At 46.3% G+C, this 121761-nt stretch overlaps 5 protein-coding genes across 26 annotated transcripts in view; 2 read left to right on the top strand and 3 right to left on the bottom strand.

The window, feature by feature from the left end:
• The first annotated feature begins 6047 nt into the window (after positions 1–6047).
• MTFP1 (mitochondrial fission process 1) lies at positions 6048–19180 on the top strand. 2 transcript variants are annotated; one of them, XM_081175088.1, is made up of 4 exons: positions 6048–6642; positions 14168–14295; positions 15165–15397; positions 18386–19180. In XM_081175088.1, exons 1-4 carry the CDS (start codon positions 6063–6065, stop codon positions 18441–18443), a joined length of 999 nt encoding a protein of 332 aa, XP_081031214.1. In that variant the 5' UTR covers positions 6048–6062; the 3' UTR covers positions 18444–19180. The 2 variants fall into 2 exon arrangements, with proteins under 2 accessions (XP_081031214.1, XP_081031215.1); XM_081175089.1 differs by lacking the exon at positions 15165–15397.
• A 141-nt stretch (positions 19181–19321) lies between these two features.
• LOC308575819 (uncharacterized protein) lies at positions 19322–47917 on the bottom strand. 4 transcript variants are annotated; one of them, XM_081174851.1, is made up of 17 exons: positions 47348–47917; positions 45171–45367; positions 43410–43525; positions 42047–42150; positions 40446–40626; positions 39790–39898; positions 36372–36463; positions 34716–34810; positions 34472–34606; positions 27135–27245; positions 25973–26143; positions 24441–24621; positions 23666–23768; positions 23133–23224; positions 22322–22416; positions 21424–21504; positions 19322–19874 (listed from the first exon to the last, which is right to left on the bottom strand). In XM_081174851.1, exons 1-17 carry the CDS (start codon positions 47418–47420, stop codon positions 19591–19593), a joined length of 2220 nt encoding a protein of 739 aa, XP_081030977.1. In that variant the 5' UTR covers positions 47421–47917; the 3' UTR covers positions 19322–19590. The 4 variants fall into 4 exon arrangements, 3 of the variants coding, with proteins under 3 accessions (XP_081030977.1, XP_081030978.1, XP_081030979.1); XM_081174852.1 differs by lacking the exon at positions 47348–47917 and adding an exon at positions 46414–46796; XR_014002941.1 differs by having other exon boundaries at positions 19789–19874; positions 20997–21504.
• Positions 47918–50030: 2113 nt separating this feature from the next.
• GAL3ST1 (galactose-3-O-sulfotransferase 1) lies at positions 50031–87424 on the bottom strand. 17 transcript variants are annotated; one of them, XM_081174965.1, is made up of 6 exons: positions 83097–84250; positions 71909–72144; positions 68472–68564; positions 57304–57517; positions 56942–57075; positions 50031–55121 (listed from the first exon to the last, which is right to left on the bottom strand). In XM_081174965.1, exons 2-6 carry the CDS (start codon positions 71917–71919, stop codon positions 53978–53980), a joined length of 1596 nt encoding a protein of 531 aa, XP_081031091.1. In that variant the 5' UTR covers positions 71920–72144; positions 83097–84250; the 3' UTR covers positions 50031–53977. The 17 variants fall into 17 exon arrangements, with proteins under 17 accessions (XP_081031091.1, XP_081031098.1, XP_081031082.1 ...); XM_081174972.1 differs by lacking the exons at positions 57304–57517; positions 68472–68564; positions 71909–72144 and adding exons at positions 84669–84717; positions 84943–85146 and having other exon boundaries at positions 83097–83176; XM_081174956.1 differs by lacking the exon at positions 83097–84250 and having other exon boundaries at positions 71909–73456.
• A 792-nt stretch (positions 87425–88216) lies between these two features.
• On the bottom strand, positions 88217–107235 carry PES1 (pescadillo ribosomal biogenesis factor 1). Of its 2 annotated transcripts, none has more exons than XM_081174935.1 (15): positions 107105–107235; positions 105897–105976; positions 104498–104651; positions 103333–103442; positions 102827–102998; positions 101244–101333; positions 99009–99125; positions 98033–98110; positions 97459–97548; positions 96878–97008; positions 95278–95403; positions 94845–95029; positions 93967–94097; positions 93704–93871; positions 88217–89164 (listed from the first exon to the last, which is right to left on the bottom strand). In XM_081174935.1, exons 1-15 carry the CDS (start codon positions 107126–107128, stop codon positions 89084–89086), a joined length of 1737 nt encoding a protein of 578 aa, XP_081031061.1. In that variant the 5' UTR covers positions 107129–107235; the 3' UTR covers positions 88217–89083. The 2 variants fall into 2 exon arrangements, with proteins under 2 accessions (XP_081031061.1, XP_081031060.1); XM_081174934.1 differs by having other exon boundaries at positions 93967–94100; positions 107105–107234.
• Positions 107236–109005: 1770 nt separating this feature from the next.
• TCN2 (transcobalamin 2) overlaps positions 109006–121761 on the top strand; it is a 21452-nt gene continuing 8696 nt past the window's right edge. The window contains exons 1-5 of the mRNA XM_081175001.1: positions 109006–109326; positions 110808–110958; positions 119109–119298; positions 120910–121070; positions 121332–121493. Coding sequence (XP_081031127.1) covers positions 110892–110958; positions 119109–119298; positions 120910–121070; positions 121332–121493 — 580 coding nt within the window. The 5' untranslated portion in view covers positions 109006–109326; positions 110808–110891. The remainder of the gene's footprint in view (positions 109327–110807; positions 110959–119108; positions 119299–120909; positions 121071–121331; positions 121494–121761) is intronic.

Below are 121761 nucleotides of genomic sequence, written 5' to 3'. Positions count from 1 at the left end.
TCAGGGCAGTTCACAGAACAAAATCAAAATATAAAACCACAAAATATATCATCAATAGTGTAGAACTTCCTGAGGAACCATTCCCTATGTTGACTTATTTCTCTCGCCTAAGGAAGTTAATAGTCGCAAACGCTAAAAACAATGCAATCAAAATGATAAAATGAAACATGAAGCTAAAATATAAACTGATAGAGAGGCATTGTGAATTTTCTGCTCCAGGCCTTCCCTTAACTGGTGCCAGTGTGGTGTAGTGGTTAAGAGCAGTGGACTCGTAATCTGGGGAACCGGGTTCGCGTCTCCGCTCCTCCACATGCAGCTGCTGGGTGACCTTGGGCCAGTCACACTTCTTTAAAGTCTCTCAGCCCCACTCACCTCACAGAGTGTTTGTTGTGGGGAAGGAAGGGAAAGGAGAATTTTAGCCGCTTTGAGACTCCTCTGGGTAGTGATAAAGCGGGATATCAAATCCAAACTCTTCTTTAGTTGTTCCTGGACCACAATTCCCATGACCCCTAACTCTTAGCCCCATTGGCTGCTAGGGCTGATGGGAGATGGAGTCCAACATATGAAGGGCTACAAGGAAGGACTACAAAACTTCAGGCAATGGGGAAAGGTGTCTTTGTGGTTTTTAAGTGCTTACATGGGGGGGGGGGTGAGCATGACAGGGCTCCTCTGAATCAATTGCAATGTGCTCAGTTACTATTTGTGGCATGTATTTCTGAAAAAGAAAACAGAGAGTGGAATATTCAAAAGTGTACTCCCCTAAATGTAGCATAAAGTGGTACAGTCCAGAAAACTGCTACCCGGTTTATTTAAATAATTTTTATCCCACTCATCAGCTGGAAGGGGGAAAGTCCCCCATCATGGCTTACAGATCATTGTAAAAAGGCACTTCTTACTTTCTGTCTTGCAATCTTAAACAAACAAACATACATACATGGAACAAAAGAAAAAATAAGCGGGGAGGGAAGAAAAAAAAATGCAAGCTCAGGTATGAGTTATTGGTTACAAGTTCTGATGACCAGCTGCATTCTGCAATCTCATTTCCATGTCCTTGTTTAGGAGGAGAGAGAGGTGTACAGTGGTACCTCAGGTTAAGTATTTAATTCATTCCGTAGGTCTGTTCTTAACCTGAAACTGTTCTTAACCTGAAGCACCACTTTAGCTAATGGGGCCTCCTGCTGTTGCCGCGCCACCGGAGCCCGATTTCTGTTCTTATCCTGAAGCAAAGTTCTTAACCTGAAGCACTATTTCTGGGTTAGCAGAGTCTGTAACCTGAAGTGTATGTAACCTGAAGCGTGTGTAACCAGAGGTACCACTGTATACAATAAATCCAGTTGAGTTGGGTGGCCAAAGTTGGGGTTAAGGAGAGACTAAAGACCTCTGTTCTAAGCGAATGGAATGGCCTCAATGCGACTGCTTGGTCTCCCAGATGGGAAGCTGAGCAGACACTACTAAAAATCTGTTGTTTAAATTGGCTGACATTAACACTGGACTCAGAAATACTAGCCAGATAGAAACATAGCAGATCCACAGGGTGCAGAAACCGGTTGAGCAGGTTCACAGTTTGCCAACCAGACAATGCATTTTCCATCTGTGTTTTCGCTACCCAGCTACTTCCCTGTCACTACCAATATATTTATAACTGGGAGTCAGATTTAGGGATCCCTGTATCCTTAGCACTTATATCTGCCCCCCCCCAAATGCACTAAAACCATAACACATAAAACCAGGAAGCTCTAACTTGTACAGTATGGGGAACAGTGCCCACATGTGTAGGGGAGGAGGGAGAAATGCAATTCAGTTCATGTTTTAAAGGTGTATCTTCCAAATCTGCATTTTCCAGAATGGAAACACAGCCATTCTTTGAAATTTGCACTTCTCTGGATTTTGTAGTGTAAGTCTTCAGTCAAATAACTTGTGCAAAATACATATATACGGGTACAGAATGTGCAAAATGTATCTCTTAGTGAAAATGCCATACAAATATGAAGGGGGGTGGATTTACAAAATTGTGTATATTAGGTAAAATTGCATATGAACAGGTGTATATAAAGTGGTAAAAGGCTCTAAAAGGCTGAGGAATTCTCATGAGGGCTGAAAATAAAAGTGCAAATGGATGTGGAAATATGGAGAACTCAGCTTAAGAAAATGAGGAAATAAGAGGAAGCAAAATAGATAATCGTTCCTAGTAATGAGCTTTCAGGAACTAGTGAGAGGCGTATTTGCAAATTACACAACAGGCAATTCAAAAACAAAACAAAAGCCGGTTGGGACTTATCATCCTCAGTATCTGCACACACACGTGTTTGTGGGTGTATTGCACAAAGATCTGATAACATTTCTCTTAGCAGCTGCTAATGATTCCTAGAAGTTAGAAACAAACTCTAGGTTCTCATTACAAGGCTAGTACGTGAGATGTGGGAACAGTCTTGGCCAGCTTAAGAAACCATCAGCCACTCTCCCACCCAATGTTTTGTGTACTGATTGTAGCTGACGGAAGCTCAAAACACCTGATGGGCTGTCAAAGGCTGGTTCAGAGCATTGCTTTAGCTGAGAAGTCGATGCTCAGATGATGACACAGCATGGCAAATTTTATAGAAAATGTATTTTCCCCGAATATGTGCTCCTCTTTCTGAAAAGGCAAAAGTACTACTCTGTACTGAAGATGGATTGTTTTTCCACTTTCTCCCTTATATACATAAAAATGTAAGTGGTCATCACGCTCGACAGTTCACAGCATGAGGAATGGCAGGCTGCCCCAGTGTGGTTTAACAGAGGGAGGGAGGCTCTCTATGCAGCAAGTGCCTTGCCCTCCTTTCAAAGGTTGTGGGTTTGGGGCAAAGGGGTGTTTGTTGGCAGTCACAGCAAGCTGGAGAAGCAGACCCTAATTGTATTTGCTCTTTGACTTGGTCTACCCACCATTTAGAAAATGTGTGAAGTTTCTGACGTCCAAAGATCTGTTTTGCTTTGTGCTTACTGTTCCTGAACAAAATATTTACAAATAAAACTCATTTGTTAAAAATATAAATGCATGCATGTGCTCTTTACTATTAATTTTGTGCATCTAACCGGCTTCAGGGCTTGGAGGTAGTGATTCCTGTATCAAATTAAGCCGGAGAGAGCAATCATTCATCTTCACTTTTACAGCCAAGAAGACAATGAATTGGATTTCAAGCAAACCAAGCTCTGAGAAACCACATGACGAAAACAAAGAACTGTACCTTTCAATGGGAGAGATCATATTATCTCTACAGTGACAGGCTGCATGCAATCCTGTTCCTTGCAATTCCAGTTTTAAAGGGATCTTGCATAGGAAGTGGTGGAAATACCTCTTAAAAAATACTGTAAATGAAAATCCGTTTCTGTTTTACTTCTTGAACCGTGCATGCAAACAGATTTTTGTATCTTCATATCTGGTTGTCACTCAACATCATGTGCCCACCAGCCTGTGCTTTCATAGGCGGACCTAAATGGGACGGGAGGCATTTCCGGCTGGTGTGTTAGCCATCTTTGCTAAGGGCGGAAGAGCTGATTTAGGGATCATGCGCCAATTCCTGTCTTTATCTACAATTAGCCTAAACCGGGAGTTCCGTTTTTTCATTAAGAAAAACGAGAGAGACACCTGTGATACCTTGAAGGCCACGCCTCTATTGTGGCACATGCTTTTGTGGGAATCAGGGGAAACTGGTCAAGAAGGTTTTGCTCCTGGCATAATACACAAGTTATGATCTCAAGTACATTTAATACCCAAAAATTACAAACACATCTGATATCTTTTTATGAGCTAGGATCTCTTGAAGATAGCATATTTCTGACTGGACAGAGACAGCCTTTTTCTAGAATGCTGTCCCAGCTATGGAAATCTGCTAAGTGGCAGCTGAGTTTATAATCAGTTTTGGTGCTAGAAGAAAACATTTTTATTTTCTGACGTCTGTTAGATTTTGATTCCTGATTTGGGGGTTTATGTGGTCAGCCTGTTGCATGGGTTGTTTTTTATTTAAAAAAAACTCATTAAAAATAGTTCGCTCACTGTTTTAGAAACCATCCTGAGAGTTTTTAACTGAAATGAAAGGGAGGAGGGTGTCAAACGTGAACATGAATAAGCAATTAGGAATCGGCCCTACCGTTAGACAGCCACTTCTGGGGAGCAGAGAGAGCAGATAGAGACACGTGTCTGCCTGCCCGGGAGCCCCTTAACTCGTTTCCTGCCCTAAAGTGAACTGGAGAACTTGGCAGCTCGGATTTCAAACACAGCTGCCTCGGCCTAAATCTAATCCCCATTTAATCCCCTGCTAGATAGTGTTAACAAGCGCGCCATCTTGTGGTCTGAACGGACTCGCCTCCGTCACGAGATTCAGATTTGAGCCATCAGCGCCTTTTTCCGGTTTCATTTCTGTTCAAGCTGCGAACACAGTGTCCCGAAAGCACATTGCTGTATTTCTCCCCCAAAAGAATCTTGAGGACTGTAGTTTTTTTAAGGGTGTTGGGAATTATAGCTCTGCGGATAGTCAAAGCTGCAGCTGCCTGGCTTCATTTTTATTTAATTGCATTTATATTTCCCAAGGAAACCCAGGATGGTTCAATAGCTGGACCATGCTCCATATTATCGTCACAATATAAGCTAGGCTAAGAGATGGTGACTGGGACCCAAGGCGAGTAAGCAGTGAGCAGCACAGAGCCATGAGGGAATTTGAACCCTGGTCCCTCGCAGCTCATAGTTTGACACTCTTAATTTATTATTTGCCTGTAGCCTGCACCCCACCAGAACCTGGAAGACCCACATCCAGGCATGAACCCCTCTGGGTGACCTTGGGACAGTCAGTTGTCTCTCAATCTAACCTACCTTTATTGTGAGGATAAAGTGGAGAGGGAGTGAAAGCGTGTATGCAAGTCTGAGCTCCTCTGTGGAAGGATGAGGTATAAATGTACAGTGATACCTCAGATTACATACGCTTCAGGTTACATACGCTTCAGGTTACAGACTCCGCTAACCCAGAAATAGTGCTTCAGGTTAAGAACTTTGCTTCAGGATGAGAACAGAAACTGTGCAGCAGCAGCAGGAGGCCCCATTAGCTAAAGTGGTGCTTCAGGTTAAGAACAGTTTCAGGTTAAGAACGGACCTCCGGAACGAATTAAGTACTTAATCCGAGGTACCAGTGTAATAGGTAAAGGTAAAGGGACCCCTGACCATAAGGTCCAGTCGTGGCCGACTCTGGGGTTGCGGCCGACTCATCTCCCTTTATTGGCCGAGGGAGCCGGCGTACAGCTTCCGGGTCATGTGGCTAGCATGACTAATCCGCTTCTGGCGAACCAGAGCAGAGCACGGAAACGCCGTTTACTTTCCCGCCGGAGCGGTACCTATTTATCTACTTGCACTTTGACGTGCTTTCAAACTGCTAGGTTGGCAGGAGCACGGACTGAGCAATGGGAGCTCATCAAGTCGCAGGGATTCGAACCGCTGACCTTCTGATCGGCAAGTCCTAGGCTCTGTGGTTTAACCCACAGCGCCACCCGCGTCCCTATAAATGTAATAATAATAATAATAATAATAATAATAATAATAATAATAATAATGGGACATAAGACCCCTTCAGCTGAATCTCCTCCAGCATGCTGCTCTCATAAATGACCTGGAGGAGGATCACCATCGTTTTGCCCGCCCGATCATGCGACGCTTGGGGAGAGAGAATTTAGTGGAGGGAGCTTAGCCTGCTGGATTTCTGCCTGCTGAGCTGCTGCAGGAAGGAAGTGGCGCCAGTTTATTGCATCGATAAATTTATTGCATTGATATCTCACCTTTCTCCCCTACCCAAGGAATGAATGAATCTTTATTTGCGTCAGCCATCGGCCATAGCAATAAAACAACAATACGATATACAAAGAATAGAAATAAAAAGTCAATTATATAAAATACATTTTAGGGTGGTTTTTTTTTAATCAATAGTCAAACAGTGGATCTTATTCGGATTGCCCCATCTTAAAACCCTGCAACCTTTGCTGTCCCCTGCTCATCTTGATCTGCCAAGAGAAAGGAGCCTGTGGCAGTGGTTGGGCGATCCGGAATGGACAATAAAAGAGGGGTGATAATCTCATTCCTCAAGTCTTTGAGTGCAAGCCAGAAGGGTATGCGCCACCGATTCCAAGGAGCTGACAGTGCCCACAGACATGGATCTCGCGCTCTTCACTCAATCCTCACAACAGCCCTGCGAGGTAGGTTGAGGCGGAGAGGCAGTGCCTGGAACAGCCACGCAGCCACCCTCGAAGTCCCCACGCGCGATCGCGCGCGATCGTGGGCAGGGAGGGAGCTTCCCACGGCGGCAGGCAGGCAGGCAGCCTTCCTTCTCCTCCTCCTCCTCCTTTGGGGCCGCCCCTCTCCGCGGCCAGGCGGCCAGTGGGGAGGCGGCTCGGCCGGCTGGGCCCGGTTCCATTGGCCGCTGGCTCCGCGGCGCCGTACGCTCTGCTGCGCGCTTTGGAGAGGAGGCGCGGCCTGCGCTGGCCCGCCAGCCCGGGACTCTTCTTCGATCCCCGTCCTTCCTGCTCCTGCCCTTGGCGCCCCGGGGCAGCCGGCAATGGGATCGCCGGCCGAGGAGCCTCCGCTGCCGGCGCCGGACCTTTACCGCGACACGTGGGTGCGCTACCTGGGTGAGTGGCTGCAGGGCGATCGCCGCGCCGCGCGCCTCCTCGCCAGTCCCAGCCTCCGTTAAGGGCGGGAAATTTACTCTCGAGGAAGCCCGCAGGCGGCGGAAGAGCGCTTTCCCCTCTGGGACTGCGTTCAACAAGAAGTTGGCGGACGGGACGGGGGGGGTGGAAATCGGGCGGCGGAGACTGATCGGAGTAAAAGGCAAGGAACGCTGTTCTCAGGCTTGGGCAGCGGAGGTTGCCAACTGCTTTTCTGCCAGGGCTCCTGTGCCTTCAAGCTCTTGCGCCTTCTTAGGCACAGGAGTTCTATCGAGGATAGAAGTTGGCCACTCTCGTCCCAGTTTACCGCCATTAAGCGCCGTTAGTGCTATACCTTTCGGTGAAATAATGTTAATAATAGATGTTTAGCTTTCAGGGCACAATCATGCCCTGAAAGGTAGAGTATACATGGGCAATGATGGTGTGTTTTCAGGTAAAGAACTCAGCACCTGGGAGATCTGGGTTCAAATTCCCCATTGAGCCATGAAGCACACTGGGTGATCTTGAGGATCTGTCAAATACCTCTTAATCCAACCTACCTCACAGAGCTGTTGTGCAGATTAAATGAGGAGGGAGAGAAGCAAGTCTGTCACTTTGAGCTTCTTGGGGAAGAAAAAGTGGGATAGAAATGCAATAAAATGGCATACTGTCACCTCCCTGAAGGTACTTGCAGCAGGGCAGTTGCGTACTGCTCAGAAGTACAGTGGTACCTCGGGTTACATACGCTTCAGGTTACAGACTCCGCTAACCCAGAAATAGTGCTTCAGGTTAAGAACTTTGCTTCAGGATGAGAACAGAAATCGTGCTCCGGCGGCGCAGCGGTAGCAGGAGGCCCCATTAGCTAAAGTGGTGCTTCAGGTTAAGAGCAGTTTCAGGTTAAGAACGGACCTCCAGAACGAATTAAGTACTTAACCCGAGGTACCACTGTAAGCCCTTTTTAATTCAGTGGGTCTTACTCCCAAGGAAGTGGGGTTAGGACTGTGGCTTTAGTTTGGAGCAACAACAACAACAAAGCCCAACAAGCAGTCTTGTGGCACCTTTTTTTGAAGACATTTATTATGGCATTAGCTTAGGGTCCACACTCAAGTCTACAAGAGCTTCTGCAAGCCTTAAACCTCCCTGCTGATGAGAATACTGTACACCCTTCTCTTTCAACACAAAAGATACACAGGGGACAATTGTTCTCATAGATACCAGGCATGAGATAGTGGGCATCTCCAAGACTATGATTGGCAGGTGAGGAGGCCTTGTCTGGCTGGCATATACACATGGTAGGGCCTGTTGAGTGGCAGTTTTCTGTCTGATGAATGCCCTCCCTGGTTAGGCACATCTGCCCCTCTCGTTATTGACTTCCGAGAGGAATTTGGAAACATTCTAGTTTAGATCCAGGCATTTGATGGCGACCCTGAAATCACTGCTTGAGAGAATATTTTAAACTCTCTTTATATGTTGGTTTTTATTGATGCATTTTCCACCATGGGCTCCTTCACCAGGAGGAAGGATGTGATATGAATTAATTGATTGAATGAATGAATGAATGAATGAATGAATAAATAAATAAATAAATAAATAAATAAATAAATAAATAAATGTGTTGTGGGGTCCAAGGATTTGATATATATGTGTGTGTGTGTGTGTGTGTGTGTGTGTGTGTGTGTAATGGAAAATAAATTTCCCACATAAGCGTTTGGGTACAAGCGTCATGATCTGAAGTCCAAATGATGCATTACATGCAACTTTCCAGATATACTCCTTATAGCTATATATATCTATTGTACATCTGCTATATATTTTGATAAGTTGTTTCTCACGGAAATGCAAACAAAATTCAATTTCCCCTTCCTTCCTACTTGCTGTCTCCAGTGGGCAACTGGGCGCTGCAAAGGGGGAGAGGCTTCTTAACTTTCTTGACAGCTTCTCTATTAAAATCTGTCACTGTCCTTTCAAGTTGTTTTTCCTCTTGTTGAGGATAGCCATTTTAAATAGAAAACAACAACAAACAACAACAACAACAACATAGGGAAAGAATTAAGGATCCCCTTGATTTTCTGTGTTGTTCTGTATCATTGCTACATAAATGACGTTATCTTCAAAGGAAAAGTATTTTTATTTATTTCGTGCATTTATATCCCCCCCTTTTTCCCCCTCCAAGGAGCTCAAGGTGAGATATATGCTTCACTCTCTCCCCATTTTCATCCTCACAGCAGTCTTGTGAGGTAGGTTAGCTTGAGAGATTGTGACTGGTCCAAAATCAACCTTCAAGGCCAAGTAGAGATTTGAATCCTGGTCTTCCAGGTCCTGGTCTGGCACTCTAACCACTACTCACACTGGCTCTTTTAAAAAATTAAATAGAAGATTTGCAGCAGCTCCTACCCCTCTATCTTTGCAGTGGTTTGCTGCTCGGAGACCACAGCTTCTGTGACTATATTTTGGTGTCTTTGTCTTTAAAGACGACTCCGAGACAAAACTTTGCACAACCACATGTAACTCTTGACCTTGTTGTCAGAGCAACTAGTTTGTGTGCTGAAAGCCCTTGCTTAAATCTCCCCAAGTCCAGCTGGGAAAACTGCTGCCAGTCAGTGTAGCAGTACAGTGGTACTTTGACTCTCAAACTTAATCCGTTCAGAAAGTCTGTTCCAAAACTAAAGCATTCCAAAACCAAGGCGTGCTTTCGCATAGAAAGTAATGCAAAATGGATTAATCCGTTCCAGACTTTTTAAAAAACAACCCCTAAAACAGCAATTTCACATGAATTTTACTCTCCAAAGAGACCATTGATCCATAAAATGAAAGCAATAATCAATGTACTGCACTCACATAACCAATCAATCAGTAGCTGAACTGGGTTCCACAGAGCCACAAAAACAAAAACGCTAAATAGATAGCAAAAACAGACAGACCTCAGTGTAACACTCAAAATGGAAGTGTGGCACTCAAATCGGAAGCGTAACACTCAAAGCGGTGTGCATGCACACAAAAGCTCATACCAAGAACTAACTTAGTTGGTCTTTAAGGTGCTACTGGAAGGAATTTTTTTATTTTGACTCAAAACGGAGCATGTTCGTCTTCCGAAAAAAGTTTGCAAACCATAACACTTACTTCCGGGTTTGCAGTGTTTGGGTTCCAAGTTGTTCGAGTATCAAGGCGTTTGAGAACCAAGGTACCACTGTACTGAGCTCAATGGACCTGTGTTCTGACTCTAAACAAGGCAGTCTCCTGTGTTGACAGTCTTGGACAGCTATTGAAGACACAGCTCAAAAATGCCAGGAACATGGGGTGAAAAAATGGGCAGGGTAGTGGTGATGTGGCAGCTTCAAGGATGAAATGTCAGCTTCCGTTCAGTGATATTTGAGAAGCAGGACCCCTTGTGCAAAGTGTCATTTGCCGGGACGTTTCTGCTCTGTTGGGTGGCAGGCAGCTCCTAAGGTGACTTTCTCTGGACCTTGGAAAAGGACTTTGCTAGGGCATCAGGAGGAGGAGACTGACACTCTTCAGAGGACGCAGTCTCCACAAACAGCACAAAATGGCTGCATCGCTGCCCCTCTTCGCAGTGCAGCGAAATTTAATCCCGTAGGAACAGCTGCGGCAGTCAGGCACGCGGGAGCAAAACGGACGGTGAAGGTTATTGCCAGCAAAGAAAGTTAATGCAGTTGTTATGCTGTTGTCTTTCTGGTGGTGCTTGCAAGGTCAAACACCCCCTTTATCTTACTTTCACAACAACCGTGCGTGGCGGGTTAGACTGAAGGAAATATTGGATAAATAATAATGTTGTTGTCGTTTAGTCGTGTCCGACTCTTTGTGACTCCCTGGACCAGAGCACGCCAGGCACTCCTATCTTCCACAGCCTCCCGCAGTTTGGTCAAACTCATGCTGGTAGCTTCGAGAACACTATCCAACCATCTCGTTCTCTGTCGTCCCCTTCTCCTTGTGCCCTCCATCTTTCCCAACATCAGGGTCTTTTCCAGGGAGTCTTCTCTTCTCATGAGGTGGCCAAAGTATTGGAGCCTCAGCTTCAGGATCTGTCCTTCCAGTGAGCACTCAGGGCTGATTTCCTTCAGAATGGATAGGTTTGATCTTCTTGCAGTTAAATAATAATATACCGTATTTTTCGTCCTATAGGACGCACCTTTTCCCCTCCAAAAATGAAGGGGAAATGTGTGTGCGTCCTATGGGGCGAATGCAGGCTTTCGCTGAAGCCTGGAGAGCGAGAGGGGTCGGTGCGCACCGACCCCTCTCGCTCTCCAGGCTTCAGGAAGCTATCCGCAAGCCTTGGGAGCCCGGCGGGAGTTCCCACCAGCCCTCCCAAGGCTTGCGGACAGCAGCCTGCAGCCCGGGGAGCGCAGCGGGGCGCGCCTCGGGCTTCGGGCAGATATCCACAAGCCTGGATATCCTAAGGCTTGCGGATTGCAGCCTGTTCTGGGGGCTGGGGTCGGGGGAAACTCGGGCTTCCCCCGCGCCCAGCCCAGCAAGCTCCAGGAGCGATGGCGAGGTTGAGCGCAACATCGCCTTTGCTCCCAGACCCCCAGCCCCGAGGCTAAAAACGAAGCCAGGACAGCTAGCGGGATCCATCCCGCTCGCTGTCATGGCTTCTTTGCTCTTTGGGGCTCGGGGGGGGGGGGTTTTTTCTTTATCCCCCCCCCAAATAAGTGCGCCCTATGGGCCGGTGCGCCCTATAGGGCGAAAAATATGGTAATAATAATAATTTATTATTTATACCCCTCCCATCTGGCTGAGTTTCCCCAGCCACTCTGGGCGGCTCCCAATTGAGTGTTAAAAACAATACAGCATTAAATATTAAAAACTTCCCTAAACAGGGCTGCCTTCAGATGTCTTTTAAAGATAAGATAGCTGCTTATTTCCTTCACATCTGAAGGGCGGGCGCCACTACTGAGAAGGCCCTCTGTCTGGATAAAATTCGGAGGATAAAATTTTAGTGTGACCTTGTTGAGTTCCTTGGAAGGAAGAAGTGTGGTGCAGTGGTTAGAGTGCTGGACTAGGACTTGTAATACAAGGGTTCAAATCCCCACCATGAGGCCTCATGGGGTGACCTTGGGTCAGTCACCAACTCTCAGCCAAGCCTACCTCACAGGGGTGTTCTGGGGGTAAAATAGGGAGAGGGAGAAGTGTGTTGAATTGCTTTGGAGAAAAGATGGGATATAAATCAATGTAATATATGAACTGGGTGGTTTGGCTTCATCCCATTCAACAGTTTTTAGGATACGTTCATCATATACCACGCTTGGTGTTGGTTGGTCCCCCCAAACCGTAACCCAGTTCACTGCAATCCACTTAAATTCCGCTCCAATACACTTTCCGTAAACAGTACGCAGTTAAGGTGTTTGTGCGCATTCTGTAACCTCACATACCTCAGGCAATGATGGGGATGTTTTCAACATTGAGGCACAAGCCACTCCCCTCCCTTTCCACATTAATAAAAGATGCTGTGGCTTAGACTTAGTGGCGCTAAATGGATCTCATTCTTCATATTTCAGTTTTATTGACAGGTGAATTAAAAATAGGGCTTTGGCAGGATGTTAGTGACTCACTACTTGAAACTGAAAGTATGGACTTTTACAGCTGCAATCAGATGAGTTGAGAACAAAAGAGAGAGATTTCTCCAGAGTAACACCGAGTCAACAGAGCCATAAGGCACAAAGGAGAGATTCAATATGGACATAATATTTGATAAAGAAATACAGTGTTACCTCAGGTTACATACGCTTCAGCTTACAGACTCCGCTAACCCAGAAATAGTACCTCGGGTTAAGAACTTTGCTTCAGGATGAGAACAGAAATCGTGCTCCGGCGGTGCGGCAGCAGCAGGAGGCCCCATTAGCTAAAGTGGTGCTTCAGGTTAAGTACAGTTTCAGGTTAAGAACGGACCTCGGGAACGAATTAAGTATGTAACCAGAGGTAAAGGAACAATTGATGGAAATTAAAACCTCACACAGGAACGAGAAAGGAGAACTTCACTTGCGAATTTACAAATTACTAAATGTGTCATAATAATTATACAGTGGTACCTCGGGTTAAGTACTTAATTCGTTCCGGAGGTCCGTTCTTAACCTGAAACTGTTCTTAACCTGAAGCACCACTTTAGCTAATGGGGCTTCCTGCTGCTGCTGCGCCGCCGGAGCACGATTTCTGTTCTCATCCTGAAGCAAAGTTCTTAACCCGAGGTACTATTTCTGGGTTAGCGGAGTCTGTAACCTGAAGCATCTGTAACCTGAAGCATATGTAACCCGAGGTACCACCGTATTGGACTTTTGTCCAATATTGGTATCGATATAATATGGTGTTGTCAGGGGTTCAGGAACAGAGGCACAGGGGAGAGAGGAAATGGAGAGCGAAGGGGAAGAATCGGAGGGCAGCGTAGGGGAGTATGGCAGCGACCCGAGAGATTCCATGAGCTTCTCCAGCGAATCAGAAGATTCCCAGAAGGAGGCGCCAATGGTCAGGGCAAGGGGAGTCCCAGGGGGGACACGCCAGAAACAAGGGGCCAGCGGGGACTCCCAAAGCAGCAGCTGGAAATCAGGACCAGCTTCCCCACCAGAGCGTAGTGGGGGGGAAGAGTCCCAGGGGACAGGGCCAGTGTCTCCTCCAGCAGGGAGAGCAGATGAGTCAGGGCTGACCACGCCTCCATCGGAGAGTGAGGGAACGGAAGGGAGGTCGGGACAAGCTAGCCCCCCCGAAGGGGGAAGCAGTGACAGGAGCAGTGTAACGGTCAGGAGGAAGGTTGCCGGCTGGGCGCGCGCGCCAAGTTCAAATGTACAGGCGCGCGGGACAGCAGAAAACCCGGATTGGGAACCAGGTCCTAAAGCCCGCCGGAGGCAAGGAGAAGACTCAGGGGATTCAGTGTCAGAAGAGTCTAGGAAGGGCGAGACCCCAGCTGACAGGCGGAGCCAGAGGAGGAAAGAGCAGAGGAAGAGGTGGAGCAAGGCTAGAGTCTTAAACTGGTGTATGGGGGGAGGAGATTCAGACGGAGCTTCGGCGGTCTAGAGTTTCAGACGTAGAGCTGCACGCTGCGGCTGTCAAAGTGTAAATGAACTTCAATAAAGACTTTTGTATATAATGACGAACTGGCGTTGGTCCTTTGTGAGCTGGGACCTTGGGCAGCTCTGACAGGTGTATATTGGACTTTTGTAACTGAAAATTAATAAAAATTATTCAACAACAAAAAAAAGGTTTTTTGAGGCTGCCATCCATCTGGGTTTTCCCAGACATTTTAGCTGCTTTTCCAAAATTCTGCCCGGAGGCAATTTTCAGCGGTTGAATCCCGGCTATATCCAGGAAATCCCTAATTAAAATGAAAAAGCAGAGACAAAGCAAGAGAAGCAGGGAGTTTCTCCCCACCCCCTCACCCCGTGGCTGCGGACACATTAACTCTTGAAAGTAATGACAGCTGTTGGACTCTTCCTGCCTGTTGGGCGGAGCTTGAAGCTGTGGGAGGGGCTTTGGCACCCCTGCTGACCTTTGACCTTCGTTACAGGTTACGCCAACGAGGTCGGGGAGTCTTTCCGGGCCATCGTGCCCGTCTCGTTGGTCTGGGCCAGCTACGGAGTAGCAACTGCCTACGTGGCGGCCGATGCAATCGACAAGGGCAAGAAGGCGGCTGCTGTGAGTACAGAGTAGGGAACGAAACCATTTCTCAAGTCAAGGGCCATGTTCCCTTCTGGGGGCCGCATGCTGGTAGTGGAGCAAAGATTTTATATGCGCAGCTTGCAGATCTAACATATAGAATAAGAGAAGAAGAAGAACATAAGTTTGAAGAAGATTGCAAAGTGTTTATTGAATATATGGAGGGAAATTGTGTTTATTTCAAAACGTGGGCAGCATTAAGGTAAATTCAGCAGTGTAAATAAGTTTTGATGGCTGGGGAAACTCAGCCAGATGGGCAGTGTATAAATAATAAATTATTATTAAATTATTATTCATATTGGGATACTGAAGGGTTTAGTTTATATAAAATATGCAGGGATTTATGTTATGCAAAATGAACCATGGAAGGAGAAGAAGGGAAGTCATTGATATTTTATGGTTGTTTAAATGAATATTCCAAAATGTAAAACAGAAAATGTAATTAAAGTTACAGATTTCAGATAGGGTTGAGTGTTGCCCCCGGGCTCAAGGTAAACACAGTTACGCTTTTAATGTTTCAAATGTTTCACTGATAATTTAGTTCTTTTACTCTTTTTGCAAACTGCTTTGAGGTTTTCTTTTTAAACAGTCGAGAGGTGTATGGATTTTATGAAACAATAAATAAACAAAAACAATGATTCATATAATTTATATACCTCCTTTCGTTTCAAGAAGAAGCAGTTAACAAGCACATGGATAAATTAGGTTTTAGGTGTTTTGTTTTGTTTTTAAATGACTTGTTTGGAAAAAGGGTAGGATGGGAAACCTGAAAGGGATGAAGGTCAGTTTCTTTTTCAGTTTTAAACGTTTTAAGTCCGCACCCCTTTCATGCTTCCTCCGACTGACAGGCGAAGGCCGTGGACGAAGGGAGGAGCAAGCATGCCGCAGTGGCGGTCGTGGACACATTTATATGGCAGGCTCTGGCTTCCGTGGCCATTCCTGGCTTCACCATTAACCGCATCTGCGCAGGGTCACTCTACCTCATGGCCAGCATGACGCACTGGCCTCTCTCGGTCAGGAAGTGGGCCACCACCGCCGTGGGACTCTCGGCCATTCCTTTCATCATCAAACCCATCGACAGGTACGGGCAACTTCCACCCCTTGAGCACAGCCAAGGATGAGCTGTATCAACCTTGAAGAAGCCCTGCTAGGTGCTGTGTACTTCAACTCTCATCAGCCCCAGCCACCAAGGCCATTTTGGTCCACAAATCCCATCAGCCCCAGCCACTGGGGGCCATTTTGGTCCACAAATCCCATCAGTCCCAGCCACTGGGAGCCATTTTGGACTACAAATCCCATCAGCCCCAGCCACTGGAGGCCATTTTGGACTACAAATCCCATCAGCCCCAGCCACTGGGGCCATTTTGGCCTACAAATCCCATCAGCCCCAGCCACTGGGGGCCATTTTGGTCTACAAATCCCATCAGTCCCAGCCACTGGGAGCCATTTTGGACTACAAATCCCATCAGTCCCAGCCACTGGGGGCCATTTTGGACTACAAATCCCATCAGCCGGAGCCACTGAGGCCATTTTGGCCTACAAATCCCATCAGCCCCAGCCACTGGTGCCATTTTGGCCTACAAATCCCATCAGCCCCAGCCACTGGGGGCCATTTTGGACTACAAATCCCATCAGCACCAGCCACTGGGGGCCATTTTGGTCTACAAATCCCATCAGCCCCAGCCACTGGGAGCCATTTTGGACTACAAATCCCATCAGCTGGAGCCACTGGGGGCCATTTTGGACTACAAATCCCATCAGTCCCAGCCACTGGGAGCCATTTTGGACTACAAATCCCATCAGCCTCAGCCACCGAGGCCATTTTGGACTACAAATCCCATCAGCCTCAGCCACCGAGGCCATTTTGGACTACAAATCCCATCAGCCCCAGCCACTGGGGGCCATTTTGGACTACAAATCCCATCAGCCCCAGCCACTGAGGCCATTTTGGACTACAAATCCCATCAGTCCCAGCCACTGGGGGCCATTTTGGTCTACAAATCCCATCAGCCCCAGCCACTGGGAGCCATTTTGGACTACAAATCCCATCAGCCCCAACCAGCAGATGCTAGGTTGGGAGTACAGGCCTGCCAGCTGGGGTTGAATGGAGTTGTAGCCCTAAACACCTGATTGGGAAAGGTTATTATTTGAGGTGGTGACCTTGAAAGGGCAACTTGCCTTCTAACAGTAGTGATTAAGACGGCCTCACATTTTAAACCTCACATCCATACCATATATCTAAAGCAGTATGATGCCTCGTTAAACAGTCAGTTTCCCCCATAGAATCCTGGGAAATGTAGTTTGTGCTGAGAGTTGTGAGGAGGCCCCTGTTCCCCTCACGTTCAATTCGTAAGTTTACTGTTCTAGCCAAAGGCCATGACAAACTTGCATTAAGCAATAGTATTAACAAAATAATACAGAACACAGGTCCATAATATAAAAAAAGACTCACAGAGCTACAGTTCCCAGTGTTTCCTGAGAAAATGGATTGCCTGTTGAACCTCTCTGGGAATCGTAGCTCTGCGAGGGGAATATAGGGGTCTCCTGACAACTCTTGGCACCCCTAACATACTACAGGTCCCAGAATTCTTTTGAGGAAGCCATGGCTGTTTAAAGTGGCTTCCTAGTGCCATAAATGTGTTGTGTCATCGTGGCCAAAGTACCCTGACATAAGCATGGCTGAACAGCTGCCTTTTCAAACTAACATTCCTTAGGGGAACAGAGCAATTGTGTCAGAAATGGGTCTTTATTTATTATCTCTCACTGGGATACTTATTTTCAGAATAGGGTATCTTACCCCGACCTCACTTTTCTCATTTAAATCGTGCCTTGGCGTTCTCTTGGGTAAAACGATGTGAATAAATTCAATCCCTGGGCAAGAATTCAGTCTGTCTATAAATAAACATTATGCCCAGAGAGAGTCAGCGACATTGTGTTCTCTTTGATTGATCGATGCAGAATGTCATGCCCTAAGGTCCTATTCTCACTGGTTTTTAAAAGTAACTGGCACCCCCTGCTGCCAGACCCAAGGAAACACATCTTCACTGAGAGACTGATTCTGCTGTTACTGTATTTTTCGCCCTATAGGACACACCGTCCCATAAGGCGCACCTAGTTTTTTTTGGGAGAAATAAAGGGGAAAATTTTATTCCCCCCCCCCAGCCCCCAGAACAGGCAACTCTCTGCAAGCCGTGGGAGCCCAGCGCCGGGCTCCCGTGCCTTGCGGAGAGCTTCCTGAAGCCTGGAGAGCAAGAGGGGTCGGTGCGCACCAACCCCTCTCGCTCTCCAGGCTTCAGTGAAAGCCTGCATTCGCCCGATAGGACGCACACACATTTCCCCTTCATTTTTGGAGGGGAAAAAGTGCATCCTATGGGGCGAAAAATACGGTACTTCCCAAAGTAGCCACTCGTCGCTTCTTTGCAGAATCTGTTTGCCTACCTTAGATTTTCGTTTCATTCCTGCTCAGCTTCTAATCCTTATTCAGATATGCATTCTCGTCACATGATAACAGTAACATTGGGAGAGGCAGGGAGGGTGCTCTCAATTTGGGGTTTGGTCCAGATTTTCTACGAGAGCATCAAAAAACAACACATGTGCCCCAAAACCCCTGGAGGAATTTCTTGCCTCCATGTAAATGCCAGGCAAATACAAATACAGTGGTACCTTGGTTTTCTAATGTACCATATTTTTCCGTGTATAAGACTAGGTTTTTCCCTTAAAAAATAATGTCAAAAATTAGGGGGCGCCATACTCTGGGCCACCCCCCCATTTTCTTAATTCTGAGTCCCCCCCAAATAGACAGAAAAAATATGGTAATCCGTTCCAGAAGACGAAACATTCGAAAACAGAAAACTCAATATGGAAGCTGCGTTTCATGTTTGACTTCTGAGGCACGTTTGAAAACCAAGGCACTTCCCGGTTTACGGTGTTCAAAAACTGAAACGCTCGACAAAGGAGATGTTAGAAAACCGAGGTACCGCTGTAGGTTTTTTGTGGATCGCACTATTGCTTTACCTCTCTCTCTCTCTCTCTCTCTCTCTCTCTCTCTCTCTCGATTCCTCTGGTGCAGGTCAGTGGATTTCTTGATGGACTCCAGTCTCCGCAAACTCTACAAGACAGAAGAGTAAGAGGAAGTCCTCCTGCCCCTGGTCTACCAGAGCCTCTGATAGCAAAACCGGGCTATCATCCACCCTCAAAGCCACTACCTCTTTCTCTCTGGTCTCCATGTTATCTAGACTTCTAAAATATTGAAATGCAGCTTAGTGGGACCTGTGCTGAACCAGTGCAGCTTGGTACTGTGGATCCAACGAGGATGGATCTCCTGGGCAGCTCAGGATGTGTCCTAAAAGCCTGTGTAGAGACTGGTCCATTTCCCATGCCAACAGAACTTGCATGTGGCCTTCTAGAAATCCTTTCACATCCTTGTTCAGGTCAATGTTCGGGGGGGGGGGGAGATGTACTTAAGGCACAACCTGTTATTTTTTTAGGGTTCCTGGCAGCTGTTTCCCAGTAGCAATGTGGACTAGCCTGGTGACAGTTTATATTGCACTCCCAGCTATGGGAGTGGTTAATTGCACTAACCGTTAACAACTTAAGTAGAGCCAGTTCTAAATGGCTCCCGTTACTCCTGCTCAGCTGAAAAAAGTTATTTGTAGTTCCTTCAATCTGGCTTAATGATAGTGACACTGTACACACTATGCATTTAAAGAATGACACCCCTCAAAAAATTCTAGGTTTATAGTTCTGGGGTAAACTTCAAGAGATGGAATGGATTCCAAGGTTCATCCTAGTCCAGCCACCTGCGTGGTGTGTACCCAAGCCAGTGAGAATTTTAGCATATAAATAAACAAAACAACTTTCCGTATCTGATTTCCTTTCCGGGTGGCTCACGCAGTTGCACCATTTATGAGCCCCTTCAGCGTTTACATGGCAGTGCTAGAGCTCCAATGCACTTCAGACTATCAGATGCCCTGTACAGCAAGGTGGTCCTCACTAGTTGCATAAGAAAGAACTCAGCTGTACTCCATTAACTTGCCTTACACAAAAATTAAAGTTTGGGCTGATTCCTCTACCCACTTTTGCTTCTGTCCCCCATCACCACTAGCATGTGGCCCCTGCAATGTTGCCAAGAAGCAAATGTGGCCCTCCGGCTGGGGTGGGGTGGAAAAGTTCCTTCAACCAAGGGGAGAAAGTTTGACTATGGCAGTAAAGCTACACAGCGATAAACGGAAAGCTTTCAACACACATTTTATTTTTGCTTTTAGGATTAGAGAGTTAGGCCTTCTCTGGCGTGTCACTCTTGATCTTGCAGTAGTCAATGTTGGATTCCTTCTCCACCTCTTCGTCGACGGTCAGGTCCCCAAGGACCAGCTGGAGCTCTGTCTGGAATTGCTGCTCCTTGCGGTTCTTCAGGGGTTTGCGGCCTTTGCTGGTGCGGGAGTAGCGGAGGACGGCTAGGCCTAGTGCTATCGTAGCCCCGCTGAAGAGGGCCGCCAGGACACAGCTGCCTCCAAAGGAGATGCTCACCAAGAGGAACGTCTTCATGGTGTGGCATCGTCCTGGAAGGGAAGAGACGTTTAGGGAGCCATTTTGCCTAAGCAAGATGCCCTCATTCAGGTGTAGGGGAACCTTCAGGCCCTCTGGCTGTTGCTGAACTACAACTCCCATCAGCCCCAGCAAGTGTGGCCAATGGGGTGATGGGAGTTGTAGATCAGCAAACATCTGGAGGACCACAGGTTCCTCACACCTGCCATAGACAGAGTATCCTCTCATTACGTTTATATCCCACCTTCCCTGCAGAGACCCCCAACTGGCATACGTGGCCCTCCCTGCTCCTCATTTCCACACACCCCTCCACAAATCCTGAGAGATCGATTAGGCCGAGACTCAACATTTGGGCCAACAATCACCCAGTAAGTTTTCCTGACCAAGACGGGATTTGAACTCCAGTCCCCCAGATCCTAAATGCTCCACTAAGGTAAAGGTATAGCACCCCTGGGCTGTTAAGTCCAGTCAAAGGTGACTATGGGGTTGCAGCACTCATCTCGCTTCAGGCCAAGGGAGCCGGCGTTTGTCCACAGACAGCTTTCTGGGTCATGCGGCCAGCAGGACTAAACCGCTTCTGACCCAACGGAAACGCCGTTTACCTTCCCCCTGGAGCAGTACCTATTTATTTACTTGCACTGCTAGGTTGGCAGAAGCTGGGACAGAACAACGGGAGCTCACCCCGTTGCGGGGATTTGAACCGCCAACCTTCTGATTGGCAAGCCCAAGAGGCTCAGTGGTTTAGACCACAGCGCCACCCACATCCACTACACCACACTGGCTCTGATGGGCCTCGGATGTTGTAGGCTACATCTCCTAATAATAATAACCACCTGTTGTATCAGGCCACTGACCCATCTAGTCCAGCAGCCTGTTCTCACAGTGGCCAACCAGATGCCTGCAGAAAACCTGCAAGTGGGATTTGAGCACAAAAGTCTTCTCCACTCAGGCTTCCAGCAATTGGTATTCAGAAGCATTGCTGCCTCCAACGTTTGAAGGCAGAGCACAGCTATTGTGGCTAGCAGCTATCTTCCCCGCAGATTTTGCCCACCCCAATTTCAGGCCCCCAGATCAGATTGTCGGTGAAAACCCAGATTGCGGAATGTTCCCCCCACCCAGGGAGCTTCTGCTGGCACCTTCATTATGCACCTTTAGACGCCAGGCAAAAATATTCCTCTTCAACCAGGTCTTTGGCCAATTGACATCTGATGCCCTTTCAGATGTGCTGTGGAAGGGGGGATTATTGGTTTTTGCCTTTGTTTTTCTTTTTATTATTTATTTTGTTTTGTTTTTTAATATTGTGATTTTATGTTGTGAACCACCCTGAGAACCACAGGTATAGGGCAGTCTACAAATTTAATAAAAATGCAATGCAATAAATAAAAAACCCAGTAACTCACCCTCTGAAACTTAATCAGCATATGCAGATTTTTGCCCTTTAAACATCTCAACCAGTGCTTCTGGGGCTGCCTATTTTGAGTGACTCTCCTGGAAGCTCTTGAGCACGATTTCCAGCCCCAGAAGAGACTAAGGTATTCAGAAACGAGAAACACAAAAACCAACCTTCAAACCAAGGTACATCTTCCTTGTGCACTCTCAAAGGGCCAACCACTTTCCTGTGGAGCTTTCCTTCACCCCAAAATGCTGTTTGGAAGACGGGATAAATAGTTTTAGAAGTAGGGAAGATAAGATTCCTGCAGGAACCCAACAATTGCTTATATACCAGCCTCCAGTGTCCTTCAAATGTTGGGGCTCCCCTCCCAGTTCCAGCAGCCAGCATCACCAATGGTCAGTCCTAACACATCAGAATGGCACTCAGTTGTGGAAGGCTCATGTGCACAGAAATGGTGCTACAGCAATGTAGCACAGGATTAAATTCTGTATCGCTACCTTATCCTAGATAGCTCAGCTGGTTAGCATGTGGTGCTGATAAATCCAAGGTTGCAGGTTCGATCCCTGTATGGGACAGCTGCATATTCCTGCATTGCAGGGGGTTGGACTAGATGATTCACAGGGTCCCTTCCAACTCTACAATTCTATGCTCTATATATAATCTATCCAAAAAGTGGAAAACGGCAGTAGTGGAAATGAGAACCCCCATAAGAGCCTGCTGGATTAGGCCAATGTTCTAACCCAGTCCAGCATCCTGCTCTCACAGCAGCCAACCATATATACCTTTGGGAAACACAAGGCAGAATTAAGGCTTCCCTTATCGTAATTTATTATTGGTTGGAGAACTTCACTGCCAAATTAAGAGAAGGGCAAGTTTCAAAGGGCAGCTGCGTTTCAGTTCAAGATTTTTTTTCTGGAAGGTGCTCATATTAAAATGCGATTTGAACTAGATTCCTAGTTGCCACAGATCAGTGTGAATGGTAAAAATTCACCACCCACCTCTTAGCTGGCTACTTGCGTTTCAGTTATTGTTTTGGGTTACTAGACACAAAGGCTAGCTTACAGGTACCTTTCTCGCTTCCAGGAGTGGGGGGCTCCAAAGGGCAGTAGCTGTTGCAGCACTTGCAGACATAATTCTTGGATGATTCGTCTATGTTCTTCCAGCTAGAAGGGAACAAAATCACTACAAGTAATAGGCAGCAACTGTTAAGGGAAGCTGTAACGTTGCACAAAACTTACCAAGGCAGTGTACAGTGGTACCTCGGGTTAAGAACTTAATTCGTTCCGGAGGTCCATTCTTAACCTGAAACTGTTCTTAACCTGAAGCACCACTTTAGCTAATGGGGCCTCCCGCTGCTGCCGTGCCGCTGCTGTGCAATTTCTGTTCTCATCCTGAAGCAAAGTTCTTAACCCAAGGTACTATTTCTGGGTTAGCAGAGTCTGTAACCTGGAGCGTCTGTAACCCAACGGACCACTGTACAACCGTTTAAAACAATGCAACTTCATAGGAATTGTGCATTATGCAGTAAGTTAAGAAGATATAAGTAGTTCACCTTTGTATCCAGTTGTTAGTCCTACTCAGAGTAAACACATTGAAATTAATGGCCATGACTAATTTAGGTCCATTAATTTCAGTGGGACTTAAAAACCTAATTGGATTTGCAACCGATTGTCTCTTGTGTCAAATTCACCACGGCAAAGAAACAGTGTGTCTTCAAAACATCTGGCCAGACAAAATAAGTGCTTAAGGATGCAATCAACAGATTTTAACTAATATCGAATGTATTCTTGCTTTTGTTTGCAAGATATTTAAATAAATTTAGTCTGGGGGTGGGGGGAGGTCAAGCAAGGATTTGCAATAAAAGGGGCTTAGAGCTGACCTGGAGGAGATGTTGTCAAAGTAACAAGCTTTCTTGCCAAAGCTTGAAGAGGTCTCTTTGCTCCATGCTGACAGGAGGCAATGAATATAGATCTAGAAAAGGAGGGAAGTTATTTTTTTTGCAGCAGATTCAAAACTGTCACAAATATTTATTTGCTAATTACATCTACATCCCAGGAGCTCTTGGTGGTATTTGTGGTTCTTCCCATGTTGTGTTCACAACAACCCTATGAGGTAGGTTAGGTTGAGATTTAGCAAAAGGCCCAAGGTAACCCAGTGGGTCCTAGTCTGACACGAACCACTACAACCACACTGGCCAATGAAAGTGTTTGGGTGTTTTATTCAGCTTGCATCGGGGCATCCCTGCAGAGGCACCGACTCACACTGGCTCTATGAACAATTTTTAAGAATTAAGGGCTTCCCCAAAGAATCCTGGAGATGGCAGTCAGAGGAAGATTAGGCGAGAAAACCAGGAATTCTCTTAACGTCAGCGGCATCCCAGAATACAGACACTTACTCCAGAGAGATTCCTACCTCCTCCGAGTCGCCGGTTAGCAAGAAGGCAGGTATTGTGAACACCATTGCAGAGTCTTCTCTACGGAGCCACCTGACCTTGGGGCCGTCACCATACAGGCACCTGGCAAGTTAACCGTGAAAGTGGGAAGAGTGTGATTTTGAGTGACAGAATCATTTTTTAGGTATTGCGGGGCGGGGTTTTTTTTTCCTTTCAGTTTTGACCCAAATTTTCCACACTGCCTCGGGGCTGAGCACAATCCAGTTTTGACGTTGCTGAATCAGATATCTGTGAAATGCGCTGTCAAAATATTGTTTTTTTGTTTAATGATGAACTCATTTTAACACACTGCCCCATTTCTGCTTTAGTGGGGGTGGGTGGAAGGGCAACCACATTGAAACACCTTTGTTGTTGGTATTATCAATTATTATTATTAATTATTATTATTATTATTATTACTACTACTACTACTGTATTTTAATATTTTGTTGGAAGCCACCCGGAGTTGTTGTTGTTGTTGTTGTTGTTGTTGTTGTTGTTGTTGTTGTTGTTGTTGTTGTTGTTGTTCCCTGTCCATCTGACTGGGTTGCTACAGCCACTCTGGGCAGCTTCTGACATATATAAAACTATAATAAAACATTAAAAGACTTTCCTATACAGGGCTGCCTTCAGATGTCTTCTAAAGGTTGTATAGCCACTGATCTCCTTGACATCTGACGGGAAGGCGTTCCACAGGGTGGGTGCCACTACCAAGAAGGCCCTCTCCATCTTTTAACAGAACGGCACACAACTCACCCGTGTTTATCTGCAAATATGTAGACCCTCCTGAAATGGCCGTGGTGTCGGGCATCCGTGCCGTAGCACTCATCAACGTAGAGCTTGGGGGACAGGCCTGGACTTGCCTGGACTCTGGCCTCAAAGTGGATCAAGGCACCTTCGAGATACTCCCCAGGTTCAGCCGCAACACTGTGGTCTTCTGGGAGAGAAGTTGGAAATTGTGTGCGGTGTGGACTAGCCTATGTTACATCCTGCCACACAGATAGCATCTTACACCTGCCTTCCTCAACCTGCTGCTCTCTAGACCAGTGTTTCCCAAACTTTGGTCTCTAGCTGTTTTTGGACTACAACTCCCATCATCCCTAGCTAGCAAGACCAGTGGTCAGGGATTATGGGAATTGTAGTCTGGAAACCCAACTTTGCACAGGTGGGCAGGCGGCTGAGCCCATCCCCACTTTACTCTGGTGGAGGTGGGGTTGCTCCAGCAATGTCAGTGGCGAGGGTGGTCTGGTGCTCCCCTATCCGGCACATGTGCATCCTCCTCCCGGCATACATGTGCATGCAACCCCCGGGCACCAGCAACCAACGCTATGCCACTGGCAGAGCCTATCAATGGCTACTAGCCACAATGGTATCAGCCACGTGTGGATCCAGAATTGGCCTCCACAGTTACTTACGGACTCATTGTTAAAACTGTGTTTATGGAAGACAATCTTACTCAGCTATGAGTGATCGCCAGAGAGAAGAAGAAGCAACCCTTCAGAGGCTGGCACTAGTCCTGATCGCTAGGCATTCCAGCTGAGACTGATGGGAACTGTAGTCCAGTAACCTCTGGAAGGTACCAGTTTGGGGAAAGACTGGCTTAGATCAATGTTTCCCGCCTTCCAAGTGCCCTGCTTGCAGTTGAGCATTAAGATGCTGGTACCAAGAAGGATGAGGGACGCAGGTGGCACTGTGGGTAAAACCACAGAGCCTAGGACTTGCCGATCAGAAGGTTGCCAGTTTGAATCCCCGCTCCCGTTGTTTGGTCCCTGCGCCTGCCAACCTAGCAGTTCGAAAGCATGTCAAAGTGCAAGTAGATGAATAGGTACCGCTCTGGCGGGAAGGTAAACGGCATTTCCATGCGCTGCTCTGGTTTGCCAGAAGTAGCTTAGTCATGCTGGCCACATGACCCAGAAGCTGTACACCGGCTCCCTTGGCCAATAAAGCGAGATGAGTGCCGCAACCCCAGAGTCGGTCACGATTGGACCTAATGGTCAGGGGTCCCTTTACCTTTACCAACAAGGATAATCTTTTACTATGGCATAACTGAACCCCAAAATCAGGGTGCTAAGGGAAGCAACCATTGACTCTTGTGGGTGGGAGAGTCATCTTACCCATATCTGTCAACTTTCAGATTTGAAAATAAGTGATCAGCAGCCTCACCTGTCCCGGGGACAGTCTATGGGATATCTAACAATCCGGGATAGCAGCGGGAAGCAGTGGGAAACAGCGACGGAATAAGGGAATTTCCCACAAAAAAAAGGAAAGGTTGACAGCTATGATCTTACCATTCAACACTCTCAGAGAGATATTAATCTTTGCATCACTGGCCTGAGCAGCTTGCAGAAGCTGGACGCGAGGCTCTGTGTTGGCTGCCGTGGAGCGAGGAAGCGTTGGCAAAGTGGTTGCCGTGGGCTCTGTGGTATCGGCATTGCTGCTCCACACCAGACCCTTTGCAGCTGGAGATAGGGAGAGAAAGAGATATTAGCTGGGCTAACTCCCCATTGGCATCTCCCATCACAAATTTTAGCCTGAAACTAAAGCCAATATGCCTTTGTTGCCAGGATTCCTGCACTGATCCTGATGCTCCCTCAAATTTTTGCGACTAGGAGTGGATGGAACTGTCCATTTAGGTTTCTCTCGAGTTCTTAGTTTTTCCAATTGCAATTTCCATTCTCTACATTTCTACAGTTTGCATTAAAAAACCCAAAGGGTTATCATGAGAATCTACCAGCATTTTAGTGAGAGTTTCTCCTAACCTGCCCATTTTTCTATGCAATTTTGTTTAATAATTTTAAGCAAGGTCCCCTAATGCGATGCATTTTTAAAACATTAGTCTCACTAATATATGCACATTTCCATGCTTCCTTTACCCTAGCCTATGCAGTTTTACTCACATTACTTGGCTAGCAACTGCATCGAAAAATTCACTAAAGTTTGAATTTCAAAAGATGGCTGTGCTTTGGAAAGTTCAAATCAGATAAATTTGCCAATAATAATAATAATAATAATTTATTATTTGTACCCCGCCCATCTGGCTGCGTTTCCCCAGCCACTCTGGGCGGCTTCCATAGAAACCAAAAATACACTAAAATATCACACATTAAAAACTTCCCTGAAGATGTTAAATGTGAGCTGAATTTAAGTTCTTCTCCATCTCTAGTAGAGATATCCAGTTTCCATATTCAGAAAACCCTCTTCTTCCCAGAGTGGTTTGACAAGCAATCCCTCTTAACAGGGAACTCTGGGAATTGTAGTTCTGGTAGGGGAATAGGGGTCTCTTCTAATAACTTCCAGCATGCTTAAACTACAGATCCCATGATTTTCTGGGGGAAGCCAGGACTGTTTAAAGTGGCAGGATCGTGCAAATGTTGGAGCCTATGTTTGGTCCCTTAATTTCAGTGGGTCTACCCAACATCCCCTTTTTGTACATTAAACAAGTCACCTCACCATGAAATACCCTGTTGAAGAATCCCAGCTCTGCAGTTGTCACTTGAGGAGTGTTAGAACCCGCTGTGGCTGGAGAAGCCAAGCCTTCTCCTTGGGCCAAAACTGGGATGGCTGAGGAATAAAGGAACAGAATACCTGATCAGGAATTTTAAGAACTTGACCCTCAACCCATTGCACATTCTTGGACTGCAAACACATTCGGGTCAAATCTATTTGTCAAAATACAGTACAGTGGTACCTCGGGTTAAGAACTTATTTCGTTCTAGAGGTCTGTTCTTAACCTGAAACTGTTCTTAACCTGAAGCATCACTTTAGTTAATGGGTCCTCCTGCTGCCGCCGCTGCACAATTTCTGTTCTCATCCTGAAGCAAAGTTCTTAACCCGAGGTACTATTTCTGGGTTAGCGGAGTCTGTAACCTGAAGCGTCTGTAACCCGAGGTACCACTGTATTTCATAAGAAACGGCAGGATGCAGTGGCATAGCGTGGGGGGTGCAGGGGGGGCCGGCCGCACCGGGCGCAACATCTGGGGGTTAGGGTTAGGGGGCGCAAATCCACGGATTAGGGGACGCAAAGTACTTGCCTTGCCCCGGGTGCTGACAACCCACGCTACGCCACTGGCAGGATGAGAACCTCAGCATTAGTACAGGATAACTTGATCTGGAAATGCATAGCCAAAGAATTGGACTGTAGCAGGCTGTGTGCACCAAATAACTTAATGCCATCTCTATTAATCTACCTTTGCTCAGAACGTATTTGGGCAGTAACGAAGCCTTACTTTCATTCACAGCTGAGAACATAAAGAGAGTCCACCTGCTGGATGAGGCCAATGGCCCATTAAAGCACAGCATCCTGCTCTCACAGTGGTCAAACCAGAGACACAAAGGGAAGCCCCCCAAAGCAGGAGCAAAGCGCAAGAGCACTCTCCCCACCTGTGGCTTTTGGCAGCTGATGTTCAGAAGCATTACTGAGCATAAGGAAGATCCCCAGCACACCCTCTGGAACATACCCTCCAACTTTCTCCTATGAAAATAGGGACATCCCATTCCATAATGATAATTTTACTATTTATTTCCCACACATCTGACTGGATTGCCCCAGCCATTCTTGGCAGCTTCCAACATATATAAAAACACCATAAAACAGAAAACATTAAAAAAGTGGGACATTCCAGGATCAAATCAGAAACCAGGATGGGTACTCTAAATCAGGGAGATCCCTGGAAAACAGAGACATTTGGAGGGTCTGCCAAAAACTTACCCAACACTTCAATAAACACAGCCGCCCACCAGAAGCCAGTCATCATTGTCCTGAAGAAAGATAAGGAAGGAAAGAAAGGAGGGGCTACACAAATTCTTTCTTAAATAGGCTGAGAGAGAAAATTTAACACACCTGGGCCTTCCTTAATTGTTCCAAGTCTCCTGTTGGCCAGCAACCCTAATTTGGTCCCTGAAGTCATGAGCTACAATCCATAACAGGTGCCCTGTGGAGCTGCAGACCTCACAGGGATTTACTTCTGAGTAAACTGGTTTGGGTATACTCACATAGCATGCCAAATTTTCAGAGGGTTCCTGATTCCAAAGCATGGGTGGTGTATATCCAATACAATACTTACAGCCTGCGCTAGTGTAGTGGTTAAAGTGTCAGACTAAGACCTGGGAGACCAGGGTTCGAATCCCCACTCAGCTATGAGGCTCCCTGAGTGGCCTAGCTCCAGTCGCTGCCTCTCAGCCTAGCCCAGGCATAGGCAAACTCTGGTCCTCCAGATGTTTGGGACTACAATTCCCATCATCCCTGACCACTGGTCCTGTTAGCTGGGGGTGATGGGAATTGTAGCCCGAAACATCTGGAGGGTCGGAGTTTGCCTATGCCTCGCCTACCTCAGAGGGTTGTTGTGGGGGGATTAAATGGGGAGGGGCAGAACCATGTACACCACCTGGAGCTTCATAGAGAAAAGGGTTGAATATAAATGCAATTATCAATCAATCAGTAAACTAAGTTCTACCTAGTGGAATGAATGGATCCACGTTCGCCATGTTCACTAATGTCAATAAGTCTGAGAGTATGACTAATGTTTAGGGAAGCTTGTAATATTTAATAGGTTAATGTATTTTAATATTCTGTTGGAAGCTGCCCAGAGTGGCTGGGGAAACCCGGCCAGATGGGCGGGGTATAAATTATTATTATTATTATTATTATTATTATTATTATTATTATTATTATTATTATTTTGAGTACAGCCCAACATTCTTCATCGGAGAACGACAAGGCAACAGTGCTGTGCATCATTTCTTGAGTCGTCCCATTGAGAACTCACTTGGGACTGATGGATCAGCAGGCAGCCCTAAGTAACTTAGCTTGCTCCCACTGCCACCCCAGCTGACCCAATCACAGGGCACTTCCAGGTAACCCATTGATTCATCCTGACTCATTTGCAGGGAGGCAAGATGACATTAGGGGACGCGGGTGGCACTGTGGATTAAACCACAGAGCCTAGGACTTGCTGATCAGAAGGTTGGTGGTTCAAATCCTAGCAACAGGGTGAGCTCCTGTTGTTCGGTCCCTGCTCCTGCCAACCCAGCAGTTCGAAAGCACGTCAAAGTGCAAGTAGATAAATAGGTAACGCTCCGGCGGGAAGGTGAACGGTGTTTCCGTGCGCTGCTGATCACATGACCCGGAAGCTGTACGCCAGCTTCCTCGGCCAATAAAGCGAGATGAGCGCCGCAACCCCAGAGTCGGCCACGACTGGACCTAATGGTCAGGGGTCCCTTTACTTTTACCTTTAAGATGATATTGGGTCAAAAGGAAGTGTTTCCTCCACACTGTTTCTTGGCACTTCCTTCATCACTAGGGTTGGAGGACAGATGTAATAGGCATTTCAATGCAAATCCACCCCATTTGAACTCTCTGAAACCATGCAACAATCCCTTGTCAACCACAGCTGCAGAACCTGAATCTGTCATTATGTGATTGAATCACACCTGGAAATAAAGTCTGGAAGTGGCCACAGGCTGTGCTTTCCTGGAATGCGTCCCTTCCTAGTAAATGGCTGTCCCCATTTTGTCCTGGGTGTTGGTGTCAGGAGTTGCTAGGCCTCATTTTCCAGGGTCCCTAGGAAAACCACCCCTAAGTTGTGGAACCCCCACAGAAGCAGGTGTTGCACCATGCCTGTATAGCTTCCTTGTATGCTGAAGGTAAAAGGGACACAGGTAGCACTGTGGGTTAAACCACAGAGCCTAGGACTTGCCGATCAGAAGGTAGGCGGTTCGAATCCCCGCGACGGGGTGAGCTCCTGTTGCTCGGTCCCTGCTCCTGCCAACCTAGCAGTTCGAAAGCACGTCAAAGTGCAAGTAGATAAATAGGTACCGCTCCGGCAGGAAGGTTACCGGTGTTTCCGTGCACTGCTGTGGTTTGCCAGAAGTGGCTTAGTCATGCTGGCCACATGACCAGCTGTACGCCAGCTCCCTCGGTCAATAAAGCAAGATGAACGCCACAACCCCAGAGTTGGTCACGACTGGACTGGTCAGGGGTCCCTTTTCCTTACGCTGAAGGTGCACCTCTTTTTACCCTGACCTTTTTTTTTTACACCTGAGATATACATTTGAGGACCCACCTTATTCTTTTTCTTCTAGATCGTTTTAACTGATTTTAAGGTTACATGTTTTATGTTGCTGTAATAACCCTGGGTCCTTATGGCGAAGGAAGGGTGAAAAATCTAACATATTATTGTGGGTTTGGGAAGGAGATCAGTCTGGATGAAGCTCCAAACCCCAATTTTTGGTGTCCAGAGGACATTCCTGAACTAGTCAGACATATTTTTTAAAAAAATCGTTATTTGATTTTAAAAATGTAAATTTATAACAATACCGTATATATTTCTCTGAATCTCAAGACTTCCCCCCATCCCCTCCATGGGTCCTATTGTCAACATTTTCAACTGCAAATTATTTCATAATCTCTATTTTATATCTGTCCATATTGTCCATTGTGTGTTACATTACAAGTGAAATTAAAATCCTGCCAATGTTTTCGTCTGCTTGCAGAGGTCTCCTAAATAAACTATAATTTCCCCCCCATTCTTTCCTGAAGTGTTTGTCTTCTTGGCTCCTGAGCTTTTGGGTCAGTTTTGCCATTTCAGCGTAGTTTAACAGCTTAGTTTGCCATTCCTCTCTGGTAGGGACTCTTCCTTCCTTCCATCTCTGGGCTAGTAGCATCCCTGCTGCTGCTGTTGTCACATACAAAAAAAGTCTTTTCTGCTCCTTTGGGATGTCGGTACCTTAGTCAGACACATTTCTTTGTAAGGCGATGACTTTATTGGTTGGCACCCGTCTGTCTCTGGAGACAAGGAAGAGTGTGCCAGTCAAGTACCCCCATCCACATCCTAAAATAAGGAGCCAGGTTACAGAAGCTAAAACCAAGTGATTGGGCCCTCGAGGCAAATGCATGGGCCTTCGCACCCTTAAGAGGACAAAAGCCAGAGGACTGTATATGAGCTGAGCTGGAAGCAGGCTGGGAGTTGGAGGCCCAGAGACACGCTTGCTCTGTGCTGGATACAAAGCCGAGACTAATGGAGAAGCAAGTTATTTCTGGGTGTTAATGCTGCAAGCCCCTCCATCTTATGCTCAGGTTGCATATATGTGTAAACAAAACTGTATATCCTAAAGACAAAACAGTCATACCTCGGGTTACAGCCTCTTCAGGTTGCGTTTTTTTCGGGTTGTGGAGTGCCAGAACGGGTTACTTCCGGGTTTCAGCGTTCGTGCATACTCAGAAGCACTAAATTGTGCTTTGTGCATGCGCAGAAGCGCCAAATCACAACCAGCACATGCACAGACGCAGGTTGCGAACACTGCTGGTTGCGAACGTGCATCCCGCATGGATCACGTTTGCAACCTGAGCGTTCACTGTATAGTCTCCGCTGACCTTCATTCAAAGGAAACCAAACCCTGGGAAAGTTTCTGGAACCCCTAGATCAGGGGTCGGCAAGGTTTACCTTGCCTGGACCGGTTCACTCCAGAGATCCCTCTGTGCACCAGATTGCGCATGCGTGTTAGTGCCCGTGATTTCCGGTGTCTGCGTCAGCGCAGACGTGATTTCCAGCGCCGCAGAAGCATGCGGGGACTTGCCGAGTTGGAGGCTCAGTTCGGGGGCGGCTTGTGGGCCAGTTAAACGACCCCCGTGGGCCGCTTGTGGCCCATGGGCGTTAGGTTGCTGACCCCTGCCCTAGATTCTCCGACTGCTCAGAGATTGGGATAACGATAAGAAATAAATACCTTGTCTCTAATGTACATGTGCAAATGTTTCCTGCCACATGCATGAGTCTCAGGCTTATGCATAGGAGCCAACCGCTAGGGGGTCTTCGGGGGCCCCCGATAAAATATTTGAGAGGGCTGCCCCCCAAAGTCAATGAGCATTGCCATTCCAATGGTGTGTAAGATATATTAGCAACATTAAGTAAAACCACCTGCATTGTATATTTAATCAAATGCAAGTATTTGTTATTTAAACTTTAAAAGAGAGTGTCTTTTGCAGTTTTTATAGGAGGGGAAAGGAAACCAAAGGGTCCAATGACCAGGTCTCTCCCGGTAAAATCTCACACATTTCTGCCCCCTAGTTTCACAGTCCCCACCCAACCCAATATTAACCTTTCACTGATTTTTCAGTCATACTGAACTCTGTTTAGCTGCTCAGGTGCTGATGAGAGCCTTGGAAAACTCAAGAATTGAAATCGAGGAAGAATATCTGAAGTGTCAGCTGGATGAGGCCCAAGATATGGCAACCCTAGTGTTGACCCAAAAGAGAAAGAACAACTGCTTCCCACTCTTAAATCACCATCTCTAGATCTTCTGGATTAGAGAAGGGCTCTAAAACCATCATAGGCTCATTGCCTCCATATTGACAAGTTTTTCCTGTTTTAAAAGCGCTGGGTACATTAAGACACCACCGTCCTGCGTTACTAAGCAAGGTTCATTTTTTTAATCAAGCATATTCTACACTGGCATTAATGCTGCCGCAGTTGTGCTCAGCATTCAACAGCGCCCGAGTCATCAGGTCCCCGACTTCCCTGCGGTGTAGACAGAGTCTCTTCTGATAACCGTTGTAGAAGCAGAAGCCCAGGGACAGGACAGCCAGCACAGCCAGCTCCAGGAGAAGGGCTCCCACAGCAGGCGGCATTATATTTTGTTTTCCACCTGCAGAGAGAGAGAGAGAGAGAGAGAGAGAGAAAGAGAGAACTTAGGAGTCTGCTTAATATAGAGTCAGAGAATTGGGTCCATGTAGCTCAGCACTTCCACTGACCGGCAGCAATGCTCCAGGGTTTCAGAGAGGGCATTTTTTATTTCCGTAATATTACCTAGAGGTGCCAGGATTGAACCATTTGCAATAAAGGCAGGTGCTCTCCCACTGAGTTACAGCCCTTACCATCACCACCCCTCCTAGCGTTTCTGGCATGCTTTCAGCTTTTCAAAAACACCCAATTTATCTACTGGTAAATGGCTGCCAGTTCACTTCTGGGCCCAATTCAATTAACCTTCAGGTAAACTCGTCCCAAGCCATTGAGGGCTCTATGCACTGTTCTAAGAATTTTAAGGTCTCCAATATAGAATAAATATTCAGAAATGCACACATATCTAAATATATGAACCATGTGTCTGAAATAGTATGGGAGAGCAATCCTGAAGCCATTTTGACTCTCCCAATGACCTCAGATATTCCTCTGCAGTAAGGGAGGCAAATGGGGAAAGCCTTCCCATTGTCTTTTCCCTTACCAATCCTGTCTTAAGGGCGTATTTGTGTATGAAAAGAGTGAGCCTGTGACCTGGGACTCAGGAACTAAAGTATTAACCATCACAAAAGAATGGCCAGGCTGCCCACGTAATGCAATCAGTGACTATTATCAGGTATTCTGGCCGGCAGGATTTCTGCTGTGGACCGCCTCCTTCTGTGATGTATGTATGATGTTTTAGGGGGGTGGTCTTGGGCTACAAGGTGGGCAATTTCAAAAGTCTATATAAGGGTTTGCGCACCATTGTTCAGGGTTCCTCCTCTCTCCTGCATGTGGTGAGTGGGGACTCTGTTGCAACAGTTCCTTGAATAAAGATCAGGCTTACTAGCCGCTTTGCTTCTTAATATTTTTTTGGTTGGCTTCTTACTTTCTCCTACCAATAGGGAACCCACTTAAGGACTCTATATGGGCTCTGGAATACCCCATAAAGGAAAGGGAGCAGTTTTTCTTATAACACAAACAGAGAGAGAGAGAAAGAAGGGAGAGGAGAGAGGGGGAGAGATAAAGACCAGCTTGGTTTGGGCCCAGTGCATATCGTTGGATGACTTACCTTACCTTTGCGACTCCTCCTGACAGCAAGAGAGCCGTTTGCACCCAGCTCTCCGTGGTCTCCATTTTGAGCCAGTTTCTGAATTGTAAAACGAGTCACCACCATGTCCGACTGCCGTGGACGATCTTCCACAGACAGACCTGAAGAGAAGCGACGGATGCAGATTTTGGTACGACCAGTTCACTCGCTGCCCTGTCCGTTTCCAGGGATGCATTAAACAAACAAACAATTAAAAAGGTGCAGAGATACCTTCCAGATCTCTCTGGTGGCGAGACCCAGTCGCTCCACACGTCGAGTCACAGCAGCTGCACACAGAACTGGATGGATCATCTAGGAGCTCCCATCTGTGGAGAGAAGGAAAGCAGTCAACTTCTGAATTCAAGGCCTCCTTGACACTTGCTTTTGCGCCGCATTTATAGGCACAGCTGCGGGCTTTCCAGGTCTGTGACTAAGCAGGTTCTTTTTATTCCACCACTTTCATCCGGGAAAACCTGCATTTTACTGGTGAATTGACACAGGCAGCTGTTGGGTTTTCTGCTGCTTGCTGTTTGCTCCAATTCAGCAGGGGGGGAAATGTGGGTTTTCCCAGAGAAAGCAATGGGACGAAAAATGAAGAAGAAAAAGAAAAGGACCTAGAAAGTCCAGAAAACATGGAGCAAAGGAAAGTGTGGATGAGGCTTGCAAAAGTCACAGACCTCACAGTATCCACACGCATGCTGGGTTTATTCTTTCACCAGGCACTAGGATGAAATGAAACTGATTTCGTCTTGCTTACAGGCTCCGACTGCAAGCCTCATGTCTCTGGGAACTTCCTTCTGATGCAGCCTCTGCTTACATCAGGGGTTGGGGAACCCCAGGCCTCTGCCTGCCCCGGAGGCCATTCCCATCACTGGTCCTGATCCAGACCCTCTTAAAGGGGCTGGGCCCAACCGGAATGTGTCCCCGGAACTGCGATCCTGCCTCTTGCTTGCCTGGGATGGAGAGGGGTATCTGTGTGCAGAAACCTCTTTTGAATGGCTTGGAATGACAGCCTCCACTCCAAAAAGGAGTTGCTCCACCCACTTTTGCCTCTGGCCCCACCCACCACTTGCATCTCTCCCCACACCACACCCCACCCCTCAGAAGATTGCATATGAAGGAATGAGGTCCCCCTGTCACTGGCTCATAGGGGATGATCTCCCAGCGATGTACCAAATTGGGTTTCCACGGCAACTGCAGATTTTGCATTGAACCCTCCTTTCCTAGTACAGCAGGGCCTGACGAAGAGACCACTCTGCTCTAGAAACAGGCTCTTTGCCAGCTTGTTATTTCGGAGCAAGTCATAGATGCCCATGGAACGTTTTTTAAATTTGAAATTGAAATTGAGGGCCTGCCCATTGTGTGTGTGTGCGCGCGCACACACACACACACACACACACACACACACACACACACAGTTCAACATCCCTGGAACGACATACCCTCCAACATTTCTCCGATGAAAATAGGGACATCCCATTGCATAATGATAATTTTACTATTTATACCCCCACACATCTTACTGGGTTGCCCCAGGCAGTCTGGTAAGCCTCCAACATATATAAAAACATCATAAAACATTAAGGAAACTTCCCTATACAGGATTGCCTTGGGACAGCTCAGGGGGCGGATAACACCATACCCTCCAGCATTTCTCCAATGAATATAGGGATATCCTAAGGAAAAGTGGGACATTCCGAGATCAAATCAGAAACCGGGACAGCTTCTCTAAATCAGGGACGTCCCTGGAAAATAGGGACACTTGGAAGGTCTGGAACGAGTCTCTTAGTATTGGTCTTACTCAACACTGACTAGCCAAAAGACTCACCACTCACAGATCCCTTCGGCAAAAACCTCTAACGAACAACCATTCCCCACATTCCTTACTTGTTCGTATCTCTGTGAAACGAGCAGGCCTTCCTCATGTGGTCGGCGGGTACAGCTGGGTCCCAGACTAAAACACGGCAGTGAAGGTAAACCTGCAAGAGGAATGGATTTTGCTCCTGGTGCTATTGGGACAGTCACACATGACCATGCTTAACTATTATTTGTTGCTGCAGAGGAGGGCAACCAATATGCTCAAGAGCAGGCCTCCTCGACCTTGGCCCTCCAGATGTTTTTGGCCTACAACTCCCATCACCCCTAGCTAGCAGGACCAGTGGTCAGGGGTGATGGGAATTGTAGTCTCAAAACATCTGGAGGGCTGAGGTAGAGGAAGCCTGCTCAAGGGTATGGAAATCTAGCCTGCTGAGGAACAGTTGAAGGACCTGGGTGTGTCTAGCCTTGAAAAGAGGAAACTGAGAGGAGATATGATAGCCATCTTCAAATGTTTGAAGGGCTCTCACATGGAAGAGGGAGCAAGCTTGTTTTCTCCTGCTCTGAAGGGTAGGACCCAAACCAATGGCTTCAAGTTACAAGAAAGGAGATTCCAACTAAACATCAGGAAGAACTTTCTGGCAGCAACAGCTGTTTGACAGGGTAACTGTCTCCCTCGGGAGGTTGTGGACTCTCCTTTATCTGGGGTTTTTAAGCAGAGGTTGGATGGCCATCTGTCAGGGATGCATTCAAGTTCCATTCAAGTTCAAGTTTTATTACGGTCGGAGCCAGTGACACTAAACACCACAAGATCAAACAACAAGAAATCAACAACAACCTCAGAAAAAAAAAAGGTTACACAAGGGAACTTCGCAGTGTGCCATTCAACAGAAGAGATTTACGCTTCCTAATTACTAAAGTGCAAAATTTAGCCACCTCATATGATATTGAGCTTGAGGAATCTTCCAGGAGGTATTTTCGAAGAATTTCGGGGGAGGATTCCAAATAATATTGAAGGGGTATAAATTTTGATAGAAGCGGTAAAATAAGTTGAACTCGTTCTTCACTATAAAATTCGCAAAATAGAAGAATGTGTGTGACAGATTCTACCTTATTAGACATACAAGAGCAGAGACGCGCATGCATTGGGACCCGCGTGAATTTGCCATACAGCACTGCTGAGGGCATTGTCTCAAAGCGGGCTCTAGAGAAAGCCCATCTATAGGCTTCATTAGTGATGTTAGTTAAATAAGGGGCAGCTGCAAAATTAGGTGAAGCTTTTAAACATTTATACGTCTCCGGGAATAGGGCGCCTTTTTGTTGCAGTTCGATATCATAAAGTCTCCTAGTGATAATTGCTTTTGCCTTGTTCAAAGTTCCAATAAAAAGATTTTCGGGGTTTAGGCCAATTTGTTTGATCTTGTTAGTTATTTGCATGAGCCAAGGAGGATAGGGGACTGCGGCCAGGAAGCAAGGTAATAGTCCCTTAGGATTGTAATGGATTTTCAGCCAGAGGGATATTGCTTGTTCCCAGACTTTTAATTCCACTCTGGGCAGTCCTGCCTCTTGCCTTAAGACTGCATTAGGTGTACACTTAGGGGTAGCAAATAATGGATGTGAGGGCGATCTGGCTGCGACATCTGTCACCCCATTGATCGCCAGGGTTGATTCGGCTGATCTGGCTGATCTGTCAGGGATGCTTTAGCGGAGATTCCTGCATTGCAGGATGTTGAGCTAGATGACCCTTGGGGTCCCTACAAACTCTACAATTCTATGATTCTAACTGTTACACTGCTCACTTGTAAACTGCTTAGAAGTCATTTTAGCAAGTATAAAATAAATTATAAAATATCTACACATGCCTTCAACATCACGCGTGCCTGCAAAAGTTTTGAAGAGGACATCCTTCTCTTTGTTACACTACAGCCCCTCCAAGCAGCAATCTGGTAGCATTCTGCCCGAGCACCGCAGAACTAATAAAGTAGGATAAACCCACCACCTGCAGACCCCCTGCAATACAAGAACAGCCAGGAGGGGTCCCTGGCACCGCCCAAGACCAGTACTGCCATGGGGTACTGCATAACCCAGGGGTCAGCAAACTTTTCCACTGTCCCTCAGACCTTGTCGGGGGCCAGACTATATTTTGGAAAAAAAATATGAACAAATTCCTATGCCTCACAAATAACCCAGAGATGCATTTTAAATAAAAGCACACATTCTACTCATGTACAAACACGCTGATTCCCAGACCGTCTGTGGACTGGATTTAGAAGGCAATTGGGCTGGATCTGGCCCCCGGGCCTTAGTTTGCCTACCCATGGCATAACCCCTTATTTTGAAGGGTGCTTCTATGCAGTACCAGTAAGACCCTCAAACACAGGTGCAAGCTGAGAGTCTCCTTGCACAAGCATTACCAAAAGTGGCCTATTGCATGTTGAATGCAAGAAGTCCCGGGTTCAATCCCCACCATCAGGTTTATTAACTGCAAACACCAAAATTTGGGTCCCGCTCCAAACCTGTGCCAAAGTTTCACAGTCATTTTGTGGCACCCCACAAATGGAGTAATTGATACAAGCATGGGGTTCATAGTTAACACCCCAAAAATAATATTATAATTATTATTATTTATACCCCGCCCATCTGGCTAGGTTTCCCCAGCCACTCTGGGTGGCTCCCAACAGAACACTAAAAACAGAATAAAACTTCAAACATTAAAAACTTCCCTAAACAGGGCTGCCTTCAGATGTCTTCTGTAAGTCAGATAGTTCTTTATTTCCTTGACATCTGATGGGAGGGCATTCCACAGGGCGGGCGCCACTACTGAGAAGGCCCTCTGCCTGGTTCACTGTAACCTCACTTCTCGCAGGGAGGGAACCTCCAGAAGGCTTTTGGAGCTGGACCTCAGTGAATGGTGGGGGTGGAGACGCTCCTTCAGATATACTGGGCCAAGGCCATTTAGGGCTTGAAAGGTCATCACCAACACTTTGAATTGTGCTTGGAAACGTACCGGGAGCCATTGCAGGTCTTTCATGACTGGTATTATATGCTGTTCAAACCAGTGCCGAAGTCTTGCAATAGCTTTGCAGCGTTTTGCAGTGGAAAACCCCATGTTTTGCAGTGCCCCACAAACTGGGTAACTGCTACTCAAACCTAGGGTCATCATAGCTATCAACATCTCCAGATAAGAGCTGGGAATGCCGGGTGCTCAAAACCCTGCAGAGCCACTGCCAGTCAGCTTAATGAGCCAATGGCGTGACTCAGAATAAGGTGGCTTCCTGGGCGCGATGCAAAATTACAGAATGTAGTACTGGGAGCGGAGTTCCGCCTCCATTCAAAGAGGTTCCTAGCCCTGAGGCTACACAAAGCATGGATTGATGAGTCGACAACTGCCTGCTGAACAGCAGATGAGAAAAATTGCAAAATCACTGCAAAATTGGAGGTTACCTCAGGAAATACTGGCGCAAGGCCTATTAAGAGTTCAGTTACTTACATCAGTATCTATTTCAACGAATTCAAAGGCTTGCAGAGAAAGATGGAGCACTTCCGGAGTCTGTCTAGGGAGGAACCGGGAATTTGCAACCCTGCTGTCAATAAGGCACCTGCCCAAAACCCAACAAGAAATATATGTTTTAAAAAGCACATCTCATTTGGAGGACAAAATGCATCCAAAGTATTTTTTTTAGCAGATGCTACACAATTGTCTCTCGGTGCAAAAATCCAGGCGACACTGGCAGCTTTTGAAACAAAAAATAACCTGGCACTTAAGTTTATTATGGATTGATGCCATTAATATCCCATCTTTTCTCCAGGGGTGGCAGGCAGAGGCCCCCCCCCCTTGATTTCATCCTCCAAACAACCCTGTGAGGTAGCTTATTTTAATTTTTTCCAAAAAATTTTTTATTACTTTTCCAAATTTATAACAAGCAAATCCACAAACATAAAAAGAAAATGTCAACAAACAAACAAACAAACATTTATCCTTACTGTAATAATTCCCCTTTTGTTAACATTGTTGGGTGACTTCGATTCCCCCTGGCTGAGTTTCCATATAAATCATTGTAGCAGTTTTCCAAAACTATTTGGTAAGCTTGGTAAGGCTGTTCCCCTTCCATCCACAGAACTCAAAACCCGCCAGTGCAGACTCACCCATGGTTTGCAATGACAACGTAACTCTGGGGCGATGTGCTCAGGTCTGGAGTTGTGGCAGCCACACACTCGTCCACAAAAACCTGCAAAGGCTGGTGGAAAGAACGCTGTACAGCAAACTGAATGTGGATCTGAGAGCCCAGGGGGAAGACGCTGGAGGATGAGGGGGCGCTGAAGTCCTCTGCAAAGACAGAAGAGGCAGCACTTTTAGGAGCAACAAGGGGAACCAGTTTCCTGCCATTCTCTTGGGGGAACCCTCTGAGGGTGGGCACATGCCAGGGGTGGGCAGAGCAAGGTGGAACAAAGGGCAAGACTCTTTCTACAGCTGGCTATATTTCCCCAGATGCAACTCAGAGGGTGGCACTCAACTGCTCATGAGCAGACCCACTGGAATTAATGGCTATTATGAAGGCCCAATCTGCACGATACATTTATAGCACTCTTATTACATGTCCTACGGGACCGCCTCTCCTGGTATGTCCCACGGAGGACCTTACAGTCTTCAAATAAAAACATCTTGGAGGTCCCAGGCCACAGAGAGGTTAGGCTGGCCTCAACCAGAGCCAGGACTTTTTCGGCTGTGGCTCCGATCTGGTGGAACGCTCTGTCACAAGAGGCTAGAGCCCTGCGGGACTTGACATCTTTCCGCAGGGCCTGCAAGACAGAGCTGTTCCACCAAGCCTTTGGCCAAGGCACAGCCTGACCCCCTCCTTTGGTAATCCTCACAGAACTCCAGCCCAATGGTTGCCAATAATTTGATTTGAACTGATTTTATAATGAATTGATTTTACAATGCTGTATTATTTTACTGTTGTTAGCCGTTGTTGTTAGCTGTTGTATTATTTTACTGTTGTTATTTTACTGAGCCTGGCTTTGGCTGGGGAGGGCGGGATATAAATTAAATTTTATTATTATTATTAATTAATATTATTACATTGCATTTAGGCAGAGACTGGCCCAGGGTCAACCAGTGAGACTCACGGCCAAGTGAGGATTCACAGCCTGGTCTCTCAGGTCCTGGTCAGGAACTCTAACCAGACTCCAACATTGCACCACACCGACTCTCCACTTTAAAAGGCAATTGTTTCCTCCAAAGAATCTTGGGAGCTGTAGTTTGTTAAAGGTGCCAGGTGTAATTTGGAGACTCCTATTTCCCTCCCAGAGCTACAATTCTCAGGCTTGTTGAACAATCATCTTCTCTTCCCAGGGAACTCTTGGAAACTGTAGTTCGGGGGGGGGGGGATGAAGGTCCTTCCTAACAACTCTCAGCATGCTGAACTACAGTTCCCTGAACTCTCTGGGAGAAGCCACGGCTGTTTAAAGTGGTACGATACTGCTCTAAATGTATATAATGCAGAGGGGGTCTAAGTTAGGTCTGTTAATTTCAGTGTGCCTGCTCCAAGTAAAATTTAACCAGATGCCTCCCAGAGAATATTATACTTCTCCATTCAGCAACCAGGCAGAATTATCACAGTTCGATCACACATGCCACCGGAATTAGGAGGCTGCGCCTATCATTGGCTCCACCTATCAATGCATCTAGCTCCGCCTACTGTGAGCCTCCCCACCCCCACCCCACCCAGCTGGATCCTGTTGCCTACCATTCATTAAAGTGCCGGTGAACATTAGCCCACTGGAAGCAGAAAGATGGCCGGTGACGGTGACAGTTGTCCCTTGTGGAGGAGTCGTCGTCAAGCGCCCTGCGCTGGAAGAGAAGAGAGTCAGTCTCTCCTTGCGAGTGTTACAGCGAGCCACCTCAATGTGGACTAGGGGAGTGAAGCGACGAGATGGGCGCTGTGCATTCACCACTTTGAAGTTCCAAGTTGCAGCGCAACTGGGCTTATTTTCATGAGGTTGGAGAGAGCGTGGGAGCCTTACAATTCACTTGCATATTTTAATTAAACATTAGGAAGAACTTTCTGAGGTTAAGAACTGTTCAAACAGTGGACTGGAACTACAGTGGTACCTCGGGTTACTGGTACCTCAGGTTACAGACGCTTCAGGTTACAGACTCCGCTAACCCAGAAATATTACCTCGGGTTAAGAACTTTGCTTCAAGATGAGAACAGAAATCGTGCAGCGGCAGCAGGAGGCCCCATTAGCTAAAGTGGTGCTTCAGGTTAAGAACAGTTTCAGGTTAAGAACAGACCTCCAGAACGAATTAAGTTCTTAACCCGAGGTACCACTGTACCTCAGAAGCTGGTGGACTCTCTTGGAGGTTTTAAAACAGAGGCAGAATGGCTTCTTTAGCTGCGATTCCTGCATTGCAGGGGACCCTGACAACTCTACCATTCTGAGAAATCTTCCAAACATGCCCCAAGTCACCCTTCCTTGACCTGGCACCCTCCAATCCCAGCTAACTGTGTATAAGATGGCAGCCTTAAGTCACTGAGTTCCAGCTACGAGGGCCTTCTGGCAGTTCCCTCCCTTCGAGAAGCGAGGTTACAGGGAACCAGGCAGAGGGCCTTCTCGGTGGTGGCACCCGCCCTGTGGAATGCCCTCCCACCAGATGTCAAGGAAATAAACAACTATATGACATTTAGAAAACAACTGAAGGCAGCCCTGTTAAGGGAAGTTTTTAATGACTGATGTTTTAATGTATTTTTAATCTTTGGTTGGAAGCCGCCCAGAGTGGCTTGGGAAACCCAGCCAGATGGGCAGGATAGAAATAATATATTAATTATTATTAATTATTATTATTAATTTGTCCCCCCTCCTGCTCCAAGGAAGTAACCATGCTTTTAAGAACTACTATATGAGATATTTTTTTCTGCAGATATCAGACTGTACATATATTCTTAGCAGATTTCTGCTGCAAAAGAAAAAAAGAATTTACAGGAACTTTTCTCCCGGAGCTGAACTCTTAACAGAGACGTGTTTGGATTCACAACTTCAGCTCCACTTCTGACATCCATCCTCTTCACCCCAAATTGCCTTTCCCATGTCCACACATGCAGTGCTTACTCATATTCGGTACAGTTAATCCTCTCCATGAAAGGGCTCCTGCTGTAGAGATTGGACCGGGTGGATGGCGGCCTGTAGACCAGGCTACTAGAATACTCTACCATTGCGCCACAGATCTGCAAGAATAAAAAACTGAGACGTTAGCATCCAGATAATAGATGCTCAGCCAAAGCCCACATTCACACCATACGTTGAAAGCAGCATCATACCGCGTTAAGCAATCGTGGCTTCCCCTAAAAATTCTGGGAGCTGTAGTTCATGAAGGGTGCCAAGAGTTGCTAGGAGACCCCAACTTCCCCCAAATTCCCCTCTCAGAGCTACAACAGCTAGAATGGCTTAACACTCAACCTCTCTTCCCAGGGAACTCTGGGAATTGTAGTTCTGCGAAGGAGAATATGGTGTCTCTTCACAACTCCCAGCACCCTTAAACTACAGTTCCCAAAATACTTTATGGGAAGCCATGACTATTTAAAGTGGAAATGTGATGCTTAAATGTATGGTATGAAAGAGAAGGCAGTTGTCAAAATTTCTGACTTTGCATCTAGATATGTAAATTTATTTTAACGCAGCCCATTTTGTATTTTTAATTTTTAGCTTTGCAATTGTTTTAAACTGTTTAATATAGGTTATTGTATTGCAAATCAATGCCTCATGGAAAGTAATTCAAAGATGAAATAAATTATAATGCCCTGTTTAGGGAAATTTGTAATGTTTCATGTCTTATCGTGTTTTTAATATTCCACTGGGAGCTGCCCAGAGTGGCTGGGTGTGTGTGGTACAAATAATAAATTATTATTATTACCGGTAATTATTATTGTTGTTCTTAATTCAGCATATGCAAAGTTTATTACTCAAATGTTTGCCCTTCAAGCCCCCTCCCCCCATTTCCTCTTTTTGGCAATGCATAGACGACAGGCTTTTACTATGGAAGTAACATAGGTAAAGGTAAAGGGACCCCTGTCCATTAGCTCCAGTCATGGTCAACTCTGGGGTTGCGGCGCTCATCTCGCTTTACTGGCCAAGGGAGCCAGCGTACAGCTTCCGGGTCATGTGGCCAGCATGACTAAGCTGCTTCTGGCGAACCAGAGAAGCGCACGGAAACACCGTTTACCTTCCCGCCAGAGTGGTACCTATTTATCTACTTGCACTTTGACGTGCTTTCGAACTGCTAGGTTGGCAGGAGCAGGGACTGAGCAACGGGAGCTCACCCCGTTGCGGGGATTTGAACCTTCTGATCGGCAAGTCCTAGGCTCTGCGGTTTAACCCACAGCGCCACCCGCGTCCCTGTGGAAGTAATATACCCACCTTGAAATGGGAGCCCGCTTCAGTTCTTGAGACACAGAGAAGCTTCAGGGCATTTCTCTCCAAACCTCAATGAGGAACTGTCCTGCAGTTCACTCAATGGAGGCTGGTCCATTAGGACAAAGGAGGCATTGCCCCACCAACCTCAGTCTGTCCTCAGCCAGCTCCCACCTGCCTGCCTTCTTACTCACAGCTAGTCCCAGAGGCTGACTTGGAGTTCCCCTTCCGCCTCCTTATTCTCAGTGCTGCCTTTTTAGAATTCACGAGGGAAAAGGAGGAGGAGGAGGAGGAGGAGGAGCACAAAACAAGAAGTTGTTAACTTATTCTGACATTGGCTTTGGTGCCACCTACTGTTGGGCTCCCTACCTTCCGCCCTACGAGCAACATTCTTCAGCCGCCTCCTGAGTGACCGGCAAGTCACCACAGCAGCCTGCAAAATCCTGGCCCTCAGAAACTCACCAGCCGTGCAAAGCCACATTCCTTAAAGTGGTACTGGAAGTGGAAGAAGCCCTGCCGGTTGTCCTCAAAGGAAGGGGAGCAGCGGCCGAGGTGCAGATATTGCGGTTCCAGCCTGAGACCTGTGTCCCAAGGGTCCATCTTGACCACTAGATGGATGCTGGTCCTGTTGCATTTATAGGGCATGGAAGGTGCAGGTACTGCAGTGGGAGGGAGAAGAGTCAGAGCACACGGATACATAAAAGGCTTGTAATCACAGGCAGGTTGTAGGATGGAGCTGGGCCTCTACGCCGCTACTCTTTCCCCCCCATTTATTTTTATTGATTTTCCAAAACAAACAAACAAACAAACAAACAAACAAACAAACAACTGTATTTAAACCAATCTTAGTAACATTGTTAAGTGACTTGTGACTTCCTCAAATCCCCCTAGTTGAATTTCAGTGTATATCATTTTAACAGTTTTCCAAAACCAATTTTCTCATAAAATTAACTTAATCACTTACCATCTTTCTATTCTAACTTTAAACAGATTAATCTCTAACATTACATATTTAAATCCTAAGCCTATCTGGTATTTGCAAGCTTTTCCAATTAAATTATCTTAACATATTTAGCTAAATACTCTTTGAATTTCACTCTACGCCGCTACTCTTAACCACAGTTCCCTGTTGCATCAGTGCTAACCACAGTGAAGGCTGATGAGATTCCTCCTCCTAATTGCTGGAAACAGCCTCAGACCCTGGTTTCAAGCCTTGGCTAAGAGAAGAGACAAGGAACCTTTTTCAGAACGAGGGCCACATTCCCTCGTAGATGTTGTGTATTGAGTCAAAGGATTTTATATCTGTATTATTATTGTCTGTATTTGCATTAGGGTAAAGTAACTGCCTTTTGGTTTCAAAGGGTACAGCTACTATTGGTTCATTTAAGCTGCTGTATTTGGATCCTCTGTCTTATTGGTTTCCTCCAAAAGGCAGGACTGTGATTGCCTGATATTGTTCCCTCCAAAATGTATCCTTTCTAGCTAGTTCCCTGTCCCTATAAATGTAGCTTTCCCCTCCTCAGTCTTCAGTCTTGTTTGCCTTAATAAAGAAGTGTTACTAGAGAACTGTCTCCAGCATATTATGTCAAGAGAGCTGAAATCACAAACCCCACGTCACAACAGTAGATACCCTTCTGGGGGCCACATGCCAGTGGTGGGCAAGTGTGGAGGCAAAAGTGAGTGGGGCAATTGATTCGGATGTTACCTTTGTGCAGTAATTTAACTTCTACACACACTTGCATACCCGCCTCTGGGCAAGCAAGGGGCATTACTGGTGTTCAAGGACACATTCCAGCCGTGCAATAACCACTCAAGGAGGAGACAAAGCAGGGCCAGTGAAGGGGTGTGGCCTGGCAACAGTTCCAAGGGCCAGACAGAGAGGTTTGGAGAGCCAGATCTGGCCCCTGAGTCTAAGGTTCCTCTCATCTGGTTAAGGCTGGCAGGAAAAAATTGAGCCAGAGAATAAATAAAGCACACAATCCAATAGGGCTCTTTATTTTGTAATGTGCACCCCGCCCCCAAAAATGTGGATGTTGCTTTTTAAATACAGTGGTACCTAAGGTTACATACGCTTCAGGTTACAGACTCTGCTTACCCAGAAATAGTGCTTCAGGTTAAGAACTTTGCTTCAGGATGAGAACAGAAATCGTACTCCTGTGGCGCAGCAGCAGCACGAGGCCCCATTAGCTAAAGTGGTGCTTCAGGTTAAGAACAGTTTCAGGTTAAGTACAAACCTCTGGAACGAATTAAGTACTTAACCCGAGGTACCACTGTATTGGTTTATAGATTTTAGGTAAGCTGCCCTGTGTACTTTTGTAGATAGGGTATAAATGCAATAATAATGCCATAACGATATTTTGAAATGCAGGAACAAAACAGGTCTAGATGCAAGGGTAGGAGAGGGGCACTTCTGGGTTCAAGTGCCTTCTCAGCCCACATTGGCCACGGGAGGGCCTCAGCCCTATTGTTTTCAACATAAGCCTCCCTCAGAGGCTTGTAGAGGGCAGAGAGTAAGAAGAGATACCCATGGTCACCCCCTCAAGCCTCAAAACCCACAGCAAAGGGGATGCAAGCCCAGCAGCCCTTCCCAGTGCAAGGAGAGAAATGCAATTTGCAGGAGAAAAGATAATGCAACTTACCACTCTGAGCAGCAGCAGAAGCAACCACCAAACTCCAGGCAAACACCACCAAGCTCCTCTTCTGCAACCGCATATTGACGCTCTCGGCTTCCAGTTCAGAAAGAAGGTAGACACCAGCCTTTCAGCTTACTCTGAAGCACCTGTTTATACCTGCTCCCACCTTCTGGGGGCGGCTTGAGCTACTTTCCCAGGGCACAGGTGCTGAGGATTCCTTTTGATCAGCCTCCCTCTCCATCAGGAAGGGAGCACCTTCCCCAGAGGTAATCGCTGAAGACACTGGTGATAAAAGGGCATCTGAGCTCTTCTGTTGGCTGAGTGTTTGTGTGTGCAAAAGCTGGATGCCACCCCCATCAAACGGTTAGTCTTAGTCTATGTGCACATTACAGGCTTAAAATGCAGCTAACTTTTTCCAGTACAGATTTAAGTGGGTTTGGGGAGGAATGCATCAAAATGTAGCACATTTCATTTAAAACAACAAAACACATCTAGGATTGATGTGGATTGTGGTTAATCGTGTGGACATACCATTTCCCAAACCGGTGGAGGGAGCACACCAGATGTAAAATGTTGTTTCCCCCTCCACAATCACTTTTCTTATTGCAAACAGCCCGTTTTGGGTCTGTTCTGCTAGAAAAGCACTGTTGAGTTTTATCACCATGTACCTGCTTTAATGGGGGTGGGCTGGGAACATGTATCTACCCAAAGGGGTGAGAGAGATGCAACCTGTTAAAGGGAAGGATGACCCAATGGTTACAGCAATGGCATTATCTGTTTTATTTATTATAAACTTCCTTGTCCACTCTTCAGCATAAGGTCCCAATGTAATATATACAGTTATTACAAAAAGAGATAAAACTATTGCAATGATAAAAGCAAGTAAAACTGGGCAATATACTTTCAGCCCATACAGAGCTGTTTAGAATCACCAGCTTTTCCCACCAGCCACTGTAACTGTGTCTTTAGCAATAGTCTGATGTGCAGATGTTAGCAGCTGATGACACTTATCTCTGTGTGGGTCACCTAACAATATTCACAGCACAACAGCAGCATTAAAGGCACAGAGCAAACTTCGTGCTCTCCCCCCCCCCCCGCCTGGTCAGTTGGCAACTCTAGCAATGGTGAAAGGCTGGTTTGAATTTCTGGGTGGTGTACAAAACACCCCCGTAAGCTATCAGCTTGGAGAAGCTTCACTCCCAGATAGATTATTGTGTTCTCAAGGAAAACTGAGGGGTTGTGTAGGTGTCAGAGGCCCAGACCTGTGTAAAAGCCTTGCTCTTTAATTCTGCATGTGTGGTAAGTAGCAAGGAGCCTGCAGTTACTCTCTGAGGAGAGAAAGGCTCATGTGCTCAGAGGTGCTTTTAATTCTCATTTCATACTTAACTGCAAATGTATGCAAATACAGGCCTTTATACAGATGAGGAGTTGTGGCGGAGGACTCAGCTGGTCAACACATTTTATGTACCACTGAGTTCAGCAGACTTTGCATCCTAATAAAGCCACCATTGTAAGTGCACTAACTTGAGAGTAAGCTGCCCGGAACACAGCAGGAATGACTTCTGGGTGGAAAGGCTTGCGATCATATGGCATGCATTAAGACTGTCACCTGGGCCTTTGCATATTTTACACGCGCTTTTGAATCTTAATGTACAGAAGAACATCCTGTGCTTTAAATGTGTGTTGGATGATGTGTTTTAAATATATGAATGGGGTGGATCCACTCTCCCCATTGATCCACCCCCTTGGCCCAGCGGTCTCTGCTCATCCTCCTCTGCTGCTCAGAGCCAGCGCAATGCAATTTGGTGCCTGAGGCAGAAAATTCAAATGGACCTCCCCTAAGCAACTGGGGTTGCTTCTCAACAAATTGTTTATCGAGCGTTCAACCTGATTTACTTGCAAAAAGTTTGCAGCAAGATTATGTTGGGTAGTTATGAAACATTTGTTTTGATTTGTGCATGGGGAGGTTAGACAATGGTACACCAAGCAAATATTGTCCTGCACTTTGCGGTGCCTTTCCCCATTGCCTTCCTTATCACAACACATTCATTTTGAGGGGTGGGGCGAAGAGACAGGTTGATTGTGGAAGAGCACCAATTCAACATCAGTTGTGCACCCTGAAATCGCCAGTATGTGATTGAATCCCACCCCCCAAATGGCAAATGCCTGGAAGTGTCCTGATTCTCATGGGACACAGTTGTCCGTTGGGAGGTTCTCCTGTGATGATGTCACTAGATAGGCTCTGCTGAGCTCCAGAAACACTACTCTGCAATTCCTTCGCTAGCTGGTATCACATACAGATAGGTAGCCGTGTTGGTCTGCCATAGTCAAAATAAAAAAATTCCTTCCAGTAGCACCTTAAAGACCAACTAAGTTAGTTCTTGGTATGAGCTTTCGTGTGCATGCACACTTCTTCAGCTACACACTGAAGAAGTGTGCATGCACACAAAAGCTCATACCAAGAACTAACTTACGTAGTTGGTCTTTAAGGTGCTACTGGTATCACATAGGCTGCCTCATACCGAGTCGGTTCATTGGTCCATCCTGCTCAGTATTGTCTACACTGACTGGCAGCAGCTCTCCAAGGTTTCAGACAGGACCGCTGAGCCATGGTCCTTCGCCACACCCACACCCCAACCCACCCCAGCTCACGCCACCACTACAAGTGGGGGAAAAGGAATCAAGAGTCTGAACAGCTCAAAGACCTTTGTATTATAAACAGCCTTACATTATAATTATTTTACAAAATTATAGTGATTTTTAAAATTTCTCGTCTTTACAAGTGGAGAACATTAGACATCTATACTGAGTTAATGGTGTGTGTTTGTAGGTATATATACACAGAGAGAGCGAGAGAGAGCTGTGATGGAACAGACAGGAAGTGATGCTGTTCTGAACTATTGTTATCAGTCACAGTAGGACCAGCAGTAGCCAACAGGGTTGGCTCCCATCATCCCTAACGGTTGCTGGCTGCAGGTGCTGGTAGCAGCTGAAGTTCAATGGCTTCTGGAGGGCCCCACCTTGGCTGTCCCTGAAGTCATACATGGGGCAAAGGGGGGAGCCCCAAAAGGATCTCCCTCACCGTACCCTTCTGAGTACACTCCCCACATTTTGGTTGCCTTTTAGCACCACCCAGTTCCTAAGCAACTCCTTTGTGGTGGAAATACTTGTGCACATTAAAAGCACATGACTTCTCCCAAAGAATTCTGGGAACTGGACGTTGTTAAGGGTGCTGGGAACTGCGAAGGGTAGTCTACAGCTCCCAGAATTCTTTGGGGGAAGCCATGTGCTTTAAATGTATGGTGTGTAGGCAGACGCCTCTCCTGGGTTTTCTTTTGTTTTTTTGTTGCAGTGAGAAGCAGCAACTGGGAAGCCTCCTCCCTTCCACCATTCCTCTCTCGCATTCTGAGTAGAGCCCTCCCTGTAAGCACACTAGTCCTCATCAGATCCCGTTGCTTGTCAGGGCTGACACCTCCTCTTTGAGGAGAGAAACTCCAGGACCCTCCAACCAGCGAGGACATTAGCTCTGGCAGGGACGGCGGAAGTTTGGAGGAAGACAGCAAGCAGCATTCTGCATCCTGTGGACCAACCCCACAGAGGTGTCTGGAAAATGGCTCTGCTGGGTGATGAAGATGATGACAAGGGTCACATCCATACATCATACATTAAAATCACAGCGCTTTCTCAAAAGAATCCTGGAAACGGTAGTTTGTTCAGGGGGCTGGGAACAATGGCTCCGTTATAGGTAAACTATGGTCCCCAGGATTCTTTGGGGGAAGCCGTGTGCTTGCAATGTGTGGTGTGTACACAGCCGGAGTCCCAGGCCTCCATAATCGCAGAAAGAGGTACATTGGCACAGATTGGGTTTGTCTAGGTAGTGTTCCAGGGTGGAGAATTCAACCTGAGTTGATGAGGAGCACTCAGTCTGAAATGACTCAGCTCCCAAGGACCTTTAACTAACACTGTAAACACACCATACATTTAAAGCACATGGCTCCCCCCCTCAAGAATCATGGGAACTGTAGTTTGTTAAGGGTGCTGGGAATTGTAGCTCTATAGGGGAGAAACTACTTCTTTGAGGGAAGCCCTGTGCTTTAAATGTTGAACGTGCTTTGTATGTATGGCGTGCAGTCCTGAGGTCTTCCAGCTATACGTCAAGAGGGTCTATAGTTTTATGTTCCCCAAGAGCCTTTGCTCACGTGAGGCTGAGGGTTTAGGGCGACATGGCACTTTTGGGTTGGTCACCTTCGCACCATACATTTAAAGCGTTATGATACTATTTTAAATAGGCATGGCTTCACCCAAAGAATTCTAGGAGTTGATAGGAGACCCCCTATTCCCAATTCCAGAGCCACAGTTCTCAGCATGGTTTAACAATAAATCGTTCTTCAAAGAGAGCTCTGGAAATTGTAGTTTTGCAAGGAGGAATAGGGGTCTCCTAACAGGGCCTGCAACAAACTACAGCTGCCAGAATTACCTGGGGAAAGCCATGACTGTTTAAAGTAGTAGCATAGCACTTTAAATGTATGGTGGGAATGTGGCCTTTTTCTTTGTTGCTTACTGTGGTTTGAGTGTCTTGGGTTGGCGATGGCAGCAGATGGAGAGCATTTCAACCCTCATGCCATTTGCTCAGCTACATACTTAGTGGTGCCTTCTGTCCTAACAGCCCCATTGCTGAAGCTGCTTTAAAAAAAACAATACAACCCACCCCCCACTTCTTGCTAACTGCTAAGCAATTTTTTAAAAGTGTTTTTATGAGCAAAAGAGAGGGAGCATAAGCAGATGAAACCAACCACACACACACACACACACACAGAGTGAGAGAGAGAGAGAGAGAGAGAGAGAGAGAGAGAGAGAGAGAGAGAGAGAGAGAGAGATGGCAAGAACAGCCTTTGCTGGCAAACCCGAGTCCCAGTTTTACTGGGCATTTTATTGTATACCTCCAAAGCAGCTATTTGTAAGCACCAGAATGTGATTAAAAGAGGGATCTGCTAAGGACATGGCTGATCTTTCCCCACCTATAGAGGATTAAGAAAGTCAAAGGTGCCCTTGATGGTTCTCCTAGAACTAAAAGGAAAGGAAGTGTGTCAATTCTGGCATTAATGTACTCTGTACAGCAGCCTTTGCCTACCCTGGGCCCTCCTGATGTTCTTTCTGCGCTACAACTCCCATCAGCCCCAGACAGTGGTTGCCGTCTGGGGCTGATGGGAGCTGTGGTGCCAAACCTCTGGAGGGCCCCAGGTGGGCAAAGGCTGCTGTCCAGTCTATCGCTGCCAGGTGAGTCAGTGCAATCCACAGTTTCTTGTTGCCTCTCACGCATCTGTCTGAAACAGAGGCAGATTTCAGTGCACAAAGGAACACACTCGATCATCCCCCCCCCTCCCACGGAACAAAAGACACTGGGCTGTTTCAGTCTTAGGAGTGCACTGCCAACAACACGCAGGGGCGAAACGCCACCTTTGTGTTGGAGCTTAACTTGCGTGTGCAATTAACATACACAAACACACACACTCATTCACAGTTAATCTGTTTGCAGTAATGTTTCAGTCCCCCACATGGACAATATCTACGCTACACATGCATAGCAGTTGGCTATTGATTTAACTGCTGAGGGTGACCACCCTGGGAGCTCTCCTACAGTGAGGATGCTAACCAGGGTCTCTGCCTCCCTCTCACAGAATTACAGTGCCCTGGATTCTCAGGGGAATTACTATTTAACGTGGGGTTAGCCAACGTGGTGCCCTCCAGATGTTGTTGGGTTCCATCGTCCCCCATCAGAATTTCCCTATCAGCCCAACCACATCTGGAGGCAAGGTGTTGGCTACCCCTGATTTAACTAGTTTTAAGTCCGTGGTATAGATATGCCCATAGACAGACGTCCACTATTTGCGTCTTCGCGCACATGTTCAGAAACGTGCTGCCCATCCAGCACATCCTTTGTCCATCCCTGCAGATGTGAGCAAATTACACGTGCGTTGACTTCCCTTCTTTAGAAAGGAGCATCTGTCAGTACATGCAAACGCATACATGTGCGAATAGCCACACAAGCACAAACAAGCAGCCACTTCCCCCAAGTTTCTCCCAACCAGGAGGACACAGGAAGCAGGGTGGTGGCAGCTCATCCATCACTGTTCACAGCAGTTTGAAACGAGAGTCAAGAGGAAGAAAATCTGAGCTCTAAAGAGTTAGCAAAATGCTGCAAATTGGCAGAGGTGTCCAGATGCAGTTGTCTGCGACTGCTTGCTCTGCTCTCAGCTGAAACAGTGGGGCCGGCTCAAGTGTTTGGACTCTGCAGGGCACCCAGGGGTGGCGGGGGCCCACCTACTTCAGCCCTTGCCTGTGCCGCAACATCCCCCTCCTGGCACAGCCTGGGCCCAAATGGATGATTTGATCGTGCCTTCCCTTGGCCTTAGGCCATTCCTCTCCTTTTAACCGCTCAAGCTTGCTGTCCCTTTTCATTCTGAGGCTAGTTCAAGCCTTGGCTGGTGGCAAGCAGGAGCCGTATCTGACCAGCTAAGGTAAAGTAGAAGTGTGGGTAGGGGGGGGGAGGATGGTTGGGAGGACCAAAATGAAAGCACCTGGTTGTTCTCTTGGACGGGGCACATGTTTGTCAGGAGCAGGGATTGTGTGGCCCTCCTACCACTTGAGGAACTCGCGCACCCAGCTCCACAGCTTGGTGACCCAGATGTTGGCCCCCAGGTCCGTCAGGTACTGGATCTCAGGGGTTAGCATCTTGCGGCAGAGCTTCCGGTGCTTCTTGTTGATCCTCTTTTTCAGATTGTAGCCCAGGATGGTCTTTTTGCCAAACGGCTGCCACGGTTGCATGCTGGATTCCTGGATGGCGCTGGCGTCCACCGGGCGGCCCCCGTCAATGCAGATGTTCTTCATCTTCTCATTCTCTTCCTGAAGCCTGGCCACGTCCCTGGCCATCCTCTCACGCCCGTAGGCTTCCACCTTGCGCCAGAAGGTGGCATTGAAGTAGTGGTAGAGTTTGGCGTCTATGAGATTCCAGGCCGTGGCCTTCTGGTAGAGCTCGTCTGTCAGCCTGGAGACGCTGGAATCATTCCGGGCGTTGAGCTTGAAGTAGATGATGTCTTCCAGCTCCCAGCAGAGCAAGTCCTTCAGAAGCACCAATGACTCGTCAAAGTACTCTAGCAGCATGACCAGGTGGAAACGCTCGTCCACTTCACGGATGTACTGTTCAACTAGAGGGCTGTTGGCATTCATGCTACTGTCATAGCCCAAGTCGAAGAAGAGGAGATTCTGGAGGTAATGTGCACCAAATCCATTGGGATCATAGTAACGCCAAGGGTCCTGCAGGAATTCGGCCAGCTTATCGTCGTCTGACAACTTCCAGGTCATGGGAATGAGGCGCCCAAAATAGTGGAAGGAGGACTCAAAGAGGTAGGCGGGGTCCCGCAGCACGGTGACAAAGATGGTGTCGGCTGGTAGCAGCTTGCGCACTTCCTCATAATGGAAGCGCATGTGGTTGCAGATGATGTTGAAGCACATGCCGGGCTGGTAGTCCTGCACTTGACTCCGCTCAAAGAAGGAGGGGTAGTAGAAGTCGTTGCGTCCGCTGGGAAAGGCGAACTTCAGGCGGTGCTTCTCCCCAAAGCGGAAGAGGATGTTGATTATGGTGCTGCTGGCTGTCTTGTGGGTCTTCAGGAACATGATGTCCAGCTTGGGATGACACTTCTGTGGACTGTGGCTACCGTTGGCCAAAGCCAGCAGCCGAGCCTGGGAAGGGTAGGAAGAGCACGAGTAGGGGATTGGGACCCTAAGGGGAAAGCAAGGTGGACAATGAGGATCTCTCCAGGAATGCATAAGGAGCTCTCCTTGACTGCACTATGCTTGGCAAAGGTCCCAGACCTTCCTCTAGCTTCCAGTTTCCACTGGACATTCATTTTCAGGACTTGAATGTGGTTTGCTAGAGGAGGTAACTGATTGCCAATGTGTTCTGGGCCCAGTTCAAGATGCTCTCAATAGTACTTAAATCCCTAAATGACCTAGGCCACAAATATCTGAAAGACCATCTCCATCACTACCAAGATCTTTGTGTGTTAAGATCTGCAGAGAGAGTTCTGCCACCCTCCAAAGTGCAGAGAATGGTGGCCCAGGAGAGGACTTTCTCTGTGGTAGTCCCTGAATTGTGGAACTCCCTCCCCACAGAGGTGCATCTGGTATCTTCATCAAACAGTTTTCACCATATGCTCAAGATACACCTCTTTACCATGACCTCCGACCCCTGAAATATATTGTTTTAAGTTTGTGGGGGGCAAGACTCCCCTAAAATCTCTGGATTAAGTAAAGGGGTTAGAATTTAAGCAAACCCCTAATTCCTGGCTTTAGTAAATGTTGGAATTTAATCAGTGGATTTAACATTGAACCTTTCTGAGACCTGAAGGTGTAGGGCAGTATAATTTTTTTTATAAATAACAACAACAACAATTCAACAGTGTAAAAATACAGGCTGGACTTGTTTTCCTGACCAGGAAAGGCCTGGGTATGGGCAATTATGGAGCAAAGGCAGAGCCATTAACCCATAAAGAAAGCCATCAACAAGGCAGGAGACCTTGAGCTCTAGGTATTTAGCAAAAGTCAATCATAGAGTTGGAAGGGGGAAGTTTCCAGGGTTACAGTGAGTGAAGATATACCATATAATGAAGGAGGGGTTCCTCCTTCAGTTGTGTGTTGGTGGGCAGAGATGAAAGGGGTTTAGGATTTCCAAGTGGATGACTTAACCAAACACAGGAAAAAGTGCCATTTTGGCAAGCAGTTTGGCAAAGAGAGGAAGTGGGGTCTGAGCTTTATGTGAGCTGGCTGTGACAAAGAGACACAGAGAACATGGCTGATTTCTCTGCTTGCAAACCCAACTCTGCTATGCCTATGAGAGACGTATAGGGGCCCTTTTGGGGTGCTAATGCTCTGAAACCCTCCATAGTAGGCTCAGGTTGTATATATGTGTAAATAAACCATATATCATAAAAACACTACAGACTCCACTGTGCCTCCTTATTCTAAAAGGAAACACAGACCCTCGTAAGTGTGCCTGGTACCCCTAGAATCTCTGAGTGGTGCGAGAGAGATACATGCTCACCACATTTTCTTAACTGTAGTTTGCTAAAAAAAATGGGAGGTGCAGAGGGCCTTGGTGGGCACCGAGGGGTGACCGAGGGTGCTTTGAGGCTACAGACGCCACATTGGAGATTCCAGAGGGACATATTCACCAGTGGCAGAGTGGACTGTACCAGTACAGTGCTTTCCAACATTAACCCTCCCACACACAAAACCCAGTTCCTTGAAAACAGAAAGCTAGCATATCAAGGATAACATTTCTTGCCCAGCCCCCACATATGTCAAGTTTTCTACTTGCAGGGAATTTTCCTGCATGCCCCCAAAAGAAAGAAAACAGACCCCCCCCCACCTGCCGCCTGAAGTGGTACAGTCCATTCTACCACATCAGGGCTCAATCCCTTCACTCTCCTTTGTGCATCTATTCTGTTCTGAGAGCCTTTCAGTGGAGGCAGAACAGACTGTGGTTCCGCTCATGGTCTCTTGGTCCACACGTCTTCTCCTATGCGCACCAGACTCACTCACTCTGTCATGCTGACTTGTAAGGGTGGGACGGCGTAGGAGTACAGCAGCAGCATGAAGCTGGTTAGGAGAGTCCCCAGGACGAGGCCCTTACACATGGACTTCCAGTTCTTCCCCTGATGCACCATCGCGATCACCTGAAAAGGAAAACAGAAAAAGGGCAGTGAGTTCATGGGCAGATTCCTAGAAGCAAGAACCCAAGAAGCTGCCTTATACTAAGAAAAACCTTTTGTCTCAGTGTTGTCTACAGTGGGGTGAGGGGGGTGAGGGTGGAGAACCTGCGGCTCTTTGCATATGGCCCTCAGAACTCAACCCAGGCCACACCCTTCACTGGTACTGCTTTGAACCCCGAGTGTTTTCTTTACCTGCCTGGAAGGTGTCTCTGAACTGAAGATCCCCTCACGCCTTATATACCCAGCTGATTGCTGTGGGTTTCCTGTAGATACCATCTTAGCAGGAGGTCCATTCCATACAATGTAGGTGTGGCGGCGGCGGCTGCCCCCCTTTGGTATTCTCTCCCTCCCGTCTCTGTTGCCTCTTCGGCACCTGCTGAACACCTTCCTCTTGAACTTGCAGGTACTGAAGTGGGAGGGAGAAGAGTCAGAGCCAACAGATACCAAAGAGGCTTGTAATCACGGGCAGATTGCTTAACTATAGTTCCCTAATCCCTGGTTTCAAACCCTGGTTAATTAAGAGAAGAGGCAAGGAACCTTTTTCAGAACGAGGGCCACATTCCCTCGTAGATATAATAATAATATTATAATAATTTATCATTTATACCCTGCCCATCTGGCTGAGTTTCCCCAGCCACTCTGGGCGGCTCCCAATCAAGTGTTAAAAACAAGACAGCATTAAATATTAAAAAACTTCCCTAAACAGGGATGCCTTCAGATGTCTTTTAAAGATAGGATAGCTGCTTATTTCCTTCACATCTGAAGGGAGGGCGTTCCACAGGGCAGGCGCCACTACCGAGAAGGCCCTCTGCCTGGTTCCCTGTAACCTCACTTCTTGCAATTAGGGAACCGCCAGAAGGCCCTCGGTGCTGGACCTCAGTGTCCGGGCTGAACGATGGGGGTGGAGACGCTCCTTCAGGTATACAGGACCAAGGCTGTTTAGGGCTTTAAAGGTCAGCACCCTTCTGGGGGCCACATGCCAGTGGTGGGCAAGTGTGGAGGCAAAAGTGAGTGGGGCAATTGATGCGGATGTTACCTTTGTGCAGTAATTTAACTTCTACACACACTTGCATACCCGCCTCTGGGCAAGCAAGGGGCATTACTGGTGTTCAAGGACAAATTCCAGCCGCGCAATAACCACTCAAGGAGGGTACAAAGCAGGGCCAGTGAAGGGGTGTGGCCTGGTAAGAGTTCTAAGGGCCAGACAGAGAGGTTTGGAGAGCCAGATCTGGCCCCCGAGTCTAAGGTTCCTCTCATCTGGTTAAGGCTGGCAGGAAAAATTTGAGCCAGAGAATAAACAAAGCACACAATCCCATAGGGCTCCTTATTTTGTAATGCGCTCCCCCCAAAAAAATCCTACACACACACACACACACACACACACACACAAACAAACACAGACATACACCCCTCCTCCCTCTAGTCTGTCCTAACAATTTGCTCAGCAACCTCCTTGCTAGCAGTGAGCAAAGATGAAACATGAAAAGGCTACAGCACCTGCCTGCTGTCCGCAGGAGGAGTCTGCTGAAATCAGACCTCAGAGTTGCTCCAGGAGCTTCAGTGGCTGGATGGAGCAAATGCCTGGTCCTTTCTGAGGCAGAGAGAATGCCTGAGCACCCGGTGTGTGAGTGTCTGCAATGCAGCAGCATTGTCCTCTGTGTCAGGCCAAGGAGACATACTTCCTGGGGCCTTGCAGTGGCAGAGCTGGCAATGGGCACGGCAGGCAGGCAGAGTTTTGGGAGAGAGTGCAAATGGGTTGCTCCCTGGTTGGCAGCCAGGAAGGTCTGATTGAAGCAGCTCTGGGTATCCAACCAGCCTTCCTCAACCTGCTGCCCTCCGTGTGTTTATTTTTTACCCCCTGACAGTTTAAAGGGCCTTAAGTTGTTAATTAGCCAAAGGCCTGGGGGAAGAGAATTATTATTATTTGCCTGGCAACTAAAGATACAGTTGGGTGCCTTCCCCTCTCTGCCAAGCAAGAGCGCATGGGATTCCAGGCCCTCACGCAGGGTTTGTGCTTCTTTGGCAGAGACCGTTGTAGCTTTAAGAAATGTGATTTATTCACATATGACACCTTCAGTTTGCATGGGGGTGTAATAAAAAAAATTAAGGTCTTATGTATATAATAAATGTTCATAAATGTACCAATCAAGCACGTACATAGATATGTGGACCACATGTCTGGAACAGCCATTTTGACTCCCAAACTAACCAAACTAACCAAATGTTTTCTCTGCAAGGAGGGAGGGGGGGTGAGGGAACCTTCCCATTGTCTCAGGAATGGGGTAATCACAATATCAAAGGAATGGCCAGACTACCAGGAAAGGCAATCAGATAAGGCATTATCAGATAACCTGGCAGACAGGAAAAACAACAACATATCTGAAGAAGTGTGCATGCACACGAAAGCTCATACCAAGAACTAACTTAGTTGGTCTTTAAGGTGCTACTGGAAGGATTTTTTTTTATTTTGACTATGGCAGACCAACACGGCTACCTATCTACTACTGGATCCAAATTTCTATTGTAGACCGCCTTTTCTGTGATGTAGGTATGATGTATCTGGGGGGTAGTCTTGGGCTACACCCCTTCTGTGATCTATGTATGAGGTTTCTGGGGGTGGTCTTGGACTCCAGGGCAGGCAATTTAAAATGTCTAAATAAGGGCAGGTGTGATGGGAATTTTGAGGTCTTAGATATATGTTAAATGTTCATAAGTGCACCAACCAAGCACATACATAGATCAGCACAGGAAGACCGACCTGAAACCATTTTTGATTCCCAAACTGACCAAATGTTTTCTGCAAGGTCAAAGGAAAATGGAAGCGCCTCCCCATTGTATTTTCCTTCACAAATCCTGTCTAAAGGGCACATTTAAGATATGAATAGGGTGTGAGCCTGTGACCTGGCTCAGGAACTAAGTATTTATCATTGCAAAAGACTGGCCAGGCTCCCCAGGCAATCCAATCAAATGATCATTAATCAAGTAACCTGTAAGACGAGATAAACAACATTCAAATTTCTGTTTTAGACTGCCTTTTCTGTGATGTATGTATGATGTTTGTGGGGTGGTGGTCTTGGGTTATACCCCTTCTGTGATCTATGTATGATGTATGGAGGGGTGGTCTTGAGCTCCAGGGCAGGGAATTTAAAATGTTTATATAAGGGCAGGCACACCTTGGTTCTGGGTTATTCCTCCCTCCCTGTTGCAACAGATCAATAAAGATCAGGCTTACTAGCTGCTTTGCTTCTCGATATTCTCTGGTTGGCCTCTGTTATTTTCTCCTGCCAATGGGGAACCTACAAAGGACTCCATAAGGGCTCTTGTGTCCCCCATAAGGGAATAAGGGCAGATTTTGTTTACAAGAGGGGAATCCACATCTTACAGCATGGTCATCGCAAGAGAGGCTTGTTCCTACAGCAGTGCAACACTCAGTCCAAGGCATCTCTCCTAAATCTGCCGTTCCTTAAAAAATAAGCCTCTGCAATTCAGTTGCATTCTACCTGTCAGTTCTTTGGATGCTATTAAGTACTGTGATAGGAATTTTGAGGTCTTAGATATATGTTAAATGTTCATAAGTGTACCAACCAAGCACATACATAGATCAGCACAGGAAGACCGACCTGAAACCATTTTGATTCCCAAACTGACCAAATGTTTCCCCTGCAAGGAGGGAGGCGGGGTCAGGGAGCCTTCCCATTGTCTCAGGAATTGAGTAATCAGCATTTTAATGGGTGACAGACTATCAGAAAAGGCAATCAGATAACCTGGCAAACAGGGAAAACAACATTCAAATTTCTGTTTTAGACCGCCTTTTCTGTGATGTAGGTATGATGTATCTGTGGGGTGGTCTTAGGTTACATCCCTTCTGTGATGCATGTATGATGTTTCTGGGGGTTGTCTTGATCTACAGGGTGGCAATTTCAAAAGTCTATATAAGGCCTTGCGCGCCATTGTTCTGGGTTCCTCCTCCCTCATGTGTGTGGTGAGTGAGGACCCTGTTGCAACAGAGCAATAAAGATCAGGCTTACTAGCTGCTTTGCTTCTTAATATTCTCTGGTTGGCCTCTGTTATTTTCTCCTATCAACAGGGAACCTATGTAAGGACTTTATATGGGCTCTCGGATACCCCATAAGGGAAAAAGGGCAGATTTTTGTTTACAACAGTACTACTGGTTAATCCCCTCAGATGTCACCTAACAAAGGAATTTCCCTGATTTTATGAACACGTTGATTGACTAAGATTACAGACTGGTACACACTTAGAACATTTACCTAGGTTTACTCTTCACATGCTAATTGCTGATGCTCAGAAGTGGGTACGCACATTCCAGTACACATGGATCTTAATTACATTCTCAGACTTTGAGAATGTAATAATAATAATAATTGTTATAAGAATTTTAAGGTCTCATATATATATATATATAATGTTCATAAATTTACCAAGCAAGCACATACAAATATGTAAACCATGTCTGAAACCAACAGAAAAGTCCGGAAACCATTTTCTCCCTCCCAAAATGACCTCAAATATTTCTCTGAAAAGTCGAAGGAAATCAGAAATCTCCCCATTGTCTCTTTCACAAATCCTGTATTAAGGGCTCATTTAAGATATGAATAGGGTGTGAGCCTGTGACCCGTGACCTGCATTTAGGAATTGAGTAGGTATCCTAACAAGAGTGGCCAGGATGCCCAGGTAATCCAGTCTGGTAACCTGGCTGACAGAAAGAAACAAAATAAAAAAATTCCTTCCAGTAGCACCTTAAAGACCAACTAAGTTAGTTTTTGGTATGAACTTTCGTGTGCATGCACACTTCTTCAGATACACTGAAACAGAAGTTGCCAGATCCTTCTATATAGTGAGAAGGTGGGGAGGGGTATTACTCAGAAGGGTGGTGGGAATGGGAGATTGGCAGATAGCTGAGATGAGCCCGTTGACGACTCTTAACGACTGCAATAGGTCTTACAGGAAAAGGCAAGGGGTGAGGAGGTGAAAAATGGCTTAGTCATGTATAATGAGATAAGAATCCAATGTCTTTGTTCAGGCCAGGTCTCTCCATGGTTTTAAGTTTGGTAATGAGTTGCAATTCAGCAGCTTCTCTTTCCAGTCTATTTCTGAAATTCCTTTGTAGTAAAACAGCTACTTTGAGATCTTGTATAGAATGTCCTGGGAGATTGAAGTGTTCTCCTACTGGTTTCTCTGTTTTGTGATTCTTGATGTCAGATTTATTTTGACTATGGCAGACCAACACGGCTACCTATCTGTAACTAGAAAGAAACAACACACCCAGATTTCCACCCCCTCTCTGATGGGGTGGGTCTTGGGCCACAGCCCTTCTGTGATGTATGTATGATGTTTCTAGGGGTGGTCTTGGACTCCAGGACGGGCAATTTAAAATGTCTATATAAGGGCTTGTGCACATGGCTCGGGGTCCCTCCCCCCCTTCCTGTGTGTGTGGGGGAGTACCCAATTTCAACAGCTTTAATAAAGATCAGACATACTAGCTGCTTTGCTTCTCAATATTCTCTGGTTGGTCTCTGTTATTTTCTTCAACCGATAGAGAACCTACAAAAGGACTCTATATGGGCTCTTGGTTACCCCATAAGAGGAAGGGAGCAGTTTTTTTCTCATAACATCATCATCATCATCATCTACTTATACAATGCCCATCTGGGTGTGTTTCCCCAGCCAGATTAATATCTATGTGTAATTAAAATCCATATTAGTGTATTTTTGGTCTGGGAAACCCAGCCAGATGGGCGGGATACAAATAAATAATAATAATAATAATAATAATAATAATAATAATAATTATTATTATTATTATTATTATTATTATTATTATTTGTAAGATCCACAGTCTTTACACATAATCACTATTTAAACAGCTCAAACTCCTTGCATAATACACAGTCTTACAGCACATCTCAGTTACAACATAGAAGTTTTAACTAAATCCTAATATTTACTTAACCTAAACATTCAGCACCACAGATCTATTACAGCACCTAATGAAGGTGCCAGGCAAGGCTTCCTGGGAATGGCATTCCACAATTTGGGGGGGGGGGGCTGCAGAAAAGGCTTGTTCTCATGTTGCAACCCTCCAGAACTCTTGCGGAAGAGGCACACAAAGAAGGGCCTCAGATGATGATCGCAGGGTCCGGGTTGGTTCATATGGGGAGAGGCAGTCCTTGAGGTATTGGGTCCTGAGCCCTTTAAGGCTTTATAGCTCAAAACCAACACTTTTAATTGGGCCAGGAAACTAATTGGCAGCCAGTGTAGTCAGGCTGAGATTGGCGTTATATGCTTCAACTGTCTTGCCCCAGTCAGCAGCCTGGCCACTGAATTCTGCACCACTGAAGTTTCCAAGGTGTTGCTGTAGTCCACCGAGGTTAAAGCAGCTAAAGCAGTTAACCAGTTATACTCTAGTCTAGAATATGCCTTCTAGCCGAGTCTAACTTTGGGGACTACAACTTCTGTCAGCCTCAGACTTTGCTCCCATCAGCCTTAGCTTCATACAGCCATGTTGGCTGGAGGGGGGACTGATGGGAGCTGTAGTTCAACACATCTGGAGAGCAGCAGGTTGGCAAAGGCTGGCTTCCTTAATGTTGACTGAGTCATAGCAAGGCAAATATTAGTTCTTGCATGTGGTGGGTAGGTGTCCGGCAGCTCATTTGCCATGAGCAGGTAGCCATCATAGGTTGAGGCTGTCATACACACACAATCTTCCCTCTCTGTTCTGGGGTTCTGGGCTGAGTGAAGTTCACTGTTCCTGTTTGATTCCCCACTGTTTCAGTGACTGCCTTTGCCCTTGCCCTCATTGACAAAGAGACTGCCAAAGTGGTCTGAGTCCTTTCACCCTCCCCACCCAAAACATCTGGAGGGCATCAGGGTGGCAAAGGCTGGGGTAATGGAAGGAACTTCTGCATGGAACACTTTTTATATGCAGTTTCTATTTGGAGTTTGTGGTCTATTTCACCAGCTCGGCTCTCAAAAGGATCTCTTAGATGGAGGTCTAGTCTTGCTACCCCAAAACTCTTGAGGGTGATGACAGGGCACTTGGCTCAAATGCTAGAGACTCAACCCCTTGCACAACCACCAAATAGCCAAAAGGAGGGTTGCAGCTCAGTGGTAGAGCATCTGCTTTGCATGCAGAAGGTCCAAAAATCCAATCCCCAGCAGCATCTCCAGGTAGGGCCGAAAGAGAATGAAACCCTGGAGAACTGCTGCCTGTCAGGGTAGGCAATAATGAGCTACCTGGTCTGATTCAGCAGAAGGCAACTTCCTATGTCCCTATTTAAATCAGCTCTTTATTCAGAAGCATGAGGACTAGGATCTTACTTTATTTTTAGAGCAAGGGCTGTAGATGAATCCCCAGCAGCTCCAGGTCGGGCTGGAAATGCCCCCTGCTTGAAACCATGGAAAGCCACTGCCAGTCAGCATAGAGAGTCACTGAGCCTGTGTGCATGCCATACATTTAAAGCATATACCCCCCCCCCCCACATTCCAGTTCCCAGGACTCTTTGGGAGGTGTTCAATATGCCGACATGGTATAAGGCACCTTCCTACATTCCATTTTTCATCCCTCACCTTTTCTTCAAAAATACATTTTAATTGCCCCACATCATTAAAGAACAGATAGATATATAAGACAAATAAATGGTTACAACAAATGATCAAAATCTATACATCAAAACAAAACCCGACAAGGAAGACAATCTAAACCAGCATCATGCGTGTAAATAAAATCAATCCATCAGCTAATTATTAGCTGTCTTTTTGAGAGAGACAATCTAAGGAGGACAGAGCTTTTTGTTTGCCTTGGCGTCCTCGGAAAGTCCAGGGAGAGTGAGGGAGAAAAGATCTCTTTGTTACTTATTTCACCTTTTCCAGCTAGAGAGTAGGAGCCTGCGAGAGATGGCGACACAAAAGCACCCACCAGCAAAGTTATCCAGCTGAGACAGAAAAGGTCAGATGAGAGATTTCTGACATTTCTGAAACTAAAGGGGGAAAGAGAGCACATTCATCCAGAGAGATAAGACTACACACCTATCCACACTTACCTTACACTGTCTAGGCACAAGTCTGTGATTTAAAGCTCTGTGCTGGAGCTTTCCCCAGAAAAACAAGCTCTTAAAAGCTGAAGTGCAATAATTAGCCATTTGGTTTCTCTTGGATTGCTGTTTGCTCTGATTCAGCAGTAAAGGAATGGTTTCCCGGGGTGAAGAAAAGAACACTTGGTTATGGAGCTGTACATTCTTGGAAATCGTGGAGGAAAGGCAAGTGTGGGTAAGCCCCACGTTGGCTATTTCATGGGCTTCCATCCTAATCTGTTGGAGGGGAGGTTAAATGATGCAGCATCAGATCAAGTGTCACCCCCCCCCCCCCGTTTCCCAGTCCATTTTCATGTCACTTTCCTGGTTGCAAAAAGCCTGATCTTTCGCTACAAGTCCAGTTCAAGGGTAAAAGCATTTAGTGGCGCTTTGCTAGAGGCTAGCAAATATATTGCAACCTCTGTTCGACGGTCGGGTGCTGCCAGCTGGAAAAAGGCTTTTATCATATGAGGTCCAGTTAACAACCAAATTGGAGTGGGGGCGGCAGTGTGTGCTTGTGGGATAGCAGCTGGCAACTGATTAGGTTTCCGTTTAAGCATTAACATGCACCTGGAGCTGCCCTGAAAGTGAAGGTATCCAGCTGAAGCCAACGCTTTTTTTCTCCATTATGCTGGCAAGAGCCCCAATTATTGGCCCGGTCATGTAAAAAGGAGTCAAAGGTTTCTAGGGCATATGCAGAATGGCAGCTAAGAACGGAGAGAACTGTTCATTTCGGTAAACTGGGTTCTCATTTTTCCAGCCTGACATTCAGTTCTCCACCTTTCTACAGCAATCTCCATTAAAAAAAATAAAATTAAAAAAATTCCTCATGACAATTTGTCAGCAGTTTAGTGCAAATGCCTAAGAATTTAAGAATGCTGCTGAGTGGAGCCAAAGGAGGCCCACATACAGTAGGAGACTCAGGGTTGTGGGTTTGAGCCCCGTGCTAGGCAAAAAGTTTCCTGCACTGCAGGGAGTTGGACTAGATTACCCTCGTGGTCCCATCCAACTCTACAATTCTACTATTCTATTTTTTTTTATAAAATTGTTATTAGGGTTTTCACATATTTTTAAGACAAACACAAAAACATAAACAACTACAAACAGACACAACACACAAATAACAAGTATAATTTTAGATCCTTAATTTCTTAACCACTTTCCCAGACTTCCCCTCACCTCCCCTTCTTGCATCCCAATTCCAATAATTGACTCAGCAAGTTCTTATCCCCAACTTATACCTTATTAAAATTTTACTTAATTCGTCTTAATTAACCAATTTTAACTTCTAGACCTCATTTTAAACCTCAATACTCAACATTTACCCCTTTTTCTAAGATCGACCCAGATTCCCTTTCACGAATTTCCCAATTTTTATAATAATTACAAAACAAAATAACAAATAAAAGCATATAATTATACCCCCTTTGGATTCCAAAACTTTCACCCCCCCTTCCCTGGTTTCGATCCCCAAAAATTATCCTTCAGTCTATCGGTTATCAGCCTGGATCTCTCACGTCTGAGGCCCTTAAGTCTCTCTCAATCCCTCTCAGCCGGTTTTGTTGACAGTCCTTTATGTTGGACATCAAGTCTCAGAGCAGCTCTGACCCAATAGGATCTATGTTTCTTCCAACCAGACTTCCATATTCAAAGAAGGAGCCCAAGTCCTGTTTCTTACTCTTTTTAAGTCCAAATGTCCCAAATGTCCCAAAAGCTCCAATTTTTGCCTTAATCGAATTTGTAATCCATAGGTCTTCCGAACTCCCCATAGGGAGAAGTCCCCAATCTTCATTCTCCATTTCAAACCAAATTCTCATCATCCAAACCTTGCTTTCCTTATGCTCCATCTTAACAGGCCTCTGGTTGTCCTTTTTCGCCTGCGGCATTTCAGCTCCTCCTTCCCACTCCTCTGAAACAACGCATGTTTCTTCTTTTTCAGCTGCAAACTTTTCTTGAGTCAAGTCCTTAACAGCATCAGCAAATTTGTTTACTTTAAAGTTCAAGGTTGTAACATTTGTAGCCATAACTTCACTCTGCTCTTGCAGCTTTCCCAGGAAAGAAAACATTCTATCCAACTCTGCCTGTATTTTTCCATCTGCAGCCATTGTAATATCTCAGAACCCCCTCTAGAGGGATTCTGGTTACTTAGTATTCTTTCTCCAACAGTCAGGTTATTTTGTTTTTATTTCTTCTTTGTTTTCAAGAGCTTAAAGTCCAATATAACAAAAATAGCCGGCAAAAATGACAAAAAACAAAATTTTCTGACTTTGACAGCTCATTTGACAGCTGTCAAACTCTTTATATATCCTCAACAGGCTCTCTCACGGATCGCTCCCGGATCCCGGGGGGTTACACTTTGGCTCTAACGATCAATTCTAATCCTCCAGCAGAAAACTTATATAGCCAAGTCGTAAAATTAAAAATTTTTGTCTCGAAGAGAGAAAAGTAGTCTCTTGACCTTAGTTATCCAATTCTTGCTTTAAATTATCTGCAAGGGGGGGAGGCGGACTTCCTTTTGACACCCCCCCTGATCGTACCGAATTCAAATAAAAAGAAATTTTTAACTCCGATTTCCGTATTACTCACGGGTTGTTATTTTTATAGTCCAAATGATCAAGGAAAGAAGTCAGCGCTCTCCGGCCATGGCTTGCGGCTTCACTCCGTGGAAGAAGCGGTCTACTCACAGCACCACGCCGCTCTCCGTCCCCCGCTCCGGAGCCTTTAAAAAGGCTTCTTCGCGGGTCGGAGGGGGCGCAAATGGTGCCCGCCGAGTCACCAAGTCCACAGGCTTCAGCGCCTGTGGTTTCTGAGGGTCCCCGTGTCGCCGCGGCGGCAGGACCCGTCTTCCACAGAGCAGATTCCCTCCGGAGCTCGGAGGGAATCCGCCATTAGCCGATCACGCTAACCCGGAAGTCCCACACAATTCTATTATTCTAGTCCAGCATCTATTCTAGTTTTTGCAGTAGCCAACCAGCGGCAAGCCCACAAGCAGGACCCAAGCATTTAAACCCGCTCCCCCAGTTCTGGAAACTGTAGTTTACACCTCACGGAGTTACAATTCCCAATGCCTTTAAACTACAACTCCCAGGGTTTGGGGGGGCGGGGGCAATGTACATAGCTGATGCCAATGACCAAATTAAGAACATAAAAAGAGCCTGCTATAGTCCCAATAGCTCAACAGCTTTCCTTTCGCACACACTTTTGCTAAGTGTAAACAGTGGGATTATACAAACTCAGAGACATTTACAGTAATCCAAAGACCCTTACAGCTCCAGAAATGATAATCTCTTGATTATCCTTATGCAGAAGGTCCCAGGTTCATTGCGGTCCAGCACCAAGGGCCTTCTGGTGGTTCCCTCCCTCCAAGAAGTGCAAATTCAGTAGGTTCTCCTTTTAATATGAACTGAATAAAATTTCTCCCACAATCAAACTAAACTTCTTGCCAAGGTTGCAACCCATCAATTGCCCTTCTTGGTAGTGGTGCCCTCCTATCAGATGTCAAGGAAATAAACAACTAACTGACTTTTAGAAGACATTTGAAGGCAAGGTTTAGGGAGGTCTAGGGAGGTTTTTAATGTTTGATGTTTTATCATATTTTTTTTAATATTCTGTTGGGAGCCGCCCAGAGCGGCTGGGGAAACCCAGCCAGACGGGCAGGGTATAATTAATAATAATTACCGTATTTTTCGCTCTATAAGATGCACCAGACCATAAGACGCACCTAGTTTTTGGAGGAGGAAAACAATAAAAAAATATTCTGAATCTCAGAAGCCAGAACAGCAAGAGGAATCGCTGCACAGTGAAAGCAGCAATCCCTCTTGCTGTTCTGGCTTCTGGGATACCTGCGCAGCCTGCATTCGCTCCATAAGAAGCACACACATTTCCCCTTACTTTTTAGGAGGGAAAAAGTGAGTCTGATAGAGCAAAAAATACGGTATTTCCTGCCAAAATAATTGCAAATTCTTCAGTGACTCAAAAGCATTCAGATTTGGCATATGAGCTGTGTGCAAATTTATTGAACAGCATCCGAATTTTGAATGTTACTGTGCATATACAAACTCCCAAGAATGGGCTTACTTCCAACAGCACCCTCTCCATATCAGTCTGAAATTGTGGGCACACTATACATTTAAGTACACATAAAGCACATCCTCTATCCCCCCCAATAATCCAGAGAACTGTAGTTTATCCCTTACAGAGCTACAATTCCCAGTACCCTTAATAAACTACAGTTCCTGGGGTGTACTTGAAATGTATGGCATGCATATGACAGAAGCTAGGGTTGAGGGATAGATGCATGGTGCTAGCTGGCTGCATTATGTAGCTGAGATTCTCATCTCAATGAATAATGAATGGAAATTGTAAATAGATCCTGAACTGGGTAACAAGACTCCCTTATTCTTTCCTGACATTCAACACTGCATCGCAGTGTCTTTATGTTGACCTTTCCCTTGGAGGCTGATCCACAGAAAGAACTGGGAACCTGATACAAACTGGAGGGGAAAGAAAGAGAGAGAGGTTGCGGAGCAGAGGAGGAAGGTCCAGCCTCTGCCTGGTTTGGCACACAGGAGACCACCTAGAGCATGGGTAGGCAAACTAAGGCCCGGGGGCCGGATCAGGCCCAATTGCCTTCTAAATCTGGCCCACGGACGGTCCGGGAATCAGCGTGTTTTAATAATAATAATAATAATAATAATAATAATAATAATAATAATAATAATAATAATTTATTATTTGTACCCCGCCCATCTGGCTGGGTTTCCCCAGCCACTCTGGGCGGCTTCCATAGAAACCAAAAAAACACTAAAATATCAGTAGTAGATAGGTAGCCGTGTTGGTCTGCCATAGTCAAAATAAAAAAATTCCTTCCAGTAGCACCTTAAAGACCAACTAAGTTAGTTCTTGGTATGAGCTTTCGTGTGCATGTGTATCTGAAGAAGTGTGCATGCACACGAAAGCTCATACCAAGAACTAACTTAGTTGGTCTTTAAGGTGCTACTGGAAGGAATTTTTTTATTTTGACTAAAATATCATACATTAAAAACTTCCCTGAACAGGGCTGCCTTAAGATGTCTTCTGAATGTCAGGTAGTTGTTTATCGTTTTGACATCTGATGGGAGGGCGTTCCACAGGGTGGGCGCCACTACCGAAAAGGCCCTCTGCCTGGTTCCCTGTAGCTTTGCTTCTTGCAATGAGGGAACCGCCAGAAGGCCCTCGGCGCTGGACCTCAGTGTCCAGGCAGAACGATGGGGGTGGAGACGCTCCTTCAGGTATACTGGGCCAAGGCCGTTTAGGGCTTTAAAGGTCAACACCAGCACTTTGAATTGTGCTCAGAAACGTACTGGGAGCCAATGTAGGTCTTTCAAGACCAGTGTTATGTGGTCTCGGCGGCTGCCCCCAGTCACCAGTCTAGCTGCCGCATTCTGGATTAGCTGTAGTTTCCGAGTCACCTTCAAAGGTAGCCCCACGTAGAGCGCATTGCAGTAGTCCAAGCGGGAGATAACTAGAGCATGCACCACTCTGGCGAGACAGTCCACGGGCAGGTAGGGTCTCAGCCTGCGTACCAGGTGGAGTTGGTAGACAGCTGCCCTGGATACAGAATTAACCTGCGCCTCCATGGACAGCTGTGAGTCCAAAATGACTCCCAAGCTACGCACCTGGTCCTTCAGGGGCACAGTTACCCCATTCAGGACCAGGGAGTCCTCCACACCAGCCCGCCCCCTGTCCCCCAAGAACAGTACTTCTGTCTTGTCAGGATTCAACCTCAATCCATTAGCCGCCATCCATCCTCCAACCGCCTCCAGGTACTCACACAGGACCTTCACCGCCTTCACTGGTTCTGATTTGAAAGAGAGGTAGAGCTGGGTATCATCTGCATATTGATGGACACCCAGTCCAAACCCCCTGATGATCTCTCCCAGCGGCTTCATATAGGTGTTAAAAAGCATGGGGGAGAGGACGGAACCCTGAGGCACCCCACAAGTGAGGGCCCAAGGGTCTGAACACTCATCCCCCACCACCACTTTCTGAACACGGCCCAGGAGGAAGGAGCGAAACCACTGTATAACAGTGCCCCCAGCTCTGTTCTACATGAGTAGAATGTGTCCTTTTATTTAAAATGTACCTCTGGGTTATTTGTGGGCCATAGGAATTCGTTCATTCTCCCCCCCCCAAAAAAAAAAATATAGTCCGGCCCCCTACAAGGTCTGAGGGACAGTGGACCGGCCCCCTGCTGAAAAAGTCTGCTGACCCCTGACCTAGAGCTTTGTGGCACCTCCAGTTTGGCTGCCTTTCTTCATATATTATTTCATGCCACCCAGTGGCAGATCATAATGTACCACTGCCTGGGGTGGGTGCATGGAGTGTGCCCCTGAGGGGGGGCAGGGGGCAGAGGGAGCCCACCGAGGCTCTCATCACAAAACGGGATGTGGTGCACTTGTACACCGCAGCCCAGTGGAGGAGAGGGGTGGCAACGCTGCCACCATCTCTCCTCCACTCCACCCCTGGGTCAGACCTGACCCAGGAGTGGAGCTGCGGCTGGGTGTGAGGAAGCTGTCTCGGCAATGAAGGAGCCTGTCACGGGGGCAACTGATCGCACCCCCTCCAAAAAATGCACCCAGGGCTGTGGCCCGCCCCCCACGCTACACCACTGACACCACCCCAGTCTTTGGGTGGTGCAAGATTCCAGGGGTCCAGGCATTTACCCAGGGTTCATGTTTTCTTCCGAAATGAGGCACAGTGGAGACTGTGGGGTCTTCCCCCTCCCCGCATTTAATCAATCAAAGGCCCATGTGGGTTGATTTCCTTTCTCTGTATTCCATGTCATACTTTGATCGCTTGTAATGAAATCAACATGGTTAAAAAATGCTCTTATCTCACTTTAAATTATTCTTTAGTCACTGAATTCCTTCCCGTTTAGTTTCTGTGCTCTGGTTTCCTTCTGCGGTGTATAATTGAGGAAAAAAGTTACATTTTGGTACGGATGGGGGACAAATGAGTTTCAGTTAGCATTTAAAGATGAACCTATACAGCTCTCACTTTCCAAAACACCACACAAACCAAAACGCAGCCTTGAAAATTCACACAATTTTGCAATGCAGTTCTCTAGCCAGGAGATGTGTCCAACAATGCAGGGTAAACTATGCATAGAAATGAATGCATTAGTGAAAAAGCACACAAAAAATGCAAGATACATGGGGAAATTGCTTTGCCAAAATGTGTATATTAAGCAAAAATGCATATAAAAATGTGTATAAGAAGAGAAATTTGCCCCAGAATTCTGATGAATGTTCAGGAGGACTTATTTTACAAAATTTTCAAACTGATGTGGAACCGTAGAGAACTGGAAAAACAAGAAACAGTGAATCCAGAAGTGTCAGATTCAGCCACCCCTACATTCTGGTAACCCTAAAAGGTAGGAGTTTATCACACACTATCATAGATAATGACCAGAGGGTTGCCTCCATGCTAATGCCATTTTAGTGTTACTTTATTTTTTAAATAGATTTTATTTTGACAAAGCAATAATCATAAATAAATAAGAATAAAAATGTGTACCCCACCACCATCTTTATGATATATGGTTTATTTATACAAGCTGAGCCACGAAGGAGGGGTCCATAGCATTCGCACCCCAAGAGGGTCCTGTTTCTCCCATTGCTGGTGCCTCTAATTCAAACAATCAGCCCACATCATACTCTGACCACCCCCAGCTTGCTACCACTTGCAGACTGACATGCTTCCCCCCTCAGTTACACCACATCTAACTGAAATGCTAAAACTTCCTCCTAACAAAAACTCAGGCACTGTCTTCACACTATTTCAATACTCAGGGTGGAACTTCACTCATCTCCTGCCAACCTAGCAGTTCGAAAGCACGTCAAAGTGCAAGATAAATTGTTACTGCTCCGGCGGGAAGGTAAACGGCGTTTCTGTGCGCTGCTCCGGTTTCGCCAGAAGCGGCTTAGTCACGCTGGCCACATGACCCGGAAAAACTGTCTGCGGGCAAACGTCGGCTCCCTCGGCCAGTAAAGAGAGATGAGTGCCGCAACCCCAGAGTCATTCGCGATTGGACTTAACTGTCAGGGGTCCTGAACCTTTTTTAATCAATTAAACTAGACCCAGGAATTTACGAGAGTCAAGGCTCCCACAAATTCATAACAATATGAACATAAGACTTCTGGCAGGGCAAGATGGTGAGCGTCACGGCCACGTAGATCTCCAGAGGACCGCCAGCACCAACTGTGCTGCCTGGCTATTCCCTGCACTGGCAACACGGCCGCCACCACCACTGTTGTGATGGGGGGGACCAGGAGTGCCCAACGTGACAATCAGGGAGGCCACACGGAGCCCCTAGCCCCCCCCCAGCAGCCTGGACCCCACTGGGACCGGGAGCACCCTACCAACAGCCCAGCTGAACAGAAAACAAAAAGCAAAAAGGAGCACCAGCTTGCCACTGCAGCCACTACCAAGGGAGAGAGGTAGGGGGGTACCAGGAGGGCCAGGGAGGCCATGAGGAATTGCATAGCTTAGCCCTGGCCCAATCCTGAGCCTACGTCCCCGGCTGCTACCGCAAAAAGAGCCTGGGGGGAACCGTGCACTGTAGACCACCCCGGGGAAAACCAAATGCAGCGTGGGACCTCCCTTGCCGGAAAAATATTATTATTATTATTTTCTTTGAATAACTATAATGGTGTCCATGCAGGAGGCCTGAACCACCGAAGGCCGCTCCCTGGGACTGCCACCTTAGTCCTAACCCAGGGACCCAGCATCCAGCCGCCGTAGTGAAATAAAAACTGCCCGTGAGTCAAAATTACCACCAATACATTATTTTAATTACATACACAACCCCCTTTTTTGTTAATACTATTAGTTTTCATTTTTTATTCATTTTCACACACTTTCTATTATTAGTCACTTATTTATTATTATTATTATTATTAAAAAATTAACCCCCCTTTCAAAATTCTTTTTGATTTTCTCCTTAAAAAAACTCCGGTATGAACATAAGAAGAGCCTGCTGGATCAGGCCAGTGGCCAATCTAGTCCAGTATCCTGTTCTTGCAGTGTTCTTGCCAACTGGATGCTTGCAAGCAGGGCTTGAACATGAGTTCTCTCCCCTCCCGTGGCGTCCAACTATTAGCATTCAGAAGCATTTTTGACTCCAAGTGTGGGAGGCATCATAGATGGCAGCCACTGATAGCTCTCTCCTCCAAATGTACCTGTTTGCACAAAGCGAAGCGTCTCTTCTCTTGACATACTCCAAAATGGACTTTCAGGCCTGCCTCGAGGGTTAGATTTACATCTCTCCTGCATACTCTTACTGCCCATCCTCTGTATTGACTTTCAGTGTTAGGGTTAATAATTAATATGCTTCAGAAGGAACTGAACCTGCAGTGACCCAGCCACTCAGGCAGTTCTGGGGGTCCCTTTTTATGCAAGGAACTTACTAGACGTGAGAATCGGTCCCTGCCTCTTGCCCCAATGACAGTATGGTAGCTGTCCGCGAGGGTCAGAAAGAACTACTGCATGTACAATGGGATCTGTTACAAAAGCCGGGTGCCTGCCCCTCTCTCTGCAAAGCGGTGGCAAGAGCCCATGTGCCCCTTTGGAGAACAGAAGACACGGCAGAGACTGTCGTGCTTTAAGAAATATGGTTTATCCACCTTATCCCGCCCTTCAGTCTGCATGGAGGGAGTGCAGATCTTATAGCATGGTCATTTCTAGAGGCAGCACCGCAAACAGCTTTCCCCAAAGATGGCTCTCCCGTCCTCTTCTCTCCCAGAAACCCCTTGCCCTCCCCCAAAGCAGTTACCATGGCAACCTCCCAAATCCCGTCTCTTCTTACACCTGGGGGCAAGAGGGAAGTTCCCTTGTATTGTTAATGGCCTTTATTGTTCTCTTGATTGCTGTAGCTCTGCCAGGTTGGTTTGCATTAGGTGGCACAGCTCTCCAGTTTTTTTTAATCCATATCCCAATTAATAAAAATCCTAGCATTTATTCATTCCTAGGGTTTAGGGGGATTCCCCCCCAAAAAACTATAACCTTCTGGCGGTTCCCTCACTGCGAGAAGCGAAGTTACAGGGAACCAGGCAGAGGGCCTTCTTGGTAGTGGCGCCCGCCCTGTGGAACACCCTCCCACCAGATGTCAAAGGAAAAAACAACTACTAGACTTTTAGGAGACATCTGAAGGCAGCCCTGGTTAGGGAAGCTTTTAATATCTTAAGGACTATTATATTTTAATATTTTGTTGGAAGCCACCCAGAGTGGCTAGGGAAACCCAGCCAGATGGGTGGGGTATAAATAATAAAGTTTATGATTATGATTATTATCATTACCCTTAAACATGCAAAACACAGCCACTCATACCGCAATGTTCACTGCCCCAGAAACAACCACTATTTTACATATTACTATTTTACATATTTACTATTTTACATCACTTTCTCCTGGAAAGACAAGAATAAAGACGATGCCTTTTAGTTGCAGTAAACTGGAACTAAAAGTAAACGAAAGCTTGCACGATATAAATTCAATTGCACATTCACCACTGGGTTGATGAGAGATGGCAATATGCTTCAAAGGTAACCTGTCGTGTTTCATGGCTGAAAAAGGATAGAAACACATCCCATACCACCCAAACCAGTCTGACTCCATTTTCCCGATTCCTGTTTGGGCTTCTGGGTATTCAGTCTAAAACTTTTTCTTTTTAACCTAAGCGCACTATTGACTTTCAGTGTTAGGGTTAATAATTAATATGCTTCAGAAGGAACTGAACCTGCAGTGACCCAGCCACTCAGGCAGTTCTGGGGGTCCCTTTTTATGCAAGGAACTTACTAGACGTGAGAATCGGTCCCTGCCTCTTGCCCCAATGACAGTATGGTAGCTGTCCGCGAGGGTCAGAAAGAACTACTGCATGTACAATGGGATCTGTTACAAAAGCCGGGTGCCTGCCCCTCTCTCTGCAAAGCGGTGGCAAGAGCCCATGTGCCCCTTTGGAGAACAGAAGACACGGCAGAGACTGTCGTGCCTTAAGAAATATGGTTTATCCACCTTATCCCGCCCTTCAGTCTGCATGGAGGGAGTGCAGATCTTATAGCATGGTCATTTCTAGAGGCAGCACCGCAAACAGCTTTCCCCAAAGATGGCTCTCCCGTCCTCTTCTCTCCCAGAAACCCCTTGCCCTCCCCCAAAGCAGTTACCCTGGCAACCTCCCAAATCCTGTCTCTTCTTACACCTGGGGGCAAGAGGGAAGTTCCCTTGTATTGTTAATGGCCTTTATTGTTCTCTTGATAGCTGTAGCTCTGCCAGGTTGGTTTGCATTAGGTGGCACAGCTCTCCAGTTTATGTTTTAATCCATATCCCAATTAATAAAAATCCTAGCATTTATTCATTCCTAGGGTTTAGGGGGATTCCCCCCCCCAATCTATAACCTTCTGGCGGTTCCCTCACTGCGAGAAGCGAAGTTACAGGGAACCAGGCAGAGGGCCTTCTCGGTAGTGGCGCCCGCCCTGTGGAACACCCTCCCACCAGATGTCAAAGGAAAAAACAACTACTAGACTTTTAGGAGACATCTGAAGGCAGCCCTGGTTAGGGAAGCTTGTAATATCTTAAGGACTATTATATTTTAATATTTTGTTGGAAGCTGCCCAGAGTGGCTAGGGAAACCCAGCCAGATGGGTGGGGTATAAATAATAAAGTTTATGATTATGATTATTATCATTACCCTTAAACATGCAAAACACAGCCACTCATACAGCAATGTTCACTGCCCCAGAAACAACCACTATTTTACATCACTTTCTACATCACTTTTCCTGCTAACTGGCAGGAAAATGCAAGTAGAGGAAGAAATAAATAAATAAATAAATAAATGCAAAACCTGTGCACAAAAGATTCAATTTCAGCCAGTATTCGCCAGGGCTAAGTCCCACACCGTTAAGCATGGAACATGCTGAATAATAAGAGAGGAAAGAGTTTCTCAGAGCAGGTACACACAGTGCAATTTCTTCACATCATGCAAATACACGGAAATATTCACAAATGCCCGTCAGTTTGCGGCACACAATCTCTAGCTATTACTAGACATCACCTTCAGCCCAATTCCCAACCCATCTCCCATCTCCTCAGCCCCTCCTCTTCTCATTGCCTTACTCGCCCCTCTGTTGCCGGCAACACAGCATAACAAACAGCCTGGCTTTGTACTTCACCTTTCCCTCAGTTTAAGCACCTTCCAGCAAACCTTCCTTCGCCCTGCCACCACCAAAGCAGAGTTTGCCAGGGAAACTTTGGGATGCTTCTCCGACATGGGATGGCCTCTCCGCTAGCAGATCTGCTTACAGCATCCTAGAAACCCTCTGCCGGTGTTGGCAAGCCTTGGCCAAAGAGGGAGGTCTTTGCTGGAGCTGAGAGGACCCTCAGGAAGGCCCACCACCACTGCCGCCAAGGGCTCTTCACCTCATTGCAAGGACCAGCTTCCTCTTTTGGGAAGCTTGTAGGAGCCTTCCACTGTCTCCCAGGAGGACAAGAGTTCTGGAAATGAACTCTCGCTGCTGCTGCTCCTGCTGCAACCCAGGCTGACTCTCCTAGCTTTGCCTCTCTCTTCCCACGTCAGGGAACACAGAGAATTCTTTCACAACGGGCTCCCAAGCCAGCTCCAAGAACAACAGCATCGTTTGTATGTCTCTGCCGTGCTGGTATCAACAAAGACATTGTCCCTGCCATCACTGCCTTCTTTTCCCTGGCTCTCCTGCTAAGAGCAGCAAAATCCAGCAAGTCTTCTCCACAGCTCAGCCTACCATAGCCAAATCAGCTGAAAGCATGGAAAATAAAATAAATATGTGGCTCAGAGGCCAGCAGAAGACTCACATTAGGTGGCAAAGAAGGCAAGACTGCACCAGGTTTATATGTTGGTTTATGGGCGAGGACTGGCAACTGTTTCTATGTCAGCTGAGATTTCAGTAAATATACCCCCGCTCTGCTTCCATTCAATAAGAAGGTGGGGCTTGCACAAACAGGAGCATACCATCACTCTAGAGGACCATTTTTTATGGAAGCCAAAGGTACCGCTCTACATATAAAGAAGTGGGATCTACAGGTTCGGGAAAACCTTAAGATTTGCAGAAGCGTAGAAAATATTGGGGGGAGGAGTTATGATGGGCTAGGGACCCCCAAAACAGCACAATGCAAGCTGGAACATGTTCAGTGGCCATAGATTTTTGACTGACTGTTGGGGGCTGTAGGGGCAGGTATGGTATACTAGTTGAGGCAGGAAATAGAGTGAAGCATCCCACTTGTGGACTTATTGATGGCCTCATCTGCTGACTGCTGGAACTTGTTCTTATATTATAGAGTAACAGCCCTCACCTTAAAGACTTTAAAGAAAGATCCAACAATTTTTTATGAGGCCTTTGTTTGTTTTGGTAATAACAAACAGCACATATAAAAACAAACAGCACATATAAAAACTACTTAAACAAGGTATTAAAGAAGGAGAGGAGAACCGCCAGCCTGTGGGGCAAATCTGGTCCACAAGGCTGTTTCCCCTAAACCACAAAACATAAAAAGCCATGTAAAAGGATCAAATTGAGAACATATAGGTAAAGGGATCCCTGACCATTTGGTCCAGTCGTGACCGACTCTGGGGTTGTGGCGCTCATCTCGCTTTATTGGCCGAGGGAGCCGGCGTACAGCTTCTGGGTCATGTGGCCAGCATGACTAAGCAACTTCTGGCGAACCAGAGCAGCGCACGGAAACGCCGTTTACCTTCCCGATGGAGCGGTACCTATTTATCTACTTGCACTTTGACATGCTTTCGAACTGCTAGGTGGGCAGGAGCTGGGACCGAGCAACAGGAGCTCACCCTGTCGCGGGGATTCGAACCGCAGACCTTCTGATCGGCAAGTCCTAGGCTCTGTGGTTTAACCCACAGCGCCACCCGTGTTACACACACACACACACACACACACATTCTCTGCCCAGCTGCTGCTGCTGTTCTCAAAGTCATGATCTGGGAAAGGCTGCTAGGGTTGGAGGCTGAGGCAAGGCAGGTGGAAAGAGCCATTGCCTGATGAACAGTTGAAAGTGTCTCTCCCTTCCCTGCACGATTAGGAAACTAGCCTTAGGGCTGGGCTTAATCACTTTGATTCTGCCGCAACATTTCTTTTTGAAACTGCAGCCTGCCTTGCCTCTAACTTCAACATTTTATGAACGGGTCTGGTTGTAGCCCTTTAGCAGGGCCAAGGATGCTCTTTCCCAAGGGCTTCAGTCTATGAAGAGGCTGTGGTTTTGTTCATCGGAAACAAATGGTTCCTTTTGCTGTTAGACGAGTGGCGGGGATCACCGGAGAGGCAGCCCGCTGGCTCCTTTGTTCTCAATGAGCAAGATGATGGGGGCTGAAAGAGGAGGGTGCTCTTTCCGGCCACATGGCGGCAGTGGAGCCTTGCCCCCATCCACTGGGACTGCCAAAGACATCACCCCATCTTCTACTGTGCAGAATGAGATGCATTGTGCAGTTGGCACCAGCCTGGGCTTTAGCCTGTCAGACTGAAATCAAGAGCAACTATTTTAAAGGGATGACACCAGTGGTGTAGCGATCCACAATTGCAGGGGTGGGGTCATGGGTCAAAGACACATTATTATTCCTCTTGCGGCAGAATGCCTGTCTCCTACAGCCGCCCAATCAGCATGAAACAGGACCTTTTTTAGCCACTGTATGCTCCAAAGAGAAGCATTTAGGGAAACGGAAAACAACAGATGCTTCCGTTTCAAGAGAATGATGTGCAAGTTCTTTTATGCGCAATGGAACTTCAAGGAAAACACAAGTTGCTCTGAAATAAGATATTGGAGCCCTCCAAAACATTTGCCCATGTACGTGCACAGGAAATAGTAGATTTGTCCGAAATGCAACACCTGGATTGTTCTGATGCAACTCTAATGATGACTTTTGTGTAATTACGAGGTTATTGTATAATCTTAGGTAAAGGTAAAGGTACCCCTGCCCGTACGGGCCAGTCGTGTCCGACTCTAGGGTTGTGCGCCCATCTCACTTAAGAGGCCGGGGGCCGGCGCTGTCCGGAGACACTTCCAGGTCTCGTGGCCAGTGTGACGAAGCTGCTCTGGCAAGCCTGCACCAGCGCAGCACACGGAAACGCTGTTCACCTTCCCGCTATAAAGCGGTACCTATTTATCTACTTGCACTTAGGGGTGCTTTCGAACTGCTAGGTGGGCAGGAGCTGGGACCGAAAGATGGGAGCTAACCCTGCCACGGGGATTCGAACCGCCGACCATGCGATCGGCAAGCCCTAGGCGCTGAGGTTTTACCCACAGCGCCACCTGCGTCCCTTTCTATAATCTTTGTATAATCTTAGAAGTTTGTATAATCTTAGATAGGGTCTGGGTTTGCCTACCATGAAGGGACCTCTGACCTTCTGAATTTTGGGGAGGCCATGATTTTTCAGAGTGGCATCATAGTGCTTTAAATGCTGTTGGGGCCAAATATTGCAGGTCTCTAGCTTTAAGCCCTTGCGATCCTCTTACTGTTCCCTTTCTAACACTCTCATGTTATATTTATTTCATAATTAATTTCATGAAATGTATATACCGCTTGATGGTAAAATGAAACAAAATGCAAAGGGCTTGAGAGAAAGAGGACGTGCCAGAGAGACAGCCACTGTTTAAATGGCTCAAATCTGCAAGCCTAGGAACAGCCCACCCACCACTGCTGACTAGCTAAGGAATGGGGGAAATTCTATGGACAGGCTGGGTGCCCACGTGTCATTTCGTTAAGAAGACACAGTGAGGAGGGCCCCATATCAGTGCTCTGTACTTTTGATCAGATTGGATGGCCGCCAGCTCCTATCTGCTGCCAGTCAGGAGTTCTGCTGGACTGAAAGGAACAGTTTTGTGGACTGCAAAGAATCCAACTCAGGCTTGAAAAATGTGGGTGCCAACAAAACAAAGCACTGCAAACAGAGTCAATTGCTTTTGTGATTCTTCACAGAGCATATTTCTCTGCAGAACTCAGTACTGACTTTGTAGGTTTGTATTCATAAAGTTATCACTCTTCATTTTCTAGCCTTCGTGGTTAATGGGATTAGGGGAAGGGCTGTAGTTCAGTGGTAGAGCACCTGCTTTGCATACAGAAGGTTTCAATCCCTGGCATCTCCAGGTAGGGTTGGGAATGTCTCCTGTCTGAAAACCCTGGAGAGCAGCTTCCAGACAAATGGTCAGTAGATGGACCAGTGGTCTCACCCAATACAAGGCAACTTCCTATGTTCCATTATGTTTGGAAGTTGTGTCAGTGAAAGTGCTCAAAAGGAAAAGCTTCAGAAGGCTAATCCCGTTCACACCCAATCGCAATTGTCAACCATGTTCCTATCACTCAGGTTGCAAAGCAGACCAATGAGGGGTGTGAACTACGGACATACCAAAGGAAAATAAAAGAGGATTGTGATAGCGAAACATTGGAAATTTAATACAATACCAACAAAAGAATGGCTCTCAAAACTAAGTGAATATCTAGAACTTGCCAAATTAATAGACCTAATAAGAAATCACTCAAAAGAAAGATTAAGGAGAGAATGGGATGTTTTTATAAATTACATGGAAAAAGAAGGCTTCCAGAGCATCACTTGGCTTAGCGTAAGTTGAATTCCACTGACAATCAGACGGTTTCTCCAAGACTTACCATCTAAATACAGTTATCTGAGGGGCAAATTGATGTACTAAGTATGTTCATGGATAGTGGGAAGTCATGATTCGAATTAACGAGTCAAGCCAAAGCTGTGTAAAGAAGGCTTCTACTCCCTATGTAGAAGTTACTTTGAAAATATTTGTTTTTTGAAGTTAGTTATCCATTTTTTGTTTTTATTCTTTTTCTGTTTTCTTCCCCCTCCCTTTTTATTTATTTTTTATTTTCATTTTATTAATGTATAATGGATGTATCTACATGTTTGCAATAAAGGATTTTTTTAAAAAAGGTTAAAAAAGAGGGGTGTGAACTGAGGAGATGGAGTGTGGCCTAGGGATAGCTCTGAGGGCCAGATTCGAAGGACTGGGGGCCACATTTGTCTCCTGGGTCTGAGGTTCTGAGCATCTGGGTCGATAGGGACTTCTGACAAGAGTTTCACAAGATCGTTTTTTGATAGCACGGCCTACTCCATGTATTCCAAGTTCTTATTCAGGTAGACCTTTCCAGAAGAATGTGTAGCCTCCTTTTTCTTCCTTCAGTTGTCCCTTCTAGGGGGCAGTGGACATGTCTTTCACCACTGGATAGCTTCAAGAAAAATGCAGAGAGCAAAACCAACCACTATATATGGTGTTTATTGACCTGACTAAGGCCTTTGATACTGTAAATCATAATGCCCTGTGGACTGTCCTTCTGAAAGCTGCCCAAATAAATTAGTGAACATCCTTTGGCTCCTCCATGATAATATGACAGCAACAATCACAGGTAACAATGGCTCTCAAAGTGAACCATTCATGGTGGGATCAAGTGTTAAACAGGGTTGTGTTATTGCCCCAACTCTATTTATTATTTTCATTGCCATGATCCTACACTTTGTTGAAGGGAAACTCCCCACTGGAGTAGAAATCATATATCAAACAGATGGAAAGCTCTTTAATCTGAGTAGGCTGAAAACAAAGATTAAGGTTACCATAACTTCCGTCATAGAGTTTAAGTATGCTGATAACAATGTAGTGTGTGCACACTCAGAGGATGACCTCCAAAACATCCTAAATATCTTTGCAGATGCTTATGAAAAGCTTGGCCTATTGCTCAACATCCAGAAAACCCAAGAGCTGCACCAACAAGCACAAAACAACCTCTCTGCAGTGCCACAAATCCAACTCAGTAGTGTAACGCTGGAAAGTGTTGACCACTTCTCCTACCTGGGCAGTTATCTTTCCACAAGGGCTGACATTGAGGCCGAAATCCAGCATCACCTGAGCTCTGAGAGTGCAATTTTCTCCTGATTGAAGTGCAGAGTGTTTGAAGACCAGAACATTCATAGGGAAACCAAAATGCTTGTTTACAAAGCTATTGTACTACCAACTTTACTGTATGCTTGTGAAACATGGACCACTTACAAAAGCCATCTCCAACTGCTTGAAAGATTCCAACAACGGTGTCTCCAAAAAATTGTACACATCACTTGGGAAGACTGGCAAACAATGCCAGTGTACTGGAAGGAAGGAAGATCACCAGTGTTGAAGCAATGATTCTTCAACATAAACTTCATTGAACTGGTGATGTTGTTCGGATGCATGATTATTGTCTTCCAAAGCAACTACTCTATTCCAAACTTAAAAATGGAAAGCGTAATGCTAGTGGTCAACAAAAGAGGTTTAAAGACTCAAGGCAAATTTTTAAAAAAAGTAGTCTAAACACTGACAAGTGGGAAACACTGGTCGTGAGCACTCCATTTGGAGAACAGCCTTTACCAAAGGTGCCATGGACTTTGAAGTCGCTCAAACGCAGGATGAAAGAAAAAACAAGCTAAGAGAAAGGCACATTTGGCAAACCCTCACCGTGATCAACTCCTGCCCAGAAACCTATGTCCCCAGTGTGGAAGGACGTGTGGATCCAGAATTGGCCTCCACAGTCACTTACGGACTCACCGTTAAGACCACGTTTATGGAAGACAATCTTAGTCAGCTACAAGTTATCGCCAAAGAGGATGAGGAAGAAGAAGAAGAAGATTTCTGGGCATGTTGCAAGACACTATCTCGTTCCCAAGCCCTGTTTCACCCCTGGGGATGAGGTACTAGGCAGCATGGATGCAGCTTGAAACCTTCTGCATTTCATCAAACACTTGATTGGGCCTTATCTCTTCACCTCTCCCCAAGGTTTTATTCCAGTGACAAATCAGTGGATCTTTCCTCCAATTCTTTCCCCCAAGTTTTCTGTAAGCTGGCAACATGAAAGCTCTAGTAATAGGTAATGATGAAAGATGATGAAAATAGTTCACAATGAAAATGTATGCCATATTTATTTACTCAGAATAATAAATAATAATATTTTTTTTTATTTATATCCCGCCCTCCCCAGCCGAAGCCAGGCTCAGGGCGGCTAACAACAGTAAAATAATACAACATTCTAAAAGTCTTGGGACAAAAACTCCTTTCTTAAAACCCCAAAGAGCTACTGCCAGCCAGTGTAGGCAGTACTGGGATCCAGGTGGACCAATGTTCTGCCAATGAAATTTTTTTTCATGAGACATCTTGAGCATGCCCTTAGCATTTTCTTGGGACGAAACTTACATTTTTGGTGCCAGGAATACAAAATGGTCTGAATAAGGGAGTCCACCTGAACAGAATGATGATATGTTTCATAATTCAACTCCTGATATTTCAATATTTCTGCTGTCTGGGACAACATATTCCAGGGCCAACCAAGCTGTCATCTCTATTTCAGGGAGATAAATTATTGCCTTCACTACAATGGACCAAATGATCAATTACCTTGAAAGCTATCACTGAATCACCTGAATCACTCCTGTCCTCCTGAGAGCTACAAAAAATGGAAAGGGATCAATCAGATATGAAGTATTTTGGCTTTCATGACATCGCAGGTGTTGTATCTCAGTTGTATAATTCATTTTATATTCAAAACTGCTTATAATCACAATTTTTCCCCTGGTAGAAAGAACAAAAACAGCCCTGTCTATGAAATTTCACACAATCACTAGGTCTTAAAAATTATTCCCTTATAATATTACAGATTGCGGAAATTCACCAGGGTGACCAAGGCTATCCTCTAGCCCGAAACCACAACAGAACTGAGATGGAATGGATCCAAATAATTTAAACCGATGAGGCGTCAGCATGGATTAAGTTAGGGCTAGTTGGAAAGTAAAAACAGTCTGCCATGGGTCAATTTCTGGCGTAGCAACCATGACTCTCCCATTTTAGCACTGGTCACACCAAACTGAGCTTGCCTTTTTCAGCTCCCGCCCAACACCCCACTACCACTACTAGGCCTCACTCGCTCCTGCGGCTCAAGAAACAAACAAAATAGAAGATAATAAACAGCAGGAGTACAACCCCAGTCCTCAATATAATTAATGATGGGGGTGAAGAATACCCCAAACTGTGTCAAATCGTAGCTTTGAGACCAGAAAGGGAGGGGGAAAGCTAAATTTCCTCCCCTCCAAAATAATAATTACCCCAAACTGTGCCAAATTGTTGCTTTGAGGCTAGAAGGGGGGGCGGGGGAGCTAAACAAATAAATCCTCCCCTCAGTAGCAGTAGTAATAATAACAATAATAATAACCCCAAACTGTGTCATATTATAGCTTTGAGAACAGAAAGCTAAATAAATTAATAATAATAATAATAATAATAATAATAATAATAATAATAATAATAATAATAATTACTCTGAACAGTGTCTAACTGTAGCTTTGAGACTAGAAAGTCATGAAAAAGCAAGATGGATGGAGAGAGAGAGAGAGAGAGAGAGAGCCTCCCCAAAGTTCGCAAACAGGCCTTGCTCTTTTTCCTGCTCAGAAAGCCACTCTGAGATGCAGAAAATCATTATATTAAGATCCACAAAGTGGGGGGAGGGAAGTCAAAGGGGATTATATGTTTATGTTTTTATTTCGCTTGTATATGTAAAATAGAAAATGGAAAAAGAAAAAAGAAAGAGAGAAAAAGAAAGCCACTCTGAGGCCCCAAGGAGACCAGGGCTGCAAAATTCCATTTGGCCTCTGCCATGCCTTAGAATCAGAGCCAGAGCTTTCACTTCTCTTGGCCTACTCCAATCTGCGGCCTGGTCACAACCACTTCTGCCCTATTTGCGGATTTGTATTGCATACCCTCCAGCATTTATCAGATGAAAATAGGGAAGTCCTATTCTGCATAAGGAAGCTTCTTCTACGTTTGATCTCCCACACACATTGCCATCATATACACACCTACATGGGTCACCTTGAGCCAATACTGTGGGATTTACTTCTGAATAGGCAGTGTAGGGCTCAATTTACAATAAAGGAATAGGCACTCCACGCACTTAAAAATGGCTGGCTGCTGAAGCCTGGCAAGTCAATAATTTAAAGCGGACTGGTTACGTTTTACCTTCAGAATTATAGCAAGGGCCTCATATGCCAGCTTCATCACTTCCTTAGTTTGGTACAGGTATTTTATTGGTCAGTACAGTATAAGCAGGACTCTGTTTTTGCACCTAAACACACACACACACACCACTTTTAATCGTTCTCCGAGATGTGGAGAGGAGGAAAAAGGAAAATCATGAAATTCCTGGATCAAGTCGGAAACCATGATGGCTTCTGTAATTCCGGGACTGTCCCTGGAAAATCGGGACACTTTGGAGGGTGTGCATTTGCGCCCCCATGTTTTACTCTGGATTGATGAATGCAGAAGCATTGATTAGCATTGCTGTGGAGTAGGATCTCTCATGACTCCACATACGTGCACATGCTGTTTATTACATATTCTCCAACATGCCACCATTGAAAACAGGGACATGATTATGACACAGAAATACTCCCAAAAGCTGCAAAAGCCATAGAGGCACCGCACCTTTCCAACAGCTTGTGGTCAGACTGGACCCTTACCAGAGTACCAAATGTGTACTGAAGGAACTTCTGATATCACAAATGCAATTGTCAAGAGTGTGTCTTGTGTGTAACTTTTCTCCACTTCCCATGGAATGGGAAGCATGGAAGTAACGCTGCCGCCCCCCTTTTTCAACTGCAGGGGGAGTAGATTGGTGTAGGCTTTCACCTTGCTGCCATCTGGCCACACACACCCTTTGCAAGACATGCCTCACATATTTGACAATGACCTGTTCAAGCACCTTGTTTTGCTCCTCCTCTTTGCCCCTCATATCAAAGGTGCCAGGGTCCTGATTCTGCAAAAAAAGAATCAACATGGCAGCAACACAAAGCAAGGAACAGGACTGTTTCTACCTTGAGGGCCATAGTTCAAGGACACAGGACCTGCTTTGCCTGAAGGTCCATGGTTTAATTATCGGCACCTCCAGGTAGGGTCTGTCTGAATTCCTGCCAGTCAAGTATTGACAATACAGAGCTAGATGGACCAATGGGATAAACATGGTCACAGAATCACAGTGTTTGAAGGGACCCTGTGAATCATCTAGTCCAACTCCCTGCAATGCAGGAATACGTAGCTGTCCCATATGGGGATCAAACCTGCAACCTTGGTGTTATCAGTACCATGCTCTAATCTAACCATCCAAGCTATTCAGGGCAGCGTCCTCTGTTCCTAAGGTACAAACACAGTAAAGCATCCAGTTTGCATTACTGAAGGTCTCACCTTTAATCCTTGGTGTCTCCCGCTGTGCCTGAAACCCCAGAGAGACACTGCTGGTTACTGTAGAGGACACTGAGCTAGACAGTCCAACCATCTGGCTCAGTATAAGGCAGCTTCCTATGTCCCTTTTCTGCAATGCCCTGTCATCTCTAATCCTAACCTACCTCGCAGGGTTGTTGCAAGGATAAAATGGGAAGGAGTAGAACCAGTTTGTTTGCCACCTTAAGCTGCTTAGAGGAAAAAGGACGGGATATAAGCATAGTAGATTATTTACTCTGGTAATAAGGCATTTGCAGGGAGGCGGCAAAAAAGCTGGCCTTTGTGGGTGGTGGGCAGGCATGGGGAAGAGGCAGGCAAAAGGCAAGGTGTAAGACACATTTGCTCTGTGGTTCAGTCCTTACCCTGGCCTCTTTACACAACCCGAGATGTGTGTTGTCAGAGCCCACCCTATTCACAGAACCATAGAATTGGAAGTGACCTTAAGGGTCATCTAGTCCAACCCCCTGCAATACAGGAATCTTGTCTGACACGGGATTTGAACCCACAACCTTGGGATTGAGAGTCTCATGCTCTGCCAACTGGACTGTGATTGCAATTGGTTCTAACTGCTTTTAAGTTTGAATTATTGCAACCCACCCTGGGACTTGCTGGTGAACGGCAGGCAATAAATTCAATGATGTTTGTGAGAAGGAGAAGGAGGAAGAAGACTGCTGAGATTCGTTTCAAAGCTCAGTTTAATAAAAGAGAACGTAAATTATTCTGCGATTTGAAATTGTAATACAAAATGCGGAAGAGGTTTGGGGTCCAGATGCATTCTTTAGCTGTCCAGGCTATGAATGGGTGCTATGGGGCAGCATCAGAATCAAAGAAGACAAAAGCAAGGCGGGGGGGGGGGATGGATACACACCCCATTACCCATAAAATCCCCAAGCTGTTCCATTTACCAAGACAGGACTGTTCAACCTGAGCCCTTGCATCGACAGTGTAAATAGGTTTCTTTACAAAGCACAGCAACAGTTCAGAGGCAATTCTGCCCTCTGGAAAGACCACAAGCTCCCTCCCATATGCTCACCAACTGGAAGAAAGTGACATTTAAAATTAAGGGGTGGATTCTGTGGTGGTCTTGCAGACCTCAGGCCTACTTATTCCCTGTGCCAAAATAGCCAGAGAGACTTTTTCTCACGAAAAGTCACTTACAGGAAGTGTATGTGGGGAGCCTTATTCACAGTCTCTCAGTTACCCCACACATTTACCAGTGCGTTTTTTGTTTCTATCAAAGCCTAGAAAGCCTGTCCTGACTGGCAAATCTGATGCATGACAGCAACCATCATACAACGAGAAAACCCTGATGGGAACTGAGGAGAATTCAGATGTGTTTTTAAATAAAGCGGACCTTCTCCTCCTTGAAGCCCAAGGTACTACTAGGCCCAATCATCCCACAGGAGTCCACCTTGGTGAAAATGGATTCAGGGGAAGATGCCAGAATTCTGAGGCATCCCACCAACAGGTGAAAGGCCCAAAGTGCCCATCTTGTAGGCCTGTGTGAGAAGGGAACAGGCTGGGATGAGAGGTCTCTGTTACTCTCATTGTGCTTTCTTCATTTTCTTCTTCTCCGATTTCACTACCGCGTCGTGAGCTTTTCGTTTCTCTGCTAGTTTGTTAGCCTGAGAGGGGAGGAAAAAACAAAATGCATTAGTTCATGTCTCAAAAATCCAACTTTTTTTGACACATGTGGTATATACAGCAGGGGCTGCCAACTTTTTTGGGTCAGTGGGCCCATTTGGAATTTTGGGAAAGGGCTGTGGGTGCCAGTCACAAAAAGGCTGATGTGTGTGTGTGTGTGTGGGGAGTGTAGTGTAAGATAAAATGGCTGCCACATCTAGAAAGGCAAGAAAAGAGACAGGAAAACCAAATGCCACGAGCACAGCCACCCATTCCTCTATCTGAAGGGAAGTCACCTACATCAGCCACCCCTGCACTGGCTCAGAGAGAAGCTATTTGCAGTTCTCCTCTGTTCAACATGGAAGGGAGGGAGCGTGTCCAATTCTGACACCCAGTGAAATGTGGGCATGTTTAAAGAGGTGCGTTCAGCACAGAAGATGCCAAGTCAGTGCAAACAGAAACTGAGCAGGAACCGCAAACAGTCTTTTGTGCCTTGTGGAATTCTGATATCTTTCCCAGCTACTATAGGAGGCACTGATGGGCAGCCTCTGTGTATATCACGAGCAATTTCACTGAGCAAACACCCCTTTGCAGGCCATCGTCCTCTGTTAGTATGGGTGCTGTGCACCCGAATGCTTGGATTGGAACTCTCAAGCCAAGAAGACCTCGAGATTCAGGTTAATTTAGAAGACACAAGATTTACCCACTCTGGAAGAATGGCAGATGAAGGTGATTGATTACATGGAATTGGAAGAAATGACTGGCAGAATTCGAGACCAGGGAGAAGAGTCGGTGAAAGAAGACTGGAAGAAATTTAAAGACTATTTACAGAAATATTGTAGAATTAATGAATGCTAGAAGGATGTTGGATAGAAACTAAGTGGTTTCCAGCTGTGATGCTTTAAGAGATAGGAAAAAAGGTTTACAAAAGGGTAAAAGCTTAATGGCAAGGATTTGCTGAACTAACAAACTGAAGTGGAATACAAAAAAGGGAGGTATGAGGAGGTCCGGGGAAATAAGTGTAAGGAAGATATGTTATGGAAAATCAATGTGTTTTTTAACTGTTTTTATTTTGTATGTTTCTTTTTATTTTTCATTTTTACTGTTATACTTTAAAAACTTTAATATCTTTAAAAAAAAAGAGATTCAGGTTAATTTCTCGCAGAAGTGAAAGAGTAGGGGACATAGAGAGATTCTTGCAGCAACACTGCACTTTGAGTCACAGAGAGTGGCATACAGTTCATTAATTCTATGAACCAATGAATCTGCTCTCCAAAAGCAGCCCCATATTGACCCTACACACTCTTGCTCAAGTCCCCCCTTTCTCCCCCCCCCCATGACATGTTAGGTCAATGCTTGAATTTTCAGCATCAGACAAAATAAAGCAACCTTGGCCAACCTAGTGCTTTCCGGATGTCTTGGACTACAGATCCCATCAGCCCCAGCCAGCAGTCGTGATGGGAGTTGTAGTCCAAAACATCTGGAAGGCAACAGATTGGTCGAGTCTGGATTAAAGCATGTGTTGTGTTTCTTCTGAAGTTGTCCCACAATCAAACAAAACTCACTGCTACTTAATCAAATGCAAACAACCAAGCTCTGGGCTCCCCAACCTGCTGCACCGCCAATGAAAACAAATATATGAATAGATAACAAAACTATCCCCGTGATGCTGAAACAAAACTCCATACACACACTATGCAACAGAAGGAAACAACACTACCCCCTTCTCTCCCCACCCCCCAAAACTCACAATGCCTACGATAGCAATGACTCACACCAAATGTAACCGACTATGAAAAAGACTCTATGAACTAAAAACAGGAGACGCTATATGGAGCACTGTTGTTAGCCATGAAAATCTTTCAATAAAACCAATCTAAAGAAAGAAAAGTATGTGGCACATTCCACAAACTTAAGATCAGGAAAGTTTTGTGTAGTGAGCACCAACCTTCCATCACTTCACTGCCTGTGTGGGGAATATTTGGTCCTCCAGTTGCTGTTGGACTACAATTCCCATCATTCCTGGTCATTGGTCACGCTTGCTGGGGCTAACAGGAGTTGTAGTTCAATAACCTCTGGCAGGCCAAAGGTTTTCTACGCCTGCTCTATTGAATGCCAGACGCTGCAGAGGGAGAGCTAAGAATGCCTCAGCTAATACAGTGGTACCTCGGGTTAAATACTTAATTCGAACCTGAAACTGTTCTTAACCTGAAGCACCACTTTAGCTAATGGGGCCTCCTGCTGCTGCCACGCTGCCGGAACACGATTTCTGTTCTCATCCTGAAGCAAAGTTCTTAACCTGAAGCACTATTTCTGGGTTAGCGGAGGCTGTAACCTGAAGCGTATGTAACCTGAAGTGTATGTAACCCGAGGTACCACTGTACCCACAAACGCACATTGGCAGAAGCAGAGGACAAGGTGGCCCTGCACACATACAAGCCGCTTCTCTTCCTGAAATGGTAGTGCTGGATGCGTGACTCATAGGATATTGCTGCAGCAGAGTTCAATGTTTGTTTTGTAATGTTTAAGGAAGGTGGGGTGTGTGTGAGTTGTGATAAGAAGATCCCAACAAAGAGGCTACTCTGGAATGGTAATCTTGGATTTGCCGATACTATTTATAACTTGAAATGAACAATAAACGCTAGTGACTGCCTCTTTTGTAAGTTTAAAAATGATCTAGAAAAATAAAACAAATCCAGCCTGTCTTCCTCCTGTGCCTTGCAAGAGCTGTATGTGTGGAAACAAGGAGGGTTAGCTTTTTACAGCCTAGAATCGAGCATCGCTAATGCGGTTGTAGCCAAGACAGTGCCTTTCTGGATGTTGCTTGACTACAACTCCCATCATCCCTGTCCATTGGCCATGGTGGGGCTGATAGGAGTTGCAGTCCAACAACATATGGAGGTCACTATCTTGGCTACTCCTGTGCTTATGTCTGTAGACTCACTTGAAGAAAGGAGGGGAATCTTGGACTGCATCCAACGAATTGCTGTAATCCTGTTTGGGCTATAGCTCAGTAACAGGATATCTGCTTTGCACACAAAAAGGTCCCAGGTTCAACCCAAGAAATCTCCAGGTAGGACCGTGGAAGATTCTGTCTGAACCTTTGGAGAGATGCTGCCCACCAGTGCCGACAATACTGAGCAACATGGACCCATGTTCTGACTCAGTATACGGCAGCTTCCTATGTCCCTATTTAAATCAGTCTTTACAGTGGTGCCCCGCAAGACGAATGCCTCGCAAGACGGAAAACTCGCTAGACGAAAGAGTTTTCCGTTTTGGAGGTGCTTTGCAAAACGAATCTCCTATGGGCTTGCTTCGCAAGACGAAAATGTCTTGCGAGTTCCTGCAGGTTTTTTTCCTCCCCCCTTTTTCTAAGCCGCTTATCAGCTGATCCGATAAGCTGATAAGCCGCTAAAAGCCACTAATAGCGCTAATCCTCTAATCCGTCAATGGGCCTGCTTCGCAAGACAAAAAAAACGCTAGACGAAGAGAATCACAGAACGGATTCTTTTCGTCTTGCGAGGCACCACTGTAATTTGTAACACAAGGACAGGAATCTTACTTCATTTTAGGGAAGGGCTGTTGTGCGGTGGTAGAGTATGTCCATGGCATGCAAAAGATATCAGGTTCATTCCACCAGCATCTCCAGGTAGGGCTTAGGAGACCCATTTGCTGCTGGTGTAGACAATACTGCAATGTGCTCTACGGGGGGCTACCTTTGAAAGTGACTTGGAAACTACAACTAATCCAGAATGTGGCAGCTAGACTGGTGACCGGGAGTGGCCACCGAGTCCGTATTATACCGGTCCTGAAAGACCTACATTGGCTCTCAGTATGTTTCCGAGCACAATTCAAAGTGTTGGTGCTGACCTTTACAGCCCTAAACGGCCTCGGCCCTGTATAACTGAAGGAGCGTCTCCATCCCCATCGTTCGGCCCGGACTCTGAGGTCCAGCTCCGAGGGCTTTCTGGCAGTTCCTTTACTGCGAGAAGCAAAGTTACAGGGAACCAGGCAGAGGGCCTACTCGGTAGTGGTGCCTGCCCTGTGGAGCGCCCTTCCATCAAATGTCAAGGAAATAAGCAACTATCTGAAGGAAATAAACAACTATCTGAAGGCTTCCCTGTTCAGGGAAGTTTTTAATGCTTGATGTTTTATCATATTATTAATAGTCTGTTGTGAGCCACCAAGAGTGGCTTGGGGAACCCAGCCAGATGGGAAGGGTATGAATAATAATAATAATAATAATAATAATAATAATAATAATCAGGAAGGACCAATGGTCTGATTCGGCAGAAGACAGCATCCTATGGTCCTAAGGACTGCACAACATGACTTCCTCCGCCTTCCCTTGCCCTGTGTTACTCCCCTTGCAAAGCTGTTCCAGATTTGAGGGGCATGTGGTGGGGAGAGGAGGTCCCACAGTGCAGGTGGGAAACCTAACAGGACAACTTCGTAGGACACACCCGCAACCTTTTCCTAGGCCCAGCACAGCAAGACAGCTCAAGCCTAGGACAGGAAGGAGCGGCCCATTGTGACAATACCTCTCGGATCTTGCGCCTCTTCCCAAACATGATCTTCTGGTACAGGTACTTCTCCCGCTTCTTCATCATCATGATGGCCAAGCGCTTCTCCTCGCTCTGCTCCTCTTGCGCCAGCCGCTGCTTGTCCTCTCTCAGGACTTTACCTGCCGTCACCTTCACCGGGAGGGCCTGTGGGAGGGGGAGGAGGAAATCACAAACTCAAAAGGGCAACCCGGAGGCAGGCAAAACTTTCAGGAAACAATTGTGCCTCTCTCCCCACGTACCTTGCTCTGGGTCCTCTGCTCTTCCATCTTCTTCAGCTTCCCCTCGTCTTCTTTCTCAGAACCCTCATCCTCGTCCTCCGAGCCTTCTGTGGCATCGTCACTCTCTTCCTGTTCTTCCGATCCGCTCTCTTCTCCTACAGGAAGGAACCACCTCGTGTTACTTTCCGTGAGCGCCACACAGGTAAGGCAGGCTTGCGAGAAGAAAGCCCCTCACCATTCACTGAACGGAACACATCAGAATGATTGTGGTGCTCATCTCGCTTTCAGGCCGAGGGAGCCAGTGTTTGTCCACAGACAGCTTTCCAGGTCATATGGCCAGCATCACTAAACCACTTCTGGCACAACGAGACACCGTGATGGAAACCACAGCATATGGAAACACCGTTTACCTTCCTGCCACAGAAATGCCTATTTATCTACTTGCACTGGTGTGCTTTTGAACTGCTAGTTGGCAGGAGTGGGACAGAGCAACGGGAGCTCACCCCGTTGCAGGGATTTGAACTGCCGACCTACCGATCAGCAAGTCCAAGAGGCTCAGACTGCAGGAACAGTATTCTTCAGCCACCAAATTTATGGGTAAAGAGAAATGCTTTCAAATTCCTCCTGAAAGTTAATAATGATGATAACAGGTGTGTCTCACTAGGGAGGGAATTCCGCAACTAGGGAACTACCAATGAAAAGGCCCTGTCAGGGGTCAATGCCAATCAGGCAGCCCCCAGTGGCACTGATTTTCAAGCTTGGGGGATTCTCAGATGTTTGGAACTGCCCCCCCATAACACTGACTAAGCAACTGGGGATTATGGGAGTTGCAGTCTAATATTGGCAGGGGACCCAAGTCTGGAGAACCATGGGCCCCGGTTCACGGAGCATCGCGTTACCTGGCTCGTCACCTCTCTGCAAGGCTAGCAGTTTCAGCTTCTCTGGTGGGATGTAGTCCCCTTCCTTCTCAGTCACGAATGGTGAGAGGTGAGGAGGCAGCAGGACGCCGAGGAAGTAATCTGCCACCGGAAGGCACAGCTTGGCATTGACTGAATCGAAGACCCACTGCGGCTGGATGTAATACCTGGGGAGAAACACAAGCCCAGTCTCTCGAGAACCAGAATGGACAAGTGATCCAGAACCGGGTGGATGGGGGGGGGGAATCTGAGACCCTTGATCTCGCTGTGAACCTCCAAGCCTTTAGCCCAAAGGTAGCCAACCTGAAGCTTTCCAGATGTTGTCAGACTACAGTTCCCATCATCCCTGGCTGGAAGACATGCTGCCTGGGGCTGATGGGAGTTGTAGTCCCGACCAAGAGACTGCTGCACTCACCTGCCTATGACTTGCTTTTCCAGACTAGGCCGGTCAACGATTTGATGGGTGATGGTTGGGTCCGTCACATCATAGGTAGCGCCAATGCAAACAGACTTGTCCCAGGACACTTGGCCCCCAAAGCACCTGCCAGAAAGGGGACGATGACACACACCCTCTTGAACCAATCAAACAGGAAGACCAAACCCTACAGCACAAACCCAACCACGCCTGCTCAGAAATGAGTCCTACTGAATTGGTTGCCAGTCTGTTTCTGCACACAATTCAACTGAGGTCCAGGTCTGAGGGCCTTCTGGTGGTTCCCTCACTGTGAGACGTGAAGCTACAGGGAAGCAGGCGGAGGGCCTTCTCAGTAGTGGTGCCCTCCCGTCAGATGTCAAGGAGATAAACAACAATTTGACTTTTAGAAGACATCTGGAGGCAGCCTTGTTCAGGGAAGATTTTAATGGCTGGTGCTATTTTGTGTTTATAATACTTTGTTGGGAGCAGTTCAGAGATGCTCTGGCAACCCAGTCAGATGGGCAGCACATAAATAATAAAATTAATGTTCTTCTTCTTATTATTAAAAGAAAAGGTAAAGGTAAAGGACCCCTGACAGTTAAGTCCAGTTGCAGATGACTCTTGGGTTGTGGCGCTCATCTCGCTTTACAGGCCGAGGGAGCCAGCGTTTGTCTGCAGACAGTTTTTCCGGATCATGTGGCCAGCATAACTAAGTTGTTTCTGGCGTAACGGAACACCAAAACCAGAGCAGCGCACGGAAACGCCGTTTACCTTCCTGCCGGAGTGGTACTTATTTATCTACATGCACTTTTTGACGTGCTTTCAAATTGCCACGTTGGCAGGAGCTGGGACTGAGCAACGGGAGCTCACCCCGTTGCAGGGATTCGAACCGCCGACCTTCTGATCGGCAAGCCAAGAGGCTCAGTGGTTTAGACCACAGCACCACCCGTGTCCCACGTCTTATTATTATTACTTCTTTAAAGCCCTAAATGCCTAAGGCCCCAAATATCAGAAAGGCAGCCTCCTTCCCTACAGGCTTTCTTGGATGTTAAGATTAGCACAGCAGGCCCTCTTGGCAGTTCACCCACTCTCAGAAGCTGGGGTGATGTTGGCATGGGAAAGGGCATTTTCTGTGGCAGTCCCCCAGTTACGGAACTCCCTCCTGACAAAGGTACAGCTGGCACCTTGAATGTACAGGCTTAGCTGCATGCATAAGATCTATCTCTTTACCCTGACACTGGAGGTGTGTGCTTTCAGGACTCACTTTATTCCTGTGATCACGATTTGTTTTAAACTCCTTTTAAAGGTCGCATTTTAAATTGCTGCGACCTGCCCTGGGACTTTTGGCTGAAGGGCAGGCAATAAAACAAATTATTGGAATAACTCAATGGGGCTTACCTCCAGGTAAGTGGGGCTAGTGCTGCAGTCTTAGCCATTAAGTCTGGAATGAGACCAGGGTTCGGGGTCCTTGCATGTAGACTCCCCTCCTCTCCCCACCCCAATAGGGCCATCAAAATCCAGCCAAACTACCAAGGCCTGGGATGCACCTGGCAAAATAACCAGAGCCAAAAGCCCAAGGCAGAGCGACCGCGCTACATACCGGATGATGAAAGCCAGAGGCTCCCTGGGCACTTCCCTGTTGAGGAAGAAGCGAAGGCCTTCAAAGAGCCTCTTCTGCTTCTCCAGGGCCTCCTGCTCCTTTTTCCGGGCCTCCTCTTGCTCTGCACTCTCCTGGTGTAGTGGGGGAGAAAGGCACAGTGAGATCCCTTCTAGGCCAAGCTTCCCAAACTCAGTGCCCTCCATACGTTTTTGGAGTATGACTTCCATCAGCCTTGGAAGTTAGAGTACAAAGCATCCAGGAGCATCAGGTTAGGAAGATCTCGGGTGACTTCTTCGTTAACCTGAGGCGAGTTCAGGGGAGCTCTCCCATCTCAGGTACCCACCACCAAGGCTAAGGAAAGCTACAGTCCGAGAGAAGCCCCTCTGACTTCTGGCCTTGCCTTCCCAGCCCCTCTGAAATGGGCTGGAGCGGCAACTTATGCTGCGTGGCTTCATTGTTCCCACAAAGGGCCAGTGCCCCATTCCCAGCAGGCCCCAGTTACAGGTGGTGGTGGTTTTTTTGGTGGGAGGGGTGGATCTGTGGAGGCCCTCCCCTACTCTAGAGCTCCGGGCAGAACTTACTTCCTCCACGGGGAACTCATCCACGACTGCCTCGTCCTCCGGGTCAGGTGCCACCACTCGGGCCAGGCTGGCGCTGAGAGCCGACAGTTTCTGAGGGGAAAAAGATGTCCAGCAATTAGCAGATACTTAATTGTGTCACCGAGTGCAGATGAAACAGAAGCAGAGGTGGTTTGCCGTTTCCTTGGAACGATCATTTGGGGCAGGAAATAAAGCAGAACTGGAGAGTGGCCAACAGGGAACTACCAATGAAAAGGCCCTGTCAGGGGTCAAGGCCAATCAGGCAGCCCCCAGTGGCAGCAGCAACCAACAAGGCCTCATCTGCTGATTGTAGGGTCCAATCTACAGCACTGATCTTCAAGCTCGGGGTTCTCAGATGTTGTGGAACTGCAACTACCACCCCCACCCCCCTCAACACTGACTAAGCTAGGTCAGGTCAGGTGCCACCACCTGGGCCAGGCTGGTGCTGAGAGCCGACAGTTTCTGAGGGGATAAAGATGTCCAGCAATTAACAGACTGTTGTTCCCCATCCAAGGCCCAGACGGCTGATTCTTGGGCGCCACTCCTGCCCACTCACCTCCAGGTAGCTCTCAGAGTCCAAGGCGTACACCTCCCCATCCTCTGGCGTCAGCTCTGACAGGGACTGGCCTTCGATCTGAAATACACACAGATGCAGGGATGACCTCCTTCCTCAGAATCTGTTTAACAAGAGAACATTCCTGCTGGCTGGCAGCCCCAGCCTTCAGGGCTTTTCTGCCTTTAACCCTCCTTGATCCCGCCCAGCCATGGTGGTGATTGGAGGAAAGCCATCTCTCTCACCCACACCCAGATTTTGGTCTGTTGGGATGTGGGACGGGGCCTTTTCATGAGTGGCGCCCAGCATGACCCTCAAAATTGCCTGATCTTTCTCTCTCCCATCCCTTCTGTGCTTTTGTGACCAGTTCATTTTTCAAGTTTTTTGTCATTCCTTTTAAAGTGACAGGTCTGCTGCTTTAAAATCAAGGTGGTCCAACGTGATGACGGCTGAATCATAATTTGATGCCCCCGCACTGCCTTCCCAAAGCCAAGTAAGCAAGATGCTGGACTTGGGGAAGGAGGCACGAGGGCTCTAACAGGGTCCTAGTGCCCTCACCTCCTTCCCAAAGCCTAGGTAGCACTTTCCAAGCTTTGGGAGGAGGTGTGAGAGCTCTAGGACCCTGCCTGAGCCTTGCATCTCCTTCCCAAAGCCCAGAGCCTCACTCAGCCAGCTCTGGAAAGGCAGCTTCAAAGTTTGGTCTCACTCTCCCCCCCCCCCCACTTGACAAGGCAGTGCATGGCCCACAGGTTCCATGAAAGAATAAAAACCTTACTGCACTAAGCTGGCAATTGGGCATGAAGCTCACTGGGTCACCTTGGCCAAGTCATTGCCTCTCTCGGCCTAAGCTACCTCACAGGGTTCTTGCAAGGATAAATTGGGAGAGGGAGAGCCACGTACACCAGCTTGAGTCTTAAGTCCCTGGGATTTCCCCTGCCCTCCAGTTGTTTTTCTCAATTCTACACAGTGAATTCCTCACCTTTGGAGGGTAGTGCAAGTTGATGGACTGGTAGAGGCGGAAATTAATGAAGCCCACGAGAGTGGTGTAGAACTCCGTGAAGGTGGCCATGACTCTGTAGTCCACGTCTGTCGGGTGCTGGGAGGAAAGAGGGGTGCCGATTAAGCCACTGTAACACACACACACAAACACCCCTTTCAAAACACCCAGTTCTACTTCCATGTAGAAGTTTTCTCTACAGACATATCTCATGTTCCGTTTAATTTATGTTACGTTCTTTCAGGTTACGTCCCGTGGCGACCCGGAAGTACCGGAAAGGGTTACTTCCGGGTTTCGCCGCTCGCACATGTACCAAAGCGCGAAACGATGTCACACGCATGCGCCAAAGCGCTGCGGGTTGCGCTTTGTTCATGTTGCGAACGGGCCTCCGGAATGGATCCCGTTCGCAACCAGAGGTACCACTGTAGTAACATCTTCACTTTCATAGCTCTATGCAGAGATACAGAACGTACTCCTGCAGGAGGCAGTGACGGCCAACGACTTGGATGGCTTTACAAGAGGAGTAAAGCTATCAATGGCTATTAGACATGGTGATGATGCTCTGCGCCCACAGCTGAAGGCAGCAATGCTTCTGAACACCAGTTGCTGGAAACTACAGGAGGGAAGAGGCCTCTTGAGCTTGGCTGCTGCTTTTGGACTTCCCTTTGGGGCATCTCTGTGGGTGGAGAAGTCATCATCTCCCTTCCTCTTCTCTAAGTCTAAGCTGCTTGGCTTTCTCAGCCCGACTGCAACCATCCCCCTTCCGCCTGAAGCAGAATAATCTTTATTTGCATCAGCCACTAGCCACAGCAATAAAATAAAATGTACTGAAGATAGAGGTAAAAACTTAACTATAGAAAATACATTTTGGGGGTTTACATCAATAATCAAATAACAGATCTTATCGTAATTGCCCCCGCTAAAAACCTTGCAGTTTTTGCTGTCACTTGATCATCTTCATCTGCTAAAAGAAAGGACACTGTAGGAATGGTTGAGCAACCCGGCATGGACAATAATAGAGAGGTAATAACCTCACTCCTCAAACCTTTACACAAGCCAGAAGCATATAAGCCACTGACCCAATACTGTCATCTCAGCAGGGAAGTGTTTTTCCAGTGGAATTTTCTGAAATCGACCCTCAAGTACAGCCGAAGGGAGTACATTCAATCTTGCGAAAGCAAAAGCGTGTCTGTATTTTGGAATTGTTAAATTTTACAAGCGGGGTTCCAAAATGTCAAAATGACTTGGTGGGAAATAATCACACCATGGACAAAATTTCCTGATTGTGGCCAGATTATTCTGCTGCTCGATATCATATAGGCACTGTCTAATTAAATTATTTGCTTTATCCCCCTTCTGCCTGCTTGCCAACAGCAGCACCTGTTATCCAAACAACCCCCTTTAACAAGGCGTGGTTGTATATGTTGCTATTATATCTGCAAGGTGCATTAAGGCATGGCCTGATGGGAAAAGCAACAGATTTAAGTTATGCAAGCCAACGGACAGGGCCAAATGTGTCCAAATAACCAGCTGTCCACCAGCTGAGCAGTGTTCCAGTGGGGTTAATTGTTAATTAAGGTCACTTCTGCAGTGCCCATTTTCTAAAGTTAATGATTCTTCGACCCAAGGGAAGCTCAGCTGGAATAACCAAGGACAAGAAGTCAACGTGCACCACGGGCAAAAGGACTCAAGGCCCAGGTCATGGTCTCCTAGTTCCCTTTGGGCAGCCAATGGGGACGAGGAGGTGGGCCAAGGCACAGCCAGGGCACCATTGATTGGGGGGTTCTGGTAGCCTCACATCGAAAAGAAGATTGCAGAAAACGGCAAGCAAAATGATCCGCCACAGGAATCTATGTTATCTATGTTAAGAAAGATTTAGTATGGAACTTAAAAACGGGGGGAAATAGCCACCAAAATGGAAAGATTTATCATAGCAAGCTGCCCTATTCCGAGTATGATCCTTGGTCCATCTAGCTTAATACTGTCTATACTGACTGACAGCAGTTCTCTTGGCTTTCAGGAAGGGGGCATTTCCAGCCGTACTTGGAGATACTTTTGGGGAATGAACCAGGGATCTTCTGCATGCAAAGCAGGTGCTCTGCTGGTGAGCTATGGCCCTTCCATCCCATGATACTGAAGGAGTTAGTGCCTTTGTTTTGCAGGGAATGACAATGAGATTAACAAAACTATGCCAGGAAATCTTGCCCAGGTACTCACATTGTGGGAAAAGGCGTAGGGTGTTATCCAGGTGACAAGCTGCCCCATCACCTCCGCCTGGTAGTAGATGCCTTTGATGGACAGGAACACCTGGCAAGGGGAGGAGAGAGGGTGGTTTCAGCTGGAGAATCAACACAGAACACAACGGAGAAGTCCAGTGCAGGTGAAAAAAGGCCGGCCACTTCTCTGATATTGCCTTCCTCAACTTGGTGGCCTCCAGATGTTCTGGACTACGACCCCCATCAGGGTTCAGCCCTGCCCAGACCTCAAACCTGCAGTCTCTGCAGGAGGAGGGGCAGAACCCTACAAGGCACTTCCTGTGACCCTGGGAAGCAACAAGAGCCAGATATCTCTGTTCCAGGGGCTGGAGGTCCCTACACCAGGTGCCTGGTTTCTTGGCTGTGTCTCAGACTGTTCCCCAACACTCCATCTCCAGCTAGCTGCACCTGGGTTTACTTGGGAGGAGGAAGCACACAGAAACTCCTGCACTTGAGCAAGAAAGAAGTGGAGCCTACAGTTCCTATACAAAGCCCCCCCCCCCAGCTGAGTTACTGCATTGCTGAAGCAATGGTTACTTTTCCAAACTCTAGATTTCCTGGCCCTGAGAAATCAATGCTTCCTCTCTCCCCCTTGCCCCACCAGAGGAAGAATCGACATTAAAAGGGAATTATCAAGCTCTGCCAGCATGGCTGTGCTTCCAAGCAGCCTCAGCATCACACAGTCACGCTTGCTGGTTCTGATGGGAGCTGTAGTCTAAAACTTCTGGTGGGCACCAGGTTGGCCAAGGCAGTGATGGAGCGCTTAAGCCAGCCAGATGTTGCAGGCAGTAATTCTCATTAGCACCAGCAAGCGCAGCCCAAGGGGGCGAAAACTGTTAGTTTCTGTTTGCCACTGTGCAGTGCTTGGAGTCACAGGACTCTGTTTACATTCCTGGGATTCCAGACTGTTGGAAGTCTCACGGAAGACAGGAGACGGATGTGATGTTACTGGTTTCCTGTTCCTTTGTTTGTTCAGTTGAGTTTGGATTTGGATTTGATATCCCGCTTTATCACTACCCGAAGGAGTCTCAAAGTGGCTAACACTCTCCTTTCCCTTCCTCCCCCACAACAAACACTCTGTGAGGTGAGTGGGGCTGAGAGACTTCAGAGAAGTGTGACTAGCCCAAGGTCACCCAGCAGCTGCATGTGGAGGAGCGGAGACGCGAACCCGGTTCACCAGATTACGAGACTACTGCTCTTAACCACTACACCACACTGGCTCTCTGCTTTCACAGAGAGAGGATGTGTTTTCTGTCTGCGTAGTTAGTAATAAAGCATAGTGATGTAGCCATAAATCTCATCACTTCTGCGTGTTGCTTTGATTCTCTGCGTAATGGGGAATGTGCCTGGAGCCTTATCAAAGGCTCAGGTCGTTAATCACGTCGGAGGCGATTCCGGAGGAGCTCGGCTGATCACAGGTTCCAACAAAAACATCTGGAGGGCACCAGGATGCTGAAGACCCAGCTTGATGTGTGTTGATCTACCTAAAATAAAACCAACCCCTTCCTGGATCTGTAACTCCCCATAGCCTCTCACCCAGCTCACCTTGCGTAGAGAGCGCGAGCAGATGACGTAGTTGAGGAACTCCACAGTGAGGCGGCGGCACAGCTGGATTGTCTGAACGTGGCACTTGCCGGTACGCGGGAAGGTGGCGAAGAGGAAGCACATGGAAAGAGCGTCGTCAAGGTCCCGCAGGGCATCGATGAAGGTCGGGTACCTGCAAGGGGGAGGTGAAGAACAGGACCATGTAACTCACACAGTCTTAATCATCCCAGAGTGCTTTATAAACAACCGGACTATAGTCAGCTTGCTCTGTCCCCATGGGATCGGATCCCCCTTCTGCTGGGGACAAAATTGAGGATGCTGGATCAGAAGGGTAATTGTATGTAGGGCCAGCCCCAGTGGCACATCCACAGGATCAGCTCCTGGTACCGGTGCCTCTTTGGCCAGAGGGTACTGCACTCCCATCCCCTGACCCTCCTGTGCCCAGTTACTTGGATCCCCATTGTGGTTCCTCTGCAAGGTTCTCCCTTGGGCCTCCCATCTCTTACCTTTCCTTGACAATGTGGTCCAACCTATATCCAGGTTTGTTGTCCTTCAGCCGTTCCACAGTGTTCCATTGGCTCTTCCCGTAAGCTTTGCGCAATTTGCGGACAAACACCTTGTGGGGAAGAAAGGGTTCAGACACAGGTGACCTTGCCAGCTGCTGGCCGCCCAGTCTAGAATTCCCTGACCTAGTCTGCTGTCCACCAACATTACGCTATCATCCTCATCACTACAGATTTAATAATCACCTTCTTAACCAACCTCTCAAGGCAATTTACAAGTAAGATAATTAAAAACACAGAAGCAACAAAAACATTTAAAACAAGACAAAAACCTTAACAAGTCGACACTTTATGCAGTTGGAAAAGTCTGGTCAGAACAAAATGTCTTCAGTTGTTTCCAGAAAGTGCAGGCAGTGAGCGCCAGTTGTATCTTAAGTCCCCCTTCTCGCTTCTGCAGCTAGGAGACAGCAGCACCCAATCTCTTTGTGGGTGACATATGCTGACATTAGTTTTTCTGCCAGAAACACTAATGGCTGATAAACTTTACAGCAGACAAATACAAGTTTGATTTCATTGGAGGGAGTTGATATTCTATCACGTAATGCATCTCATTAGCAACCGGGCTCAGGATCAAGTCATTAAAGAAAAGGCAGTGATGTGGGATGTTTCAGTGCTTTCTTTTTTCCATGGAAAATATTTAGTTGCAGAAGTTCATTTGAAACAAGAAATGATTGAATCCCAACTTCAAATACTGTATCAGGCACATTTGGCAGTTTCAAAATTTTCAAACTTTGTTTACTTGCTACAAGCAAAATAAATAGGCAGAATTAAATCACTCAGGATATTTCCTGATACTTAAGTCCCCTAAGGAAGTTACTCTTTCAGAAACAGTAGTTTTAGTTTGCCTCAATGTCTTTTTCTTCTGCTGTTCAGTGATGTGGGTTAGCCAGGAAATTCTTAAACAGAAATTTTTTCTTTGCAGTTCAAAATTTTCTATAAAACCCAAACCACTGAGCAGGGGGAACAAAATGGACTGCAGCTCTTGAAAGGAAATGGTAACTCCCTTCCTCTAATCCGTCTCCAAAGTCAGCGCTCTAAAACTGTTGCAGGTGGTGATATTAAACCTAATGTTTGTGATTGGCTGCAGGATCCCACGGGATCACAATACCTTATATTCCCGGAACTTGTTGACAATGGGCTCATGTAGGAGAAATTTTATGTCTTTCAGGAGGTAGAAAGTCCTGGCAGCAGTAGATCCTTTGTTCACCTTCTTCTTATGTTTGGGTTCATGAGGGTAAATCCCTTTTAGGATGCAGAGTCGCCTGGAAAGGGCAGGGGGGTGGGGAAGAGAACAGATGTCTTGTCGGTTTCCCGTTGGCCAAGTTAAGGCAACATAACGCACAATGCTATTCACTGTGAAGCTATCACAGGTTGGAACTGTTAGCAGTCACCTAAATAATGCAGACGGAGACCAGAGAGAAGTGAAAGTGATAATACTTGATTGGGTAAACTGAACAAAAACTGCGTATAACTTGAGGAGACATAGACAGAGAGGTTTTGTCTCATTTACAAGCCTTGTTCATAGCAGAAAGATATTCAGCAACTAAAGAGAAAGAGTAAAACTTCCTCTGAAACTACACAGCCAGTTAGAACGTGAGCTCTCCTGGCAAGGATCATGCCAATCTGCTGGGCAACACCACAACCTTCTAACTAACTGTAAACAGAATTAACCCTTAGGTTATTAACTGAATGGTTCTGCCCTTGTTTTTCCGACAGGATACTGCTGTCACCACCACTACAACCCAAAGCCAAGAAGTCAGTGCGACAGGGTCTGCTATGACTCCACCACCAACACACTGGCCCTAACTGACATAGGTAAAGGTACCCCTGCCCGTACGGGCCAGTCGTGTCCGACTCTAGGGTTGCGTGCTCATCTCGCTCTAGAGGCTGTGAGCCAGCGCCGTCTGAAGACACTTCCGGGTCACGTGGCCAGCGTGACGAAGCTGCAGCTGGCGAGCCAGCACCAGCGCAGCACATGGAAACACCGTTTACCTTCCCGCTATAAAGCGGTACCTATTTATCTACTTGCACTTAAGAGTACTTTCGAACTGCTAGGCGGGCAGGAGCTGGGACCGAACGACGGGAGCTCACCCTGCTGCGGGGATTCGAACCGCCGACCATACGATCGGCAAGTCCTAGGCACTGAGGTTTTACCCACAGCACCACCCGCGTCCCTGACATAAGACCTTAAGAAAGGCCTGATGGATCAGGCCAATGGCCCATCCAGTCCAGCCTCCTGTTCTCTCTGCGGCCACCCAGATGCCCCCAAAGGAAGCCCAGTAGCAGAACTCGAGCCCCAGAGGACTCTCTCCTCAGACTGTGGAAGAGCAGAGTCATTGTGGTGAGTAGCCACGAGAGAGATGCAAACAGAGATCCAGTAGCATGTGTGTACAGAGAGACAAACTACACCCCTGCCAGGCAGCACTGCAATACTCAAGACACTCCTGCCACACACATATGTATCAAGGGGCCACAGTAAGCTGGTAAGCGATGATTCCTTTCCTTACCTGAAGTCTGCAAGGCTCAGTTGCAACTTCTTCCGGGCTTTGTTCCTGGTAATATAGTTGGTGGCAGAACCCCTCTCGTACTTTGGGACGAAAAGAGAGACAACGCTTAATACCCCCAAGTGTGTTTTATAAGCTGGTCTCTGACTGTAATAAATTATCTATCTATCTAACGCTTAATATATGTCCTTCGACGAGTTAAACCCAAACAAAGAACTGAGTGGCTCGCAGTGAGAAATTAAGTGTATTAATTTAAACGCAAGTGATCCTACAGTGCTGCCTTCATGCCTAGATAGTAAACAGCTAAGACAGGAACAAAGGAAGCTACCTTAAGCAGAGTCAGACTGCTGGTTCATCTAGCTTATTTTTGACACTGAAGGGCAGCAGCTGTCCAGGGTTTCAGGCAAGGAGTCCATCCCAATCCTGAAATGCCAAGGATTGACATACGCCTTCTGCATACGAAGCAGATGCTCTATCAATGAGTTATGGAAGCTGCCTTATACCATCTAGTTCACTATTTGTCTGCACCAGCCTTTCTCAACCTTGGGTCCCCAGATGTTATTGAACTACAACTCCCATCATCCCCAGTGAGAAGGGCCAGCAGCCAGGGATGATGGGAGTTGTAGTGTCAAATAACATACGGGGACCCAAGGATGAGAAAGGCTGGTCTACACTGACTGGCAGCTGCTCTTTAGGGTTTCAGGCAGGGGACATTCGCTGCCACACCTGGGGATGCTGGGGAATAAGCCTCAGACCTTCTACATGCAGATGCCCCATGGTACTTCCAACTAGAGTGGCCAACAGAGGAGGGTGACACGAGTTGGAAGTCCAGCATCTTGAGAGCATCCCTTCCGCTACTCCTGGCCCAGGACACGGGAACGTAAGAAGCTAACACATCTCGAGTCTGGCTACTGGCCCACCTAGCCCAGTAGCGTCTACACGAACTGGCAGCAGCTCCTCAGGGTTTCTCCCAATTCTATCTGGAGAGACCATCAGGCTCTAAACCCGAACATGGGACCTTCTGCATGCTACGGCCCTGCTTCACCAGAAGGATAGTAAAAAAAAATCCGCAAGCCGCCGTGTATTAGGTAGTTAGTTCCGGAAGTAACGTGTTTCCACTTTCAGACGTTACTTCGCTACACGGGAAAGCGGCATCCCCTCATGAGAGCAACGCGGTGAGCAGGCTGGGCCTGCCTTAAGCCACGCGGTACCTTCTTTTTCTCCACGCCGCCCATCGCTGTCGCCGCTCCTGCCTCCCCGCCGACACTCACGTGGCGACTCTCGCAGGCCGGCCGAAGGGGCTCCGCCCACTAAATGCGTCATCGCCCCCTCCTTCTCAGGGTGTCCACGCAGCTGCCTGACCGGGAGCCAACGTCCTGGAGTTAAGCCCACCCGGCGGCGTGTCACCGGCCAAGCGAAGCGGATCATGAAGTCGCTTCGTTTCAGTCGCCATGCCGGGAAGCTCTCCGAGTAGCAAAGGTTTCGAGCAGGCATGGATTTGGGCACCTTTAGGAGGGCCTTAAGCAAGACCCTAGGTCTAGGAAGCCGACCTGGGGGAAGCGGCGCATGCTGGGGGATTGGATGACTATGATAGAGGCCTAGAAATAGAAAGGCTTTCTGTGACTTAAAGTCGGGTACCTAGAGATAGGAAAAATGTAGACTGACACCCAGGGCTTAACTTTCGGTTCTTGTGTGCATGCAGGTTCAATCCCCAGTGGCGTCTCCAGAGAGGGCTGGGCATTTTCCCTGAAGAGCTGCTGCCAGCCAGTGCAGACAATATTGAGCTACAGGAACCAGTGGTCTGGCTCAGTAGAAGGCAGCTTCCTAGGTTCCTAAACAGTAGCAGCAAAGACCTCCACTTCCTCCCCCAACTGATTTTTAAACATGTCCAAGTCCCAGTCGCCTTCATGCAAGTCCATGGAAGGCTTTTGTATCCAGCTGCCTGCATTTAAGTAAGTGGGCCTTTTCCTGCAACGTGAGGCGGAGGTCTGAAGCCCAAATCTGCCTCAGCTCCACCACCAACTTGCACTTTTAACACTGGACTACATTGAAGGGCTGTTGTAAGCCTCTCTTTCTCAGCCACGCGCCCATCCAATCATAAATATGGGGACAATAGATAACAGAAAACATGCTGCCTTGGGTTTATGACACAGCAAGCAGCCTTGCCCAGTTTTGGATTAAAAAAATACTTGGGAGGGTCTTTAGCTGCTTACCCACTATACCTTTTAAGCACACCTGAAGCACAAACTCCCCTCAAAGTATTCTGGGCGCAGTAGTTTGTTAAAGCATGCTGAGAATTGTAACTCTGTGAGGGCTCAACTACAGTGCCCAGAATTGTTTGAGGGAAAGAATATTATGCTTCGAATGTGCGTTAAATGTACAGTGTGCCCAATTTTACAATCAGAGTACCGTACTTCAAATGAATATGCAGCCCATCAGTGATTAATCCAGGCTTTCCCTGATCCATAAATTCAGACTCTGATTTATGTGCCCGAATCACCCGGAATTCCTGTTTTATTTGTTATGTTATCATATTACTGTTTTATTGGTTTTATGTTACATTTTTGTTTTTACAATAATGTTTGCTTTTATGTTGCACGCAGGACTTAATATTTCTCTCCACCAAATATATTATGCAGCTTATAAATGCTTTTAAACAAGAAAGGGACATTTCCAGCATTTTTTTTTTTTTGAGAGAGAAATGAAATAGTTACATCTGATTAATGGTCGAATTAACTCAGATCCTGCAAAAAGAAGTTCATATACAGAGCTTGATCCCTCCTTTTTCACACTCCGATATTCTATAGCCTAAACATATATCTTGATGCAAAATCACTATGGGCAAACTTCACTTTGAAAACTTGTGTGAGGTTTCTTTCAGTGAGGAATTAGGACTTTTGTTTCTTTTTTTAAAAAAGGAGAAGAGTTGTGTTCAGACAGGTGCCAGCTTAGGCTGTTACGATCTTTGTACCCGTTATCTGAAGACACATTCCAACCAAGAGCATTGCATTATTTCAGATTATTATCTGAGGTAAATCATGGGAAGGTACTAATATATCATCAGCTAGGTCACAAGGTTATTTGGGGCTCCTTTGTTCCTGGCCGTCTCTGTGAATTATTCCAACGTGCTCTTGACGTGTCCTGATTCCACATATTCAGGACTCTGGAACTTGCGTATTTTTCCTTTCAAGAGCTGCAGCCCAACCACTTAAATTGAAAGGAAACACTCTGTAAACAGCTGACTTCAGCAGCTGGAGGAGATGTCACGTGACCTGAAATAAACAAGAGTGAAAGAAGATTCCTCACTGCCTGCCTGTGGTGAGAAAGTGGAGGAAAAGTCTCGTTCTAAAAGCTGATTTCAGTCCTCGCGCACCCCAATTCATAATTCACAGGAAGAGGTGAAGACTCCTAGGACATCAAGTGACCATATCAGGTAGGCTCTCCTCCTTAAGACAGCTCGTTTCCCCCTCACACCCCACATCTCCCCACATAATCCTTGATCCCTCGGGTATAATGTTATATTATTGATATAGTTCAATCCCATGCACGTTTATTTATGCAGAACTAAGTCCTGCTGTATTTAGTGGGGCTTCCTGCCAGGAATAGGTGCATGGGATTGCAGCCTGAAGCACCCTTATCCAACAAGGGATGTAAGAGGCAGACACAATGGCTTGGCTGAGCAGGTTGAAGGGGGAAGAATGCACGTAGTTCAGTAGTTCCCAAAGTGGACGGTATATCACACTATCCCCTCTTGCAGTTCCCAGCAACTGACATTTAGAGGCATACTACCTCCAATAGGGGAAGTGGAACGTAAACATCTAGCAGCCACTGACGGCAGATCCTATTTTCCGGGGGCAGCCCTCGATTTACAGAAGCCGTCCCGGTTTCTGATTTGATCCCAGAATGTCCCGTTTCCCTTAGGACGTCCCTGGTTTCATTTTAGAAATGTTGGAGGGTATGGTAGGACATCCCTGTTTTCATCAGAGAAATGTTGGAGGCAGTGCCGGATTTATGTATAAGCTAAACAAGCTATAGCTTAGGGCCCCAGTCTCTTGGCCCCCCCCCCCAATTTCACTATTAATATACTTCTTCTTAATTGTATTTCAGTTCAACAATTACAATAGTACCTCAGGTTACATATGCTTCAGGTTACATACGCTTTAGGTTACAGACTCCACTAACCCAGAAATAGTGCTTCAGGTTAAGAACTTTGCTTCAGGATGAGAACAGAAATCGTGCTCCGGTGGCGCGGCGGCAGCAGGAGGCCCCATTAGCTAAAGTGGTGCTTCAGGTTAAGAACAGTTTCAGGTTAAGAACGGACCTCTGGAACGAATTAAGTACTTAACCCGAGGTACCACTGTACTTTGATAAAATACAAATTTTGTTATGTGCAAATGACTTTAGATACCTATTAGGTCCATAAATTACCATATATCATATATTCAGTGCACAAAAAAGCGACAAATTGTTGTTGACGAAGGACAGCTGGACATACCAGGGCCCCATTACCTTCAGTAGCTTAGTGCCTCATCAAACCTAAACCTGGCCCTGGTTGGAGGGCAGGGGGTAGCATTACCCACCACAAGTTTATTCCTGCATTGAGGGCATGGGAGTCCTCTCTGTGAATGTGTGGTGGACCACTTCCTATGCTTGATCTCAAAGGCTGTGGCGTGGAGTCTCATCCTGCCACTCCCTATAAAATATCTAAAGTGGTTTCTGTGGAATCAGATATGTGTGTAACATGCTATCTGTGAAGCATCAAGAGGAAGGATAGCCAATGGACATTTCTGATCTGCCTCACCAGCCCTTGTTGTTTCTCATCCATCCAAAGTCCTTCCTGTTGCGCAGACTCAGCACTTCTTCCTTGGGAAGATTGTGTCATCACTGATATTCCTCCCATTGAATCTTTCACAGGCTGCCTTTGCCTCCAAGCTCCTGGACTCCTTCCTGAAATTCTGGCCGGCATCTCTGTCTGTTGACTTCCTTCTCGTGACAAGCATGGACCCCAGAGGTCTACGGTTCTTCGTCCTCTTCCCCATCGTGTTTGCCTCTGTCCAGCTGTGTGGTAATCTCTGCTTATGAGAAGTATCATATAGATAGATAGATAGATGATTGATAGATAGATTATCGATAGATGATCAATATATAGATAGATAGATAGATAGATAGATAGATAGATGTTAGATAGATATAGTTTGCAAATTGCTTTTCCCTCTCACTGAAATTTAAAAAAACATGAACAAGATTCACATTATGATGTATAACTATTGAGGATGTATAAGACAAGGTTCTTACAGCCATAGCTGTCAACGTTTTTTAAAGGGAAATTCCCTTATTCTGAATAGGATCATAGCTGTCAACCTTCCCTTTTTTTTGTGGGAAATTCCCTTATTCCAGCGCCGCTTCCTGCTGCTATCCCGGATTGTTAGATATCCCGTAGACTGTCCCTGGGACAGGTGTGGCTGCTGATCCCTTATTTTCAAATCTGAAAGTTGACAGTGTTGTAAATAAAAATATGCCCTTTTCCCTTATGGGGTATCCAAGAGCCCATATAGAGTCCTTACATAGGTTCCCTATTGGTAGGAGAAAATAACAGAGGCCAACCAGAGAATATTGAGAAGCAAAGCAGCTAGTAAGCTTGATCTTTATTGATCTGTTGCAACAGGGTACTCCCCTCACACGCAGGAGAGGAAGAGGACCCAGAACAATGGCCTGCAAGGCCTTATAAAGACTTTTGAAATTCCCCTTCTCTAGATCAGGACCACCCCCAGAAACATTATGCATACATTACAGAAGGGGTGTAACCTAAGACCACCCCTCAGATACATCCCACCTACATCACAGAAATTTAAATGTTGTTTTTCTCTTGTCCTTGTTTATCTCCTGTCTAGCAGGTTACTTGATTGGATTTTCTGGGGAGCCTGGCCATTCTTTTGTAGTGCTAAAATACTTATTTCCTGGGCCAGGTCACAGGCTCACACCTTATTCAAACACAGATTAAAGGAAGAGACAATGGGGAGGCTTTTCCAATTTTAACCTTGCAGAGAAAGGATTTGGTCAGTTTAGGAATCAAAATGGTTCCAGGTTGGCCTTCCTGTACTGATCTATGTATGTGCAGTTATGAACATTACTATATATCTAAAACCATAAAATTCCTATCACAATATTCCCCCCTTTGGGGCTAGAATTTTTCTTAAAAATTTTTGCCCCACAAATAATAACATCGTATGTTGTAAATGGATGTGTTTGTATAAATATATCATAAAAATAACACATGTTGCGTTTTGCTACTAAATTACTTGTGGCATTCTAACACTTTGGGAGAGACCATTTACTCAATAGTGTTCTATGCTTTACACCTAGCAGGAAGGTAAGGTCCACTAATGACTGAAAAGTGCAGTTTGCTTCCCCCCCCCCGCCATTTTTGTGTTCTCAGGTGTCAAGGTAGCTCTTCTGTGGTCTCACACTGACATAGTGCTACAGCAACACATCCCTTCTGTTGAATCCCCTCAGGGCTTTCATTTAACCATGTCGCCTGGCATTCACCATAGCTGGCACAGGTTTGGGCATCTCGTGAGGGAGAGGTCTTCGCCTTGGCCTTTAGCTATGGGATTTTATTATAGGCTGTGGTCTCGCACTCGCACAATGGGAAGTTGCTCACTTGCACTTAAAGGACCAAAAGCTAATTGCAGCCTGGATACACTTGCCCAATTCAAACTGAGTCCAATTTGAATTTATCTTGCACCATGGTTCTCAACTCTTCAAACCAATCTGTTAAAAGAAAACCATTCTTAACAAGGGCAGTTGTCCAAATAAGTCAATTTAACTCTATAAGGGATCATTCCTGCTAAACTAAAGCATATCCACCTTCATGTACCTGGTGTTTTATGGATCCAGAAGTTTGTCCTTGGCAAAACGAGGTTTAACACATATTAAAATGGATAGGGAAAGATTGGCATAGTGTCAGGTGGGACAATGAAATGTGGTTATCTAAACATTGGACTACACAATAGTGTGAGCTATTAGAAAGTATAAAATGCATGAGAATTCTCCATTGGTGTGTAAGCAATAAGACATTAAACATAAAAACAGTTACACACAATAAATTGCCCCCCTTTGTGGAAATCACACTGTCAGACACATTTCAACATTCTTACATAATAACACATAATACAAAACAAAATAATTAAATATCTGTTGCATATCTTGACACAATTGTGATCTTTTACGTATGTATCTTTTGAATCCTGGAGCACAGTCTTAAGGTTCAAAAGTGGGAAAATGTCCTTGCAATTCAACTCCTCCCCCCTTTGTCAGGTCCACTCCCCCCTTTGTCAGGTCCACTCCCCCCCCCGGCAGTCTATATCCTTTGAAAGAGATAGCTGTGGGCACTTTGAAAACTCTGTTGTTGCTGGTCTTGTGATGGGTTGACTGAGTTGAGGGGTTGTTGCTGCTCATCATTGCACATCTGTAGAAGTGATATCCTGTAAGGGGCAGGGTTTTGGGGTGACTTAAAAACACAGTTAGACATCAAAGGGGCAAAAGGCAAAAAGGATGTCCTCCAGTTTCCATGGGAAGCTGCAAATAATAACAATTTTAGTGGATTAAACATTTTATTCATTATCATTATTGGACTATTTTGATTGCTGTTAGCCGCCTTGAGCCCAGCTTCGGCTGGGGAGGGCAGGATATAAATAAAATGTATTATTTATTATTATTTATTATCACATTTCCATATAATTACTGTTATTATCTGCTAAGTTTGTTTGCTTTCTTCCACTTAATAAAAAATTACTCCACATGTAGAGAAAGAGAACTGTAAAAAATACAAGAAAGGTTAAAAAATAAAAAGAAAGCAAAAAATTAGATTACCAGTTAGATGAAAATGGACTTGACACAAAGACATCAGATTCAGAAAATAACTATTATTAAATAGTACAAAGATATTATCAAAACCACACATATTACTACTGGACTGAAAAAAAAAATGGGAAAACAATGGGGAAAACTTAAAATTCACCATGTGCTATCCAATAAAAGAACTTCATGAGACTGACTTTCAACATGTGATGAACATGTCCCCAAAGTAAAACACACACACACACAAATGACCTATGAGGAACCAAAAATAAATAAATGCTAAGACACACAATTAATAAGCAACCTGAAGTAACCTGAAGTAAGCTGTTTTGGCATTCTAACATCCCAAATGAAAATAAAAGAGTGTTTCTTGATGTGACAACATCGGCTGTAATGTTAATAGCGGAATACTGGGAAATGAGTTAATACCAATAAAATGAATGGCAATTTAAAGTTGTACAAGTACCTTGCACTAGCCAAAATGACAGAATTAAGAAGAAATGCTCAGGCAAAAAGGTAAACAAATACCATTCCACAAACAATGTTTGGTTGTGCTTCGATTAATTTCATATATATAATGGAAGAACTGATAAAACGAACTTAATAAACGAAACAAATTATTTGTAACCTAAAAAAAATGTCAAAGCCACAAAGGGATAGATGGAAATCAACTAATATAGCAGGGATTCAGACTTGTTTTGCTGAACAGAAAGAAAGTGACTGTTTGCCTTTAAGGGAAGAAAGACAAAAAGAAAAACAAATGCAATTACTTTTTATAGAGTATTTAAATCACTGTTTGCATCCCCTCATTATCATTTGTGCTGTGGGAGAAAAGAAAGGACACTCTGTTAAAAGGGAAAATTATTTCATGTGAGAGGTCTGTCAGGAAATGCTGTTCCTAAAATGCATAGGCATATACACATACACACACAAAAAAAAAACAGTTATGAAATTTAAATCCCATGGGGGGGGGAGAAACTACTCAAGAGAGGAACTCACAGTAGGAGTGCTTTGATATTTACCTGTGAAAAGAATTTGGCATGTCCAGTACTTAACTCTATTGTCTTAAATAGCCCCTGGAGCAAAACACATTAAGGATGATTTCCCTCAATGGTTCCAAGTTTTACATTTGGAAAAAACCTCCTCTCCCCCCTTACAGTTCCCCCTTCCTCTTTCTCTCTTCTTTAGCTGATCTAGCCTCTGTGCATGTGCAGAGTTCATGTCTCAGCAAACCTTTTATACTATTGAAAATGTTGCATCTTTTGGCTCAATTAGAATAAGGAAGGGAAAGGTAAGGAGTAGATTTTAAAAATAGGGTTAGATTTTAAAACAAAAAAGAGAAACTCAGCAATTCAAGTATTCACCATTCAGCCCAAGAAAAAAGGAGTGCTTCCTTTATGTACAGGAAAGGGCTATCATTATTGGTCATTTTATCTGGTCATTCGCGGAACAATCAACCGCTCTCTTATTTATGAGTAAAAATGGCCAGGTAAGGAGTAGATTTTAAAAATAGGGTTAGATTTTAAAACAAAAAAGAGAAACTCAAAGCTAGCAATTTCAGCCCAAGCAAACTGAGACTGCTTCCTTTATGTACAGGAAAGGGCTAATATCCCTCTGGCCATTCGCGGAACAATGCCACGCCCTTATATATGGGGAAAATGGCCAGAGGATCAGAATTCATAGGATTTTTTCTTTCTTTATTTTTTTTTAAACATTCTCAGTCATTTCAGCCTTACCATTTGCAGACAAATTTTACTGCCCCTTTATTTACAGGATTGGTCAAGGCGCATTCTACTTGACTATATGAATTTTTATGTGCTTAAACTTTTAATAGATTTTAAGTTTGATTTTTTTTTTAATAGTAGACAAAATGATAAATACTGTAATCACTCAACTGCCTGATATCACCAGTTCTGCTTCAAACATCATGGCTTCACCTCACACCTTTTAAAAAAACAAAGAGCATCAGCCACAAATTGGGAAAGTTGAAAGGGACCAGGGGTCATCTAGTCCAACCCTAAAATACAGGGTTCATAGCAAGATTTGTACTACCAGAAACACACACATACTTATGTACACAGACACAACTGGAGAAGAGATCACAAGCCATGCGCCTATCATGTACTAAGGAAGAGGAAAATAAAAGTACCCATCTTTACACAGAACACTTTTTGCAGATCTTGAAGCTAGTTTGAGTGAGTTTGCTTCCTTAGACTAAAGAGTGCAAATCCCTATAGAAATTATCTTTAAAGGAAGATTGAAGTTAACATTTTTCCTAAGATAGGGAGAGGATCTTTTATAAAGCAAAGTTAATTCAATTGATATAACCACTCACAAATAATTAAAACAGCCATAGATTTGATTTAAAAGGAATACAAAAGTGAACAATTTTTCCTGAACTTGCAGAGGAATAGTAAGCCTAATCTATGCCCCCCCCTTTGCAGTTTCCTTTAAAGGAAGCTTACTCGGGAGTAAATTTACCTGGCACAGAATAAGAAGGAGAAGGGGAAAAAAAAACTGAAAGAGACAGAGTGAAACAAGGGGGGGCATTTTCTAAGAAAAGAGGCCAGGACGTCTTATAGAGACTGATACCAGGAGCCTTACAATAACTCTTCTGTCTAACCAAATCAAAGTTAAAACTGGACTCAGATATTTTTCTTAGAAGGAACACCATACTTTCATAGGCATATGCTTAATGAAATACATACACTGCATTTTAGCTTGAGAGAGCAGTTGGCTCAACTAGGCTTTTGCAGCAGAAACATTAGGTTACCCTCCCCACTGAAACTAGAGGAAGGAGGTGGGGTAATCCTCCTTTCAGAACACAAGTAGCACGTATACAGGATTTTACCACTTGGGAGAAAAACTCTCTTTTAGAGTCTCTTTAACAAACATTTGCACACTTCATTCTCAATTTTGTCTTGTTTTTAAGACTGATAAGGTTCAACATGGCTTCCTTAGATTTAGAGTTTGGAGCAAGCTTGCATTTTTATTTTAGATGGCACATTTAAGATAAGCAGCTGCTGGATGTTACCTAAGTACAATTTAAACACAGGAAAAACGTTTCTTAAACACAAATTGAAGGGGACTGTCAGAGTCCAGGCGGGAAGTAAGCACCAACTGGGCTTCTTTCACGCCAGGGGTCTGGGGACTATTTTTCTTTTGACTGAGGTGCACCCATTTTCAATTAAAAGGGTTTTGGACCTGGGCAAAACTCCGAAGGGTCCGGAAAAGGGGAAACCTGGACAAAAAAAAACTTGGGGATACCTGGACAAATCTCCGATGGGAAAAACCTGGGGATACCTGGACAAATCTCCGAGTGGAAAAACCTGGGGATACCTGGACAAATCTCTGAGGGGAAAACTTGGGGATACCTGGACAAATCTCCAAGGGAAAAAACCTGGGGATACCTGGACAAATCTCCGAGGGGAAAACTTGGGGATACCTGGACAAATCTCCAAGGGAAAAAACCTGGGGATACCTGGACAAATCTCCGAGGGGAAAAACCTGGGGATACCTGGACAAATCTCCGAGGGGAAAAACCTGGGGATACCTCACTTAATCTCTATTCTACAACCCACAGCAACCTCCCTGCCTTTTACAATCTAACTCAGAGTCCCTACTGAACGCTTGCACACTTGCAATGCCAGATTGAGACTCTGGAATATGAAAGATGGAAAGGAATTCAGCGCCCTTGCGTTCTCTGTTCACAGGTCATTTCTAACAAAGATCGCCATGGCAGAGGTGCGGCTGCGCTGGAAGTTAGTTTTCAGTGCAGAAGAAATTGCACAACCTTTCTGGACAAAACTCCGAAGGAATAGGTTGGCATAAAGAATTAAGTGGAAGAAATCACACACAACCTTTGCCTGGGCATACTCCGAAGGGCTAAGGCTGGTGTTGAGATCGAGGGGACAGAAAGGAGTAGAAGGCAATTTTTTCAAGAGTTAAAGTGAGGAAAGAAGTAAGGATTTGAGAAGTATAGGTTTGCTGTGGTTTGCAGAATCCCACCCCACTACCCATTTTTCCTACTCATACTCACTTCGCAAGCGCTGTCCTGGTGATTCCGGGATCTCTTGACTGGTTGTTTAAGGCCGGCCTGATCAAGCTTTGCTTCCTCTGGTTAGCCCCGCTGAAACTCCAAGTTATTGCCAGACCCTGGGACCGATGGAAGACTGGTTATTCCTCCTGGCAAACTGCCTGGTGCGCGCTGGATAACCAGTCCTTCCTCGTTTCCAGAATCCGGGTAACCAAAAGTCCCTTCGTGCGTGGTCGCCATCTGTTGTAAATAAAAATATGCCCTTTTCCCTTATGGGGTATCCAAGAGCCCATATAGAGTCCTTACATAGGTTCCCTATTGGTAGGAGAAAATAACAGAGGCCAACCAGAGAATATTGAGAAGCAAAGCAGCTAGTAAGCTTGATCTTTATTGATCTGTTGCAACAGGGTACTCCCCTCACACGCAGGAGAGGAAGAGGACCCAGAACAATGGCCTGCAAGGCCTTATAAAGACTTTTGAAATTCCCCTTCTCTAGATCAGGACCACCCCCAGAAACATTATGCATACATTACAGAAGGGGTGTAACCTAAGACCACCCCTCAGATACATCCCACCTACATCACAGAAATTTAAATGTTGTTTTTCTCTTGTCCTTGTTTATCTCCTGTCTAGCAGGTTACTTGATTGGATTTTCTGGGGAGCCTGGCCATTCTTTTGTAGTGCTAAAATACTTATTTCCTGGGCCAGGTCACAGGCTCACACCTTATTCAAACACAGATTAAAGGAAGAGACAATGGGGAGGCTTTTCCAATTTTAACCTTGCAGAGAAAGGATTTGGTCAGTTTAGGAATCAAAATGGTTCCAGGTTGGCCTTCCTGTACTGATCTATGTATGTGCAGTTATGAACATTACTATATATCTAAAACCATAAAATTCCTATCACAACAGCTATGAATAGGATTCTCGCAAGAAAAGGGAAAAGTTGACAGCTATGCCTTACCTCAGAATGTAGAAGAGAATCAGAATGAAGGTGGAGAATCTGTGGCGCTGATATGGGAAAAGTTTTTACCTTAATGAGGAAGGGTCAGGGCAGATTCACCCCATGCATTTAAAGCACATTCAACACATCTTCAAAGTTCATGACCCCCACCCACCTGGGCAAGAATGCTGGGACCTGTAGTTTTCCCCTCACAGAGACACAAGTTGGCTTCATTGCAGAGGGTTGAACTAGAACTCTATGATTCTATGACTTGCCAGAACCCTTAATATAAACTACAGTTCCCACAGTTCTTTGGGGGAAGTCATGTGTTTTAAAGCAGCCACATTCGCGATCCTGTTTTGTTCTTCTCTCGGGTCAGAAATCTCTGCAGGAAATTCTGATCGCATCAGGTCTTTGAACGCGGAGCTCCTGAAAGTGGCAGAGGATGCGTCTGAGGAGCCGAACCCCAGTGTTTACCTGGCCCTGCGGCTGTCTAACGACCACAACTTGCAGAAGGAGAGCCAGTACCTCCAGCGCCTCAAAGATGCCTTTCAGCCCAATGCCAGCGCGTATGTTTAGCACAGGGTTTGGGTGGTGGGGAATTTTGCAGCATGAGGGCCAGAGGCAGAAGGGGGTGGAGCAATGAATGTACATTGCTGGGAACCACAGAAAAGTCCTCTTGGGATCAGGTCCCGCTTGCAGGTTTCACATACGGGTACAGTCATACCTCATGTTACGTCCGCTTCATGTTACATTCTTTCAGGTTACGTCCTGCGGCAATCCGGAAGAACCGGAAAGGGTTACTTTTGGGTTTCGCTGCTCGCGCATGCACAGAAGCACAAAATGACATCATGCGCAGAAGCGGCAAATCACAACCCCCCGCGTGCGCAGACACACTGCTGTGGGTTGCATTCTTTTCATGTTGCGAACGGGCCTCCGGAACGGATCCCGTTTGCAACCAGAAGTACAGTGGTGCCTCGCAAGACGAAAAGAATCCGTTCTGTGATTCTCTTCGTCTAGCGGTTTTTTCGTCTTGCAAAGCAAGCCCATTGACGGATTAGCGGATTAGCGCTATTAGCGGCTTTTTGCGGCTTACCTGCTTATCGAATCAGCTGATAAGCGGCTTAGAAAAGGGGGGGAGGGGAAAAAACCCGCAGGAACTCGCAAGACATTTTTGTCTTGCAAAGCAAGCCCATAGGAAATTCATTTTGCGAAGCACCTCCAAAACGGAAAACCCTTTCGTCTAGCGAGTTTTCCGTCTTGCGAGGCATTCGTCTTGCGGGGCACCACTGTACCACTGTATCTGGTTGGCCACTATGAGAACAGGATGCTGGGCTGTGCGGGCCACTGGCGTTATGCAACCAGCAAGAAACTCTTAATCTCAGGGTTATGGGTTCGAGTCCCATGCTGGGCAAAAAGATTCCTGCATTGTAGGGGGTTGGACTGGATGACCCTTGGGGTCCCTTCCAACTCTACCGTTCTATGATATATTGGTTCAGTATACTCTTGCATTCCAACAAAGCAACATCAAGCAAGCAAGCAAGCAAGCAAGCAGACAGACAGGCCCACCCCATTCCAAGCATCTTACAATCTGAGTTTTGACAGTGTGGGAGACAACAGAGGGGAAGAAGGGGAGAGGGTGAGGGTTACAATCAGGTCTTCATTTAAAATATAGCAATAACGCCACCATTATTATGCCAGTGAATGCAAATTTTATTATGAATGAACATCCTAATTCTAGACGAAACAAAGAGAGAGCTGGTGGTGGTGCCGTGGTTCGTCGGCTGGACTAGCAAATCCCTGCTCAGCCACAAAGCTCACTGGGTGATGTTGGCCCAGTCAGGCACTCTCAGCCTAACCGACCTCGCAAGGTTGTTGCACGGGGAGAGCCGTGTACACAACCTTAAGCCCCTTAGAGAAAAAGGTGGGCTCTGAATGCAATAAAACACGGTTTCCCAAACTTAGGTCTCCAGCCGCTCGCTAGCTCCCATCCTTGCTAGCTAGCAGGACCAGCAGTCAAGGTGTGTTGGGATTTGTAGTCCAGCAACAGCTGGAGACACAAGCTTGGGAAGCCCTGTAATAAAATTGAACTGGATAAATGAAGTTAAACCTGGAGAAGGCCTAGCCTGGTTGCATGGGAGGGGCTAACGGCGTGGTTATTCTGACTTCTTCCAATCCAGCTCTCTGACTCCAGTCCGCTACCATGAGCATCCTAGCACAGGTCAACTGGCCCTGTACCTCCTTGCGCTGCGGGCCGCATGCCACGACATGGAGGCACTTGAAGGGAGGCAGCTGGTGACGCAGCTTAAGCTTCACTTGAACAAGGAAAAGGCGCAGATAGGTAAGGTTCCAGGCGATGGCGCCTGCTTCGTGTCAAGTGGCAAGGAGTTCCAGTGGGTAGGTGCTGCCACATTAAAAGACTGATTGAATGAAAGCAAGTGTTGGAAGTCTGAATTGGGGGCCAGCACTTAAGGAGAGGTTTTGCCAGCATCTGGAAGTCTCAGAGCAGGGCTTCGTAGGCTAAAGGTCAGCAGGGAGCTGGGTAACTAATTACGGCAGAAAAGGCAGATTTACCCATTGGACTTTCTCTTCCTGCACCCAGGTCACAAGGACACAGGGCACCCCATCACCAACTACTACCAGTACAGCTTGGGGGTCTTAGCCTTGTGTGTTCACCGCAAGAAGATCGACGAGCATGTGATCCGCAAGCTCTTGCACGCAGAGGAGCGGGGACGATTTGTGCTCCACAACAAGCACTCTGTGGGTACGTGCTGCCCCCTTTGCACATGAGTCTATTCAGGTTTCTTGATCTCAACTGTTTTCTGCCCGGGGGGGGGGGGTTTGATGCCTTTCAGCTTTAATGGTCTGTGCGGCTTCTGGCTGGGGGCAGCAAGCAGTTGGGGATGACCCATTTTAATCTGGTTTGCAAGAGGGTTTTTTTACTGCTGGTGAATGACTAATAATGATGATGATTTTATTTAAACCCCATCCATCTGGCTAGGTTTCCCCAGCCACACTGGGTGGCTCACAAC

This window comes from Podarcis bocagei (assembly GCF_964188305.1).
Source record: "Podarcis bocagei genome assembly, chromosome: 16".
Lineage (NCBI taxonomy): Eukaryota > Metazoa > Chordata > Lepidosauria > Squamata > Lacertidae > Podarcis > Podarcis bocagei.
The sequence above is the reverse complement of the archived record's forward strand: the minus strand, read 5'-3'. Positions and strand labels throughout refer to the sequence as shown.

What these genes read in the sequence shown, in the direction of transcription:
- GAL3ST1 (XM_081174965.1), bottom strand. An exon ending in CAGAGACACCTTCCAGGCAG is followed by an intron (nt 57,076 to 57,303) that starts GTAAAGAAAACA and finishes TTTCCTTTTCAG; the next exon opens with GTGATCGCGATGGTGCATCA. An exon ending in TTACAAGTCAGCATGACAGA is followed by an intron (nt 55,122 to 56,941) that starts GTGAGTGAGTCT and finishes CTTTCCCCTTAG; the next exon opens with GGTCCCAATCCCCTACTCGT.
- LOC308575819 (XM_081174851.1), bottom strand. Translation starts at nt 47,420, where the DNA reads ATGCGGTTGCAGAAGAGGAGCTTGGTGGTGTTTGCCTGGAGTTTGGTG. An exon ending in CACCGGCACTTTAATGAATG is followed by an intron (nt 40,627 to 42,046) that starts GTAGGCAACAGG and finishes CTGTCTTTGCAG; the next exon opens with AGGACTTCAGCGCCCCCTCA. An exon ending in TTTGACAACATCTCCTCCAG is followed by an intron (nt 22,417 to 23,132) that starts GTCAGCTCTAAG and finishes GTTCCCTTCTAG; the next exon opens with CTGGAAGAACATAGACGAAT.
- PES1 (XM_081174934.1), bottom strand. Translation starts at nt 107,128, where the DNA reads ATGGGCGGCGTGGAGAAAAAGAAG. An exon ending in CCTACGCCTTTTCCCACAAT is followed by an intron (nt 99,126 to 101,243) that starts GTGAGTACCTGG and finishes CTTTCCTCCCAG; the next exon opens with CACCCGACAGACGTGGACTA. An exon ending in ACTCTGAGAGCTACCTGGAG is followed by an intron (nt 97,549 to 98,032) that starts GTGAGTGGGCAG and finishes TTTTCCCCTCAG; the next exon opens with AAACTGTCGGCTCTCAGCGC.
- MTFP1 (XM_081175088.1), top strand. Translation starts at nt 6,063, where the DNA reads ATGGACAATAAAAGAGGGGTGATAATCTCATTCCTCAAGTCTTTGAGT. An exon ending in CACGTGGGTGCGCTACCTGG is followed by an intron (nt 6,643 to 14,167) that starts GTGAGTGGCTGC and finishes CCTTCGTTACAG; the next exon opens with GTTACGCCAACGAGGTCGGG. An exon ending in ATCATCAAACCCATCGACAG is followed by an intron (nt 15,398 to 18,385) that starts GTACGGGCAACT and finishes CCTCTGGTGCAG; the next exon opens with GTCAGTGGATTTCTTGATGG.